Consider the following 129,859-nt stretch of genomic DNA (forward strand, 5'->3'; position numbering starts at 1 on the left):
TCCATTGTAAACAACCACTTTTGCACCAGGCCTGCCAGATCCCTGTAATTAAGAAAGCCCAAATTAAAAAGTGATAAAGATTAAACAGTTTTTGTCCCCAACACCATAATCCATCTACATTAATGACAAACCAGCTCAGCGGAGTGGCCTAGTAATCAATTCTGTATCTACAACGGGGGTTACAAGCTGTGTATTTTTAGACTTCATCCTACTCTTAGGGCGACGTTGAACCTCCTTCGCTGTTGTCTGATCTCCTCGGGCATCTTCTCCAGATGTGAAACTCAATAAACCTGACACACATTTGTTCTTGATAATTAGCTCCACTCTGTGGATGCCGGAACTAATTTTCTTCCGGCTTTGTTTCTCATCAAAGGGCACCATTCCAGGATGGCTAGGGTTTGATTTGTAGCCTTGTGTGTTACGTGCCATATGGGAAGAGACACTTGACGTCCAGGCAAATCGGAAAACGGCTGTGTAAATCGGATTGCCTTTGTAGACATGTAGAAAGAGGTTTGTAGGTGACATTTGTCCTCTGTGATGTTCACCTGATCATTTTCATCAGGTGAAAATTGTATGTATGTATGTATGTATGTATGTATGTATGTATGTATGTATGTATCTTCTAGCTCAACCGCCTCCTCAAGGAGGAAACCTTGAACCTTATACTATATCAGACAAATGGTTGTCCAGTCTCTTCTTTAAAATATTCCTCTATGGTAGAATTTTCATCTGATGAGCCATGCAGGTCTAGGTTGGTTGAGGAATTCTGGGAGTTGAAATCCACAAGTCCTAAAGTTGTCAAGTTTGAAATCTACCTGCTTAATCATCATCCCCTTTCAACAACTTTTAATGACTTCATAATCCCTTGCAGGCTGGAGTCTGGACAACTGGAGCAAGCTGCGTGTTTACTGGCCGGATACCCTTCCTGTTTCCAATGAGGAGTTTTTTTTCTTTTCAGCAGATATATTCTCATTGTGCCCAGGGAGAGAAATATGTGCCTCTACCTAGGATTGAACTCACAGCCTCCTGATAGTGTGGCGAGAGTTCCACTTCTAGGCCACCACCCCACTTGGTCTACCTGCCTAATAAACTCATCAAATTAACTCACAGAAGAGGTGACACTTGAACTCAACTCCCTGGCAAAGGCAAGCTCAACTCCAAATCTGGAAAGAAAGAAAAAAAAGGCGCAGACTATGTCAATAATGGAGAATTGGAAATGGTGGAGAGAAAAATTAGAACTCTTAAATAGAAGCCGCAGGGGAAGAAAACAGCCAATTTGTTGGAAATCAAAGCAAGCCAAAGCTTTCTACTTTGTTTGTAGAAGGGCCCCAAATCCAGATGCAGCCAGACATTAGTGGAAGAAGAATCTTTATTTAAGGCTAGAAAACTACAGGCCTGGTGTTTTTCTGGTTTTCAATTAGGACTCCGCTTCCACTAAAAGCAATTCATTAAGAGAGTTAAGGGAGACAGAAGCCCTCATGAAAAAAGATCTACTTCCTTTGTGGACAGTTTTCAACTTTTTTGTGTCCTTAGCTAAAATAAAAACTCAAATGCAGTCTTGGAGAAAGGTATCAAGACAGGCTCGCAGCCCCTATTTCCAATAAGTTCCTTGACATAACAACTTTCCTTCCCTTTTCTCTGTACTTCTGCAAGGGCAGCCACAGCTACAGAGAGAGAACCTGAGATATGAATCAAAATATAATGGCAACGTCTTTTGCAGTGTCAAAAAAGTCAGAATAGTGTCGGTGGTTCTGATTCTGTCCAACGTTGAACAGGAATTTTTCAATTACCTTTAAACAGATTCGCCTCTGAACTACAACCAGGTGGGTTCATTCAGGTTTAGGGAACAAAACACCATTATCTGAATTCACACAGCCTGCTAAACCGTGATTTAAAACCCACGAAGCATGGTGAGCAACGCTGCCTTCTAAACACGGGTGAGTTGGATCTGGTTTTGTGTTTTGCACGATTCCAGCCTAAGAGCGTAACTATAGATTTGTGGGTGAGCTGTTTTGAAGAATGTGTTGGCTGTAAGAGTATAAGATACTGTGGGAGTCCTTGGTGTGTTCTCTGAGCTTGGTTGTTGTTGTGGTTCGCCAGCAGCAGGTGTGGACGGCTGAGGTCTCGGAGAGTGAGGACTCAGGTGAGGGGCCTGCGTGTGATGCCAGGACCATCAGGGAGTGGAAGGCTGTCTTCGGAGATTGTGGAGGCTGGCAGCAGTGATGAAGAGGTCACTGAGGAGCCTGTGCCCAGTGTGCATGTGCACAGGACTGCTCAAAGGAAAGAGCAGCTGCAGCAGCACAGGTGACTCAAGAGTAAGGCTGCAAGGTAATGGCCCCTCCCTTAAGAGATAAAAGCCAGCTGAGAAACCGGAGTTCTTTGCAGGAAGCAAAGAAGTTTTTGCACCCAAGCCTGGTGGACGTTCGGAAGATCTTGGTTAGTGTTTGGAGACTCTTTGTGTTTGAAATATTTCTTAGTAACTTTATCTAGTGTTCTTGGCAGCCTTGCACAACCTTGGCAAGGCTCATTCTTATCAGAGGCAATTAGTTTGAAATGGCCTTTTAACCAAGAAGGAACAGAATTCGTAAAGAATCATTAAAAGGTTTTGCTGCTACCTCTGTTTCGTGTTTGTTTCCTTGGAACAAGGTTTGGGTCAGAACAGTTGTTTGCTTGGAGATGTTTCATTACCAGACTCTGTAACATTATCAGTGTAAGTGAGTCTGTTGCTGTGTTTGTGAAGGTCTGACCTTCTCCTTAGTAATTCCTTACTTCAGTTCTTTGTAGTTGGAATGTTCCTTGAATCAAGGAGCAAGCCACATCCTCACCAATATACAGGCAGGGCAAGCCACTTGTATATAATCAGAGAGCAAATCCCACTCCCTCCTAGCCCTGATGCTGTTACTTAGTTGGGTCATGAAATGTCTGTAAGGAAACAACTGAGCTCAGAGAGCACCAGAGACCCTGCCGTCCTTTTTCTCCTCCCCTTTCCCCTTTCCCCTCCTCCTCGTTTCTTCTTCTCCTCTTCTCCACAAACTCCACTCTCTTCTAGCCCCAATGATGTTACCTAGTTGGGTCATGAAACTTCTGCAAGAAAACAGCAAGCTCAGAGAGCACCCAGGACCCCCACAGTTCAACCCTGAGCTACAAATATTCTGTTCATGCACAAGATCATTTGTGAACTTGATAGCATTTTGCAATTTTGCATCCTCACCTTGGAGGTATTTCTTCCAGCAGGGGGCGCTCCAACAACAATCCACTTTTAAGCTGTCATCCCTCAGGAACTCTGCATTGCATAAATATTTGAGAAAAACGACATGTTTAATTTCTAACAGAGCTCTGCAGTCCAAATGAGTTTAGAATGTTTTCCTTACGCCCTAGATTAAATCCTCCCTTCAGAAACTAATGAAAACCTAAGATTTGCTTCAACTTGAGCTTGTGAAAATCACTATGGCTTGCAAAACCCAGTTGATGGCAAAAGCAGGTTTGCTTGTTACTGTTTCATCTCAATATTCCCATGAGACCCTCAACACAACATCCAGGAGAGTACCCCTTGTTTCATTCTCACAACAACAAGCCAATGGCTGTGTTCAGAAGCCCATTTACCCCAGAGAGATAAAGACTTTACACTTCAGAAAACATAGTTTTAACTTTTTGCGGTTTAGCATATTAAGGGAAGTCAGACTTTTTGACTAATGCTTTAATGCATTGTTTGAAGCCAGAACATGGGTTAAACTAATAAGCAGGGGAAGTATGTTCTCCGCCTGTAAAAAGTTGGTTAAGCAGGGGAAAAAAAAAGATGATGGATGGAGATTTGCTTTATCATCTCAGTAATCGAAAAGGAATTTGAACCCAGGTCTCCTCAGGTTGACTATATACCCAGAGGTTCCCAAACTTGGCAACTTTAAGACTTGTGGGCTTTAACTCCCAGAATACTCCAGCCAGCTGGCTGGAGAATTCTGGGAGTTGAAATCCACAAGTCTTACAACTTTGGGGATCTCTGCTATACACTCTTCTTATTTACTCATCCTGGCTAAGAGTTGATCCCCAAAAAATGCTTTGGCCATCTGTGAAACCATTCGGTGTTTGCATCCCTGTCAGAATGCTTCTGAAGTAGCTGGAGGCTCAACCCTTGGCTGATATCAAAGAGATGGCCTCAGGGGTTAAAGAGTGGGTCGGGGGGAGGAGTGGGAGCACCCCGTTTTAAGCCTTGGAACCCTCCACCATGGAAACCTCATTGTGGGACTTTGGGTCCATCGTTCCTTGAGCACACCAAACCTCAGAGGTTGCCTGTCTTTGGGATAAAATGCAGAGAGATTCTTATACTAACCCTCTTGAGCTCTGGAAGAAAACGGATGGAATATGAACTGACACAGTAAATCAACCATTCCGTCAAGGAACAATCGGGAAGGCTGGTTCTTCTCCACTTCCTAGAGGGACATGATGTAGCTGGAAGTCTTTATGATGGATCAGTAAACAAGCCATGACACAGTTCATTTTGTGGTGACCTCCTTACTATCCACAGCTTTCTCAAGGCAGTGCCCTGAATGGCATTGCCGGTTGGTTGACGCTTCCCTACAGGGAGGGGTCACAGTGAGAGCACCCCAAGGAGGGGCAAGGCCAAATGGACATCTCCATCGTCTGGGGTGATGAGAACAGCTGAACTCTGTTCTGCAGCTGTGAGGCCAAGCTGCCTTGGCAGTTCATAACCTTGAATGGCAAAGACTTTTGAGATGGGTTTCAGTAGAGAAAAGAGCCAGAAGCTGCTCTGAAGGCCCCCAACGCTTGGACGGATGAAGACTCTGGGGATGAAGAATCACTCAACGTTTTGTTTCTGGTGCCAACTGGAAAATTCTTTTCCTAAATGAAAATCCACACACCCTTGGAAAGAGATCACCCAAGTTCTGCGACTCAACTTTCTGCTCACGGATTGGGTGAAAATCAATGGGGCCAGGATGCTAATGGGAGTATTTTTTTTTTTTCTTATTTGGTTTCTAAAGGACTTGATGGTGGCTTTAATGCAGAACAGTCCTTGGCCCCAGGTCTTCCCAAATGCAAATGCAAAAAAAGTAAAAAGGACTACGCTGTTAGTCTCTTCTGAAAAAAACAAAAAGTATGCGGGCCACACTTCTTACATTCTTCCAGTGTGCAGCTGTTAGTGCACCATACCATGTGGTCCTTGGCTCAACTGTAGGAAACACAACAGGAATGTGTTTTGTGCAGACTCTCTGTCTCCTTAGACTTCACAAAATGTGTTGCAGGACTGGATTTTAAGGTCCCTGCCAAGCCACTGTATATAACAATGCAACTGGGCGGATGAATTTACCAACCATTGCATGAAATCTCAACTCCGTGTAAAATACAACTCCAGCAAGCTTTCATTTGTGCTTCCCAGGAACTAATAATATCTTGCCTATCTATATTGTTGGAGATAATATGTAGTACAGTGATACCTCAGTTCTCAATTGCTTTGAAACTCATCGAATTTGGTACTCAACACATTTTGACATGAAAACTTTGTCCTGATACTCATTGTTTGTTTAGTACTCAATGCACAAGGTAGGACTTAGCGTTGTCGGCTGCCTTGTGACACATTACATTATTCCTTATGGGGGGAAATTGTTTGGTACTTATCATTTTTGGTACTCATTGGGCCTCCCGGAACCAATTAACGATGACTATAGAGGTACCACTGTTGTAACCACTGATACCTGTTTGCCTGTACTTGGGCTGCTTTATCTGCAGTATGTCAGGGTTCCAACAAATCCAACCCCATTCAAATCATAAGTCTCTAGCCACATTTCTCAGAGAAAAGAAAATTGATTTATTAGAAGTGGCCATGTTGGCATTAGCTGGATGCAGCCGACACTAAAATACATCATTCATTTCCCCCTTGACCCTGGTCTTCCCCCCCACCCCCAGATGTATATTCTCCAACGGGACACATCCATAGCCAAGCGTCATCAATCATGCTCCCCAATAATATTCTTGCACCCCGACAACTTTGGGCTTCCCAAGTGATTATCTAGGCACTTGAGGAATGCACTGTTTTCCCCCACTCCTTTTCTGCTGGCAGTTGAAAAGACCAAAGGAGTATCTTTTTAGTTGACACAGTACACAAATTAGGACCATCACTAGATGGCACCTAGTTGTCCACATCAGATCTCTCAGAAGGATCCAAGTCTCACACTTTTTTCACATGTGTTGCACATGTTTAAAAATGGGTCCGGATTACTTTACAATATTCACTCCAGTTTTGCAGGCTGAAGTGCCATATACTCACTGCTTACAGGGCTGATTTGCTAAAACTTGGAGGACAAAGTACTACGGACGAAAGGAAGATATAAAAACGATAAATCATCAGCGCTGTCAAATGGCTACTTCTGCAAAAGACGACCCATCTCCAGAAATTAATTAAGGAGCTTCGATAATGCCACCCGTGCAGTGTATTCCTTTGCTTATCTATTTCCTTACATTTGTTATGGCCACCGACTCCAGCATCTTATAGAATCCAAGGCAGCTAAAAAAGAAAAAAAAACAATAACAAAAAGAGACAGCTTGGACTCAAAATGGGAACAATAATAATAAAAAGAGGGCCAGGAGCCCTTAACCCTTCCAAAGACATGTGTGGGAACCAAGGCAGGTCCTAAGGACCTTCTGGAAGTCCCAGAGAATGGAGACCATCTGCATCTCCAGGGAAATGCTATTCCAGAGGAAGGAGGCTGCGACAAAGGAGGTCCACTTCCTTGGTCCCTCAAGGCAACAGCCTTTAATTGAGAGGAGGATCCTGTTCTTCCCAGACATATCAAACCAACAGAAACAAATTAGAGTTGGGTGGACCTCCAGATACTCATGCCATAGGCCATGGTTTATTCTGCAAGGTAGGAAAAGGGATGAAGTAATTTGGAAAGAAATTCCTCCTTTCCAAAGAGCCCTTTCCCCATTTCATTAGACAAGGACCCTGGGCAGCCTTTGAACAAATCCCCAACAGGCGTCGGTGACCAAAATGCTTTGTCTTTGTTTACGGGTGACTGACTTGTGTGATGTTGCAAAGTCCTGACAGCAGCGGTCTTCCTGTGGTGCTGCTGCTGCAGCTTTCTACACGAGGAGCCCAGAACAAGATTACGTTGCTGGATATCTTTGTGCGCTTTGCTGGCTGCTGGTGCACCAACTATCACAACCAACCTAAACCCAGACATCCGGGTAACATGCCAAGATGTAGCAGAAAGAGTGGAAGCACCTGGAGGTGGTTAAATGAGGGACCCACCTAGAATCCCTACGTAGCCATAAGCAGACTAAGCCAAACCTTCCTTGAATTCTGTAGGTCCATATCTAAGTCCAAGCAGATGCCAACTGTGGGTTGATAATATTTCTATGCGTAGGCATCAGTAGCAATAATCAGTTCAATAGGATCTTCATACATGGACCTCATCTTTCCCAGTGATATTTTGGAAAGATAAGATATTAGATAGATGGATAGATGGATAGATGGATGGATGGATGATAGCAATAGAAAGGAAAGGAAAAAAGAAAGGAAGAAAGGAAGGAAGGAAGGAAGGAAGGAAGGAAGGAAGGAAGGAAGGAAGGAAGGAAGGAAGGAAGGAAGGAAGGAAAAGAAGGGAAGGGAAGGAAGGGAAGGGAGGAAGGAAGGAAGGAAGGGAAGGAAAGGAAGGAAGAGAAAGGAAAGAGGAAAGAAGGAAGGAAAAAGGAAAGGAAGGAAAGGAAGAGGAAGGAAGGAAAAAGAAAAAGAAAGAAAGAAAGAAAGAAAGAAAGAAAGAAAGAAAGAAAGAAAGAAAGAAAGAAAGAAAGAAAGAAAGAAAGGAAAGGAAAAAGGAAGAGAAAGGAGAGAGGAAGGAAGGGAAGAAAAAACAAAGAAAGGAAAGAAAGAAAGAAAGAAAGAAAGAAAGAAAGAAAGAAAGAAAGAAAGAAAGAAAGAAAGAAAGAAAGAAAGAAGGAAGGAAGGAAGGAAGGAAGGAAGGAAGGAAGGAAGGAAGGAAGGAAGGAAGGAAGGAAGGCAAAGAAAGAAAAGATAATTAGGAAGAAGAAAAAGCCCTTCACAGCTGTGATGGACTTGCCTGGAAAAGTTGCTTGCTCCAATATGTCCTTCCTGTTCCTTGGAGAACCTTTTTATCACATCCTTATTATTATTTTCCCAGCTTTCTCCTTTTCTCCGCTCCCAGCGGCTGACATCCGATCCTTTCTTCCCCTCCTAATTTGAATGACCTCCCCCCCCCCACCCCCCTCTCTCTTGCTCTCCTTCTCTGGGGGTCCGTTTTAGGAGAGCCAGATGTTGAGACAAAGGTCTAAAAATAATCTTTTCATCTCTCTTTCCTTGGGACGCTGGGTGGCCAGGGAGAGGTGGGGAGATCCTGGCTTGGGAGTAATCGTAAGATCGGGAGCAACGGGTCCAACTTGGAGCAAGGAACTTACTGGCAAGGCAACCGCGTCCTTTCTGGCCCCAGATTTGAACCCTTTTAAGGACAAACCGTCTGGGAAAGAAAAGAATTTGACTTCGGAGGATTAGCTAACTTCCATCTCTGCTTTTCTCTTTTCTCCTGCAAAAAAAAATCTGAAGGAAAATTTCATCCTCCACGGGGTTTGCGATTTTCATTTTTTTTGCTTTTTTGGGATAGACAGCAGGAGGAGGACGTAGAAATGGGGAGCAACCTGCCTTTTTGCACCAGGTTCCTTACAACTACTTTATGCCTGGTGTTCCTACTCTACCCATCCTGGAACTATGCAAAGAGGCGCTGGAGAAGGCAGCTGAAGGCTTCACCACTGAAGCTGGTGGAGAATTACGATGTAAGTAACAGCTGCGGTCAAGAAAAAGGGAAGGGTAGAACTGTAGCACATTGCAGGAATCCTCCGAGGTCACTTAGTCTGACCTTCTGCTGAAGGTGTGGCAACATGTATGGGATGAAGGGTTTATAGTTAGGCTTCAGGGTGGTTTGTTGGTCTTTGAAGGAAAGAAAATTCACAGGTCCTTCAGTTTTCTCTCCAGAGAATTCAGATTTTTGTCATGGTTTCGTTGCAGTTTTCATCCCATCAAGTCTTTGCTCATCGTACATTTTCTCTGTGCTAAATCCTAAAAACCCAGCGAGTTTAACAAAACCTAAGTGCTTCCGGCTTGTGTGGAATTTTGTTGCTTGACACACGTCTGCAGAACGATTCTCTGCCAAAAGGGATATGCTTTGCTAATCGAAGACCCCCTTAAAGTTCATTTCCCCCCCTTTTTATTTTGCTTCTTCTGTTTCCACAAAGGGACAAGGTGCCAGTTTGATATGGTTATTCTATCCCCTTATATACTTATACCTAATTTTGGAATAGCCAGGTAACTTCTCCGCTGTGATGCTTTACATTTCTCTTTTTAATTAACTGTGGGGTCTTTGCGCTGTTAATTATCTTAGCCTAGTGAATTGGGGGAAAAAAAGTAATAGTTGTGTAATTTAGGGTGATAAATTGTTATTTCTTTTCCTTACTTGCCCACAGTGAGTTATAGCTGAATTTACGCTGGCTTAGAGTGTGTTTATTGTGCTTTATATTTATGGGTAGATGTTTTGATAGCTTGAATAACTGAAACCTTAGTTATATATGCTTTCTGGACGGTTTTAATGTTTGCAGAAGTTAAATATGTATCAACACAGTACATATTTCTTCAAATATAAGTCCTAAGAGAATGAGAGAAACTTATTCTAAAGTAGGCATTCATTCTGATTCTGAAACTGCAGAATAGATCTGAATTCTTCTTCGGAAACCAATTTAGTGATATTGGCAAAGAGGTAGCCAATAATCTATACGTCCAAATGTTTCGTGACACCTAAAATACTAACTCTTCTTGGGGGGGGTTCCAGGCAAAATTCTCCCATTGTGTGTTCTGATACAGATAATCGGAGTTGGAAGGAACAAAACTTGAAGGTCATCTAGTCCAACCCCCTGCCCAAGCAGGAGACCCTACACCATTTCTGACAGATGGGAGTCCAAACTCTTCTTGAAAGACTCAAGTGATGAAGCTCCCACAACTTCCGAGGGCAACTTCTGTTCCATGGGTTGATTGTTCTCACTGTCAGAAAGTTTCTCCTTATTTCCAGGTTGAATCTCTCCTTGATCAGTTTTTACCCATGATTCCTTGTCTTGTGCTTTGGGAAATAGCTTGACCCCCCTCCCTCCCTCTCTGGGAAAGCCCCTCAAATATTGGAAGATGCTCTCCTGTCTCCCCTGGTCCTTCTCTTCCCTAGACTAGCCAGGCCCAGTTCCTGCAACCGTTCTTCATATATTTTAGTTTCCAATCCCCTCATCATCCTGGTTGCTCTTCTCTGCACTCTTTCTAGAGTCTCAACATCTTTTTTATAGCGTGGTGACCAGCACACACTTGATACAACTTGGCTCCTTTTAGAAAAAAGTCTCTGTGATGTTCTTCCCACATCTTCCCAAGACCTAATCTCAAAGACCCTCCAACCTGATTCTGGGAAATCATAAAGGAAGCCGTGGCACCGACCCAGAACTGTGGAATGTTGGGTGGACTTGGCTTCCCGGCGGAGGAAACCAACTCTGGGGCAGGTGGAAGTCCCAAAGGGCCTGGAGAATTGTTTGAGGTTAAAAGGCCAAGGTGTTTTTTTTTTTATCACCGTTTCTTTGAAAGACCGTTTCCTCTCTTTGTAACAAGCAGCCCGGAGAATGATCAAGAATAAAAAACTTTTTTAAAAAGAGAAGCCGGGGGTGGGGGTGGAAGGGGGAAGAATGGAGCCCACGACCATTTGAGAGAATTTTGCTGGAGAATCTAGTTTGTTTTAATATCTGTATGTATAAATAAAAGAAATTCTATCGAATGAGTGAGACCAGGGGTGCCTTTTGACGGTGTCTGGATCAAATCTGGGTTTTTCTTCCTCTGCTTTTAGTTTCTCCAATATTAGCAAATATGCAAAGAGGGACCCCTAGTGGCAGATTTTAGGATTAACTTTCACAGACTAATCAAGTGATGCATCGTCTTCCCCTCATTGGAGCCAGAAAATTCATTGTTAAAAATGATACAATTGTGAATTGAAGCACCATAATGTCACACCCGTGATGAGCTTTTGTCCTTTGTCATTAAATAAATCGTTGCAGTCATTAAACGAGACTTGGGGCCCCGACTCAGGGCCCCGGATAGCTTTTCCATATATACTAATAGAAAGTCACTTCTCCACTGCTATGAGAATAGTACGGCAGTACCTAATTTTAACATGGCTCTGAAAGGATTAAATCTCAGAGGTCCAAGGCAGCTGGAGAGATAACGGAACAAGGTCAGAATGGACAAAGAAGGACATTTGACAATGTTCTTGCGATTCTGAAATCTTCTTCAGCGTGTTTCACTCCAGGAGACTGATAGTTATAAGAAATTTACCCCAAGGGAAGCTTGTTGAATCACGGCAAGCGTGAAAATGTTGTGCTATTTGGATGTTACCTATATGTGCTGGCTAAAAACATCTGCTCACATCGCTTGGAGAAATGGCCCAATCTAGTAGGAATACACTGTTCTTCTAAACTGGGATTGTGTCCAGGGTGTGTAGGATATAATCTTTCTCATCTGAAAAGATTAGCCATAATCCTTTCGAAAGGATTTTTATTCCCGGTGGCATGTCATCTGCGTATCCCCCCAACTGGCAAAAATACTCAGAATGCCTCCGATTAATTAGAAGAGAATGTGAGCCAAAGTAGGAGAAGCTGTGAAGTCACATTTAGTGACTTGACCTTGGAGATGTTGGTGCCATTCAAGGCAGGGACGGAGGGCAAACAAGAGACAGTGAAAGGATTTAATTTAGCATGACCTTTTGCCACAAAAGAGGCTGGAGAACAAGTAAGAACTGACTGACTATCATTAGAAGAGATTATATGGAGCTCAGAGTTGAAGAGAGGTCGGGGAGGTCCTTTGGCTGATGTTTCATGACCCAGCTAGGTAACATCATCAGTGATAGCAGGGAGTGATAGCAGTATTTGCATCTGGGAACAATTCAAATTGTTTCATTATCTAGTTATCTGAATATTATCTGAAAAGAAACTCAGAGAGCACCAAAGATCTCACAGTCTTCTTCCTCCTCCTCCTCCTCCTCCTCCTCCTCCTCCTTGTAGGTCATGCTCTATAACCTTGGTGGTTTTCTTGCAGACGTTTCATTACCCAACTAGGTGATATTATCAGTGCTGCAAGCGAATGGGGTTTGCAGGGGAGAGGAGGAAGAAGAGGAGAACTGTGGGGTCCTCGAGGTTTTTTGGGCTTGTTGACCACACATTTGTTTCAAAGAGATTTACACCAGATAAATTCATCATCGGGGTATGTTTTTTGTGATTGGTGCTCTCTGAACCTGGTGGTTTGCTTGCAGACATCTCATTACCCAACTAGGCAACATCATCAGTGCTAGTGAGTGTGGCGTCTGCTCTATTTTTAGATATAACAACTTGCTCTGCCTGTGTTGGGTGAGAATTTGCAGATCATGCTCAATGTTTATTTGTTCCCAAATGCAAATATTGTTAAAAATCGATAAACTTCCATCACCTCCTTTGGCAAACATGATTTAATCATTATTACATTCCGGTGTTTTTTCATTCCTCAAGAAGTGAGGATGGGAAAATTTCCATATGGAGCCATCCTCAAACGGAGAACTCTGCAGAATCGTCCTTGCCAACCAGCGCCACCTTGTGGAACATTTAGGTATATTATACACAATTCTCAAAATCTTTCAGAAGAAAAGCATTGTCTCCTTGCAAGCTTTCTATTCCTTGGTTCATGAAAACATTGAACAACCTGTATAGTTACAAAGGTGAACAGGTGTGTAGTACAGTTAATAGAAAAGGATGGGAGGACGTGTTTGGAAAATGCTGAAGGAGGGTCGAGTAAAAAGATCTACTTTCTTCCAGGATTATGAGGACTCTCTTCATCCCCATAGTGCACACTACCAGAAGAATGACCGGTGTCCGCCACCATCGCAGACCTTACCAGAACGAGCGTGCGAAGTACCCAGCTGTCGGTCAGACTCTGAATGCGAGAAACACAAACGTTGTTGCTATAATGGATGCATCTATGCCTGCTTAGAATCAGTACCTCCACCCCCAGGTAGACCAGCCCATAATATCTCATGCTGGAGATGCGATCAGAGTAGGCCCATCCCTGCAACTGTTGCTGTATGCCAAAACAAACGTCTCAAACGGTTGTGTAGTTTTTAAGTTGTCTTTTAAGTCCTTCAAAAGGATGATCATAAGATAAATGGAAACATCTATTTAAGCTGATAGACCTGGTTGATTCCCAAGATGCTATTATGGGATTCTAATAAAAGGATGGGAGATGTACAGGGACAGAAAGTGTTCATATGGCATGGATTATCAAACCATGGTTATGGCATGGTCATAGTCTCTTCTGCTCAACTTGATAAATGCTTCTTCTTCCTTGGTGCTCTCCGAACTTGGTTGCTTTATTGCAGACGTTTCCGTATCCAAACTAGTTAACATCATCAGTTCTAGTCTAGTTGATGTAGATGATGTTGCCTAATTTGGGTCATGAAATGTCTACAAGAAAACAATCAAGTTTAGAGAACATCTAGGACTCCTCATTTCAACCCCGAACTACAAATAGTCTCCTTCTTCTTCATAATAAGAAATATTCTGTCTCTTTTCTTTAAAAAGTTTTAGACTGGCTGATTCAGCCCAAACCTCGCTGGTTGGGGGGGAATGGCTGGCTCCTGGATGGCCCAGAAGGTTCTACAAGGTACAGTAGCAGAACTACAGCAGTGATAGCTTCCAAGGTGCCATGATGGACCTTCGTTGATCTTGAGATTTATTTATTTTTTCACAGCTGAAACATGCAGTACCACCGAGGATGGAGATGACCCACTTCATTGTCCAACGGGATTCGAATGCCACATCATTCACCCCGGGAATGCTGCCGAAGGCATCCCCAACCAGGGACAGTGCATCAAACTACGTGGGAACTCTGGTGAGTTACTGGTAGGAAGGTGAAGCGTCTGAGTTCATAAGTCATGGCCCTGAGAGATAATGTGTTAGAGTCACATTCATAAGGATGTCTTGCAGAAGACAGACTTGGGGAGGTTGTGTTCGTTACAAGTTGTCCTAGAAGACGTGGTGGGAAGAGAAGAAGAACTGGAGTCAAGATGTAGAAAAAAGTTGAGGAAGCTCCTTTTTTGCCCTGTCTCCACATTCCAACATTTAGATAGATCCAGGTGTGGAATTGCCCTTGGGAGTTGATACAAAAACTAAAATAAAACATCGCTGTTTCCTGCTGAGGTTCTCCAACCTTCTTGGGTTTGAAGAGACCAGAAATGCCTCTGTGAAACCTTCTCTCAGAATTTAAAGCAGAGCTAACCTCCCCTGGGTGGTTCACAACTCAACACTGTCATTTCCTTTTTGAAGAGATTTGAAGAAAAGAATGCTCACCATGCTTGTTATCTGTGCAACATGGTCGTTTGTGAAGAAACTTAAGCTTTGATGTTTCCTTTCCCTTCTCCAGATGGGTGGAATCTAAGACCCAAGTACTACAAGGACTATTTTGGTAAGTTTCAGCACCAAAACAACGAGAGTTGGAAGGGACCTTGGAGGTCTTCTAGTCCAACCCCCTGCTCAGGCAGGGAAACCCTATATCATTTCAGACAAATAGTTGTCCAATTCTTCTTAAAATGTCCAGTGTTGGATAATTCATAAAAAGCAGTTAATGATTCAATCATACTTCGAAGGAGCAGCAATTTCAAGAACACAGAACTAGAAAGGTTTATGTAGGTCAGGAGTCGGCAACCCATGACTCTGGAGCCGCATGTGGCTCTTTCATCCCTCTGCTGCAGCTCCCTGTCGCCAGTCAGTAAAAGGAAAAAGGATGCCACACTAGAAGGACACTCTATGGTGGGGGAATTGGACTTCCAGTTGGCAGAGGAAAAAGTATACTGTGCTAGGTGGGGAAAACTGACTTTTGGTCAGCTCCAGAAATGAAGGGGAGGGGCTTCTGTTAGGATCTTTGTGGCTCTTTGAGTGCTTAAGGTTGCCGACCCCTGATGTAGGTGATCCTAAATTTACAACTCTTTCCAAATTTGATGTCCAAAGTTACAACAATGCTGAAAAAAGTCTTCCTTACAACTGGTCCTTGCATTTATGACCATGACCCTATCCCCCATGGTCAGACAGTCACACGTCCGGCACTTGGCAACCAGCTTCCATTTTCAACCAGCCACCCTGTCACATTGATCACAATTTGGCACCTTTCCCGGCAATTTTTGGCAGAAAACGCCACATGTTTGGAAGAATGGGTTCACGCTTACAACTGTAAGTGTTCGCTTGCCAACTATGGAGTCACTTCACGACTGTCATAAACACGGTCGTAAAATTACATCTGGCTCAACTTACGACTGCAACAACTTATGACAGGAATTCGGGTCCCAATTATAGGCATAAGTCGAGGCTCATCCTTCCGCATTCCATCTTAACCGTAATAAACAGGAAAGAGATCTTTGGGTTGAAGAGGCTGGTCCGTGCAGAATATAGGAAAAGATCTGCAAACCAGAAGCCAAACAAAAATGCGATAGGAAGTGAGATTGTTTTCTGGGAGAAAAGGAGCTAGCTCATCTTACCATTTCCTAAGAAAAAGATCTCTCAAAATTAACTTAGGTATGCTATTTTTACTGCTTGCTTTTCTGCCGTTGTTTTTACAGGGCGCAGTTCCAGCAACATGGTAGGTTATGTGAAGCAAACGCAGAAACATCTGGGTTAACTCAAGGAGGATTCTTCTGACCAGCCTTGTGTGATGCCAAAGGGAAAATAACAATAACATTGGATGGGCAAAGAGTAACCATAACCGAGGAAGAATAAACCAGGAGGACAAACATTTTTAATCTGCTGGTGCCAAGCTAGTTTGAATTTCTTTCTAATGTGCCTCGTATTGCCAGGGAAAGCGGTTAGAATGGTCTTCTTATCATTATTGAATTGGATTGGATTCTTTATTGTCGTTGTACGTATATACCCAGTATATACACATACAACAAAATTCCCATCACACCCAGAGACCAGACTCAACATGCACACACACATGACAATCCCCAAACACCTCCCCACCCACCAAAATTCCCCCTAAAAAAACACAACAGACCAAGTAAAACTGTCCAACAGCTCACTGATGGTGGTCCTTAAGTTCGTCGTTAAGTGAAATAATAGCTCTGGGATAAAAAACTGTTCAGAAAACGTGTGGTCCGAGTTTTAATTGTTCTGTATCTTCTGCCAGAAGGCAAAGTTCACAAAGATTGTAAGCAGGATGGGAAGAGTCTCTGAGAATGTTGTGCAACTTTCTCAAACAGCGAAAGGCGAAAATGTCATCCAGGACTGATAGCTGGAGCCCAATGATCTTCTGGGCAGTTTTAATGGTTCTCTGTAGAGCTTTTTTGTCTGCTACAGAACTACTCCCATACCATGCAAGGATGCCGTATGTCAGGACACTCTCAGTGGTGTTGCGGTAGTAGGACAGAAGTAGATTTAAGCATTCTCAGGAAGTACAGCCTCTTCTGTGCCTTCTTCACAAGCATGTTAGCAGTCACAGTCCATGAGAGGTCCTCCAATATAAAAGTGTGCAGAAATGTAAAACCACTAAAAAAAAAAATTAAAACTACTATTAAAACCAGGATGACCTTTTCTGGATAATTCTACACTTGGCCTTTTTTGATAATTCTACACTTGAATAGTGTTGTTTTACAAGATGGCAATGTATAGTCTGAGTATTTCATTTGGTGGTTTGGAGAATTCAGCCATTCTATCTGTACTAATAATGATCATTCATCCAAAACCTCTGTATGAATGAGATCTTTGGTGTGTAGCCCACACGGGATATGGAGTGAAGGCACTATGTATGACCAGAGTGTCTTTCTTCAAGCAGGAAATGTGATGTTCCCTGCGAGCCAGGAGAACAATGGAATTATTATGTTTTCCTCCACAACCTTCAGCAGATCTGGGTGAACTTTTTTCTAAGGTTAAAATGATACAAAATTAGACTTGGGAATGAGCAACTTGAAATGTTATGCAGTAGGATCAGGTGACAAATTGGTCCCAAAATGGACAATGCACTTTGCACATGAATAAAAAATAAAAAAAAAATCTCCAGGAACCATTTGCAAATCTCAAATTTCAGATACTTGGGATGGTGAGGGAACCGTTTTTGACAAACTAGAGAATTCTTGTCTTCAAGGATAGATGAACCTCCATAAAGCAGTTATTTGATTCCACGTCTCAACAAGAATTCATCCGCCGTGCAATTTTCACACATGGATCTATGGACCGTGACACAAGGATATTCTTTTCGCCTTGGAGGAAAGCGGCGTCAGGTTTTCGTTCTTTGAATTGAGGAAGCCAATCAACCCAAGTGGGTCTGTTGTAGGAGGGCTGAAATAAAAAAAAGGCGCAGTTGGTTTGACCATTGTTTAAAGCTCTCGATGCAACCTTCCTGTGGGGTAATTATGACCTCTAGTAAATACGCATTGCTCGTGCTAACAGGGGAAATTTCTCTGCAAAGACCAAGGGAAGGCAGAGTCATTGAATTTCTTCTGAAAAGGTAGGTCGGTGTAGACTGGATTTGGGGGGAAGGTCTTTTTTTACAGCAGTACCTCTCAAACATGGCCACTTTAACTCATGTGAACGTCAACTCCCAGAATTCCCCAGCCAACACTGTTGGAAACATTATGAACATTTATTTAATATTTGCAAAAAACAAACAAACCCCATAATAATTTGCAACTGAAATGTCAGCAGTTGTCAACAGCATCAGCCCTTTCAAAGGGACAGAGGCATAGATCGCCATTCTAAAATGCATGCAATTTTACCAGAGTTGAACCCAGCTGTTTTTACTAATGGGTAGAGGCCAGTTTACTTCCACATGTGACTCCCAGAGTTTCATTATAAACTTGGGGTCCCCTTCTTTTGGGGTGAATGATAGAAAATTGAGAGGGGAAGCTCCTGCCCAAACTCACCAAACTCCAAGGTGAGGAGAAGTTTTGAGGTGGTGCTTCATTTTGGCAAGGCTTCCAAAGACATTGGGCAGTTAGATGCCTTGTCATCTCCAATGCCTTGCTTTATGGGCTTCCTTTTGGGGTTTGTTTAGTCCAAAAGCTTCTTCTGGGTGTGCTACAGATGATCACTGAGAGTTATAAACAGTCTTAGAAAGATTGATACCAACACCTTGAAGCCAAGAGTGGACACCTCAAGCAGGTTCTTGTGGAGGAATCGTGTCAGCTTAGAATAGCAAAAACATCACAAGTGTGGTGGGGTCCTTTCCACAGCTCATGAAAGCTTCTACTGTCCATGGTGTTTGTTAATTTTTTAAAAAAGTGCTACCAGACTTCTCTGTAGAGATTCTCAGTCCTCCAGAACATTTATTTGTATTGGATTGGATTTGTCAATCGCTTACAAGATAATAAGTATAAGCATGAGTAAGAATACAGGAAATGGGTACAAATAAATGGGGATAATAGGACAGGCATGGTGGGCACGTTGGTGCACTTATGCACGCCCCTTACAGACCTCTTAGGAATGGGGTGAGGTCAATAGGGGATAGTTTGAGGTTAAAGGAATGGAGGGGGGGGTTTGAGGATGTAACAACAGAGTCAGGTAGTGCATTCCAGGCACTGACCACTCTGTGGTTAAAGTCTTACTTTCTGCAATTAAGTTTGGAGCAGTTTACATTGAGTTTGTATCTGTTGTGTGCTCTTGTATTTGTTGCGGATGAAGCTGAAGTAGTCACTGACAGGCAGGACATTGTAGCAGATAATTTTGTGTACTACACTTTCAGGCGGCAACTGGACTTTCTGTTTTGTTTTGTTTTTTCTTTTGAAGATGTTTCGCTTCTCACCCAAGAAGCTTCTTCAGCTCTGGCAGGATGTAGATGAGAAGCAAAACATCTTCAAAAGGAAAAAAAGAAGAAAGTCCAGTTGCCTCCTGAAAAAGCAACTTTGGGACTACCAGATTTCTCTCTCTTTTTTTTTAATCCCATAAAGCAGTAAATGAGAAGTATAAGAGCAACTTCACAAACTCATAAAGATTGAATCACCCACTTAATATGGATGCTGATTTTTCTCATTTCTGGATTGATCCGATCCCAGGTCATAAAATAACCTACATTGGGCTTACTCAACATGAGACCTCTTTATACACACACACACACACACACACAGAGAGAGAGAGAGAGAGAGAGAGAGAGAGATACACCAACCAGAAGTTCTGTGCCTGCAACTCCTACGGTCAGCTGACCGTTGCAGAAACTGGCTTAGAATTAGGGTGATGAAAGAGTAGGAATCCAGCCCAAATTGTGACCTGGGGCAACAGATAGGACTTGAATCCTCTTGTAAATGTATAATAGCCGAGTTTCCCAGGACTTGGAGGAAGGCTGAGCCTCCGCAGACCAGACCTGTCCAGGTAGGTCAGCTCAGCTATTCTGAGCAAGAATCTGGCCCCTCCCAGGCACTTGTTGCAAGTGGCAGGCGGGGCATTTGCCGTCTGTCGGTATCAGGTAACACTCCCGTATCACCTTCCCATGCGCCTCCTGAGCTTAGGAGGGTATGTGAGCCTTTCAGCCAGGGGAGAAAAAAAATAAAATAAGGGAATTTGCAGCAGACGCTGTAGCTGCGGCAGCTTTGCCTTGAGCTGCGTGCTTCCCCCTCTGACCTGTTCCTGCCCCCATCCTGCCCACCAAGATGGGAGCCAAGCACTGCTTTGCCAAGTTCTTCCAGGATGGGTCCTCCTTCCTCCATCTGGGTCGGAAATACCAGTCCCTGGGCAGCAAGGAGCAAGGAGACCAGGTCAGGAGGTTTGCTATGGAGGGAATGTTGGGTTGGGACTGACCATCGGGGCTTGTCTTGGGGATCACTTTCCTTAACCTCCAGGAAGAGACTGCAGAAATTCTCCGTCCTCCAGGTTGTCCCAAAGGTGCTTTTTCAAGAGGCAGCTAGACTTCCTTATTTTTTCTTTTTTTCTTTTCTCATCCAAAAAGCTTCTTTCAGGTCTGACAGGATAGTGGGGGGTGGAAAAGAGGGGGAGGGAAACCCAAGAAAATCCAGTTGCCTTCTGAAGAAGTATCTTTGGGACTCCAGGGAGAGAGAAAGGGAACTGTGGGTCTTGAAAAGAGGGAGGCACTCAGACCTGCGTGTGAATTTGTCACTGGCTACAAGGTTTGAGAGCCGCACAAAAGTGTTACTGTTTGGCTGTTCCACCTACCTTAATTAGCTGGTTACTTTTAGAGTGACTTTCCTTGTTTTCGCCCCCAACGTCCCGTAAAAAGGAGTTTTTATCGTTCTAATGACATTTGCGCAGTCCTCGTTAGACCTGCGGTGGATTCTCTTGGAGCGTTCTTTCGATGTCAATGCAAGGAATGCCCCAGGAACGTTCTTCCCCCGCCATGGCTGGTGGAAGAAGGATGAACGTTCAACATGAGTCTCAACTAAAAAGGTTGACCTTCTGCCCTTCGCTACTCTTAAACTTCCTCCTCCCTTCCGTTGCTGGGTTCGCGTAGCTCCCTCAAGCCCACATTCTGGTGTAGCAAAACATGGTGGCTGAGTTGACACATTAGTACTACCCCTAAACCAATGGTGGTTCCCCATTACACTTTGAACCAGAACCTACGGATCACCCGTTGTCCCAGTTCACGATCCTGTGAGACTCCAAGAACTGTTTCACGTACCCAAATGAGAATTCTTGAGAACCCAAATGAGGGAACTAAAACTGCCTGTGTATTTTCTCACCAAATTTTCCTTTGCCAGCTTGTTCTGTTCCGATAAGATTTACGGGCACAGCCTCTGCATGAAAGTATGCTAGTAAAACTCAACGCAAACATTTCTGTTACAGAAAAAAAAAAACCTCTTAAAAGTGCTTAATCTTTCGTTGTACCTGATTGCTATCCTGATAAAATAGTTACAGCGGATACTTTTAGCATCACAGGCTATTTCAAAAGCCATTAAAAAGACAGGAAAGTTTCGGGCTGGTTATATGTTTATTTAGCTATTCAATACCTAAGGAATGAAATTTGACAGGTTTTTTTTTTTAAAGCGGTCTGAGAAATAAATGGAGCCTCTTTTCCTTCCCCTTTGGGGCCTGAAATAACCAGCAGGAAATAAGATGCAATGAAATCAGGGAATAGAGGAAATCGTTGCAGTTTAAATTTGGGCCCCTTTAAGAAAATGTTCTCCTCACCCTTCCTTGTGCTAAATATTTCCAAGAAATAAAGCAACGGAAGGACAAATTACCGTTGAAAAAATGAGTCCATAAAGTAATCACTACCCCTGGAAAATTACAAAAGGTAACAGAAAACAGATAATCAGAGTTGGAAGGGATCTTGTAGGAGGCTCTACACGATTTCTGACAGATGTCAGTCCAATCTCTTCTTAAAAGTCTCAAGTGACGAAGCTTCCACAACTTCCGAGGGCAACTTCTGTTCCATGGGTTGATGGTTCTCACTCTCAGAAAGTTTCTCCTTATTTCTAGGTTAAATCTGTCCTTGTTCAGTTTCCATCCATTATTCCTTGTCTGGCCTTCAGGTGCTTTGGAGAATAGCTTGACCCCCTTCCTCTCTGTGGCAGTGCCTCAAATATTGGAAGACCGCTATCCTGTCTCCCCTGGTCCTTCTCTTCACTAGACTAGCCAGGCCCAGTTCCTGCAACTGTTCATCGTATGTTTTAGTCTCCAGTCTCCTCATCATCTGGGTTGCTCTTCTCTGCACTCTTTCTAGAGTCTCAAAATCTTTTTTATACTGTGGTGACCAAAACTGGCTGCAGTACTCTAAGTGTGGCTTTACTAAGGCTTCATAGAGTGATATTACTACCTCCCTTGATCTCGATTGTATCCCTCTGTTAAGGCAACTTAGGATTGCGTTAGCTTTTTTGGCTGCTGCTGCACACGGCTGGCTCCTACTTAGCTGGTTCTCCACTAAGACTCCAAGATCCGTCTCACAGTTTCTGCTATTGAGCTTGCTTTCACCCAGTCTATGTGTGTCCTTTGGGTTTTTCTTGCCTAAGTGTAGGACTTTAATAAGCTTCCTTCTTTTTTTTTTAGAGCAAGGAGCTGAATGCATCTCTTTAGCTGCAATGCTGGGTTTCTCAGCAAATATCTACATTTGTTGGAATGTATGTTAATTCATAGTAACTAACCAGGAAAGGAAACTGTTCTTTTTCTTTCTTTCTAATTTTTGCCTCTGAGTGCCAGAAAACAGAAGAGAAGTTTGCTCAAAGATAATACAAGTAGTCCTTGACTTACGACCAAAAACGGAGCCCAATATTTCTCTTGCTAAGCAAGACACTTGTTAAGCCAGCTATGCCCCATTTTACAGCCTTGTTGGCCACACCTGTCAAGGCAATCCCTGCAGTTGTTCAGTTAGTAACGTGGCTGGGAAGTGAATCCGGCTTCCCCATTGACTTTGTGTCAGCGTTCCAGAAAGCCCCAAGTCCAACCAATAACTCGGAGTCAGACCTCTTCTCAAAGGTTCCTTTTATTAGAGTAATAAACTGGCACATCTGGGAAACCCTGAATCTGAAAGCTCCGCGTTTCCCCTCAATAAGTAAAATATTACAAATCCACCCCCTGCACCTTTCATGGCATCGCACGCCCCAATCACCATCTGTCCCAACTTGAGACGTCCCCTCACCCAGGTGCAGAAATAACATGACCTTGACTTAGCAGGAGAATGCTATTATGTCTAACCACAGGCTCTCCAAAAAAGTCCCCTCCTCCCATCTTCCCAGGCTCAAGAAGGTGGCCATGTGAAAGCATCTGTTGCTAATAGGTAAGGTGACCAACGTTTTTAGGATGAGCAGGAGGACACAAATAAATTGAAGGAAAAAAACCGAAGCCACTTGCACACGATGCACTCTTGCACACGGCACACTCTCTCAAAACAATTCTCCTGTGTGGAGCGCATGCATCTCATAATCGTGTCTCGCCGCACTGTACCGAACCAGACGAATTGGCATGTCAAATGCAAATACGTCACATTACACACAACAGATCGGATTGGCATCGATCAAATATGGAGATTTACAGATTAGTCTTCAAATATCCAAAAGGAGGACACGCGGGCGGACACTTTTCGAGAGAGGACAAAACTTACAAAAGGAGGACTGCCCTCCCTAAAGGAGGATGGTTGGTCACCTTATAATACGGCTTCCAAAGCTGACACTGTGCTTATCAGCAGGTCGCAAAAGGGATCACGTAATCCCAGGATGTTGCAACCGGCATAAATACGAGTCAGTTGCCAAATGTCTGAATTTTGACCATGAGAATGCTGCAACGGTTGTCAGTGTGAAAAATGGTCATAAGCCACTTTTTTTTTCCAGTGCCGTTGTAACTTTGAACGATCACTAAACTGTTGTAAGTCAAGGATTGAAGTATTCAAATTCTAGTGCTTACATGACTACATCCATGTTCTTGGCCGTGCTATAGAAACGGTTTGCTAATGTCTTGTTCTGCAGAAGGGTTGCAAAAATAGCCAGATGGCAGGTAAGAAGCTCTCTATCTTGGCTATTTTTTTTTAACCACGCCCTGTGCACCACACCCTGAGCGATTGAATTTATTCATTCATTTTAGCAAACATTTGCTCCCATCCAAGAAACTAACTTCTAGGCCTCAAAGAGGTTCACCTGTGGAAATAGGACAAAAACGAAGATTGAAACCTGGCCTGGACCATCCCGTGGTTGTAGCTCTCATTCAGAACTTGTGAAACTTTGAGTTGGGTTTCATCTCGTATCCCAAACATTGTCCAGTTCGGGACCAATTGTCTCCCCATCTGAATGAGTTCAACTTGTCCAAGACATTTGGGCTTTTAGTCTTATGAAGTTGCTAACCCATGGTAGACTCTGTCTGGCTTGAAAGTGTATAGGTATTTGCAATAGTAAACATTGGATGTGTGCCTAATTATGATGTGATATTTTCCATACTGCTTTTTCGGTTTCCTTCTTGGAATATTTAAACGGCTTTCCCAGAAAGATTTCCATTTCCTGATTTAATTTTGTGACATATACCAACAAATATTGTATGATTAGCACTCAAGATAAGAGCAGGGAGAAATACACCCATGACATAAGATATAAAATTTTCCCGAACAGGAAGTTTTATCTGGGTCCCCGCTGGCTTCTAAGTTTATATTGCTCAAATGTTTATAAGATTCCCATCCTACCCAGGAAGTCTATAAACCAGGTTTATTTGAACTGAGAAAAGCTGTAAAATTCAAGGGTGTCCAACCTTGGTCCCTTTAAAACTTGTGGACTTCAACACCCAGAATTCCATATTGGCTGGGGAATTCTGAAAGTGTATGCGCCCAAGTCTTAAAAGTGGCCAGAACTGTACCAAAAGCCTTTGATTCTGATGTCTGTGCATACGTGTTAAACCTAATCCTTGCAAATCTGACTCATAGAAAAGCATGTTTAACCTTCCCCAACCCTCTTCGGTGTCTTCATTAAATTAATAATTCTATTTCCTCCCCCCCGTCCCCTCCCCCCCCCCACCACACCAACTGGTGAGAGACAACTTGCCTGTTTTATTTATTTAGCTCGCCAAGGGCAAAGTTTGTCAAAAGGAAACCTTGGCACCACGAAACAAATGCAAACACAAAAGTCTTTCCTTTAGATTTCCTGGTGCATTGCAGCTCTGTGTCCATTTTGGATTGCTTCTGTTAACAAAAAAAAAGCATTTATCTGCTTCCCAGAGATTTAAGGGCCATGTTTACTTTAGTTCCTAAACTTGAAGTCACGATGAACTTAATCAAAAGAGCAAAAGAAGGAAGGGAGAGAAAAAAAACCTTAGCAACCAAAGCAAACAATCAGACTGCTCATTTTCAGAAGCCAGGGCTTATGAAACTGTTGGCCAGGGGTATTAATTACCATGAACAAAGAAATTCCACATATTCAGAAACTACCTAGCTAGAGCCCAGTGGATCCTATTTCTCCACCTTGGCGGCTTTGTGATGGTGGACTTCCAACTCCCAGAATTCCCCACTAGCAGGCTCGAAGATGTGTGGACTTCAACTCCTCTGGGAGTTGAAGTCCACAAGTCCCAAAGCAGCAAAGTTTGGAGAGTTCTGCTCTGGATGATATAAATCTGTTTGAAGATCTAGGTGGAACTTCAACTCCCAGAATTCCCCCACCAACATAGCCAGCAGGGGAATTCTGGGAGTTAAAGTCCACAAGTCTTTTTTTTTTAATTTTTTTTTTCTGAACTCCAGAAATTCTTTCCCAAGGAAACAGGGACACACAATTTCCCAAAACGGAAGTGTGTTTTCTTGCTGTCTTAAACACTGAGTTGGCAAAGGGCACTTTATAGGGGCTGTTACAAACCTAGCAGCTCCATTCTCAAAGCATTTGGTTAGGGTTGAAGGGATGGGCGCCTTGGTTGAACGCAGAGCCTTTTGTTAACATTTCAGTGTAGGCGTTCAAAGTGGGAAAGTGTATTCATGCGCTAACCTGGTTAAACGCAGTGTGCTGTTCCTAAACTGGACCCTAGGAAAAGCAATGAACCCCAAATAAATTCAGAGAAAGCCAACAGAATTGAAAATGAATCATGGGTCACCCCTTCCTAAAATGTGGAGATGTGGAGACCTCATCCATCATACTAAGGCTAAGCCTTTCCTTCATCATCATTTCCCCTCTGTGCTCATCAGGAGTAGCATCTGCCTGATGGCCTCCAGGACAGATTCTTGTAAAAGGTAAAGGTTCCCCTCACACATATGTACTAGTTGTTTCCGGCTCTAGGGGGCGGTGCTCATCTCTGGCTCCCAAGAGCCAGCGCTGTCCAAAGACGTCTCCGTGGTTATGCGGCCGGCATGGCTAAACGCCAAAGGCGCACAGAACGCTGTTCCCTTCCCACCAAAGGGGGTCCCTATTTTTCTACTTGCATTTTTTTTGTACGTGCTTTCGAACCGCTAGGTTGGCAGAAGCTGGGACAAGTAACGGGAGCTCACTCCATGACACTGAGCTAGGGAGTCGAACCGTCGAACTGCCGACCTTTCTGATCGACAAGCTCAGCCTCTTAGTCACTGAGCCACCTAGCTTCTTGTAAAGCTGAGTGTAAATTTGTGATGGGTGAATTAACCAAAACAGATCAGAAGGAAAGACCCATAATTCTGCTGAGTGGGTTTGAAAGGCCGCCCCCCACCCACCCCCGAACAAGAGAGGGAAACAATAACGCCTTCATCTTCGTCAAAGTTCATTTGATGTTTGCTAGTAGAGACAAAGAATTGGCGTTGGTGGGTGAAACTGGGAACTTGGCACTCTCTCTATCCCAAGCAGTGATTTATGACAAGGATCAAGGAGAGTTTTAACTGTTACCCACCAGCTAATAATGTTCCCCAATGTATTGTTTGCATGGTGCAGTCAGAGGATGAATCTGAACTGAAGTCATTTCATCAAGAGAAAGAAATTGAGGCCATTCCACCCAAAACAGCTTGCCAATGTCAAGTAGAAGACCTGGCCAAAACGTTGCAGGTAAGTGTCACCAAACTTTTAAAGAAACACTTTAGTTATTATGCCTTTGGAAGGATAACCATCCATTGCTTAAAAATCTCTTGAGAATAAGGTAAACATTGTCTATCTGAAAAGCTTTTTATAAAGTGAAGGAATGTTTGCTAACCAGCTTTAAACCATTCAGATGAAGAATGTCAGACAAAGAGAGCTGAGAGATAATTATTTTCTTTTCCCCAGCCACAATGTTTTCTCTGCATAAAAAAAAAAAAAACAATCTCTTTGCAAAGATTTAAGCAGGTGTGAGTTCTCTATGAATAAGGAAGTTTAGGAATGAACACAAATTGTGATCTTTTTCCCCTTAATCAGTTAACACAACATTAAAAGGGTGTCCAAGAATTTGAGAAGCCAACATTTTGATTCACTGCCTCTTTCCCTTTTATCACGGTGGAAAATGAAAAACAGTTTTAATTAACTGCACTCCTTTTTCTTTTGAATTTATGAGGCAAATAGCAAAGGTGATATTTCAAATCTCATTTTACACACACACAGACACACAAAACCTCTGTCTCAGCTTGCAAGCTGGTCAAGTGGTTTATCTAGGCCATCTCGGTTCAAGTGTTTGAATAAAGAGACACACATTGGCCCCAACCAGAATTATCTTAGGAGACTAACAGATCAGATCTCCATTTACTTCTCTCTCCTGCCTTCAATGAGGTGGAAGAAGAAGGCCTCTTGCCTAGGATGTTATGTGCTTTGCAACCCTCATCACCTTGAAAAGTTCTTCTAGAAGATCAGTGTTTCTCAACTTTGTCGCCATTAAGATAGACTTCATCTTCAACTCCCAGAATTGAACTTCAACTCCCAGAATTCCTCATCCAGCCAAGGTTGAGCAACACTCTTCTAGAAGTTAATGATGGTGGAGCCAAGCCCTAGGAAACCCAAATGCCAAAAAAGGGTAACTGTCTGATCAAAGTTAGCTTGTTTGCTGACAGAGATGTTTAGCTCCATTGCGCTGTGCCAATTTTGCCCCAAAGTCTTGACCCTACTCTTTTGCTCCTTGGTGTCTCCTCCAGGTTGACTTAGACAGAGGACTTTCAGAATTCTCAGTGCTGCACCGCAGAGTCAAGCATGGTTGGAATGAACTTGTGGCAGATAATACTGAACCAGTGTGGAAGAAATACCTTGACCAGGTAGCACATTTTAGCAGCAGAAAAAGGTGTGCTTTGTGGTGGCAAAACGGTGTTAACACAATATTCCTCCTAAGGCTGAAATGGGATTATAGTGATGGACAGTAAGATAAGAGAGAAAAGTCCAGAAGCTCAAGAGAAATCTGTGGCTAAGGTGGCTGGAGAACTTCTGCAGTTGGTGCAGAGACCTGGATCTCTTGCAATGAATTCTGGGTGTGAAGTGTAGCAACATTTAATCCCACTATTGATTAGTTGATGAGGGGCCATCAAGTCTTTGTTGACTCCCAGTGACCAGATAAATAGATCTTCTCTGAGATGACCTATCCCTAAGCTGGTCCTTCAGCTCTTACAATGATGCACCCCTAACCCCTGGAACTAAGTTCTTCTATCTTTCTGGTGGTTGTCCTCTTATCCTCTTTCCTTCTACCTTTCCCAGCATTATAGCATTCTCCAGAGAGATGGGTCTTCACATAACACATCTAAAGTAGAATAAACCGTTAAGCAAAGAACACAAGAACGGCTGTCATCAACACCTCTTTCTTTCATTGTAGTTTAAGAACCCTCTGATCCTTTTGCTCCTGGCTTCTGCTGTGGTTAGTCTGATTACTAAAGAGTACGAAGATGCCGTGAGTATTACAATGGTACGTGGCTTCTCTCCAATGGAAGTGTGACCTTTGGAGTCCTTGGCTTCAGCACAGTCAGAAGGGAACATTGCCAAAGTATAAGAAGGAAAATCTAAGGATTTCTAATAAAATCCCTCCACCTTTTGCTTCTGTTCGATGGGTTGGGTGAACGACTTCCACACATACGTGAGGGGAAAACAATTGAGAATGTTTGCGTCTTTTAAAAAGAACTGCAGTTAATTATTATATCCAGATAGTTGAGATGGGATTTGCCTGAATTGTTTACTGGCATTAAACATGTGTCTGGTTTATCTACCAACTTCATCTTTTCTTCCCCATTAGGCTGTCGTTATTGTTGTCACAGTAGCTTTTGTCCAGGTATGATGATTTTCCACATTGGATTATTATTAGTAGTAGTAGTAGTAGCAGCAGCCATCAGTGAAGTCACATTAATTGCACTTCTTTTCCTGCAGGAGTATCGCTCTGAAAAATCACTGGAAGAACTTAACAAGTTAGTTCCACCAGAGTGCAACTGGTAAGCAGGATCCTTGGAAAATGTCTCAATCCTTGCAGTGGGGGCATGTCCGGCTTCTTCCTCTCTTCCTTTCTGCTTTGAAGGTCTTCTGGCTACCATCTTTGCAGCCAAAATCCAGGCAACTTCTGAATTCTGCTCAAGGAACTATCAGCATCAGAGCTTCTTGTACTCAGATGATCAGCTGCTCCGACTTCTTAACCATGGATCATACTTTTTGCTGGATGAATGTGAATGATGATGAAAAAAACTCCTACTTTCTTATCAATATTGGTGATTTATTTATCTGATCTGTATGCTGCTTACAGCCTTAATTATCAGTTCTGGGATGGATGCCCATTTCTGTGTTGAGTTCAAGGAAGAACAACTTCCAACTTTGCTAGTACGTTTGAAAGTTTAACACTTTGGTCCAATCCGAGCTTGGCCTATTACTCTTTCAAAGTCCATACATGCTTGGATGGCTTCCTTTTTTTGTCCCATCCACATCTAAGCAGACCCTGGAGGTAGGATAACAATTTGTTTGGCCGCAACCCTATAAAGTTGAATTCCACCCAATAGATTCCCAGCCAAATTGTCCGTGTCTAAAGAGTTTCTTCTTTTTTTTCCTTCCTATCTTCATTCACAACCCGTTCACGGATGTGCTCTGCTAACACCTGGTATTTCTTCTTTGCCTCTCTGAAAATCCAGCCTGAGAGAAGGAAAAAGGCAACACCTTCTCGCTCGGGAGCTTGTGCCAGGAGACGTTGTCTACCTTTCCATCGGAGATCGTATTCCTGCAGACATAAGACTCACAGAGGTAATACTTGAGGGACACGCAAGGCTCTGAATATCCCTTATGCATGTGGTCACATGAGACAATCTGAAGTGAAATTCCATAGATACTCCCATGTTATTGGTTGTTATGATTCCAAACCACTAAGAGTAGGTGAATCGAGAAAGTCCATGCAAACCTCTCAGGTCTGTGTGTTTGAAAAATGTTTTCACAGTCCAGACTTCAATATTTTTCTGGGGCTGGAGATGTAGAACATCATGACCAAGGAAATGAGCTTCAGGGAGAAGAGGCTCAATTGTAGTGGGTGCAACTCATTCCATAACTACCTTGCTTGGACATGGAAAATCTCATCTCAAATGTGGTTGTAGTTTGAAGATCCCCTGCATGCAAGTTCATTTGTTGATTCAGCTAATTTCTGTAGTCACCCATCTCATGAGCAAGTGAAAAGGAAATAGCAGTGTGGACTCAAATGATGCTGTGATCAAACGCGCTCATCCTGATTTTCTTTGAAGGTGATAGATCTCCTGGTGGATGAGTCCAGTTTGACTGGTGAAGTGGAACCTTGTAGTAAAAATGATGGCATCTTAGCAACTTCAGGAGACATAATGACTCTCACCAACGTGGTCTTCATGGGAACTCTTGTGAGATATGGCAAGGCTAAAGTGAGTGGTTTTCCAGATGTCACCTAACAAAGAGAGTTGGAGTGTGTTTTAATTTTGTGCTAGCAGTTGTTTGAAATCTTCACTGTGGACCAGTGGTGGGATTCAATTTTTTTTTACTACCGGTTCTGTGGGTGTGGCTTGGTGGGCATGGCAGGGGAAGGATACTGTAAAATCTCCAGTCAGAGGTGGGATTTTTCAGTTCTCCAAACTACTCAAAATTTCTGCTACCGGTTCTCCAGAACTGGTCAGAACCTGCTGAATACCCACCACTGCTGTGGACCTCAATCCTAGCCTCACCACCTAGCTTTTGAGAGGTGGGAGTGATGACCTCTCTTTGAAGGCTCTGCGATCCAAATCAATTCTTCCTATCTTGAACCAAGAGGGCTGTAATACAAGTTGAGTGTTTGTTCATTGCAATCATTCTTCTCCAACATGGCTGGGCTCCCTCTTGCTGTTGGGAACGTTGATCTTTCACTTGTCTCTGGTTTCTGAGCTCTTTGCTGCTCTGAAGGGGAACATAATCATTTCTGGCTTTAAGACCATGGACCTGTTTCTGGACGCTTTGGACAAAGGATAGCTCCAGCTTTGCCAGGTCCTGAGAGAACCCTCCAAAATGGCTGTCTGTTGGGGATGCTGTGTGGATTTCATACTCTGGGCTTGATCCCTTCCTTTCTGATTCATCCTTCTATCAGCTGAAGGACCTACACATGACGAAGAGATGGGTTTTCTTCATTCTCATAACAAAGCCTGACTAAATCAGCCAGAACTAAATCTATAGAACTAGAAGAGATTGAATTCACTAGAAATGGACCCCTCTGTGACATTTTCCAGTAGATGTTGAGCTGGTGGATAGCTCTCCCAGGTGGTGAACCATTGGAGTTGCATGGTGGTAGTTTCTGAAATAGAAAAACAACTTCTGTCTCTCCACAAGAGCCAATTGTGCAGGAAGAGGTGTAAGCAGAATATCTGTCCAGCTTGGAGAGAGAAGAATATTTAATTTGGAAATAAAAAAGTGACAGGTACCTTTCCCAGTTCAGAAGTCCTGATCTAAAGGTTTTAGCACAGTAAAAAGACCTTAAAGTTGCATTTATAGTTGTTGCAGAACTTACATAGTTGTCCCCCAAATATTTTAGAAGTATACAAGGGACTGGAGGGATTAGGGTTTAAGAATTTCCCTACATTATTTCAGAAAAGTCTGAAACTTTGGATTGTGAATTTCAAAACATAAGCAAAAAGTCAGCTTTGGGTATATTTTCTAACTTCTTTTTATTCTGCAGGGCATTGTTATTGGAACCGGTGAAAACTCACAGTTTGGGGAAGTCTTCAAAATGATGCAGGAGGAAGAGGTAAGAAAATGCAGAGAAATGGACTTTGAACACGTCATTCTCAAAACTCAAAACCAAAACCAGATGTTCCTTTGAGAACTTGCCTTAATTGGTCCTGTGTATTAGACATCAGATGCCACTCCATGACCAAGTTGGGAGAAAGGTGTTGACACAGTTAGTAACAACACATGACAAAACATAAAAGGAAGCTGCAGCAACTTGGTGTAAATCTGCTACAGTTTAGCCACAACCCCAAGTAGAGCTTGCAAAGATTCAGGGTAGATAGAGTGAGCCATTTATTGATCAGTGTTTGGCCATGACAACATATCATTCGATTTCTGTGGGATCTAGAATTTCAGGTACAACTTAAGCTGTTTGTCCTTGATGGCCATACAGGTCAGGTCTACCTATAGCTATAATAACAGAATCTTACAACTCTGAATGTGCTTCCTGAGCACTGATGGTGTTACCTAGTTGAGTAAAGAAATATCTACAAGGAAACAACCAAACTCAGAGAGCACCAAGGACACCACAATTCAACCAAAAGCTATAAATATTATTTTCTATTGGTACCCTTCACCTCCTTTATCTTTATGTAAACTAAGGAGGGGCATTCTCAAGTTGCCCCAATTTAAACCCTTCTTATCAGACCATTTGACGTGGGAGCAGCTCTTCCTCCTGGTTCTTCAAGATATTCCTTCTACACTGAGCCAGGGAAGACTTTAGAGATGACAAATATCACTTTGAGTCATGCTTGGAAGCAGAGCGGTAGCCAGTGCAAATGCTGTGATAATTGTTATTGTGTGGCCAATCAGTTTGATAGATTTCTTTCATGTCTTTTGCCCTTCTCCCTCCATTTCTTCTTTCCTTCTGGTCTGATGCATCAAGACTCCAAAGACACCTCTGCAGAGAAACATGGATAAATTGGGAAAACAACTTACTATTGCTTCCTTTGGGATCATTGGTGAGTTTTACTTTTTTTCCCCAAAAAACTTTGGAGACCAAAGACTATATGGTTCAGTTTTCCACTGTCCTCATTAGTGTTTCTTAACCTCATCAACTAGAAGATGTGTAGACTTCAACATGGTTGGCTGGGGAATTCTGAGAGTTGAAGTCTACACATCTTTTAAGTTACTGAGGTAGAGAAATAGTGGTCAACAAGAAACGCTGGAAACAGAGCTGGAAACAACTAGCATGGATGTGCGAGGGGAACCTTTACCTTTATCTTATGTTTTTCAAGGTTTACTTATGCTGATTGGCTGGCTGCAAGGGAAACATCTCCTTGACATGTTCACCATTGGAGTGAGGTAAGTTTGAGGGAGATTTCTTCCGCATGTAGGCATAGCATGTTGAACTATCAAAGGAGTTGAGTTGACTTGCTTAGACTTGGTTTGTTGAACTATAATTGGTTAAAAAAATCATAATGACTTGATTCTGACTTTAGATAACCCATAATGGTTGGGATCACTCCTCATGCGAGGCCAAAGCCAGACATACCACCTTATGAATCAGTATGATATGCAAATTTTCTCATAGAGTCAAAAAGGAACATATCTAGTGGACTTCCTGCCCAGTGAAAGAATTCCAGTGCTGTCCAGCCAGCCTCAATTTTAAAACCAATGCAGAGAACAGATGTTCTTAGAAGTCTTCTCATCTTTGATAAATTACAATAGATTTCTTCTATCTGGCTTCCTCTGAATATGTTGCATGACAATTCCCAATACCCTAGATGTCAAGACCCAGCTGAAGCCATCTTTGTGGCTTCAAGATTGCCACAAGGCTAAAGAGGGGACAGGGAGGGGGGAATAATTAGCTGAGGTTTTGCAGTCAAAACAAAAAGTTTTCCTGTGGGAACCAAGGTCATTCCAACAGGTGGCTGGGAGAGGAGAAGCGAAGTAACCAAGCAACCAGCCAGCACCTCTATTGGACAATGTGAATGATGACTTGGGGAAAGGGGAAAACTTTCACTTTTAATCAGGTGAAAACCACAGAGTTGGTTTTCACCAGTTGTGCCAATATGATGTATCCAAATAAATTGTTCTTTGAGTAATCTATCTGCCTTGGAGTTCTGACTTCAATGGGTGCATTACTTGGAACCCTGACACTAGAGACATCAGGTCAAGACAGTAGAACTAGAAGTCTTAATGGAAAGGCCAACTTTGACCTAAATGTCTTCCCTCGAATAGACATTCCACAAAAACCTGCATTCCTGGGTCATTTACCCATATATCCATTGGCCCAGTCTTCTGTGTCTACTCTAGAATGAGGGTTTTGGAGCAAGTTGATGCTTGGGTATACTTCCTTGCAGGAAGAGGTAGTGGTGTGTAACATCAGTGGTAAATGATTGTGTGTGCGCAGCTTGGCGGTGGCTGCCATCCCTGAAGGCCTTCCCATCGTAGTCACGGTGACGCTAGTATTGGGTGTCTTGAGAATGGCCAAGAAACAAGTCATTGTGAAGAAGTTGCCTATAGTGGAAACTCTAGGTGAGTCGCACACTTATTTCTCCTTCCTTAATTTTTCTACTTTCCTTTGATCCTTCCTCCCTCCCTCCCTTTTCCTCCTTCCTTCCTCCCTGCCTTCTCCTTCTCCTTCCTTCCTTCCTTCCTTCCTTCCTTCCTTCCTTCCTTCCTTCCTAATACAGTAAAATAAGTTGAAAGCAGCATTTTCTGTAGTCCCCAATTGGATAGCACAATTTGAGGAATGCTCCCTGGGTTTCAGGAATGTTGGAGGAAACGTAATTTTAAAAAATCTGTCGGAGGATACAAATCTAATATCTAAAGCCTGGAACAGCCATCTATTAGACAATTTCAGGAGCGGGGGAAACTTTCATAACAAGCAAATGAAAATAGACAATGAGTGCTTCTGACCAGAGGACATTAACTCCAGGTAGGGAGAAGAATTAACGTTTCCTCCTCATGATTTATTCCTGAGAAGATATCTTTTATTAGTTCAAGCCGTCTGAAAAATGCAAACGATGTAAGTCTTCCTGGAGATAATAGCCCTTCAGAATCATGTTGGGGAAGGTTAGATGAAAGAGATAAAATTAATAACATTTTCTAGCACAAGATAGAATTGATGGCTGCTGGCTTAGTGCTTTTTAAACGGTGGCAGACATATAGGATAAATCTTTCAGATGGCCTTTGATGTGAGAAGTGGCCATCTTTTCTGGTGGACCTTCTGAAGTTACCTAGATTGCCAGCGTAAGGCAGGAAAGACTGGGTCAAACTGATAGCAGAATAACAGATTTGAAGGGACTTTGGAGATCTTCTAGTCCGATCCCCTGTTCAAGCAGGGACCCTGTTTCAGGCAAACATTGTCCATGCTCTGCTTAAAAACCTCCAGGATTGGAGCATCCACAACTTCTGGAGACAACCGTTCCGCTGATTAATTGTTCTCAAGGTCAGGAAATTCCTCCTTAGTTCTAGGTTGCTTCTCTCCTTGATTAGCTTCCGTTCATTGCTACTTGTCTTGCCTTCATGTACTGTGGAGCATAAGTTGACCTCCCCTCTTCTTTGTGGCAGCTCCTCAAATATTGGAACACTGCTATCACGTCACCCTCTAGTCCCCCTGTTCATTAAACTAGGCAACTAAACATCTGGTATTTGGAGGGCCCGTACTACCAACTTACTAACCTAAGACCCAGTTTGGACAAATCCTTTCTTCTCAGGCTGTTGCAATGTGATTTGCTCTGATAAGACTGGAACTCTGACTACCAATGAGATGACCGTGATTCAGCTTGTGACCTCCGATGGATTTAAGGCAGAGGTACTCCAGATGTTTCCTTAGCACTAATGGGTTAAATCTTAGCCATACTTATCTAACGTCTTAGACTGGGCTTTTTTTTTTAATGTGGTTCATACCTGTACTACTTCATGGACTCTTAATTATTCATTTCCATCCAAAATGTCCTTGATTTATGACTGTTCCCATTGTCCAATTCTTTAAAAAGAGAGAATTGCCTTCTAATCAAGATTTTGTCTTTGTAATGTGGATAGAAATGGTTGGATGTTCCTTGGGATGTTTCTTTACATTCCTTCTTACCGATTTATATTCTTCCAGGTGAGTGGAGTTGGATATAACAGAGAAGGAAATGTGTGCCTTTTACCTTCTAAAGAAGTCATCAAAGGATTTTCAAACATCTCAGTGGGAAAACTTGTGGAGGTAAATTATTTGATTACTTCAAATAACAGGTTATTCCAATAACCTGTTATTATTAATAATAGTGCCCTGAAGGATGAAAACAAGTGCAGCATTTGTAAAGTTTCATTTCCAGTCCTGAGGCACACATAAATATGTTTATTTACATATAAAACCTGAGGCCCCTGGGGCAGCTTCCAAAAAATCTTGAAGGACCTTTAACAATGAGAATAGGATAGAAACTCTATGAGGGAACAAAAGTCATGAACTCAGCATGTTTGAAAAGTCCGCGCTGAACAGAAAAGCTGTACCATCTAAATCTCAATAAAGGGGAAATTAGTATTTTTTAAAAACAAAAACAGAAAATTCAGTCCACAAAAATGATTTGACCCATAAATGATGACATGTTTGCAGTGGACAACATATTGCTGGAGAGATGCTATTGCTTTTTTCTTAGGAAGTTCATTTAAAGTAAAGCAAAATTTCATGATATGCAAAATGTTTATTTATTGGAGGAAGGCTAACTTTCAAGGCTGTAGACCTGGCTCATGGTTTGGGAGCTCATCCTTGATTCGAGTTGAACCCAGAGCTGATTCGCTCACCTCTTTCTGCACCTCCTAAACGTTGGAATGAAATTTTTGCAGGCCGGTTGTGTCGCCAACAACGCCGTGATCAGGAAGGCAGCAGTGATGGGACAACCCACGGAAGGAGCCCTCCTTGCCTTGGCTATGAAGGTAAGGTCCTTAACTACGATTCATAGACTTGCTAATTTTATATTTTGTTTGGTTTTGTTTAATATGAAAATGCATAGAGGTAGCCCCTTGCTGTACTGTGATTGTCAAAATAGGAGAGATTTAACATTTAACATTCTGATTTAACATTCTGATGATTGTGCAATTAAAAAATGAATCAATCAGAATATTATAAGTTGTCTGCATATTATGGAGTCCTACCATTTCTTCTTAATTTCCCTTCAAAAGTCTGGAACTCAATCAGTTAAAAATAAATGTGTAACACACACACACACACAAATATCCAATGGATTGGAATAATGCCACATAATCCTTGACCCCACCTACCACTTCCATTAGATCGACTGGAAAATAGGATCCTGGGAAAGACAGAGGTTTTCTAATAGAGGAATATTATTTCCAGAACCAGTATAGATGCGTACAAAAGAAGCAGTTTAGCTCTGAAAAGATGGAGAAAGACAATGCTGGAACAAAAGAGGCCTGATCATCTCAGCATCTCCTTGGGGGGAAAGCTGGAGAGATTTAGAAAATTCCCAACCACCACCCCACCCCCCAGTTCTCCAAGGGTGGAAATTGTGAGTTGCAGACTGGAGTAGAGTAGAGGGAATAGAAATTAGAATTAGAATAGTTGGAGGGACCTTGGAGATCTTCTAACTCCTTGATCAAGAAGGAAACCCTGTACCATTTCAGACAAATGGTTGTCCAATCTCTTCTTTAAAATTTTCAGTGTTGGAGCACCCACAACTTCTGGATACAAGTTGTTCCACTGGTTAACTGTTCTAACTGTCAAGACATTCCTCCTTGGTTCCAGGTTGCTTCTCTCCTTGATTAGTTTCCACACATTGCTTCTTGTCCTGCCCTTGGGTGCTTTGGAGAATAGCTTGACTCCATCTTCTTTGTGGAAGCCCCTGAGATATCAGGAAGGTGACCTAACTGGGAACACAGTCTGCTTGTATGTTTGTAATAAAGCAAGATGGATAAAGGAAGTTTAGCGTTCAAAAGAAAACTCAGTCTAACTAGCCCTGGTTTGATAAGGATCAAGAAGACATCTACTTTTCCAAAGCCTGACATTGCCGTTCAAAAGCAACCTAGACATTCAGCACTAAAATATTCAGCTTTTGACCAGAGGGGTGTTGATGCAATTTTGTGTCGATCTAGTCTAGTTCAACCAACGAATTCATGCTGACATTCTGTCCTTCTCTTATCTGTTTTAGATGGACCTGGATGATATAAACAATACTTATGTGCGAACAAAAGAGATTCCCTTTAGCTCGGAGCAAAAATGGATGGCTGTGAAGTGTGCTTTGAAAAATCAGGTAGATAAGGAAGCAACTGCATGGGTTTTAGTTGTAGACCAAGCTTAGAAACTAAAGAAATCATTCTTGTGGGAATTTATTCCAGTTAAAGGCATGTAGTCACTTTTATATCCCATGGTTTTTCCTCTTTTTGATCCTCACAACTCCTTTTAAGGAAGGCTCAGCAGAGTTGACCCAAGTTGGCTTGATGGCCTTCAAGACTGGGTGATATGGCAAATCCAGAGGACTTTCCAAAAATGGTGCTCTAACTTCCTATATCCTTGTGGGATTCAAACCACATCCTAAACCAGTCAAATAAACTATGACATAGCTTAGCATGAAGGTTCATTTCTCTTCTGTCTCCAACACAAGCTGAGTTGGAGAAGCAAAATATTTCCTTTCCTAATATGATGCAGCATGCCGTGTTTTAAAAATATTGTGTATATAATAAACAACTTAATTCAGGATGTAAAAAGGTCAATGGTTCTAGATGTTCTCCTGGTGGTATCTTCCACCTTCTCCTTTCTCAGGATCAAGAAGACATCTACTTCATGAAAGGGGCCTTTAAAGAAGTGATGCAGCATTGTACCATGTTCAACAACAGAGGGACTGCTCTGCCCTTGACTCCCCAACAGAAAGCTTCCTACGCCCAAGAAGAAAAGTGCATGGGTTCCCTTGGCTTGCGAGGTCGGTCTGTGCCTGTGCCTCATTTTATCCCAATCTTACGTCCTCGACAAATGAAGGTTCTTGAGCAAAACCAGAGTCTTTAAGCCATCTAAAGAAAATAGCTTCATACTAAGGATGGATTTTGATTATGCTTTGGATGTGAGGTGGTGGCTTCCTAGGAAGGAGCACATTCCAAGCAGAGGGGTGAGACAAGATGCAGCCCAGCCCAAAGCTGGGTCAGAGGAAGAGGTTTAGAACAGCTGCTCCCTATAATACCCCCCAGGGGATGGTCAGGAGCGTAAGAGCAAGGAAACACATTAGTTCCAATTAAATTGATTCATTGCTCATGCCGGTGGATAGGAATCTTGTTCTGGCCCAGCTCCCCAAACACGACAAACCCGCTGGTGTGAACTCAAAAGATTCCTTTATTAGGAGCTCCAGGAATAAGTTTCTCTCTCAACGCAGGCTAAACAGTCCATCGGGTAGAGAGATGAATAGAGAGATGAATAGTTGTCGGCCTTTGATCCCCAGAGTTGGGTGGAGCTTCGCTAGCAGCGGTGGCTCTTCTGTCCCAAGGACCGGCTCATAGATTTCCACCGCTCTCCTCTCCTCTGCCTCCTGCACAGCCGCGCGTCAGGCACTGGACCCAGCTGTCCCTTCTCTTCCTCCTCAGCCACCTCCAAACTTGGGGGCTGTTGACTCTCTGTCGGAAGACTGAAGGACAGCCCAGGCTCTGCCTCTGCCTCTCTCTCTCTCTCTCTCTGACAGCTTCATTCCCTCTTTCCCCTGGAGCTGAGGCTGATCCTGACTCCCGCGCTTCCTCCTGCTCCCGATTCAGTTGCTGGAAGGGCCAGTAGCCGATAGGCTACAACAAACCTAGTCAGTTAACGATTAGAACTATTTTGACCTACATATGGGTTAATGGATTTTAAGAGGCGTTAGATTTAAACCACTTGTGGGCATGTTGAGACTCTAGCCTGATTCGTCTCTTGACTCGGGTCCCAGGCTCTGCCATTCATTCTCATATAGGCATGTAATAATGGTTTAATCTGGCAAGATTCTGCCTACTGTGCCTAAACAAATAAAGGACTGAGCTTTAGCTGGGTTGTTTTATGGTGTTCTTGGGCTAAGCCTGATAATTCACTTGCAATCACTGGATTATGAATTATTACAGTTGGAAGTTTTATATGTTATTGTTTTAATATTATGGTGATTGTAATATAGCTTTGACACTTTGTTTATATTACAGCAAGCGTGTTTAGTGTCATGACTGAAGCAACCTAGAAGTATTTGAACTAAGTAAACAAATCAGCCCTAGCTTCTTTCAATAGTGGGACATAAAACAGAACCTCTTACAAACATTGTAAATTAGCAGAAGATTCTCACAGAAATTTAAATTTAAATATCCTGGTTCTGAAGAGTTTATTTTATAGGCAAGGGGCAAAATCTAGATACTTTTTTTAAAAAAATTGGATGAATAAACAAATTGGAAGCCAGTGCAACTGTAATAAGATGAGTCAAACATGACCTGATAGCAGAGAATCAAGTTGCAATGTTCTGTACCAACTGCATTTTTCCAAATTTTCCAGAGGCCACTCCATGCCAGTAATTTAAATAAAAAGTAATGTGGTTCATCATGATTCCCAGTCTCTTATTCTCATCTTAGTGCTCGCCTTGGCTTCTGGACCGGAACTTGGCAGATTGACCTTTTTGGGTCTAGTTGGAATCATTGATCCGCCACGAGAAGGCGTAAAAGAAGCTGTTAAAGTTCTCAATGGCTCAGGTGTAGCTGTGAAAATGATAACTGGAGATGCCTTTGAAACAGCTTTGGCTATTGGTAAGCAAGACATGGAATACAGCATTTATTTATTTTCTTTTTAGAATGGAATGCCCTATTTGATCCTTACCTTGATTCCATCTTAGATAATACCTTGATTCCATCTTAGATATAGATGAAGCTGCGCTGAAAGGTTCGGGTTGGACACAGCAAGGCTGCCTTCTTCTAATCTAACCCAACAGTGCAAAAAATTCCCATGCAACACCACTATTTTCTTAATTACAAATTGCTTTACCCTGCTCATTTAACAAGTCAGAGATCTTCAACCATTTGTCATCTGCATGATGTGATTTCATGAAGGGAGAGGCTAATCATTTCAGAGAATGCAGATCTCTTTCTCCTCCCTTGCCAACTCCAGAGAAGTCACATGTCATGGTCCTGCAACCTTTTGAGAATCCAATGTCAACAGCAAAAAATAAAACTTTGCTGGATCGTAGCTTTGTTTTTATTCCGGATTTCCTTCTCTGAAGTTCTGAAGAAGGTTGCATGGATACTTCTTTCCAAGAGCTCCAACAGAGTTAAATCCAGCTCCAAGCTAACATCCTTGGCTGCTTCCTTGAGATCATCTATTGGTTCTTTCACTCAAGAGATGCAGCCAGAGAATCACACAGCAAGGAAAAGCCTAGAGGTATCCAGAATGCCTCGATCATGAAAGGACTCAGAAGAGGTCCAATTTTGAAATGAAACACTAAAAATGTGGCCCTTTTTGAATCATAATGAGCCATTTCTTAATGTGCACGTGGTTTGTACAAGTTAAACCTACCATTATGTGCTTAATGAATTTCTTTCCTTGCAGGGAAGAACATTGGTCTTTGTAATGGGAAAATGAACGCTATGTCTGGGGAAGAACTGGAGAACATTGATGACTCGACGCTGTCTTCAAGAATCAAAAATGTAACGGTGGCTTGAAGGAGTCATGAGAATATATGGGATTGGGCAACTCTTCTCAAACAAAATCACGGTCTCATGTACATCTCTTCTTCCCCGCCTCCTCCAGGTTTCCATCTTCTTCAGAACAAGCCCCAAACACAAAGTTAAAATTATAAAGGTATCCTTCAGACTGTAAACTCTAGAGTGCCAAGATTTTTCTCTTGTAATGCAATTCTTTTCCTTGAAATGATTCTGCTTCTTGGTGATCTCCCCTTAATGTATGAAATAACTGCTGACTGCAAAAATTAAGATTCATTCTCTTCCTTCGTTTTTCTTGCAACTCATTCTGAAACCAAGGATCTATTCATTCTTCGCTAACAATCAGGAGGGAGAGACCATCACTGCCTAGCTGTTCAGATAGCGACAAATGAAATAATTCCAAATTAGGATGCATTTATTTTGTCACTGATTCACTTACAAAACTCAAGACTGCATCTTTTAGCAGTAATAAAACCAAACCGTTGCCTTTTATTTGAGCAAAGGAAATTTCCAACTCTGTTCTACTTTCTTAAGTAGTGAATTAACAACGAACTGCAGGAAAAAAAAAATAGACTGAACTTGTTAGTAAAAACATATTGTCGCCCTGGTTGAATTATTGCGGTTTTCTTTGCCCGCTGGCTGCACCAAGGGGCAAGTAACTTTTATTTGTTGTTGATTTGAGACGTGTAGGTTAAAAGTAAGCACAGTTGATTAGCTCAGAAAAACTCCCAACAACTAATCCACAATCACCTTGTTCCAGTTTATGACAATCATAAAGGGACAATCAGATAATTATTTAAATAGACCTGCATATAAACAGCCTCTTGGCTAATGTGGAATTAAGGCATCGATATGAACGTGGTTTAGCTTGATTCTAGCAATTATCTTTGCATGAACATTTATCCTTGGGTTTATGGGCAAAGTAATCTCTGATAAAGAGATTTAAATAGATCACAAATCTTACTTTTTTAATTGGAAGAATTAATGCTTACAGTTTCTAACAGCTGACGTAATATCTGTGTACATTTTAGCACCAATAACCTAAGATCCCTACTCTGAACATTTAGGCTCTTTTCTTGATGTTGAATGTCCTTGACTTATGACCATTATTTAACAACCGTTCAAAAGTTATGACCAGGCAGCAACACTAATTTGGATTAGAGAATGGATATTTTTAAATAATAAGAGAACATTAACTCTAGGACATGATCTACAAATTGGATGGCATGCCATTTTGTGGGAGAAGAAAAATAAGACATATCTACATGTTAAAAACATTTAATTAGAGATGCATAAATAGAGATTTGGCAGAAAATTAGGAAAAAAACACTATATTAAGATACCAGGCTGACTTTCAACTATAGAAGCAATGATTTACCCAAATACTTTGGATAGTACTAAAATGATCAGGTACAATCAACTATTAGATAATCAAGAAAACTTAAAGACAAACCAAAAATTGAAGGAAGAAGGAATAATGATAGATTGGTGGCCTTATTTGCAGGTGCAAACAAAATACAAAAAAGATATAGAAGAATTTAGCATAGATAAAATTCTGCAGGAAATTGACAAAGTTTTATTAGAACCAGAGGAAAAACGTATATCCAAAATATATAATTCCCTCCTAAAATCTGATAAAGAAGAGGAGGCAGTGAAACAAACAATGATTGCCTGGGTGAAAAATTTTGGATACAACATACAACTAGAGGATTGGGAAAAACTTTGGATGAAAAATTGTAAATTAATAATGGCAGCCATGTACAAAGAAAATCTCTACAAAAGTTATGATGGCACTGAAAAAAGTGACGTATGACCGGAACTAATACCGTGGCAGTGCCCTGGGGTGACAAGATCCAGGGGCTCTTGCCAAGCGAAGTCAATGAGGAGGGTAGCCAGATTCCCTTAATAACTTAATGTGATTCATTTAATGAGCGCAGCAAACAAAGGTCATAAAATCAGGTGTGACTTACTGAACAACTGCACTGCTTAGCAGATGTTCCGGTTCCAACTGTGGTCGTACGTCAAGGATTGTCTGCAATTTAAATGGGCTTCCTCCCCCCCCCCCAAGTCAAAGCTTCTGTCCACCAGGTGAAGGCCAAGGTTTAAACTCATCTGTGACTTCCGTAGGCTTTGCAAAAGGCTGGGGCCATCGTGGGAATGACAGGGGACGGAGTGAACGACGCTGTGGCTTTGAAGTCTGCCGACATTGGGATCGCGATGGGACGGGCAGGCACGGATGTAAGCAAGGAGGCTGCAAACATGATTCTTGTGGATGACAACTTCTCAGCCATCATGTAAGTGGTTTGTGCCAGAACTGTTTCTCTGACATACACCCTTCCTAAAACTCCTTTGATAGCAATGGCACTTAGGCTTATATACCACTTCACAGTGCTTTACAGTCCTCTCTAAGCGGTTTAGTGTGTCGTGCCTCTGGAGGAGTCTGAATCGGAGGAGGAAGACAAACAGCTGACGGGGAGTGGGAGTGTGGCTCCATTGGCTGTGGAGGAAACTGGGGAAGGGCTAAGTCTGACTGGACAGAGCAGGGGGGGAGGTAGAACAAAGGAGAGGGAGTTCAGAGGAAGACCCAGGCCCACCCCTTCTTCATCCTAGGGCACGCAGGGAGTTATGGGGGAGAGAGCAACGTGGGTTGCATGGTTTATGGGGGAGGAAAGGGCCCCGATTCCCTTCATTAGCCACACCTGGGAATGAGAGTTTAAAAGAGATGCAAGCTGAGTGTGGTGTCTGCTGGGAGCAAGCATGAGTTTATCTTGTGTTGACTTTGCTTATCTCTGTTCCTGGCATCCTCCCAACTGTGTTGAGTTATTGCCATGCCTTCACGTCTGGAATTCTTGCTCCTGCCCTGCCGGAGTAATTACCTCATTTTGCCTTGATTGGACTTTAAGTTACAGTTTTTGTTGACACATTTTGGACTTGATTCTCTGCAGCCAAAGGCTGTTCCTGGGAGAGTTTTTTCTCCAGCCAGAAGGTAACCAGACATTGGGGGCAAAGCCGGAGCTAATAAAGGGACTCCTACTGATTATCTGTGTTGCCTTTGTGCCATCCCCCTTTGAGTCATCACACAGTCGTCACTTCCTGTCTGGACTGAATACCTTGCACACAGATTATGAACAAAGTATCTCAGTTTCGGCAGGATTTTCGTAATAGCATTAGTACTTAATCTTATATGCCGCTTGCTCCCGACAATTTGAATCCTCATTTTATTGACCTCGGAAGGACGGAAGGCTGAGTCAACCTTGAGCCGGTTGGGATCGAGCTGCCAAACTGATGGCAGATGCCAATCAACAGAAGTAGCCTGCAGTGCCGCCCTCTAACCATTGCGCCACCATGGGTCACTGATGTTAATGTGCAACATCGAACAGCCCACTGAGCACTCCTGAGTGTACACTCATGCCCCTTTTTTCCACTGAAAAAGAAGAGGGTAGAATTGGCGGAAACCTAAAATGGAGGCTAATTGCTGTGATTAAATTTCCCTCTGGTTCCTGGGCAATGGTAATAAAACCGAGGCAGTAATGAACTTCGGTATGTATCTATGGAGATTCTCAATCCTCTAGATCAGGGGTCCCAAACCAACGGTCCCCGGACCAGTACCGGTCCGTGGATCATTTTTTACTAGGCCGCAAAGCTTGGGTGCCGCCATCTTGTTTCGACGGCGCTTCCGGGTTTTCAGTTGGAAAGCGGCATTTGGGTGCTCGTGCCTTAGTTTCATCGAAGGGGGGGCAGCTTCGAACAAAGAGCCGTCCCGATGGTGGTGGAGTCTCGCATTACTCAGGTACCGATCCGTGAAAGAATAAATAATCGTGAAACTGGTCCCTGGTTCAAAAAAGGTTGGGGGCCACTGCTCTAGATGATGGTTGTCTCAAAGGTGCTTTTTCAAGAGAAAACTGGACTGTTCTTTTTTTTTTATTTGAACACGTTTTGCTTCTCATCCAAGAAGCTTCTTCAGCTCTGCCCAGATGGTGGTCAGAGCTGAAGAATCTTCTTGGATGAGAAGTGAAATGTCTTCAAAGAAAAAAAAAAACCCAGATAGTCCAGTTGGGTCTTGGAAAAGCACCTTTGGGACGAACCTCAGAAGAGTGTATGAAATGACTTCAGGATTATTTCTGTTGAAATAAATATATAAAAAAAAATGGTTTTATTAAAAAAAAAAACAATGGATGATGTTCTGTCCAAGCTTAACTATTTAGATCCGAGTATGGACGTTGTGTTTTCTTCCCAACAGACACGCCATAGAAGAAGGGAAGGGCATATTTTACAACATTAAGAACTTTGTTCGATTTCAACTTAGCACGTAAGTCATGACAAAGAAGAAATAGAACGGAAGCTGTTTTTCAAAAAGGGCGGAGAATGTTGATTAAATTTTTTCTCCTGCTTTTCTTCCTATAGGAGCATCTCCGCTCTAAGTTTAATAACTCTGTCCACCATATTCAATCTGCCAAATCCACTCAATGCTATGCAGATCTTATGGATCAATATCATCATGGATGGCCCTCCAGCTCAAAGGTGAGGACCCCAGGATGAAAATTAGAACCTTCCCATCGCGAAATCCAGATCTGATTTCTTTCCGCTTCTTCCATGAAGACTTAAATATACAATTAAAATAGAACTCGAAAATTCCTGTCTGAAATTGGATATGAAAAGTGATTTTGAGGGAAAACTGGTTGATACCCGTCCTTTCACCAACTACAAATCTACCAAAGACAAATATACGCGCTCAGTATTTGTACAATGATCAGTTCTTTTGAAGTTAGAGTTTATAGAACTATTATCAAATCCCTTTCTCTTTTTCCCCCCAAAGATTCAGACAATTACGAGTGAAGAGATTATTTGTAGCTGACGATTGAATTGTGGGTCTTTGGTGCTCTCTGAGCTTGGTGGTTTTCTTGCAGACATTTCATGACCCAACTAGATCACATCATCAGTGCTAGGACCGTGTGCTAGCAGTGCTGATACCTAGTTGGGTCATGAAACGCCTGCAAGAAAGCAACCAAGTGCAGAGAGCACCAAGGACCGCATGAGTAAGACGATATTACAACTTATTTTCTTTATAAGTGGCATTTCAGTATCCCTACTTAATATCCAAGTTTGGCACTGTCCATATTTGGTCCGCTGTAGTCTAACATGCCTTAGAGATTCAAAATCTATCCATGGCCATTTCCATAGTAAATATAAATAACCAGTTAGTCTGTTGTTTATAAAATAATGTCATTATTATTGTTGTTGTTGTTATTATAATTATCATCTTTATTATATAGTTTGGGGGTTGAACCAGTAGACAAAGATGCCATCAAAAAACCTCCAAGAAACACCACGGATACAATTCTCAGCAAGTCCCTGATCCTAAAAATTATCCTTTCGGCAACCGTTATCATCATAGGGACCATTTACGTCTTTTGGAAGGAGGTGAGATTGTAGGTAGATCATCCTAAGACCCTTCCTGGTTCCATCACCCTTTTGTGACTTTTTTCCGCCTTTGATGCAACCAACTCAGAGAAGGAGTCTTGGCTGCTTGGCTCAGGATTTGCATTCTGGATGAGGAATGCATTCTTCAATTGGTTGAATTGGAAACTCCAGATCAGCTTTTTTTTTTTCTTTTGAAGACATGCAAAAGGTTTTCTCAGTAAAGATGTAAGATGCAGGTGTCTTATGAAGATTCTCAGTCATCTAGATCAGGGTTGTCCCAAAGGTGCTTTCTCCAAAGGCAACTGGACTTCCTTGGGTTTTGTTTTTTTTCCTTGAAGACGTTTCGCTTCTCATCCAAGAAGCTTCTTCAGAACTGAAGAAGCCTCATGGATGAGAAGCGAAACGTTTTTCAAGCAAAAATGAAGGAAGTCCAGTTGCCTTTGGAAAAAGCACCTCTAGGTTTTCCTAGATGATGTTTCAGCAGTTCTAAATAGGCCCTACATCTGTTGGCACTCTTCAGGTGACCCCGAGGGCGCACATAAATCTCAGTGACTCTCAGAGTGCCAACGACCAGATGAGTGCAAGGAAGAGAAATCCTTCCCTTCTCCCACCATTCGGTCAGAACTGAAGATGCTTCTCGGACAAGAAAGGGAAACATCTTCAAGAGGAAAAAAAAAAGCAAATTAAGTCTAGTTGCCTTTTTAAAAAAAGCAACATTGGCACTTTTTGCAGGTGGAAATTGCACAGAATGGCAAAATTGGGCACATTTTGGGGCATTTTAGGCTTTCATCAACCTGCTGGTGGCTTGTCTGTCAACAGGTGCAGATTTAAGCCCGTGATATTTATATGGTTTGGCACGACTGCCTTCCTTCCAAATCTTTCTTTCAAAAGAAGGGCAACCCGTTTTCAAGGTGATTGTGACTTTGTCGACAAAAGGCTCATTGTGAGGTGGGAGGGGCTTTGATATGTTATGCTGACACTCGATTTCTCCTCTTCCTCCCCCTCCTCTTTTTCAAAGACACTTTTTTTCCACCTTGCCTTTCCAGCTTCCGGAAAGTGGCATAACGCCCCGGACGACAACAATGACTTTCACTTGCTTTGTTTTCTTTGACCTCTTCAATGCCCTGACCTGTCGTTCTCAGGTGAGAGTGGAAGCTTAATTCAGCAGAGCCCATTGAGAAAGGAAAGGCTTGGCAAACTAGGAAGGTGCGCAACGTTTTAACAAGAGCCGGCTTAATTTTTGTTTTCCTTGGGGAGAGAAGCCGCGAGGAACTGCACCGCACTCCTTCCCTTAGCTTAGCCCTGGTGGCTCAGTGGTTAGAATGCAGTATTGCAGGCTCACTTTGCTCACTGCTGACTGCCAGCAGTTCTGCAGTTCGATCCTGACCGGCCCAAGGTTGACTCAGCCTTCCATCCTTCCGAGATGGTTAAAATGAGGACCTAGATTGTCGGAGGCAATAGGCTGACTTAAAGAGGGCTGTAAAGCACCCTGAAGCAGTATGTCAGACTAAGTGCTAATGCTGTTACGAAAATCCGGCCGAAGCTGAAATACTCTGTTCATAATCTGCGTGAAAGGTATTCAATCCAGACAGGAAGCTACTACATACTCCCACTGAACAATTTCCCTCTGACTGTTGTGCCGTGACCTCCCACCATCCAGACCCAGGAAAACAAAGTCGATTGCTTCCTTTCCTTTCTTTCTTGTGGCTAAGTCTTACTGAACCTAAAATACTGTGTGCGTGAATGTATATATGTGCAAAATCGTGCATGTGCGTCGATACACATACACATATAAGCTTAAATTGAACGTTATGAAGTTATAGCATCAAAAATACATATTTGTGCAACCAGCTTTAAAGTAAAAATTCCATTTTTAAAAAATTCACCTGTCAGACTCCAACATCATCTACAATTGTTTTTGTTAGGAATGCTACTGTATTATGGCACAATGGTTATAACCCTCTTTTCGGTAAACTCAAGGTTGCTGATTGGAAAAGTAGGAAAGGAGCATTATTTGCAGAGATAGAGGGAGAGAGGGAAGGAGAAGGAGGGGGAGAGAGAGGGAGGGAGAGAAAGAAAGATCTTTCTTGGAGCTACTTATTTTTCCCTGGTTCTGTTTCTTTTAATAAGCCCAACAGCCTCCTGTTTTAGTGGTTCTCCAGTCATTTGAGGTAGATTTCTGGGCATGAAATAAACCTCTTGGGGTGAATCTGTAGCAAAGCATTAGTCAAACTGGACTGGAGCATTGAAGATAAGCTATGGAGGGTGGGTGAATCCTTTAAAATCAAAGCAGAAACAATTTAGCAGGAGTTACTAAATTGATGGTTTCATACCTTGCTACCCTCAACAAAGCGTCACTGCACCTTCGAAAGAATTTGAAGAAGGAACTGCTAATTTTTTGTCTCAGTCAAAAAACAACAACGTTAAAAGGCTAATTTCATGCACCCCAGTAAATCGTGGTTTGCTTTAACTCAGTTGCTAAGAAAACCATAATTTACTGCAGCCCTATATTGTACTAAGCCCTATATTGTACTAAGCCGTAGTTAAACAAGCATGCTTAGCTTCATATAACGAAGTAAACCAAGCAGATTCTGGTTTGTTAAGATACATATACCAGGCTATGCACATTAAATATGTCTGTGCATTTAAGATATCTGAAGGGTTCTTTTTTTCCCCCCTTTCTAAATACAAAACAGCAAATTGGCACTTGCAGGAGAAATGCTAAATTCATTCAAAATTCTCTCCTTGAACTTTCTTATTGATGCCAACAATAGTAAGAAAAGCACCTGGTTCAAAAATACCTGCATTGACGTTGCATTGATTTGCTGTTGATTACCTGATTTCATTAATCATCTGATTTGCTAAAAAAAAAAGAATCTACTTTGAACAAAAAAAAATCAGACTGGGCTCCCAGAAGGAAAAAAAAAAAAAAAAAGACCAAGTTACTTATTGAATGATCTGATCTTCCTTTCTCTCCTCCAGATGAAACTGATACTGGAAATCGGTCTTTTCCGAAACCGCATGTTCTTATATTCGGTGCTGGGTTCCATTTTGGGTCAAATGGCTGTAATTTACATCCCCCCCCTGCAAAAGATCTTCCAGACAGAGAATTTACGAGCGCTGGGTAAGTCATGGAACTCCGCTTTCGAAGGAGGATTTCAATCTTTCCAAATAAAAGGTTTTAAGATTATATAGAAATTCCAGCTTCTCAGCATCGGGAATGGAAGAGAGCCAGCTCGCTTCCAAAATTGTACGTCTTTTCTTTCCGACAAGTCTAAATGGCAACCTTCAAAAAACGTGAACCGTGAAAATCACGAGGATCCGGGGGATACATTATCCTCCTCTGGGGGCAAAAAAAAAATTCATTGCCAACCCTTTATGTCATAAAATACTTCTAGGGTCTTTTTAGAGTTGCCAACAGAAAGGGATCGGGGAGCAGTGGGCAGCTTCCATTCCATAAATGTTTTCAAAGATCGCTTCTAGGTGACCGAAGTTTCTGCCGCACAAAATTTTAACTGGAGAATATGATTGATGACTCTTGGCTATGGATGTGTCCCATTGGAGAATATGAATGATGATACACCCAGGAGGTGGGGGGGAAAACCAGGGTCAAAGGTGACAATGAATGATGTATCTCAGAGTCAGCTGCACCCAGGTAGCGCTGGCATATTTACTCCAAATAAATCTTCTTTAAGCTTTGGAAGTTGGTTCAAGAGTCATGATTTAAATGGGGGCAACTGCCGGAACCCTGACAGCTATTTTCATGTCAATGTCCTTATGGCTCCCATTAACTGTAAGAAAATAGTCCTCCAAAATGCAGTTTCAATAGAAGCGGAATACGGAGAGGATCCTCAGTTGCCAACTAATGACCCCTTGGGTGTTTTGCTTCCGTCTTAGTAACCCTGTCGTTTCCTTCTCTTGATAGACCTGTTGTTCCTCACCGCCCTAGCGTCTTCGGTCTTCATCCTCTCGGAACTGGTCAAAGTGTGCGAGAAATATTGTTGCAGGTCCAAGGCAGATCACAAACCACTGGAAATGGCCTGACGAACAGAGCACGCCTTGTGTCAACGATGTGAGGGCAAAGACCGTGGGGCATGGGGCAAAGGAATGGTCAAAATAAAAGACCAAGTAGCCCTCAGCTGCATAATGGATTGGGGAAAAAGACGTTCAGGAGAGACCCTCCCTAGTTTCTCAGGCTGTAAAGGAGATGGAAGAAGACGTGTCTTTCCAGACTTGAAAGGTTCTGCCAATGTAGCCTCACAACACAGTGGAATTAGCTCATCGGGTTGTGAATGATTCCTATCTGGTTAACCTGGCATGGTTTGGAACCGTGCCCTCCAATTGGGTTCAAAGGGAATATCACATCCCGGAAATCCCCTGGGAGTAACTTGAGTCTCTTCTTGAGTCTTGGAAGGTCCCTGACTCTTATCCCAGGCTGATCTGGTTTTCTGATCACCAGCCATCCGGTCCCGCAAAGTTAAAAGGAAGCCTGGATTCCATCTAGTCATCTGACAATTGGGTCCCCCTTCAAAACAGATATCAAAGTTGAGGGATTACCTGCCTTTATTTATTTAAAGATGTAATAAAGACACTTGTTCATAAAGTCTGCCTCGGTGTCTTCTGGGGTTGGGTGAATGGGGTATTGCAATCTTGGTGTTCAATTAGGATTCAAAAAAAAACCCAACAGTGGCTGGATTCACACATTTAACAGTCTGCTTTGTTGACGCCTCACGAAGTTGAAAATTCACAGCCAAGATTTGTCTCTAAAAAAGACTCAGGCCGAACATGATCCAATTGTTTATATCGGTGCGATTAATTCAGATATGAAATCCTGATTTCCGGATATTGCACCTCAACAGACCCCCAAATATGCTTTTACGGAGCACTTAAATTTTCCCAACAAAATACGGATCGTTTTACATGGAAAGACATTGAGTTTCGAGAACTCTTGCTAGCGAAGTGGGGTCCCTCCAAGGAATATTTTTCCACCAGAAATCTGGAAGTCCCCTTGGGTGGGCTTGCACCCCAAATAAATGTGAATAATGTGGAAAGAAGAAAAAGGAGGTCCTGACTTTAGAACAATACACGCCCAATCCCTGGGGGAGGGAGAAAAAACTGCAGATCATACGTCCAAAGTTTGTAAAGACACCAATTGTTATTTAACCGAAGCTCAACACGCTTAAGAGATGGAGAACGGATACTGATGTGTGGAAAATAGAAAGCTCAGAAGATGGTCCAACAAAATCCTGGTCAGACTTGGGATCTCAGTTGTTGTCTTCTTCATCATCATCATCCTCAGGTGGTTTCCGAAACCCATCACTCTGGCGGCTTTTCCCCATCATCTCTAGCAAAGCTTGGGCCTCTGGATCAGCGTCTAAGATGCTCTTTGGGCCTCTTCCCTAAAGCCAAACCCAGAAGAGAGGTTGGAATAATACAAACAAGAACAACAACCACAGCTGAAGGTGGGCAGATCTGGGCTGTAATCAGCTCTGACCGACTTTGACCCTGAAACCAGAGCCAAGAAAGTTGGGCTGGATTCCTTGCCTGTCCTAGTGCTTGGCAAACGTGGAAAGGTTCTGCTTTGACCAGATCGGTGAAACCGGTTTGGTCAGTGACACAGCTGCCAGAGAAAGCAAATTTACGTCCGTTTTTAAGCGGTAAGTCTCTTGGAGCTGGGGCGCCACGGGGGAGGAAGGAATCCAAGAGCACTGGGTCGTTGGGTTTTTTTATTATTCAAGTTGTTCAAAAGAAAGAGAAAATGCAGATCGAGATAAACAAAGGCTCCCGCTTGCGTTAAGATCTTAGAAACCGAATACCTGAGAATTTAAGAGTCGATATCCGGTATGAACCTATCTGCCTTGCTAGGAGTCGAGCTCCACGGATGGGAAGAAACTGAATATGCACAGCATTGCTAAGCCCAGGTTAACAAAACACCTCAAAGGGCCAAGCAGGTCAACCATGCGATAACTGAAGCTGATAGTCTGGTTCGCTCCAGGAGCCAAGGTTTAGATATACCCAAAGTGTTAAACCACAATCTAACACTTTAATCTAGTATCGGTGCCTAATTAGGAGGCAGTTAAACAGGGATAGACCTGGTTAGAAGGAAAATAGAAAACAACCAGGATGTTCCAGGCCTTTAAATCTATTCTGATGGAGGAGCAGAACGTAAATAAATCCTCGTTGTTGTTGGCCAAAATTATGTCCCCTAACCTAGGATGTGCAAGAGTTGCGTTCATCCTGGAAAAAAACCAATTGGCGCTTACATCCTCCTTGCAACCACAATCCCATCAAAAGCAGCTGAAGTCAGACATGCTTGAGGAGGCCTCTCTGATGTCTACTTCCTCCATTCCCTGTCAATCATTCTGCCCTCTGTTCATCCTGTTTCTCTCCCGCGGGCCACCAGAGGCACCAAGGACACCACAGAGCTCCAAAGACCCCATTTCCCCTCCCCCGTCTTCTCCTTCTAGCTTGGTCATGTGCTTGGTTGACTTCCATGCAACCCAACCTTGGGGATCTTTTCCATCTTCTGCTGCAGGACCCCTTTGGCTTCCCCCCACCCCACCCCCCAGGCGCAAACGAGAAGCTTAAACCAACTTTTGACTGATGGGATTTCATGCCCTACTAGGGAGCAGCCAACTCCTGACCCAAACAGGAAGTTTATATCACCACCTAAGGTGGTTGTGCTGGGTGTGGTGAGACTTACATTTTTGGCTTCCGGGGGCTCTCCCACAGCCCACACCTCCATGGAATCCAGCAGGAAGTTCTCCTTGGCCGACAGCTGAGGGCTGTTGTAGGTGGTACAACGAGGTTTGGCTTTGCTGTGGCCTTGGCCAAAGTTACTGTCCACCCAGAGGCCAAAGTATTCGTGTTGGCCTCCCATACCCTGGAAGGAAGAAAAAAAAAATATGCAGGCATGTGATCATGTTTGTATTGGAAAAAATTAAGAGGATGCAAGAATGAACCTCCAACCAACGGACACACCTGCAAGGATTACAGGTAGTCCTTGACTTACGACCACAGTTGAGCCCAAAATTTCTGTTGCTAAGTAAGACCGTTAAGTGAGTTTGGCTCATAAGTCACCTCTTTCAATGCCATTGTAACTCTGGCCACTAAATGAAAGATTGTAACTTGGGAACTACCTGTAATCCATTTTTTTAAAAAGAGCTAGGAGCAAAAGCCCTCTCCTGCAGCTGGATATGCTTCAAAAAGGATTGAGAATAAACGCTTTTGACATCTGCTACTCATTAAAGCAGCCTCTCTGTGAGCTACAGCTGATTTTATGGAAGTTTGGGCACCTTGTCCTCACATCGGCAAGGACGCTGGAAGTCAGCTGCCTCAACGAACAGCAGAGAGGGCTTGGCATTTGCAGGAAGTCCAGAATGTGTCTTTTGACTCAGGAGTCTCCAACCATGGTAACTTTACGACTTGGGGACTTCAATTCCCAGAATTCCTCAGCCAGCCATGCTGGCTGAGGAATTCTGGGAGTTGAAGTCCACTTGCTGGCTGAGGAATTCTGGGAGTCCACCAGTCAAAAAGTTACCAAGTTTGGACACCCCTGTTTGGACAGTATTCACACAAAGCATACGTGGCTGTACAAGCCATCGTGGACAAAGCCTTGGGGCCAAAGCAAACTCAGACGCCCCACTGTTTGTTACTCACCAGTCCATTCGGCATGGTCTGCTGCCCGTGATTGAGGTACATGTAGTGGTTGTTGTAGCCGCTGCAGGTGAACACCGCCAGCGAGGGAGAAATGGAGAACAAAAAACAGGTGTCGTTTCCTGTAAGCAGCAAACGAAGGAAGAGTTACGGACCAGAGAGAGGAAAACAGACAAGATTCACCCCGGCAGAGCCTAATTGGGGAAAAGTGAAGTGGCTAGTCCTCATTCATTTCCCATTTTAACAGGAGAGCTAGCTGTTTGGAAGCTTCTTCTAAGAGAAGACTGCCACCTCGTGGATAGCAACAGCCGTCACACTTTTATGTATGCATGGGTGTTATCCACTTATCTCACTAAAACTCTCATTTTGTGCTCTCAAGAGAGCCCAAACGGTACATTGCACGGCAACGATTTTTGAACCAACGTACTTAAAATCTGCTAATTTAATGCATGAAACATCCGGGACAATTGTTTAGAACTTTATATGGTCTAATCCGGGTGTCAGCCACCCGTGGCTCTGGAGCTGCATGTGGCTCTTTGGACCCTCTGCTGTGGCTCCCTGTTGGGTGGTCCTACCACTGGCTGGCCCCTCCCCTCCCAGTCACTCCTTGCCTGGCCTGAAAAGGTAAAACACAAAAAACACAAATGAGAGGGAGGGAGAGACCCCTTTCCCACAGAAAACACCGGGAGCCACAAAACCTGGGTAGGCGTGGCCATGTGACTGGGTGGGAGTGACATCAAGTTGGCCACGCCCACCCATGGTTTGTGGCTCCCGGTGTTTTCTTTTCCGTGGGAAACTGGTCTAAATGGCTCTTGGAGAGTTTAAGGTTGCAGACCCCTGGTCTAATCTGTGCACAATTCTGCAGACTGGGGGGTGGGGGGGGGCGCACCTTTCTTCACCTCACCTTGAAACTTCAAGGACCTCACCTTGAAACTGAGGCTTCACCTCCCAGGAGCAAGAGGAAAACCCGCCAAAGATGTAGCCATCGGTGTCCTTCAGGACCAAGAGGCAGGGCCCCTTGCTGACAATATGTCCGCACAGCTGAGTAAAGCTCTCGCCGTGAATCCGGGAGGCGAAAAGCAGCTGCCACTTGTCCCGAAGCTCAGAAGGCAGGTGGGAATTGAGGTAGGTGATGGAGGCGAGGTCGAGCAGGCTGACAAGGGCCGTCCCTTGCAGGCCTCTGCATTCCGGCAGGAGGCAGAGGGTCTCGTTGGCTTCGTCGGAGAGAGGCCGCAGGAGAAGCAGGCCCTGTTGAAGCACCACCTTGAGGAAGGTGGAGATCTGTGGGACTCGGAAAAGCCAATCCTCCATGCTGTTTTGGTCACAGGTGGTATCCAGGGCAGAGGCTCCCTCCATCTTCTTCCCCTCTGAAGCAAGAGAGAGGGTGTTACACCACGCATAACAAATATCAAGCTTTCTCTACATCAGAGGAGTGGACTTCAACTCCCAGAATTCCCCTAACCCTAAGGTAACATCTCCCTGCCTCAGAGTGGATTCTTACAGGTAATCCTCAACATATGACCATAATGGATCTGAGGGGCTGCCACAAAGAAGAGGCAGTCAAGCTATTCTCCAGAACCCCTGAAGGCAGGACGAGAAGCCATGGGTGCAAACTACACAAGGAAAGAAGCAACCTAGAACTAAGGAGAAACTTTCTGACAGTGAGTACAGTGGAACAACTCGCCTCCAGAAGTTGTGAACACTGCATGTTTTTAAGAAGATGTTGGATAACCCTTTGTCTGAAGTAGTATGGGGTTTCCTGCCTAAGCAGGGGGTTGGACTAGAAGACCTCCAAAGTCCCTTCCCACTCTGTTGTTCTATTCTCTCTGTGGAATGGAGCCTGGAATTTTCATCGTTAAGTCATGACCGTTGTAAACTGAGGCCTCCCCGTGACTGACACGATTTTACACTTTTTCTTTGTAAAGTCGTAAAATGAACGCAGCAGTCCTAAAGTAAACCCATCCCAGTTATTCGTTCCTATGGGTGTTTTGTTTTGTTTTGGGGGGTGCTTTTTTTGCAAGAAACCGATCAAAAGGACTTAAAACATCGACAAAATATTTCCTGAATACCGCAGGAAATAGAAAGGGGGTGTGCTGCCACCAAAATTCCAGAACTGGGTTAAAAGTACATGTGGATGGGAGTCCGCCTTAACCAAATATATATATAATACGTAATACCACAAGCGCTCGCAAGCTCACCTTCAGACTTCAATTCAGAGACCAGCTGGGTAGCCAAGGCTTTGATCCTAGCGACTGAATTATTCAGCTTCTTTAATTTCCACCCTTTCAGCAGCTTCCTGTAGCTCAGCACGTGAATCACGGAGCTGATCAGATCCCCTGCAAACTTCAAAGAGTTAACAAGGGGTTTTTAAATGGTCCTGGGTGATCTTGCTTCTAGAAACAACATAAAGGACCGAGCAGTGCTTATCTGAAAAGACCTTGGTGACTTTATTGTGTTTTTAACTTTAATATTTTAACCTTATTTTAGTATTTGAAGTGTGGCTTTACAGGCAGCTGTTAGGTATAAGCTGGCTTGACAAAATCAAAAATGAGGAGGTTAGATAAGCTGCCTGGGAAAGCCGCCAAGGGAAATCATCAAAACCATTAAAAAAGTTATGAAAGTCAGAATATATCGAACATGGGATGGGACATCTTCTGACCCAAACCTTGTTCTAAGAAAACAAACACCAAATGGAGGTAACAGCAAAACCTTTCAAGGATTCTTTACGAATTCCGTTCCTTCTTGGTTAAAAGGCTGTTGGCCAAGGTTGTGAAAGGCTGCTAAGAACACTAGATAAAGTTCCCAAGAACTATTTCAAACACAAAGAGTCTCCAAACACAAACTAAGAGAGTCCGAAAGTCCACCAGGCTTGAGTGCAAAAACTTATTTGCTTCCTGCAAAGAACTCCGGTTTCTCAGCTGGCTTTTCTCTCTTAAGGGAGGGGCCATTACCTTGCAGCCTTACTCCCGAGTCACGTGTGCTGCTGCAGCTGCTCTTTCCTACGAGCAGTCCTGTGCGCATGCGCACTTGGCACAGGCTCCTCGGGGGCCTCTTCATTGCTGCTGCCAGCCCGCACAATCTCCGAAGGCAGCACCCCATTCCCTGATAGTCCTGCATCACACGCAGGCCCCTCATCTGAGTCCTCGCTCTCCGAGACCTCAGACGTCCACACCTACTGCCGGCGAACCACAACACAACACCCGGAAAAACACACCCTATTTCACTTAATCCTCCAGGGAAAGATTGAAGGCAAAGAAGAACATCGTGGCTTCAAAATCTAAGGGACACGTTTGGACAAAACTCAACAGCATTTTTTCGTGTGGCTGTTGGTAAAAATAGGATCGCCAACAGGATCGCCAATGTCCAATGACGGATAGGGCACAAGAAGAGGAAGAATTATATTTTCGCCTGCTTTATATAAACTCTAGGTTTGCTGATGCTTTATTGAAAGGCGTATTTGTGTCTCTGTGGCGTTTTACTAGGGTTGCGTAGCAGTGACCGCGTGAGAGAAGCTGTGTGCTAAATAAATAGACCTCACCTTTCCCCCTGAAGGCAAACGAGAGGTTGGTCTGCTTACCTCTAGGACTTGGCTTCCTTTCACCGTCTTCTGAGCACCTGAGACCATCTTCAAGACAACCCCACTTTTTTCCTGGGCGTTGCCCTTGAAGAGGGTGGACGCAAACACCACAAATTGCTCCTTTGATACCCAGGGGATGGCCTCCTGGGAATTATGGGTCTCCTGGATGCTTCTCATCCCATTGTACAGTCTCGTCACCATTGATGGAGGCAGGGCATCCTTGACGTAGGCCTAGGAAAGGAGACCAAAGAACTCAAGAAAAGTACACCTGGTCCTTATGTCAACTAAAAAAATGCTCCTTTGGTCTTTTTAGTTGCCAGCAGAAAGGGAGTAGGAGAAAGCAGCGCATTCCTTAAATGCTTCAGATAAATGCGAGGCAGCCGAAGCTGTTGGCACGCAAAATTATTACTGGAGAGCATGATTGATGACACTTGGCTATGGAGGTGTCCCACTGGAGAAGATACATCCAAGGGGTGAGGAGAAGATCAGGGTCAAGGGGGAAATGCATGATGTGTCTCAGAGTCGGCTGCACTCAGGTAACGCTGACATGGTCACTCCTCATAAATCGGGTTTTTTTTTAACTCATGATTTGAGTGGGGGGTGGATTTGTTGGCGCCTTGACAGCCAGCCGATTCCAAGACACATCATTCATTTCACCCTTCAACTTACAATGGTTTGTTTACTGACCATTCGAAGTTACAAAGGCACCGAAAAAAGCGACTTATGACCTTATTCACAGCCTCTCCGTGGTTACGGGATCAGCATTCAAGCATTAGGCCACATTTATGACGATCGCAGGGTCCCCCTCGAGGGGGGGGTTGTCATGTGATCCCCTTTTGCATTCTCCTGATGAGGAAATCCAGATTCACTTAACGACTGGGTTACAAACTTAAGACGGCTGCAGCGAATCACTTAAAACGGTGGCATCAAGAGACGTGGTAAAAGGGGGGAAAAAATCACTTAATGGATACCTCGCTCAGCAGCAGAAATTTGCAGTCGTAAGTCAGGGACCAACCATAAGGAGTGGCTTACCCTGTCCTCAGAAAGAGCAAAACTTTAGAACAGCACCTCTGAGGAAGAGTAAGGAGTATTATGTGAATTTCGCTGCCTTGAGTCACTTATAAGATAATGAAGGCAAGGAAAATAATAATAATAAATAATAAATTTAATCATAATAAATAAATAATACAATAATAATAACAACAATAATAAATTTACTGGATTTATTTATTTATTTATTTATTTATTTATTTATTGGGTTCATTAATTAATTTATTTATTTGTTGGGCTTATATTGCCGCCTATTTGCTCATGACGCCTCGAGGCGGCTTACAGAATGTAAAACCATATTTAGAACAAACACACACACACACACACACACAAAATAAAAACTAACAAAAAGACTCAAATTATTCAAGTACAATAGAACAAAATCTGGAAAAAAAATAAAAATAAAAAAAAATCACCCCTCAACTCCCACTTACCCCCACCCCCACCCCGCCCTGCCCCGGCGACAGCAGATCACGCGGTCCATTTGATGGGCTCCGTCCCGCTCTGGGTTCCCCAGGCCCGCTGGCTTACAACCCCAAGGGAAGCCGCCTGCCCGTTGCTTACTCACCTTGAGGGCTTCCAGGGTCACCCCAGCCTGCGCCTTCTTCCCCATCTTCGCGGCGACGTCCTCGTCCGCTCCACGTAAGGCGCTGAAAACGCCCTCGATGTCCGCCAGCTCATCGGGAAGAAACCTGGAAAGGTGTTTCTGGTAAGAGCCGTTGCTTTCCACGTTGCCCATTTTGTTTTCCTTCGGCCGGGGGATGAAATCCTGGGAGGGATCAGAAAATTAAAATTAAATTAAAATAAGGAGAGAGGCAAGGAAGCTTATGTCAGCAAATTCGGAGGGACTCAGCCTTGCGAGGACACGGGGTGGGTGGGTGGGGGAATAAGCAGAGGAAGAAAGGAGAAGGCTGCAGAGGGACACGGAGACAGGCGGCCTTGAGGAAAGGTATTCAGTAGCCATTAGGTCAACTCCAGCTGAGTCCGCCCAGGGAGGAGGAAGTCAAAGAAGAAAACTCTTGAGATGGCCCTGCCCCGAGGAGGGGAAGGGAAGGGGGAGAGAAGCAAGGCCAGGCTTTCCAATGAAAAGAAGGACTCAGGATGACACGATATAGAGCAGCGGTTCAATATCTGAAGGGCTGCCACAAGAAAAGAGGTCAACTTTTTCTCCAAAGCACCTTGAAGGCAGGACAAGAAGCAACGGGTGGAAACTCATCAAGGAGAGAAGCAACCTAGAACTAAGGAGAAATTTCCTCACACTGAGGACAATTAATCAGTGGAACAACTTGTCTCCAGAGGTTGTAAATGCTCCAACACTGGAAATTTTTAAGAAGAGATTGGATAACCATTTGTCTGAAGTGATGTCGGGTTTTCTGTTTGAGCTGGAGGTTGGACTAGAAGATCTCCAAGGTCCCTTCCAACTCTGTTATTCTTCCTTTCCTTTCCTTCTTTTCCTCCCTCTCTTTTTATTTATTTTCTTTTCTTCTTTCCTATCTTCATTCTTCCTCCTTTCCTTTCTTCCTTTCCCTTCCTTCTTTCCTTTCATTCCTCCCACCCTCTTTTTATTTATTTCCTTTTCTTCTTTCCTGTCTTCGTTCTTCCTCCTTTCCTTTCCTCTTCCTTTCCTTTCCCTTCCTTTTTTCCTCCCTCCCGCCCTCTTTTTACTTATTTCCTTTTCTTCTTTCCTGTCTTCGTTCTTCCTCCTTTCCTTTCTTCCTTTCCTTCCTTCTTTCCTTTCGTCCTCCCACCTCTTTTTACTTATTTCCTTTCTTTCCTACCTTTGTTCTTCCTCTTTTCCTTTCCTTTCCTCTTCCTTTCCCTTCCTTCTTTCCTTTCCTCCCTCCTCCATCCTGTATTTTTATTTATTTCCTTTTCTTCTTTCCTACTTTCATTCTTCCTCCTTTCCTTTCCCCTTCTCCCCTTCCCTATCACTGGGTTTTTTAAAGAAGGGACTGGACAGCCATTTGTCTGAAATGCTACATAGGGTCTCCTGCTGGAGAAGGGGGCTGGACTAGAAGACCTCCAAAGTCCCTCCCAAGCCTGTTATTCTGTTACGTTATATGACCCTGTTGTTATTAAAGCCTGCAGCCACAACCACAACCGCACGGAGCCCTTGTGCAACCCATTTCCCTGACCTGAAGCACCTCAAAGGGCCGAAGGAGAAATCGGAGGAAAAGGATGTTACAAAAGGCTTCCCGAAAGCTTGTTCTCTGCGAACGCGGACAAGCGTCAGAAAGCCACACAAACAGAAAAGGTTAAAGATCTGGTTCTGTGACGGGTGGTCCTCGACTTGCAACCAAAATTGGGACCAGAACATCTGTGGCAAAGCAAGGAGGTTGTTCAGTGAGCTGCATGCAATTTTTACAGCCTGTTAAGTGAATTATTGAAGCTGTTAAGTGAATGACACGGCTGTTGAATGAATGCAGAGCCTTGCTTGCTGGAAGCGGAGAAGGTCATAAACCAGCAGTCCACCAGTCTTAAAATGGCCAAGTTTGGAGACCTCTTGTCATAAATGGTGATTATTTGACCTCAGGACTCTGCACCTATCTGCTGTTTGTCAAAAGGGAATTAGAGATAGTCCTCAACATCCAACAGTTCCTTTAGTGACCATTTATAGAGTTACAACGGCACTGGGAAAAGTCACCTAGGACCGTTACCAAATTAACCGTATAAAGCCAAACGGAATACAAAGTCCACACAAGATTTAATCCAAACAGAGTGAACGACTTTGCTTCCTGCAAAGATTTCTCTACCTTTGCACTTCCTTTATCCCTTAGGGGAGGGGCAATCACCTCCCAGCCTTACTCCCAAGTCACCCCTTTCGTTTCAGTTGCTCTCGCCTTCCAGCAGCTCTGTGCATACGCACACGGGAAACAGGCTCTCCTTGTTCCTCTGCCTTCCTGCTGCCAGACTCCAAAGGCTCCCGAGTCAGCACCCCACTTCCAGGAGGTCCTGGCCCCATCCCTGCATCGGATGCAAGACCCTCGTTCACGTCCTGTACAGACTCCCTGACTTCCTCACTGTCCGCCATTTGCAACGGCTGCTGGTCAACCACAACACTGTATTCTGCATCAGGGATGAGCCACTATGGCCCCTTTATGACCTGTGGACTTCAACTCCCAGAATTCCTTGAGCCAGCATGGCTGGCGTTAAAGCCCCCAGGTCATAAAGAGATGGCAATTGCCCACTCCTCTTCTGAATAAAACCCTCCTTTTGAAATGGCTGCCCTTAACTTTCATGGAGACCAGAAAACTTTTGCTACACACTCGGGCATCACTATACCACTCTCTTGTGAGTCTCCTTTTTCCCATTTAGGGAGAAAAGAAAGGATTTATTCTTTTTTTTTCTGTCTCATACATAACTCAGAGTAAAAGACCGGGGGAAGAAAAGAAGGGGGGGGAAAAAACAAGCATGAAACATGAGTTAGTTTGTTTTGTTATCAAATTCAACAAGTTCCAGCGACAGATATACAGATTCTAAACCATCAAAGCCTCCCAAAAATGAATTATTTAGCAGCCCCAAAACATTTTTTTTTTTAAAAACCACACAGGAAATATCAGGAGTCATAATAATATATCATGCACAATGAATGCTGCCTACTTCGGCTTAGCACAATGAAACCAATTTTCTGACAGCTTTCCAGAAACAAGAAGGCATTTACCTGTTTTTATAAATAAGGGTTTCCACCAAAGTAATGGCTTTTTCTTCTTCTTCTTCTTCTTGATGGGATGTGACTCCCGTCAACGTTTGCCCAGAATGTGCAGGAATCTTAACGGATGAAATACGGGATCCTTTATTTTCTCATCTCGTCAAACAAGCGTGTCTTGGACGGTGGTGGTAGACCGATGTTCATGGAGCAGGAACCTGGTTAAAGAAAAGGGGGGAAAAAAACAGCCTTTCTAAACTCATCGTAAGATACCAGGTTTAGCGTTCTGATTTTAGGCAATATATATAAATAACGTTTGCTGGTGTTCAAGCTATTTACGCTTCTCCTGGGTGGCTGCACCAATTTCCTAACAGATGTGGAACTGAAATCTGGAACCTAGCACCTGGGAGGCAGAGAAAACAGAAGTTTTTAAACTTGGCAACTTTTAAGGGGGGTGGATCCCAATGATGGTTGCAGCATCCCAGAGGACCATGCAGTGATGGGATTCGGCCAGTTCGCACCAGTTTGGGAGAACCAGTTAACTTTCTGAGCCGTTTGATGAATTGGTTGTTGGAAGAAATCATTAGGGCAGAGAACCGGTTGTTAAAATTATTGGAATCCCACCACTGGGGGGGTCACGTGATTTGCAGCTTCTGCACGCATCTTCCAACAAGCAAGGACAATGGGGAAAACTGGATTCACTTAATGGTGGCCCAAGTCATTTAAAAACTGGAGTGATTCACTTAAACCGTGGCCAAAAAAAAATCATAAAACCAGATGCAATTCGTTTAACAATTACCTGGCTATCTATCATTCTGTTTGTATCTTATCTATACCTATATGCACATAAATACACATTAAAAGACCCTGGTTTTTGAGAGCTGCAGAGTCCAGCTTCTCTTTGCCTTTGATGAACTGAGCCGCCATATATATATATAAAATAAATATAAATTATTTGGCTTGAGATCTTTGCTAAGCTTCAATACTAAAAATACTAAATACTAAAATACTAAATACTAAATATATTTAGTATTTGGGCAAAGCTGGCATTTGAACTCGGGACTATTAAGGCCACATCCTTATATCATAAATATAATAAAAATGATACGTTAACAACTACACACAAAAACATTTTTAAGAGGAACAGGGCTGCCCAACGCCTCCAACCCTTTGGCTCCCACAAACCAAACCCAGCTTTCCTGCAAAAAAGAAAAACGTATTTATAAACAAACAAACAAATAGAAAAATGTTATGTTTACACGTTTTAAATCATTTTTCACTGCTTTATCGCAGACCAGAGTAGCCCCGTAGGGAGACAAATTTAGCAAATAAATAAAATCTGCCAAAAAAAGAAAGCAAAGGGAGAGAAAGTCAGGGGAGGCAAGGAGTGCCTTAAGCAAACAGCCCAAAGTGCAAGGAGAGGCAGGGAAAAAAAACAAAAACCAGTGAGCTGCCCAGGACTTGGGCAACGAATGCAAGCCGGCCTACTTTGCAAAGTTGTTGTGCAAAGAAAAAGAAAAAAAAAGAGATGGAATCTTCTTTTTTATTTATTCTTTTAAAAATGCAGAGAAAACATACCTATTTGGTCTAACCCAGCTGGAGAACTTGGACAAGGAAGGAAGCTAGAAAGAAAGAAAGAAAGAAAGAAAAAAAAAAAAACCCCAAAGCTCCTCCCTTTATATTCATGATGTATTAATATTCATGAGGCTCATGAATATCAATGAGGGCCACCCACCATGCCTCGCGCTTCGCATGAATAAAGGCGGTCCCGGGCGGACTCCTCCCCTTCCGTCAAGGCCGAATGTTCGCGGCAGCCCGCCGCCTCGCTTTGTAGGCACGGTGCCGGAGGCCCGGAGGAGTCCCCGCCGCTCGATTTCCCTCAGCGGCCTCGCCGTTCCAAGGCTCCGCCCCCTCGCCCCGCCGCCCTCAGCTCCGAGAAGCCGCCGGCTTGCGGCGCCTCCCCTGGGCCCGCTTGAGTAACAGAGCACTCAGCCAATGGGAGCGGAGGGGGGAGAGAATAAACGTTACGTCACTGCCTCCGTCATTTATAAGTCTTTAAAGGGCCTCAAAAAGCGGAATTTCTATGCTGCATCAGTGCCATTCTAGGCATCGGCAGCTCAGTGGTAAGAAACCCTCCTGGGAGTTTGTGCAGTCATGCCGGAAGTGCGAAGGGGCTGACTTTCTAGATTTTTGTGCTCCATGGTGTGGAGCTTTGAGGAGATGCGTTCCGAAGCGAGCGCCCTCTTGCGGGAAAGAGCGTCTTTTCAGCTTTCGTAACCACCCCTCCTAGGGGCGAGACGGGCAAAAGCCTCAAAAAAGGCGTCTTGAAGTCGCTAGTTCGAATCCTGTTTCTGCCCAGAGGAAGCATTTTAATTTTTTTTTTTTAGTATTACAATTTAGCAGGTGTAGGGATTAAGGCAGATAATTTTATTTATTTTATTTTTCCTGGAGATTTTATTTCTGTGCCTGTCCGCCGGAATCATGCCCAATTTTATGTTTCTACAATAATGCATGCCATTAAGAGAACTGGTTTGCAAAAAAACAAACTGTGCATCTTAAAGACACTCTTCCAGCTAGTTGAACTACTGATGCAAAACTATACGAGGCCTTCAAAATGGAAAGATTAGACTTTGCTGTTATTCCCAATTTGGGTCTTAGCCTGGTGCCAAAGTCAATGATGGACGCCAGACATGAAGTGCAGGTTTTCTGATTGCTTTTTATTGGAGTACTCCAAGGAAAAGGAACTCCTGGTCAAAATGCCAATAGCCCAGAATAAAGGATTGAATAAGTTTTATACAGTTTCACTAGAGAAGGTGGGACAAAGCGAGATGATAAGAAATGTCATCTAATAAACATTTTAGTAATAATTCTACAATTTGTTCTATTGGTCTCTAGCTGTCCCTATAGCTAAGTCTTGGCTAATGAATGCCCTAGGAGTTATCTAACACACATTTGATTTGCTGCAGACCATCTCTATTCTTAACTTTTAGCTGCAAGTTGTCTAACTCATATTACTTTTATCAGCTTTCTAATTAGCCAGGATTGTTACAAGATTTACACATGCATATTTCCTGTGGGTAAGAATTCTTTGTTCTTGCCAGACAGATTCCACAATTACAAGCTTCCTGATTTACTTTCAAGTGTGTGCATGACCTGGCTTTCTTTTAGCAGGCAGCCCATCATTGCCATTGGCTGTTTCCTTTTCCAGATCATCCTCCCCTGCCTTCAGCAAACCTCCCATGCGGCAGAGTGGCAGCTTGGCTGGGCGTGAATAAAAGTACCCAGGATGGTGCCAGCCGCCTTGTGCCTTTTGGGCCGATGCCCACACGATGGCAGTGGGATGTTTATTAACGCACAACGCGTTCCAGAAGAAAAAACGAGCCTTTTCATTGTGGGCCCAGCTGTTCAGAAGGGATGAAAGGAGAATTGAGCAACAGACAAGGGCCATTGCACTGTTTCCCCTCTGAGTTCCACATTGATCGCCTTGAATAAGCCGTTCCGGCGGTTCAAATCATAGCCTTCCCCATTTTTTCACTGTTGTGCAATGATACAGAGATCCGGGCGGTGTTTCTGCACGATGCAATTGATGCCAAGTAGAACAAAATCGCACTGGGTTTACATCACAATCCCATTTGAGTCGACTTCAAAGTACAGCTTGAGTTGGGTGGGGAGAATCAGACTCGGGGGGGGGGGGGGTAAGTGAGATCAGAACTGGCTGAGGTTGTTTTTTTTTTGTCCTGAACCTAATTTTTCCACCTCTTTCGGGGGAGTGGAAGAGATGTGATGAACTAAGTTAGCTGAGCACGGCCTACATCTGCAGCTGAAATACAAACCAGGTTATCAGATATCCAGATTTATCGGATTCCCTGCGACTACGTAGGACAAACCGGGAGGGAACTAACCACCAATGACAACAGCATGAGCGAGCGGTCAGACGAGGAGATGCAAACAGGTGGGATTGTACCGGTTTGGACCGGTTCTATAGAACCGGTGGTTACGATTCTGCACAGTTCGGAGAACTGGCAAATTGTGCCCCTAGCTGGCCCTGCCCCTCTCCGCCCCACCCCGCCCCTCCCCTCCCTGCCCAGTCAGTCCTTATCGCGCATGCCCAACATTGCTGACTGCATTTCCCCCCCGCCCACTCACTCCTTAAGAAGTTTCGTTTTTTCCCCTCTCGATGATCAGCGGTGCCGAGATCCCCCTAGCTGTCTGACTGTTTCCCCCAGGAGGCTTCCCTGAGGCCCAGGAAGGCAGGAAACAGACTGCGGAGGGGGTGGGTGCTGCAAAAAAAGCCACGCCCACCCAGTCACATGACCACGCCCACCTAGCCACACCCACAGAACTGGTGGTTAAAACATTGGAATCCCACCCCTGGATGCAAACTCCCTATAACTTCATATTGCAATGAACAAGGTCACGCATTCCATTGATTGGCTGCAGTCGTGACTTATGAGGCACAGTGGCACAGTGGTGAGAGTGCAGTACTGCAAGCTCCTTCTGCTGACTGCCGGCTGACTGCAATTTGGCAGTTCGAATTTCACCAGGCTCAAGGTTGACTCAGCCTTCCGTCCTTCCGAGGTGGGTAAAAATGAGGACCCAGATTGTTGGCGGAAAGAGGCTGACTCTGTAAACAGCTTAGAGGGGGCTGGAAAGTATCTTTTGTTTTTATGTACGCTGAGAGCATTTGCATCAAGACAAATTCTTTGTGTGTATAATCACACTTGGCCAATAAAGAATTCATTATTCATTCATAAAGCACTATGAAGCGGTATATAAGTCTAAGTGCTATTGCCCTTCCTTCCTTTCTTCCTTCCTTCCTTCCTCCCTCCCTCCCTTCCTTCCATGGTGCACTGGTGAGAATGCATCATTACAGATTAATTCTGCCAATTCCCACAAATTCAATTCCGATTGAGTCAGCCTTCCCTCCTTCCAAGGTGGGTAAAATGAGGACCCAGATTGTTGGGGGAAAGAGGCTGACTCTGTAAAGCACTTAAGAGAGGGCTGTAAAGCACTGTGAAGTGGTATATAAGTCAAAGGGCTATTGCTATGACCCTAACTGGCATGCTGCATACTGGTTATAAATCAAGGACTATCTATGTACATTATTTAAGAGGGCGAAAAACACTTCCTTATAAGGGAAAAAAAGAATTGCATTGCACACCTGAGACAAATGAATGCAGCAATCCAAACCCTACGCATCGGACACTTCTACCTCTGGCTTATTAAGTCATCTGGCCACCGCTGCCTAAATTTGACTTAAGGGTAGATTTGGATGGCAGCGACGGCTTTTTAAAAAAAAAAATATTACTAATTTTTTTCCCCTTTTTTAACCATAAAAGGCAACCTTTGCCACTGCTTCACTCTCACTGGCCCAGTTCTTCGACTGCACAGTCATCTTCCCGTGGTTTTTTTTTTTTCTGCTCAGCGAGGTTCCCTTTGACTGACACCTCACCTGATTCGCTGACATTCCTCACATGAAACATGTTGACCATATATGGCCAGGAAGCCCGAAGAAGCTTTGGTTGAGCTGAATCAGACTAGTCCTGGGAGAAGAAATCTCGGGGCGGGGTGTATGTGTGTGTGTGTGTGTTCCCACAGGGTTGCATTTGATTTTGCAGATCAGCACAACGGCTGAGGCCACAGAAGGGAATGAGCAGCCCCCACACCGTAGGCCTTCAAACTCTCTTTAATTTGCTAAAAAAAGGGGCCATTATTTCAGGCTTTTGAAAGGGGGAAACCTGGAAGAGCAGGAGCGCTGATCCCAAAATAAGCACTTTAGTCCCACCTGTTCAATCCCCGATTGAACAGGTAAATCCTTGACTCAGCGATCGCAAAGTGGATCAGGATTGATCAACGTGGTTGATCTTGCATCTACCTCGGTTCGTCTTGTTTGGGTTAACGCCCGCCCTTCTCCTAGGAAAATGGAATATTTTAGGCTCTTCTAAAAAGGCAGAATATTTCCCCTAAAAAGAAGGAACTCAAAAGGGGCAGAAACTCTCACACACACCCCGTTGCTAATGGGCCGTTATTCTGGCCTGGACCAGCCTATTTTACATAACAAAGATCTACTCCAGGTAGAGTTATATAATAGGAATTGCCCAAAGCCCTTTCATTACATCGTCATCCAACAAGGCTCAACAAAGCCTGGGACTCAGGACAGCCTACAGAGTTGCCCCTGTGTGGCATTTAGACTGTAATGATGCATTCTAACCACTGCACCATGGCAGGAAGGGAGGAAGGGAAGGGAAGGGAAGGGGAGGAGAGGGGAGGGTGGAAGGAAGGAAGGAAGGAAGGAAGGAAGGAAGGAAGGAAGGAAGGAAGGAAGGAAGGAAGGAAGGAAGGAAGAGCAATAGTACTTAGACTTATATATAGCTTCATAGTGCTTTACCAATGAATAATTAATTCTTTATTGGCCAAGTGTGATTATACACACAAGGAATTTGTCTTGGTGCAAATGCTCTTAGTGTACATAAAAAGAAAATATAGATACTTTTCCAGCCAGAACTGAAGAAGCTTCTTGGATGAGTAGCGAAACGTCTCCAAAGAAACATCAAGGAAGTCCAGTGGCCTCCTGAAAAAGCCACTTTTGGGACAACCATGACTTGGAGGACTGAGAATCATCAAGGAACTCTCTGTGACATCCCACGGTGATGTCCACAGCAGTGTGTTGTCCACCACAACCCAGATGCTTCATGGGTGAAACAGCCCTTGAAACTCCTGAAGGAAGATAGAAGATTTCAGATCCAAAACTTCAATTCCCCCAACGGACTTATTAATGGCCAGCTCTAAATTCATCTTCTAACAGCAACGAAAGAGCCTATTAATTTCTAGCACATTGCAGCAAAGACTGAATCAATAGCAGATTGAAGAGCGAGGTGTGGAATAAGAACCGACCAGACCAGCTGCTTTAAATAACTCGGAGTGTTGAGGGACTTCCGCTGTTTAATCGGGGCCTGACATCTTTTCCTTGGTGAGGGAGCAAATGCATTATTGCACTTTCCTTCTGACTGTTTGGACAGAAAAAGCAGAACTCAAATAGGGCTAGATCTTGGCCATAGCCCTCCAACAAGTTATAGGTAAACTTGGGAGGGGCTGATACCCACTTGCCAACTTAGCTATAATGCCAGAGCATCACAGCATAATCCCAAAGGTGCTTTTAAAAAGCAACTGGACTTCCTTGGTTTTTTTTTTAAACAGATAATCAGAGTTGGAAGGGACCTTGTAGGTCATCTAGCCCAACCCCCCACCCAAGCAGGAGACCCTACACCATTTCTGACAAATGGCAATCCAGTCTCTTCTTGAAAGTCTCAAGGGGTGGCGCTCCCATGATGTCTGAAGGCAACATCTATTCCATGGGTTGATTGTTCTCACTGTCAGAAAGTTTCTCCTTATTTCCAGGTTGAATCTCTCCTTGTTCAGTTTCCATCCATTACTCCTTGTCTGGCCTACAGGCACTTTAGAAAATAGCTTGACCCCCTCCTCTCTATGGCAGCCCCTCAAATATTGGAAGACTGATCTCCTGCCTCCCCTGGTCCTTCTCTTCCCTAGACTAGCCAGGCCCAGTTCTTGCAACCATTCTTCATATGTTTTAGTCTCCAGTCCCCTAATCATCCTGGTTGCTCTTCTCTCATGGCTATATATATATATATATATATATTGTGTTCGAACACAGTACAGAAGCCTGATGATGGCAAATGAGATTCTGCCAAAATGTTGCTACAACTTTAAAAGCACAACTATAATGACGTGGGAAAATACCCGAAGAAAGCTGAATACCATACATGTAAGTACCTGTGAAAACTTAAGAATATATTTATTTATATTTATATTTAGCTCCTTAAAGTGGTAAAACCCTGTGGACCCATCCTCAGTCTTAAAGTGGCAATATCCCTGCTGACTCATCCTCATTGCATCAGCATTATTACAACAGCTGGTCGGCTGTTAAATCTTCAATACCTTAACAATATCCAACCTTGGCATCTTGAAGTCTTGTGGACTTCAGCTCCCAGAATCCCCATAGCTGGCTGGGGAATTCTGCGAGTTGAAGTCCACAGGTCTTCAAGTTGCCAAGGTTGGACATCCCTGCTCTTGACGTGGCTTGTTGGGTCACGTGGGATGACATGAAAAATCGATGGTTGGCCCCTGTTATGTCCACACGCCCGTGGAGAAAGCAGCCTTGCACACACGGCTACCCTTGATTTAACTGACCAGCGGTGTGAACAAATGTTGATCCATTGGCCGGCAGCTCCTTGGGGAACTGGGTCAATAGGGCTTCCTTAATCTATTTTCCCGCAAGGTCAGTTCGGAGGGCAGGAAGTGAGAGATTGTCCAACCTGGGAGCAGCCGCTTGCTCTTCAGCCTTTCCACCCAGGTGCAGCCATTTCTGCCCCCTTCCCCCACCCTCCGGTGGTTGAAGATGACAGCAAGAGAGGGAGAGAAAGAGTAAAAAATGAAAAAAAAAAAAGCTTTGTGGAGGGAGAAAAAAAAACCATGTTGAAAAGACTGGGACTGGGAAGCCGGATTCTTTCATCTGCCTAAAGAATAAATCCTAGGATTAAGAAGAAATGAAACATTGATTGTGCCAGATCTGTTTCTCAGTAACTTTGAAGCCTTACAGCATGAAATATCTTGGCATTTTATTAATAGAAGACAAATGGTGACCTTTCCTTCTTTCCTCCCCCCCTCCCTTCCTTTTCCTTCCTTCCTAGTCCTTTCCTTCTTTCTTTTCATCTTTTTTTCATCCTTCCTATTTTCTCCTTTTCCCTTTTTTTCCTTTCCTTTCTCCTTTTTTCCTTTCCTTTCCTTTCTCCTCTTTTCCTTTCCTTTCCTTTCCCTTCCCTTCCTTTCCTTCTTTCCTTTCCTCCCTCTTCCCTCTCTTTTTACTTATCTCCTTTTCTTCTTTCCTACCTTTGTGCTTCCTTCTTTCCTTTCCTTTCCTTTCCTTTCCTTTCCTTTCCTTTCCTTTCCTTTCCTTTCTCTTTCCTTTCTTTCCTTTCCTTTCTCTTCCTTTCCTTTCCTTTTCTTTCCTTTCTCTTTTCCTTTCCTTTCCCTTCCCTTCCTTTCCTTCTTTCCTTTCCTTCCTTCCTTTCCTTCTTTCCTTTCCTCCCTCCCTCTTCCCTCTTTTACTTATCTCCTTTCTTCTTTCCTACTTTTGTGCTTCCTCCTTTCCTTTCCTTTCCTTTCCTTTCCTTTCCTTTCCTTTCCTTTCCTTTCCTTTCCTTTCCTTTCCTTTCCTTTCCTTTCTCTTTCCACTGTGCCCCCAACATTATTTGAAGGTTTCTGCATCTAGGAAAAGGAGCCATGGAGACAGGTATGGAAAGCAAAGCACAGGTTGTGTTCTTCTCATGATTCTACTGTATTGCGGTGAAATTTGCCTTCCACTACCCCAAAGATTTTCTTCACCGGTTGTTCTGCCTCTTTTAGGATGCTTTAGATTTAGAATTTCCTTTAAACTTCTCTGGGTTTTATTTCTTTTTCAAGTCTACTTGAGCTCCTGAAGGCTGCTTCGGCTATTCTTGTTTTCTCCTGTATGCCATTCCCCCAGACTGAAGGCTTTCTAGATATTTGCACCTTCTAGTCTGAAAATGCCTTGTAGAGTAAGGTTTGTGTCAACTTGGGGTGGCGTTTTGACTTTTTTCCTCAAGAAGAGGGCCCCTATGAAGGATCTACAACCTCATGCTCCTCTTTTTTGGTGGGGAAGAGGCCCCTTTATATTATATTTTTTTAGGAAAGAAGCTCAGGAATCCGTAGCATTGCTTTTGGCAGTCCCACGAAGCCTTGGGCCAAGCAATTAGATCACCTATGGATGTTGGGCATCAAAAAGGAAGGATCCTTTTGTTATTTCCTCAACCTACGGGAATCCAGCACATTGGATGACCCCGAATTGTCAGGCTACAACAGAGGAAGAGAAAATAATTCATAGGGGGATCCATATCTGCCTTGCCTGTCTGTTTCCTGCCCAGCCTCCATAAAGCCTCTGCTCCGTATCATCTCCCTGGCCTGCTCCCTGGTCCAAGATCTCCTTCAGCTTCGTGAACAATGGCCTTGGCTTCACTTCCTTTTGGAGAATTGCCCCAGTTCCCTGCCCGAACTTGTTGCTGTCCATCAGCCCAATATCCGTGGAGCAACGGGGGGATTTCCTAAGCTTTTGGAAATTCTTCGTAATTCTCCATTTTGCTGAGTCGGCTGAGGCGGGACCCAAATACTCCACCCCAGGCAGCTGGATAGTCAGAAGGATGACTCTACAGGAAATTCTGATGGTTCCAGCATTTCAAGAAGTCCCGCGGCGGGAGGTCGCATTTTAAAGATTTCCCCAAAGCGACGTTTTAGCTTTCCCCGCTTACGAATTCAGAAGACCCCTGGGATTTTGAGGGAGACAATCTCTTCAAGCCCATGAACTGAACCAACTTTAAATCTCCTTCGAGAAACAGACCTCATTTATATCATCGCTACCCCATTCATAAATCTCCCCCGGCCTATTTGTCTCTCTTGGTGAGAAAATGGCTGCAGCGGAGACGGCCTTGAAGAAAATAGATGGAAGCTGTTGGGAAAATATGCACTTAGCTTAGGAGAACAGGAAGGGGTATGAAAGAAACTATCCACTTTGAGTCTCTTCGGTGTCAGAGGCAAGAAAGGAGAAGCGTCGTCAAGCTGCTATCGAGATTCTGTTCCTGTAGCCTAACTCAATGAAGTAAAATTCAACTATGAATTATGACAGCTGTTTCCTAGCGTTTATGATGAAGGGAGATTGCTAAGAGGCAGTGATTAGCTGGAACTTGGTATATCCTGATAAAAAAACTTAGCAAGTTCCTACTAAGGAGGAATTTTCTGACAGTGAGAACCATGAATCGGTGGAACAATTTGCCTCCAGAAGGAAGGTGTGGGTGCTCCGACACTGGAGGTTTTCAACAAGAGACTGGATAGCCATTTGTCCAGAATGATTCCTGCTTGACAACTGCTTGAGGAAGGGGGTTGGACTAGAAGACCTCCAAGGCCCCTCCCAGCTCTGTTATTCTGTTACTTGGCCTGTTCTTGGATGGGAAGTTGCGAAGAAAACACAGAGCTGAAAATTGAAAATAGCTAACAGGTTTTGCCATGGGATCAGGGGCTGTTGACTCTGACTTGGAGAAGACTTTAATTTTGCTTTTTTTTCAACCACCAGCACCCCACCTCCCCTAATGACTTCATTTGGGTTCATTCCATGACTGTGGGTGCAGATACGCCTTGGAGATGGAGAAGAAAAAGAAAAAAGGCAGGATTGCTATGACAACTGTTGTCAAGGAGTCTGATAACAATGTGCCTGGGAGGGGGAGGACAGGAAAGGGGGGGGGGAAAATATCTGATTTTAATCCTGGTGCTTTGCAATCTCCTCGAATGGCCTTTCCAATGAACGTTGGGTCTCTCTTTGTGGTCTTCTAGTAAACATCTGGATTCTTACAGCCCAAATATCACCTCCTAGATGCAATAGATTTTCAAGACTTGTCCGCGCGCCCCAAAAGTTACACACGAAACCTTCCCACAAACAGAAAGAGGGAACTATTCGATTTATACAGGGTAGTCCTCGCCTTACGACCATAACTGAGCCTGACATTTCTGTTATTGAGACAGTTGTTAAGTGAGATTTGCCCCGTCTTGTGACTTTTCTTGTCCTATTTCTTAAGCGAATCCCTGCACTTGTGAAGTTGTTAAGTGAATCCGGCTTCCCCGTGGATGAGGCTGGTCGTCAGAAGGTCGCAAAAGGGGATCACGTGACCTCCCGGGGACCTTCCAACCGTCGTAAATATGAACCAGGTGCCAAGCAACTGAATTTGGATCATGTGATCCCGCGGGGACGCGGCAATCGTCATAAGCCAGTTGCCAAGAATCTGGATGTATGGGGATGCTACAACGGTCGCAAGTATGAAAAATGGCCATAAGTCACTTTTGTCAGTGCTGTTGTAACTTTGAACGGTCACTAAGTGAACTATTGTAAGTTGAGGACTACCTGTCCTAAGGATTTACCCATATTGGGAATTACTTTCATCATTTTTCTCCTGGAAGGATCTGCCATGTCCGGACTGCTCTCCGTTGACTTGGATGAAGTGGGCAAGCCATGAGATGCCATCCAGATATACGCCTAAGCCTCAGCTAATAGGCTGAGAACAACCAAGAAATCCTCCCCGAATGGCGAGATTAAGGACACCTCCGTAGGGTTCCAGGAACTGCAGCTGGTTTTGTCACTATAACAACACACTAATGTGCTTTTTAGCTCGCGAGCATGTGGGAAATAGATGTAGGTCAATGAGCACAATTTCATATGCTCATATGGTTAGAAAGCACCCTGAGCTGAAAGCCGAAGAATTACAAGATGGCTGTGGGGCTGCAGAGATGGGAAAGGACGCTGCCCCCAACCTTTCTCACGTTGCAGCCCTGGTCAAAAGGGCCCAGCAGAGATTACATTACCTGAGACTTCTCAGGAAACAATAACTGAATGAAAAAGTGCTGGTAAACTTCTACCGCTGCTGCACCACAGAGAGTATCTGAACTGACTGCACCTCTGTATGGTTTGCCAATTGCACAGGGGCAGATAGGACAGCGCTCCAGAGGGTTAATGTCATTGCCCAGAGGATCACTGGTTGCCCTCTCTCCTCTTTGGAAGAGCTTTAGAGCTCCCACTGCCTCAAGAAAGTTCAAAACATCCTCAAGGATCCATCTCATCCTGGGCACCCTTTTTTTTGAACTATGACCACCTGGCAGATGGTACAGGATAATAATAAAAACAAGGACAAATAGGCTGAAAAACAGCTTCTCTCCCAGGGCGGTAGCTCTGTTGAATTCTACTGTATAGTTATAGTGCAATATTAATGCAATATCAGTGGCCATGATGTGCACTGAAGATGGTGTTTGATTTTGTTGCACGTGGTGCAATGACAATAAACAACTAAACTGAGCTAAACTAAACTCATCCCCCTTATAATAATCAGAGGTAAACGAGTCCCCAAAAGGTGCTTTTGCGAGAGGCAACTGAACCTTCCTGGTTTTTCTTTGAAGACGTTTCGCGTCTCATCCAAGCAGCTTCTTCAGAGAAATGTCTTCAAAGAAAAACCAGGAAAGTCCAGTTGCCTTTTGAAAATGCATCTTTAAGGACAACCATGATCTGGAGGAATGAGAATCTCCATAGATGAGTCGCTGTGCGTTTTTACTCCACTAGTCATTGCCAACTTTAAGGGGCAGTGCTCATGTCCGTTTCACGGCCATTGAGCCAACACAATTCACACGCATATGGCCAGCAGGATTCACAGAGTGCTGTCATCTTCCCACCAAAGGGGTACCTATTTATCTACTCACATTTGCAAGCTTTCAAACTGCTAGGTGGGCAGGAGCTGGAGTGAGGATGGGGGCTCAACCCCATCGTGTGGTGCTCAGGTCTCAAACGCAGGCTGCCCGCTTTCTAGCCAACAAGCCCAGCCTCTTAACCACTGAGCCACCCCACCGCCCTATCATCAGACACATGGGTCAAAATACCTTCTCTTTCTTAGCAGACCCTCCAGGAATCTGATGGTCATATAATTCCTTGTCCCCGGACACCTAATGAGTTATTCATCTGAACGCTTGCTGTCCTGAGAGGAAAAGGATTAGGAAGAACATAGGAGCCGGGTTCTGGACAGACATGCACGCAAGGTTTCTACCTGTTTTCCCAATATGCACCCTCCCACCCCCAGCACACAATGTACTATGCAGCAGGGAAGAGATTCTACTGTTGAATCTCTTGGCATCCTCTTGGCTCATTCTGAAAGGTCATCACATCTAGGGGGGGAACAAGGATGCAATGTAAGATCATGTAACTGTGGAGATGGAAGGGACCACAAGGAACATCTAGTACTATTCTCTCCAATATGCAGGAGGATTAACTAATCAAGGCGAGAAGCAACCTAGAACTAAGGAGGAATTTCTTGACAGTGAGAACAATCGATCTTGCCTTCAGAAGTTGTGGATTCTCCATCACTGGAGGCTTTCAAGAAGAGTCTGGACCAGGTCCCCAAACTTGGCAACTTTAAGACTTGTGGACTTCAACTCTGGGAGTTGAAGTCCACAAGTCTTAGAATTGCCAAGTTTGGGGACTCCTGGTCTGGACAGTCACTTGTCTGACATGATATATAAGGTCTCCTCCTTGAGCAGGGAGGTTGGACTAGAAGACCTCCAAGTTCCCTTCCAACTCTGTTATTCTGTTAACCAGACAATCATCAAGAAGTCGCTGCCTAGCTTCTTAAAAGTTTTCAGAACTCACAACTTGTGCAGTAGACTACGATGGGAGTTTTTCTAACATTTAAATGACATCTAGGTAGCTAAATACATATTGGTCATTTTTAGTCCTACTTTCTGATGTAAAATATTTATTGGTCATTTCCCCTGTAGCTTCCCTCTAAATTCCTGAAGATGGCTGAGAGTTCCCATAAGTTGTCTCTTTTTTTTAGACTTGACATTCTTCAGGCCATCTCTTGGTTCCCCCCAACCAAAAGACAGGTTGAAATATGCAAGGTGGACACAGTCTGTGATTTGACAATCCAATACTCTTAACTGCCGACAAAAGAATAGAGGAGATCACACAATTCCCATTTGTTTCCAGTCAAAGCAAACAGCATTAACACGTCACAAGAATGCAACCCAGGTCTGCTATATAATTGTTTTACAAGTCTCACCAGCAATCATCTTACACATTCAGGGTACAAAGGCAGAAATAAAAAATATATGAACATTGACGGTACAAAACAGTACAATCAGAAAAGGAGACATTCGGTTTTCTCCCTTATTTACTGGTCTTTACAGCAATGTTTTCAGAAAGAAAGAAAGAAAAGAAAGAAAGGGAAAGAAAAAGAAAGAAAGAAAGAAAGAAAGAAAGAAAGAAAGAAAGAAAGAAAGAAAGAAAGAAAGAAAGAAAAAGAAAGAAAGAAAGAAAGAGAGAGAGAGAGAGAGAAAGAAAGAGAAGGGAAGGAAGGAAAGAAAGAGAGAAAGAAAGAAAGATCATATGACGCAAAACCAAGCTGTTCCTTTAAGGCAAATTATGTTCTTTCATATTCCATAAAAAACTGAAATAAAAGATGACGTTTTTCCCTCGATGGCTGTTTAATGCCAAATATTTCAGCTTCTCTTTGACCTTTAGTGATGTCAGCATGAGTGGATTTCACTACTCATCCCAAATCCCCTCCGATCTTCCACCCACCCACCCACCCACACACGTTTAGAAATCCCATTGTGTGCAACGCTTCTTATCCCTAGGAAAAACATACACACGATTGTAACTGGAAATTGCAACACTCCGCACAGCTCTTTGTGGCAAAGTTCCATTGGGCATAAGGAAATTATTTTTAAGCACAACGGTAGGGGGGAAAAACCCCTCACAATCTGGCACACACCTCACTGAAGAACCAAACCTTCTGGAAACAGAGCTCTGCGTAAATAAGTTTGCTTTATGTGGGAGAAAGGAAATTTATGTCCCACAAATGCATGACTTGTTTCAATCAAGGCCCACATCTGGTTTTGAATAGTAGATCAGTGCTCACCCTCTGCTACTAGCTGGTGCCCAGCCAAAGAGGCTGGCCTGATTTAAATAGGATTTCATTTCAGTGAATCCAATACCACCCGTCTCATCATTCACCCTGTATTTAACATTCTTTCTTCTACCCCGATAACAATCGCAACCCTGTAGTAACTTTACAGAGATGCATTTGGCCTGGTGGGGGGAGGGGTGTCTCAGGTCACAGCCCTTTTGCTATAATTATTGGGGGGTGGGGGGGACACAGCGATTTTGTGCTTTTTTTAAAAAAAAGAAAACACCTAGAAGTAAACCCTCCTGTGGTGTGGAGAAGATTGCAAATCTCATCCAACCCAGGAGAGACAAATTTTGGAAAAAAGCCTGTGATTCACGGGCCACGGAACTCATTCTGCAGGTTGTAAGCCCTTTTGTTGGTCAGTTTGGGAAGACAGCCATCAAGAATGAATCCGTGGTTCATCCTTGGGAGACCGTTTTAGATCAACCAAGGTTCACAGAAAGAACTAAAGCTCTCAAGAAGCCTTCAGGAGGCCCCCTAAAGCCAACGCCGTGACTTATGGCCAATTTCCTATGAGGCCAGGTACCCATGTAATATTGGCTGAAACGAGAAAGACAGCGGTTAAAAGAAGAACTCGGAGAGAGAGAGAGAGAGAGAGAAAAATGCACGAGAAGGAGCTGGTGTGGATGGAATGAAAAAAACAAAACAAAGCAAAATCAAGGTCCATTTCTGGAGATGAGCTTCAGGGAAGCCTTCAATGAAGCAGCTTCCTTCTCACACTTGCCTCAAATTATCTTCCAGTTTTATTTTCACAGGTAAATTGTGCTTTCCCGCCTCCTTCGGTGGCACATCTATTCAGGGTGGCTGCAGGAGGCATGGCCCGTTCCTCTTCTGGGTTTATTCCGTTTGAGCATCGTAATTCGCCCCACCAGCTTTCTTCAATTCACCCTTGATGTAATCCTCATCCAGTTCCTTGTGATCGCTGATCACAAACTCTTTGGCGAAATTCTGCAAGGGGACAGAAAGGTAAGGTGTGTTTAGCAAAGGTTGGGATCAGATAGATAAGAGCTCCTCATCTGCAGGAAGTGAGGCTGAAGGACGACGGTGGCCTGTGCACTTTCGAGACAGGAATTGAAAGCTTTCCAAAACGATGGGTGTGATGACCCAGGGTGTAACACAAACATAACAAAATCCAAAACGTAAATAAATGTCCTTTAATGCCTCCAACTTGGCCTCACTGTTCAATAATAATACTCAGTTGGAGTTAAAACATACTCAGAAATAGTCTTCAAAAGAAAGCAAAACAGCTCAAACTTAATGAGCAGATAGAGGTGAAATAAAAACCCAAACAAACTACAATGATGAAATTTCCACAACGGACCAGGAGAAATAGTTACCAAATTCAAGGAGGTAACAAGGCGCAGTCTGTTGGAAGGACGTCAGCCAAGATAACTTCAGACCAAAATAAAACACGCTTTGTTTCCAGTGTTTGCCAGTACGCAGGTCCAAACTCTTATGCAGTTGTCACGCCTGCATCCCTTGAAGAGGATCAAGAGATCGTGCCTCTCCCTTATCCTCTCCTCCCTGCATGCTGTAGGATGGATAAGAGATTGGCCTGGGTCCTCCTCTTAACTGCTCAGCTGGCCTCTGCCCTTCCCCAGCCTCCTCCACAACCTCCGGAGCCACACTTCCACTCCCTGTCGGCTGTTCCTCCTCTCCCTCAGAGTCAGTCTCCACCAGGGGCATGACAGATGGTTCCAGAGAAACTCTTTCGTGAGTTTTGGATAGCTTTTTGCTGCCAATAATGACTCTCCCCATTCTAATATTCACCTGAAACTGCTACTTTCAAAACATCCTTAAAGATCCATCTCATCCTGGGCACCCCCTTTTTCTGAACTATTATCATCTGGTAGACGGTACAGGATAATAAAAACAAGGACAAATAGGCTGAAAAACAACTCCTATCCCAGGGCAGTAGCTCTTTTGAATTCTGCTGTATAGTGCAGTGTTGGTGCAGCGTCGGGGTTTTCAATTCAATGGGTGGAGTGTGAAGGATGCGTGTTTGTGTTTATTTTCATGGTCATGATGTGCACTGAAGATGGTGCTTGATTTCTTTGTACGAGGTGCAATGATAATAAACTAAACTAAACTAAACTAAACTAAACTAAACTAAACTAAACTACTACACGGACCTAACCAAGCCAGTAATCACATCGTAATCAAGAGGGCTGCACGAGAACACATAGAAAAAAGTTATTTCCCCAAATGTTAGCATGTAAGAGGTCCTTCTGAGGTGTTGAATTTGAACTTCCACAGCGTCAGCCATGTCCATTATAAGAGCTGGGCTGATAAGGCCCCAAGTTATGACTGTAATGGAGCCCACCCTTCATGGTCGTAACTCATGACGGTGGTAAATGGTCACATAACCGACCTGATTTTACAGTTTTCTTTGTGGCATAACTGCACGTCAGAGCTGTTTGCAGCATCCCACAACAGCGAATGTGGATCATAAGTACCTCTAGGTACATCCATCAGAGCTTTGAACAGTCACTAAATGACCATTCCGAAGTTGGAAAACTCCTTGTAATTCAACACAGGTAGAAGGTCCCACGTTTGGGGAAATTTTCCTTTCTTTTTCCAGCCAGGAAAAACAGCAGGTGTGGTCAGTACCATAGTTCACAGACTTTGAGCACTTCTTAAACTGAGGAGCCTCTTGAAATACACAAGAGAGCGTCCTTTCTGTCTTTTCCTGCTGAAACCGTTTTTTGGATCTTCTTAAAACTCTATCCCCGAGACAAAACAAGGCCTTTTCAGTCTGCCCTACTCAACTCTGCCATCCCATGTTGACCTTGGCGATGGCCTGGGGAAGAATGACCACCTCTGTGTTCCTTCTAGAGCATATGAGCCCCACAAACAAATACGTCCGTTTGTTTGGGGCCAGGAAGCTGGGAGGGTTTGATAACCTCAATGGCAAAAAAACACCACAACACAAAAGGCTGGAATATGCATAACAGTCCAAGGAGGGGAACCACAACGAACATCTCTTGAAATGTTTGATTCCGTCTCTTGGGAGGAGCAAAGAAACTGAAGATTATTTGCAGTTTACTAGCCATGCATCCTTCGGAGCTTCATTCAACCTTACGGTCACACACTTGCCTTGGAGGGTATTTTCCTTTAGATGTTGACTTCCTCATTTCAGTGGAAGGACAAGAATGCAAAGCACTTCAGAATCACCGGTGTAGATCAAATGTATTCAGTCAATTTCTTTTTATTGCAACTGCTACAACCCCTTGCAACAGGTTTCAACGGCTGGGCTAATTGAAGTTGAAGTCCAACATTTCTAGAAGACGTTGACCTCAGTTACTTCTGATTTAAGTCCAAGGTTAGGAAGCTTGCCATCTACCCAGTTTTTGGACTCTGGCTCCCAATTAGTGGACTCATAATAAGTAATTGAGGATGCTAGGACCAAGTGCCTTGATTTGCATTAAAACAAGGAGCTTAGAAATCAAATGTCAAGGTGTAACCAAGAATGTCTCCTATTAACACTTTCTCCTGTCTCAATAAAAGAGAATATTTGTAGCTCAGGGTTGAAATGAGGAGTCCTTGATGTTCTCTGAGCTGGGTTGTTTTCTTGCAGACGTTTCATGACCCAGCTAGATAACATTATGAGTGCCAGTAAGGAGTGGGTTTTGCTATAAGCTGAGAGCAAACCTCACTCCATTTTAGCACTGATGATGTTATCTAGTTGGGTAATGAAATGTCTGCAATGAAACAACCAACTTCAGAGAGCACCAAGAACTCCACAGTTCTCCTCCTCCCTTTCCTCTTCCTCCTTTCCCTCTTTCTCCTCCTCCTCCTCTTCATTCTTGCAAATTTCACTCTCTTCTAGCACTGATGACATTACCTAGTTGGGTAATGGAATGTCTGCAATAACCAAGCTCAGAGAGCAACAACTTATTTCTATCTTCCTGTACAACTTCACAAAAAAAAAAAATATTTACCTTCTTGATGGGACAAGAAATATCGAACAGAACACTTCAACTTACCTGTACAACTTCTTTCACGAGGGTCTTGTCAGTCCCTGTTTTAGCTCTCTGAAGGCCACTGACGTTCTCCCCTATCCAGGTGATCAGAGCAAACTTGACTCGTTTGCTCATGGTGTCTCCAGTGGTGAACCGGATGAAGCCAAACAACCGAATGTCATCTTGAGAAATAAATATAAATAAAGGAGTGAACTGGAATGGCTGGAGAAGCAAAAGTCAGCTTACCAAATTGGTCACCCGCTTGGCAAAGAAATAACCCAATTCCCATCGTTGTTCACCTGTTTTCATCTAGTGGCATCCAAAACGCATTTTCATCGGTAGGATTCAGGATCTCCTATGAATTATTTGGCGGCTGAGGATTATATCGTATCTGTCATTTTGCTACTTATAGAAGAGGATATTTGTAGCTGGAGTTGAATTGTGGGGTTCTAAGTGCTCTCTGAGCTCGGTGGTTTTGGCTGCTGCTACTTATGTTTTCAAGACTTGTGAACAATCTGGTGCTTTGCACACCACTAAGTCACAATGCAGGTAAAAAAGGAACGGGGTTTTGATTATATAGTTATGGCCAGCATTTTTACTTCTTTTAACCCCTTCCTCGGGACACCTCTGGCCCAAAGTCTAGAGCAGGCTTTCTAAACCTTGATAATCTTAAGATGTGTGGACTCCAACTCCCAGAATTCCCCGGCCAGCATTCTGGGAGTTGAAGTCCACTCATCTTAACATGGTTGAGAAACTCTGCTCTAAAACGTCCTCAAACCCAGAAGGACTTGATCTGAAAGCTGAAAAAGGAAGTACCTAGAAGGACAATGCGTCAGGCATGATTTGTGTGCGTGTACATGGTGTGTGTTCAGAGAAAGAACTAGGATGGCCAGAGAGGAGCCCCCCCCCGCCCCCCCAAAAAAACCCCTCAGGAACTTTCCTTTGTGCAAAATTAAATCAGAATTCCAAGCAAACCGGAAATTGGAAGCAGCCGGGGCAGCAGTAGAAGGAGAAGCTAAGAGAGCATCTGTCCCGCAGCCCAAAGAAATTGATTTATTTTTCTCTTTGCAAAGGCAAAAAGCAAAGGGGAAAAAAATATATGATTTGCAGACAGACAGGAATGGCTTGTCAATGAGAACCTCAACCACAATCATTACCATAAGGAGGACTCCTCTTCCTCCCTCCTTTCCTCTCTCCCTCCCTCCCTCCTGTACATAGCCTTGTTTTCCCAGGCTGGCCCTTTAAAAGTAAAACATGAAAGAGGAGACAACACAGGGTGGCAGGAACAGAAGATGAAAAGCAAGACATGAAACCATTTCATGATGTTTCCTGCTGCAAGCTTACTTCTGTGAGCTGAAAGCAAAAGAAAACAGGACAGAACAAAAGAAAGGAAGGAGTGGAGGCTTTGAAATGCTTTAAAAACCAACAACAACAACCCATTCATATGGATCTATGACATCTACCTCTCTAAAGGCCCCTTTCACAATTTCTCCTGAAAAAATGGGTGTTTTTTTCCTCCTTGTTCTTTGCTTTAATTCATGGCTGGCTGGGGAATTCTGGGAGTTGAAGTCCACACACCTAAACACGGTTGAGAAGTCCTGCTGTAGACTTTGGGCTCGGAGGTGTCCAGAGAAAGGGATTCAAAAATAAGTCGATGGCCACAACCACGTAAACACGACCTATTCACTTGGCTCAAAAGTCCTAATGCGTTGGGTTTTCCCTTTTTTTTGTTTGTTGTTTCTTTTTGGCTTGAATTCATGCCAAAATGGGCCACTCTTAGAAATCAAGAGCAATTAAGTAACTAAGTAAATAAATATGCAGGTTGCAAGGTTTTGCACTTGCTTGGAAGTGACATCACAAGCATGTCAACCCAGACCTTTGCTTGGGTGAAGGTGGGCGAGTGCTAAGTTGTGACTCGGTTTTCTGGATCTGCCTTTCTGTCCACGCCCAAGAACGTTTGAACGTTGGTAGGCAGCCCTCCATTAGTCCGTTAGCTGTTTGTCCGTGTTCAGACATGCTGGGCCTTTAAGAGACAGAGAGAGAATTTCTGCCAGCTTAAAGCGAGGATGTCCCTAGAAATGCGTCCTTTTCCAGCCACAATAAACACCACGCTGGGCTTTGCGCGTTTCTTAACGTTGCCTGCAAAAGATTGCCGATGTCGGAGACAGAGCTGCGTTTGGGCATGGATTAAAACCAGTTTCAAAGGTCGCCGTTGAGCAAGAGAAAAAGAATTCCTGGACAACTTGCTAGAATCTGGGCCTCTGGTTGAAAGGAATAAAAGCAGCTCCTGAACCATCTGTGTTTTTTCTTTGAAGGGAGCCCTGAGAATCTCCCAAACAAAAGGCCTGGGAGATGGATGACATCATTACAGTTCAGGGCTTTTCAAACCTTTTGGGGAGGAAAGGGGTGTTGGGAAGTGTTTAAAACAAAAAAACACACACATTTCGAGCTGTTTGGCCTTTCCTCCCTTCCCCTTGGCAACACGAGGAATGTGGGTTGGTGGAAGAGAGAAAGAGAGAGCTCACCTGTACACTGTCCTATAAATTCTTCGTAATCCACCCCGTTGTGTCCTGGGATGATGGTGGAGCCGTCGTACTTAAATGTCACCCTTTGGGAAAGGGGGAAGGAAGAGAAGGAAGAGAAGAAAGGAGGAGAAGGGGAGGAAGGAGATGGAGAAGAAAGGAGGAGGAAAGGGAAGAAGAAGATGGAGGAAGAGGAGGAGGAGGAGAAGAGGAAGGAGGAGGAGGGGGTGAGAAAGAAGAGGAAGGAGGAGGAGGAGGAGAGAGAAAGGAGAAGGAAAAGGAGAAGAAGGAAGAGGAGGAAGAGGAGAAGGAGGGGGAGGGAGAAAGGAGAAGAATTATTCAGATGGTTTGTCTCTAAGATTGCAGAAGTCTTGCACCGCCCCAGCCAGACCCACCCACGTTTTTGCAGAGTGAGACGGCCCACTTCCCGCCTGCCCCAGAAGCTTGGAAGAAGGAGCCTTGGGGCTCCCAAAAGGAGATGATGTCATAACCAAATGTCCTTTGCCAAATCTCTCACCATAAGGTGAGGTTCCTTCCTTGCAAGTGGGACAGTTTGGGTTTCCAACCGAAAAGAGGAGAGCTGGCTGCCAACTTAGCCAACCTGGAAGAAATCTTACCCTCCACCCCGCATGAAGACCTCACAAGGGCCCAAGGCCCATCATCCCCTTTGGGGCTAGCATGAGAAGAGAGGCGTGGCTTCTAATGGCTTCCAAGGCCCATCATCCTCCCCCATTGCGCTAGCTTAGAAAGACTCTTAAAGAAAGCAGTGCAAGATTGGAAGAGGTGGAAAGACCTGGCCCTTAGAATGACCAAGAGTCCACAGGGCCGAATGGATTTTTCTTCCTCTTCTTCCTTTTCCTCTTCCTCTTCCTCTTCTTCCTCTTCTCTTCTTCTCCTCCTCCTCCTCCTCCTCCCTCCTCCAATGCCTATCATCCCCCCTTTGTGCTAGCTTGGGAAGACCAACATTATGAGTTCCAAGGCTCATCATCCTCTCCCTTGTGCTAGCTTGGGGAGACAACCATCATGGATTCCAAGGCTCATCATCCCCCCCCCGCCTTTGTGCTAACTTGGGAAGACAAGCCTCATGGATTCCAAGGCCCATCATCCTCTCCCTTCTGCTAACCTGAGAAGGCAGGCATCGTTGACTCCCACCCCATCCATCCGCTCCCCCAAAGCAAAGCGAATCCCGTTGAAAGGTCCCCCGATGGACAGATCCTCTTCCCCGGCTCTCCTCCGTCCCTTTCTCTTCAACCCCCTCACCACCACCACCACCACCCTGGACCCGGGCGAGCTGCGACGCTTGGTGGGCTCCTTACCAGTTGACCCCCGTGCTGTCATCCCGCACCAGGTTGTAGGCCCTTCGGCAGGCTTCTTTGTCGATCTTGGTGGCCATCCTCGCCGCCGCCGCTGCTCCTCAAGAGGCGCTCCGGGAATTATTCCAGGCAAGGCGGCTCTGCCAGAGAGGCGGCCCAAGAGGAGAGCGCAAGGGACCGCCGGCTCGTGCCCTTCAACCAGAGAGCAGGCGTGCAAAGCATCCGAAGGACCAAGCAGAGGCTGAGAAGCTGGCGCTGTGCGGTGGAGGCGCGGCCCCCCGACTCCTTCTGCCTGCCTGCCTGCCTGCCTGCTAGCTTGCTTGCTTGCTGCAGTCCGTCCCGCAGCCTCGCCGGGAAGGGATCGGTCCGAGCGGATCCGGCTTAACCCTTCCTCTGCCGGCTGCCCCGGCTCTGCTGCGGCTTTATGGGTCCCCGATCCGAGGAGGAGGAGGAGGAGGAGGAGGAGGAGGGCTTGTTGCAGGGCCGTCTCCTCCCCTCCCAGCGCCTGGGTTCTCCTGACGCCCCTTCTTCCTCCCAGCCCAGGGAAGGTCTTCCTACCCGGCCCCCTCGCGCTTCTTCCTTCGCCTTCCCTTCTTCTTCTTCTTCTGCAAAAAGGAGAGAGGGCGTGGGGGGGGGGCGAGAATGCAATTCATTCACTTCTGTTCTTCCTCTGGAATTTGTATGGGTCTCTTCCTCTCTCTCTTTCTCTTTCTTTCTCTCTTTCTCTTCTCTCTCTTTCTTTCTCTCTCTCTTTCTTTCTCTCTTTCTTTCTCTCTCTCTCTCTTTCTTTCTTTCTTTCTCTCTCTTTCTTTCTCTCTCTCTCTTTCTCTCTCTCTCTTCTCTTTCTTCTCTCTCTCTTTTTCTCTCTCTCTTTCTCTCTGTTTCTTCTTTGTCTTTCTTTTCTTTCTCTTTCTCTCTTTCTTTCTTTCTTTCTTTTCTCTCTTTCTCTCTCTCTTTCTCTTTCTGTCTCTTCTTTCTTTCTTTTTTCTCTTCTTTCTCTTTTCTCTTTTCTCTCTCTCTTTCTGTCTCTTTCTCTTTCTCTTGCTTTCTCTTTCTCCCTTTCTCTCTTTTCCTCTTTTCTCTCTCTCTTTCTCTCTCTTTCTTTCTCTTTCTTTCTGTTTCTCTCTTTTTCTCTCTGTCTCTTTCTCTCTCGCTTTCTCTCTCTTTTCTCCTTTTCTCTCTCTCTTTCTCTTTCTCTCTCTCTTTCTTTCTTTCTTTCTCTTTCTCTCTTTTTCTCTCTCTCTCTCCTTTCTCTCTCTCTTTCTCTTTCTCTCTCTTTTCTCTCTTTCTTTCTCTTTCTCTCTTTTTCTCTCTGTCTCTCTTTCTCTCGCTTTCTCTCTCTCTTTCCCTTTTCTCTCTCTCTTTCTCTTTCTCTCTCTCTTTCTTTCTCTTTCTTTCTCTTTCTCTCTTTTCTCTGTCTCTCTCTCACTTTCTCTCTCTCTTTCTCCCTTTCTCTCTCTTTTTCTCTCTTTCTTTCTCTTTCTCTCTCTTTTCTCTCTGTCTCTTTCTCTCTCGCTTTCTCTCTCTCTTTCTCCTTTTCTCTCTCTCTTTCTCTTTCTCTCTTTCTCTCTCTCTTTCTTTTTCTCTCTTTCTTTCTTTCTCTCTCTTTCTCTTTCTTTCTCCCTCTTTTCTCTCTCCCTTTATCTCTTTCTTTCTCTTTCTCTCTTTCTCTTTCTTTCTTTCTTTCTTTCTTTCTTTCTTTCTTTCTTTCTTTCTTTCTTTCTCTCTTTCCCTCTCTCTTTCTTTCTCTTTCTCTTTCTCTCTTTCTCTCTTTCTCTCTCCCTCTCTCTCTCTCTCTCTCTCTGTGTGTGTGTGGGGGGGGTGGAGTGTCTGCGAGCCCGGGGGAGTGGGTAACCATGGGTGGGTGAAAACCAGCTAGAGAGCTACCTACACAAGATGATGTGGAGGAATGGTTTTGTTGAGGGAAGGGGCGGAAGAAAGGAGGGAATGGACTGCCTGCCTGCCTGCCTTCCCTTTGGATGCAGCGGCGAGGCGCAAGGGCTGCCATAGCAACCGCCCCCCATCCCGTTTGCAACCCGAGCCGAGAGGAGAGGGCTTTAGGTGGGAAGGGAAGGAGCTTAGCAACCGGATTAGGGCAGCAGGATCTGCGCTTGAAACTCTGGGCGGCCACTAGGTGGCAGCAGAGAGACCCAGAAATCTTCAGAGAAAGTTTTTTTTTTTTCTGTGTAGCTTGAAGTCCGCTTTGTTACAAACCGGATTGACTTTGAATTAAAGCCTGAAATCTTTTTTTTTTTTTTTAATTATTAAGCAGTAAGACTCGACTCCTTAACAATTACTGTTAAATCATTTGCCTGGCCCCGGATTTTTTCCCTTCCACTGAGGAGAGGAGGCCCTAAGTCCCCTGGATATATTGCTTCTAGATCGTTCTATAAAAGCAGTAAAAAGCAATTTAAAACGGTTTTTAAAAACGCATTAAAATGTCTGATTTGAGCACCTACAAATTAAAATTAGTACCTCTGCTGTTTATGTGACATGGGTCTAACTTTCGTGGCTGCCACCGTACTTATCATCTTTATTATAGAAACTATTACTGATTTTTTAAAATAAATTTTATTAAACAAAAATGAAAAACATTTAAAAACAACGAATGTGGTGCATACATCCCAACACACCTGCTTATCTTATATCACCAAATGACAAATATAAAGAATAATACAAATGTACATATATATATAAACTTCTCATCACTCCTTATCATCCATCCCCTCCCACCTGGGACTGTATGACTGTAACTTCGTCGCTTTTATCCTTACGATTTATATTGACTGTTTCCTAGTATGATTTGATTGCTTCTTGTACCCTATGACTATCATTAAATGTTGGACCTGATGATTCTTGACTCTTGATGAATGTATCTTTTCTTTTATGGACACTGAGAGTATTTACACCAAGATAAATTCCTTGTGTGTCCAATCACACTTGGCCAATAAAGAATTCTATCTATTCTAAAGTGTCCATTCCTGCAAACAAATGTTTTGTTTGACAAATGTTTATGGAAATTCTCTGTCATCCAGGCCATGGTTGTCCCAAAGGTGCTTTTTTCAACGGTCTGGAGTTTCTTTGTTTTTCTTTTGTAGGAAGTTAGCAACCACCCCTCTCCTAGAAAAATGAAATATCCTAGGAAGTATTAAAAAGGCAGAATATTTCCCCTGAAAAGAGAAGTGGAAACTCAGAAGCAGAAGCTCACCCCCACCTTTGTTAATGGGTGGGCCATTAATAAGGCCTGGGCCAGAGTATTCTACATAACCAAGGCCTCTACCCATCTCACCTGGAAAGATTGCATCAGCCAGCACTCAGGTGAAGCCATGTGGTCCAGACAAAGCCTACAAAGTTAGCTAAGACCCCCGCCCTCGGGAGTCTGATAGCCAATGGGTACATTTCTTGCACAGGAACAGGAAACACTAAGGTGGGGCCCAACAGAGGGTATAAAACTTCCAGCATCTTGCTGCTTCTTCTCCTTCACCCAACTTCTTGAAGTACGTGATCGTCCTTTTCACTCTGTAGCTCCAAGGCATGGGATCCTGTCCACCATTAAACCATCTTTCCAAACAGCCTCCATGTTTCCAGTGTCTTTTTCCCCCACTTGGAACTGAACGCAGAAGGATATTTCTTCCAACACTTTGAAGACATTTCGCTTCTCATCCAAGAAGCTTCTTCAGCTCCAGTTGAAGCAGCTTCTTGGATGAGAAGCAAAATGCCTTCAACTAAAAACCAGAAAGTCCAGTTGCCTCTTGAAAAAAAAAGCACCTGGGGTTTTTGACAAAACAGTTGGGTTTGATGAAAGATAAAATCAAGGAGCGTGATTACACCTTAGTATGCTCTGGGAACCCAGAGTCTTTCAAAAGCTTTCCTGTGTGCTTCCAAGTGATCGCTTAGACAACACTGCAAATGAGAACTGAAAATAAATAAATAAGATTCGAAAATCACCAAATTTTGGAAGTCCTGCTAGATTGGGTGTCTGACAATGAGAAGTCAGCCTTTCAGTGAAAGAAGAAACACTTGGGCATACAATTCATACAGATTCTTTCTTTCTTTCTTTCTTTCTTTCTTTCTTTCTTTCTTTCTTTCTTTCTCTCTCTCTCTCTCTCTCTCTCTCTCTTTCTTTCTTTCTTTTCTTCTTCCCAGACACTCATCCTTGCAGACTTCCATCTAAAAACTAGGGCAGGCTTCAGTTACCGCTTGAATTAGATACTCCCCGTGGGGCAGTTATTCTTTGAATGTGGAAACTGAATTTTATTTCTGTCAGATCTATTTCAGGTGCAGTTATCTCCCTCTGCTGGCCTGGAAAAAAATATGTTTTGGGGTGTGTTAAAAGTAACAAAAGCAAATGGAGGCTGGAGGACAGAAACCCTCAAACAACCTGAGGCTAAGAATCAAGGTTGATTAGTTGGGTTATTCGTAAGCAAAGATCGGGAAACAGAGCCTGTCTCTGTCTGGAATTTGGAAAGTACGGTATTTCTGTCTTTAAATTTTGCACAAGTTTTAGGGCTGGAGGATTCAGAAAGTGGTAGGCCAAAAAGTCTAGGAAAATCTTGTAAAAAGGAAAAAACAACTGATGCAACAATACAGTTTTCCAGCAAGAAAATAGAAGTCACCCAGCAATAAAACAGAAGCCTTTCCCTTTAAGGAAAAGACAGCTTTTTCCCTTTGTGAATTCAAATTTCCCGGCTGGGAGATTTACTGCAAAATGATTGGAGGCCGGCTTCATTGGAAGCCAGAATCAGTTTATTAATAGGAAGGCAGGTAAAAAGAGATCACATGAGACTAGACTGCTTCTTGGTGACTTACTTTTTATACCCTTCAGGTCCCTTTTTGATTCGTATGTGAATCCTTTAATGTCTTTTGATTAGTATGTGTGTGATGGGGTTTTTTTTAAATGGCATTTAAATCCTACCTCTTTGAGATTGGGATTTTCTGTCCTGGGATCTGGGTAGAAGGCAAATAAGTAACTGTTTTATAGTCCAGTCTGTTTTTTTTCCTGGCCTTTTGTAGATAATTAATCAGTTTGCATTTTGTTGCAATATCCCGAGCTTTCTGTTATGCCTTCGGTTTGCGATCATGGGTTAAATCTTTTTATTACTGGGTTTTGGCGAGTATCTCCTTTTCTCACGTGTCTGAGGTTCTTGATTTCTTTTCCTCTGGGTGTTTGCTTTTGCTGTTTTTCACAAGTTCTATAGTTTGCCATCTTTTTTATTTCTATGGGAAAGGATCTTAGCTAATTTGTAGGCTTTTTCTCTGTATCCCATGCGTGTAATTTTTATCCTTCCTTTGCTGTGGAGAATAGGCTGGCTTCAGCTATTTTAATGGCCCTATTGACAAGGGGGGGTGCTGAATCCCTGCTTGGGTTTCCACTTCTCCTGTCTTTGGGGAGAATTTTCCTGCCCCTTTAATATTTTAAAATTTCTTTTCTTCTCCTAGGAGAGGAGTGAATCACAACTTCCAATAGGAGTCCGTCCCCTCCTCCTTCTTTTTCAACCTGCTCTTGTAGTCCACAACCTCCGAGGACGGTGGGAAACTTCTCGAGACCCCACAAGCGAGTTTTCCCTCCATTTTCCCCCCGCCCTCCTCTTGGTCAGGGAGAAGCAGAGGCGGTCCTTGGAGCAGGACTTCTTCCCCTTTCCAGCCGCCTGAGAGGAATGCTGGCAGCGAGGAGGGGGCGCACGGGAAGCCCCTGCCACTCAAACCTTTGCAAAAAAAACCCCAAGCCCTCGCTTTTCCTTTGCACTGCAGCGGAGCCCGGGCAAGTCCCACCCACCCTCTTGCTAGCCAGCCAGACCCCTTTTTAGCTCTCGTCGGTCATTCCGGCCTTCCAGTTCCTGGTTGAGAGCCCTGGCTGCCGGAGGAGCGGAGGGGAACCAGGCTAGCCCGCGGGGAAAGCAGCAGCCACAGTAGCATCTCCAGCCGGGGGCGGAGTCCAAGGATGCTGGCGCTGAAGCATGATGGGAAACTCCCGCGGTCCTCATTGCCGGCGGCTCTTCTTCGCTGCAGGTTCCTCCTGGCTGGCCCCAGCTCGGGGAGAGGGGGGATTTTACCAGGGAGGGGTCAGCACCCAGGAAGCAGAGGCTGAGGTCCAGACCCACCCCCCAGCCTTGTATCCCATAAGCCCTGCCCAGACCAAACGATGGTTTGTTTGCCGCAAACCATGGTTTGTGGCGAGAGAGGTCTGTTTTGTGCAGTGCTAGAATCAAAGACACCAGGGCTCGAAAGTGGGAGTTTGGGAGTTCTAGTTCTGCCTTTGGCACATAAGCCTGCTGGGTGATCTAGGGCCAGTCACTCTCTCTTGGCCCTAGGAAGAAGGCAATGGCATACCAGGCAGAAATCTTGCCAAGAAAACCATTTTTAAGGGTTGGTTTCTGTGATGGATGATCCTTGGCACATTTTTTGGCTTTTCTCTCCCATTCTCAGCTCACCTCGATGAGGCAGCAGCGCACAGACTTTTATCTCGGGGCCATCAGAGACATGCTGGTAGCTGTGGGTGGCAGGAATGAAAACAGAACACTGTCATCGGTGGAGGCATACAGCCCTGAGAAGAACACCTGGTCCTATGTTGCCAGCTTGCCCAGGTGAAATGGGCACCTGGGCAAAATGATGATAGAATACGGCATCCAATTTTGGTTACCGTATCATTAAAAAAGTGGTAGACCTTCTGGAAAGAGTCAGCCACTTATCCGGCATGGCATAGTGCCTCTACTTGAGTAAGGAGTTGGACTAGAAGACCTCCAAAGTCCCTTCCAACTCTGTTACTCTGTTAATTCAGGCAATTATAGTTGTGACTCATCTGGAAACACCAGATTAAGAAGGGCTCTGGAGAGATGATCAGGGAAAGTGGTAGCATTAGAATCCTCAGCTGTTTCCTACTACACACACATTCCTCCCCCCCACCCTTTCGGCTCTAAAGTTTTTAATTCTCTATCTCAACCCTCCCCCCCTTCTCTCCCTGAGGCACTAAGCTGAAGCAACCCACAGGTATTTTCTTGCAAAACAGTCTTGAAATTAGGCCAGAGGTTGCCTTCAGTTTTTAAGATTACCAGTTGCTTAAATTTATATCACAACCGATATATCACCAAAGGCACTTGAGCAACCGAAGTTTGCACCCAAGGGGTCCAAAATAATTCCATGTGGGTCACATAATTCGGATTGCATGGATTTGCACATTGAATAAGGGAAGGATCTTTCTTTGTTCTCAGATCAGAGATCTATTGTAAGGCAAAATTCAAAAATTCCAAGTCCCATCATAGCCATAAAAGCTGGCCGGCGGACCCTCTCTCTCTCTCTCTCTCAGCCCAACCCACCACACAGGTGGGTTGTTGTTGAAAATAGGAGGGAAAAGGGTGTTAGATATATTTGGTGCTTTGAGTTATTTGTAAAAATATTTGTGAAAATATTGAAGGCCTTGAGTTATTTGTAAAAATATTAAAGGTGGGATATAAAGAAATAAAAATAAGTCTTGCAGTTGGAGAGGAAAACCATTGCACTTGGCAATATGTTAAGTAAAATCAGATTCTTAGCTGAACTAGAGTCCTTCTTTGTGTTTATTTATTGAATTTCTAACAAGGGACTCTGGGTGCTTTACAATTCTAAAATTATACAAAATGAACACAGGTTAGCACAAAGAGCAAAAACATCCCAAAAATAAATAAACCCTATGCTCGGTTTTTAAATGACAGCCAACCTTTATTCTTGTCCATTTGCATGGGTGAGTTTCGACTCTTAGCTCTGCTTGTTATCTCTACGCTCTTTTGGATTTCAGTCATGGATCTGAGGAACTCAACGCAGCCAGGCATGCTCTGTTAACACCCCAGAGTAAATAATTAAATCTCAAACGGGTTTTTGAAAACATCCTCTCCCCTCCTGCTAGGAAGGGCCACTTAAAAGTCTCCTCCTGTTTTTCCTTCCGCCGCAGGTTCATGTATGGCCACGCGGGCGCCATCCGCGAGGAACGCGTCTACATTTCGGGAGGCCATGATTACCAGACAGGTCTCTTTCTCAAAAACCTGCTGTGCTATGATTATCGGACGGATACCTGGGAGGAGAGAAGGCCCATGATCACGGCCTGGGGCTTTCACAGCATGTCTACTTTACAGAATGACACTTATGTCATCTGGGGCAGCGACAACTACCTGGATATGACACGCTTTGACATCCTGGAAGTGGAATCCTACAGCCCCAAGTGCGATCAGTGGAATAGGGTGGTGCCTTTGCTCCAGGCCAACAGCAAATCTGCTGTGGCCACCTGGGATAGCAAGATCTACATCCTGGGCGGCTACAGTTGCAAAAACACCAACAGCTTCTCCAAGGCCGTCCAGGTTTACGACAAAACATCAAAGCAATGGCAGAAAGCTAGAAACCTTCCCAAAGCCATCGCCTATGTTTCGGCTTGCGTCTGTGTCTTGAGGCCTGAACCGCAATGCCACGAGGATCAAGGAAGATGAGTGATGGCTCTTGGACTGAAGCCTATCCTTATCCCGATGCAGGCAGACCTCAAACTTACAGCCAGAATCGGAACTGGAACTTCCATTGCTAAACGAGGCGGTTCTTAAGCGGAGTTGCACCTGATCTTATGTCCTTTCTTTCCGTGGTGGTTGAGCAAAACACCACTGTCGTTAAGTGAATTGCATGGTGGTTGAGCGAATCCAGCTTCCCCTATTGACTTTTATCAGAAGCTGGCTGTGAAGTTTGCAAAATAGTCTTTTCTTTGTTAATTTTCAACCCTACTAATTTACTGAATTTATCTATTTCCCTTAATAATATCGGTCCGCAATTTATTGGATCTTCTATAATAAATACCATATCATCCACGAATGCTTGTAATTTATATTCTTCTCTTTTAATCTTTGTTCCTTAATTTCTTTATTCAGTCTAATTCTATCCAAGTGTTTCTAATATTGTTATAAAAAGTTTTTTATGATTGGCATCTACACCCTCTTTAGGAATTAATATAATATAGGCCTCCTTCCATGATTCCGAGATTTTTGCCTCTAGTAATACTTCATTGCAAATCTCTAGTAACAAGTTTTCTAATGGCTCTCCTATATCTTCATGTAATTCACTTGGGAGACCATCTGGGCCTGGGGTTTTGTTGCTTTTTTGTCTTTTAATGGCATCCTTCAACTCACTTAAGAGATATTTCCTTATTTAATATCTCCTTCTTATCTACCAGTAACAGATGTAACATTCTTTCCTTCAGATATTCTTCTACTTTGTTTAAATCTACTATGTCTTGATTATATAAGTTCTCAAAGTAATTTCTTACGATTATTTTCTTTTTTTCCAGATCCGTCTCTACTGTTCCATTATCATTCAATTGGTATATGGTTCTTCTTTGGTTTTCTTTAACTTATAAACTAACCATCTACCGGGTTTATTTGCATACTCAAAATGGTTTTGTTTTATGTATTGTTAATTTCTTGGTTAAATCTTCCTGGTCTGGAGTACTTCATTGAAATATCCTGCTTTCAGTTAAGAGGTCCCCAAAACATCTGGTTTATTTACCCTACCTGTAATGACAGGCATGTTGTGCTTTGACCTGAAGATCCTATCAACACTTGGATGTCGTTTAAATGATTGGATGTAAGATTAGCCCTCTGTTCCAGGCAAAATGCATTTCTCGTTAATTTGAGGAAGCTTTTATTAATAGAAGACCCTGTTTTGCTAATATTTAGCTGGGCACTTGGAAGTGGTTTTACTTGAAGGCGCTGAAGAAGGGACAGAGAAACGTGAATCTCTGTTTTGCCTTTGACACAAAGCCAGTTGGGTGACTTTGGCCAATCCTTCTCTTTCAGCGGAAGGAAGATAAAGGCCACTTTTGAAAATATTGCCTAAAAAAACTGAAGGAACTTGTCAATGTAGTCTGTAGAAGTAAAAACATTGGCGAAACAACAACCTCTGAGAACTCATTTGTATAGAAGTATTATTCTTTCCCGTAAACGGAGCTGATCATTTTTACAAGAATTGCTCGATAAATATTAGCTTGGAATGATCTAATCTCCTTTCCTCCAGATCTTTTTGTGTGTTTAATCCCGAATTTGAATTTCAAACAAACTATTTTCAAAGAAGAGTTGGCTTTGTTCCACCTCAATTGGCCAGGGATGCTGCTTTCCATCACCAGGGTTCTGAAAAGAAGGGAGTGAAGTGTAATTTTGTAAAAGTGAGTAATATTGTCCAGGCATCATATGAAGCGTCCAGCTGGATCACATCCAGTGTACCTGTTTTCTTCAGCTGTTCAAAATGGGATTGCAATATCATTTTTCCCTGCCAGAGAGAGAAAAGCTGGCTAAAGATAAAACATTGCAGGACAGTAATGCCATGTTGTATGATAATTTAAATAATTCCAAAGCAAAGCTCACTCCTTAGTTGCACTGATGATGTAACCTAGTTGGGTAATGTCTGCAGAAAAACAACCATACTTGGCACCAGCGACCACTCATTTTAATCCTTAGCTACAAAATTGGTTTTAGAAAAAAAAAAAAAAGTAGCCAACCTCTCCATTCAGGTGGCCAATTCCGACAACACCCCTTTCCCTGGTGGTGAAGATCGCTCCAGCCAACACGTGCTCCGGGTAAAGCCCGGCGCCTGCGCACTGCCAATGTCCCAGTCGCGCATGTGCAAGGAGCCACACCTCTCTCCACTCCGGGGCAAGCACAAAAATGTATTCAAATAAGCGTTCATGCGCAGACGGCTCTCCTCCCTCGCGATGGCCGAAATGCGCGTGCGCAAATGTCTCCGTCGTTTCCCCCACCCCTTTCTTGTTATAGGGACACCCGTTCCCCACCACTCTGAGGAGACGCGTGCCAATCCTTTCCTTCGCATTCATTCATACGTTCATTTCCGTAACGAATCAAGTCAACCCTCTGCCAGGGCATCGTCAGATAAGAACTCCCACCACGATGCCCAAACCGGGGCCCCTCACCGATCAATGACTGACGCTATAGGAAACGCCTCCTGAGGCGAACCAGGCTTGCGCAAGACGCCTCACTCTCCGTCCTCCCTCAAATCGGACCGCCCCGACGCTTCACCGCGCGCCTGCGCAGCCAGCCGTTGGCCTCCCTTCCCGGCCTCATCTGTTGGAAGGCTCATGCGCAGAGCGGCGGCGGGGAGGGGGGGAGTGGCCCACCCAGAGCCGGCGAGCCCGCCTGTCTGAGCGCAAAGCGCGTGTCGTAGAGCGCGCGGGCGGCTAGTGCGCAGGCGCCGCGGCCGCCCCTCCCCTGCCCGCCCGTCCGCCCGCCCGCCCGCCCGCCGTGTGTGGTGGCGGCCGTGCGCCTTTGCCAGCAGCGAGCGAGAAGATGGCGGCGGCGCCCGCCGCGTGAGGCGCTGAGGGAGACGGCTGAGCCTCGCCGCCGCAGCCGCCTTCTCCCTCAGCGAGGGGCCGGGGCGCCATGGCGGTCCACGGCGCTCAGGTAAAACCGCCGAGAGGCCCTCCCGACGGGGCGGGAACACGCTGCTGGGCCGGGCCTGACTCGCGCCTGCAGCCTCGCGGAGCCTTTCAAAGGCCCGGTGACGCTCTTGGGCGGGGGAAAGGGTCGGGGCTGATGGGCTCTGCGGTGCTGGGCCGAGGAGCGGTCAGAAGCGGGCCTCCCCTTCCCCCACGGAGCCCTCCCGTGGGGCGGCCGTTGGCTGCAGGGCCAGGGCGAGGCGGGCCCGCTGGCCGCATGGCGGTCAATGGAGGAGAGGGACGGCGGGCGAAGGCCCCACGGGAGGCTCAGCCGCCCGGCCTCGTGGAGGGGCTTTCCCTGCAAGGCTCCAGCCGGGCGGCCTGGCTCGGCTCTCCACCGCTTCCCATCTCTTTCGCCCGGGGCGTTTGGGGCAGGGCCAGGGGCGTCTTCCTTCCAGGACTGGGCGCGGGTTGAGGCTTCGGGACGCGGCACCCGAGGTGGGTGGGGGGAGATTTCCCTCGCCGGGGAATGGGTGGGCTGCCCTTTGTCTTGAGTGGGGAGTGGGAGGAAAAGGAGGCCCCGTTCTCCTTGGTTGGGCGGCGTTGAGTTGAAAGTCCAGGTAAGGGGGAGGATTGGGTTGGAGTTGGGGGAGGTAGGTGTTTTGTGTGTGTGGGTACGTACATATATACACAGGCCCATACACACAATTCAGTATTCACCTATACACATGCATATGTATGTCTGGGTGTGTAATACACGCACTAATCCAATACCTAAGCATACACATGCATACATACAGACATGTATTATATGTATGCATATACACAACCACACTCAACTGTAATCCAGTATTTGCTTATATACACGCATACATGCATACATACATGCGTTATTTTATGTATGCACAACCACACTCAACTCTAATCCAATACTTGCCTAAATGCACACGTACATGCATAATGTATGTCTATACACACAATCACACACTAATCCAGTACTTGCCTATATGCACATATATATGCGTATATATGAGGAAAGGATGAGGAATAGCTTTGGTTTTCGGAGAAGAGCTGGTAATAAAGTTATGGATTTTTGTAGCAGCGGATTAAGGGCAAAGAGGAGAACAATAACTTTTGGGTATGAATAGAGATAAGACAGATTTTTGGCATCTTCCCTTTTTATTGAGCAGAACTTTTTAGTTCTGCTTGGGAAAACTAAACATTGGGAGAAGGAGGCTTCCTTCATTCTCTGGCTTTTAGATACTTGTTTTCTCTGCTCACAGTTGTAGGTTTTCAAACATGCTGTTAGGAATGCAGCCAGAAAAGTTTCTGGAATGCTGTATTTTAAAGTGATCATATGCTGTTTAGGTAGTGAAGAGGGGATTTACATCTTTGACTTGGGTGTCATGAAACCTCCTCATTTCCTTTTGGTTTTTACATGGCATTTTTACTTGAAGGATGAAATGTAAAGCATACTCCAAAAAGCAACTTGGTTACATTCCTATTTATAATAGTCAGGAAATACATAGTTGTAATGAATTCTGTCTTCTCAGTTTAGCAAACAGAGTTTTTATATTTATTTGTATGTGCATATTTAAGCAATACATTATAGAATATTAGCTGGCCATTTCACTTTGGACTAAAACTTTCAGTAACTTTGTTACTTTGTTGATGTCATCAAAGTTTTTTTTTTTTAAATAAAGCGCTACATCAATGTACTGTATTTAAAAACCAGAAAGGAGTGCAGATACTTTGAAGTTATATTCTCATGGTTTCTGCTTGATTTATTATTTATTATTTCAACATAGGTTGCATACTTTGTCTTTAGGTTTTGTTCCTTCAGTAGCTAACCAGTTTTTGCATAAGAAGCCAAAGTTGAATGACTTCTTGAAAGGCAATCTGTCTGACTCTTGGACACATGCAATTACACATAGCTCTTGCCGATCTATATAGATACTGCATTTTCTTGGTGTCACTTGCTGAATTGATCTAATTAGTTGATGTCTATATTTGTATACACAAATCCCATATATCCTGTACTTAAATTTCCTTTTTGGTGTTGTAATTGAAATAGCAATAAAGCCCGAACTTCATATATTGCTTCTATGTGGCCAGGAATCTGTGCTTATATCTACCATGTGTTGTTCTGGATTGTAAATGAGGCAATAATAAATTTTGACATACCATTTGCAGGAGCTTCGAATGGTTTGCTTCTCTAATCTTTAAGCCAAAAGGAAGACAATACTACACCATTGATTAGATCCTCATTCAGTTAAATATGTTTCAGTAGCGATTGTAAGTTTCATCATGAAACTCAGGCGATCTTCTACTTGTGCTATTGTTGTGAGTAAGAGAAAGTATTGTTAACTTTCCTATTTTCAGTGTAAATGAATCTTTAAAAAGAATAGAAAAAAGGTATATTGAAAGGTGTTTTTTTTTTAATGGACTTCTTTAAAATTAAGGTGCATTTAACTTGTCCAGTGGAAGATTTCCAGGTTGTGAGCTTTTAAATCAAAATAATCGTAAAAGTGGTTTTTCAATACCAACCCAATTTTGTGCATTGGTTAAAGTGTTAGATTTTAATAGGAGAAGGCAAAGTTCATAGTACTTTTCAGTAATAAAGTTCACTATATAGCCTTGGAAAACACAGTCTGGTCCATTTCATAGGGTTACAGTTTTAGGTGTCATTACGATTTTTAACTTCTGGTTCTAATATATGGAAGTAGTTTGGGGAAAAAATGGTCATATTTTAGCATTTAAGGAATAACCAATGAAACTGTGTGATTTTTTTTTTGCTTTTTGAAAGTTTAAAGGCATTACTATTATACTAGAAAGTGAAAAAAATGCTTAGTTTGCATGAATATATGGATAGTTGCAACATTTTCTTTAAGAAGCAAGGATACCACTTACTCTAGTATAAGAAAATATTAAGAGCAAGACATTCTCCAGAACTTTTCTTTTTTAACTTTTAGTTGTTCTTGTCAGTAATAGTGAGGGTGGAGTTTTAAATCTGAAAATGAGCAGTTTGTAAATTACTGTTTACTATATTTTATTATGAAAATTAGCTTTTAATAGGTGCTGCATTATTTGTAGTAACGCTTGTGATGCCTTTCCTGTCCTAGTTATTTGATTATGTGTACTGGACTACAAGCATATTTTCAAATGCTGTTGGAATATGATCAGATACCTGCCTTAAAATCACTTAAACCCATGGCATGAATATTTGTGCATATGCATATATATATTATATGTATACATTTTATTCAAGTGAGAAAAATTAAGTATGCTAAAATTAACTTCAATTCCTATACTATTTTAACTAAATTATATCTGTAGGGTTCTCTCATTTTGCTATTATAAATCTCTAACAGTCTGGATTTTAAAATTTCTGCACATTAAGATATGCCTGAACTTGAAGCTTCTGGCAGTTCTCTTGTATTACATGTTAACCTTCTTATTCCACCTTGATAATAATTAAATAGCACATCAAGTTTTTTTAAAAAAATAGAATTATTAAACAAGATTGAGAATCAGTTTGATGTAGTGATTAAGGCATTAGAAAAGAATCTTGGAGGCTGTGAGTTCCAGTCCTGTCTTAGATATGAATCCAACTGGGATAGCCACTGTCTCTCAAACCTAGGAAATAGGCAATGACAAATGACTTGCGAAACCCTACCAAGAAAACTGCATGAACTTGTCCTAGTAGTCTCTAAAAGTCAAGACTTAGTTGAAGGCACGCAAAAAATAGTAATAACATAATTATTTTAATAAAAACAAAGTACTAAACTGTTTTAATGAAAATATTCTTATTACAATCTGTGCTATCTGCAGTCCAGTCATGGTTTTTTTTGCAGGCTGTTTATATAGAATGTCTAGAATATAATTTGCTTGGAATTTACTTTCTTGAAATTGGAATTGTGGTGAGTTAAATGTTTTTGCAATATGTTTTTTTATGTAGATCTCAATCTACAGAGAAACATTTTGATTTAGAATGCAACCATAAAAAAAGGTTGTTTCTCATGTAATGTTCGGCCAAAATTCTTTCCGCCCCGGGCTTCGTTCTGTGACAGTCTCGCTGTACATTTTAAAAAATGGCTGAGCTCTCACAAAATGCTGCAGCTTTGCAAGATTTCAAATGTGATTTCTGCAATTTGGGATAGAGTCAGTATATCTTTTTTGGAAATAAGCAGTTACTCCGGTATGTCTAGGCAATGTTGTCAACCTCAGTGCTAAGCTGTACTGTACTATAGGCTTACGATGACAGAAACCCATGTACAGATAGGCCTTGACTAACAGCAGTACATTTAGTGACCATTCAAAGTTGCAATAGCACTGGAAAAAGTGACTTAGGGCCATCTTTCACACTTATGACCCTTGTAGCATCCCCATGGTTCATGTGATTTACATTTGGATGCCTGACAACTGACTCTCATTTATGATGGTCTCAGTGTCCCGGGGTCACATGGTCCCTTTTTGCGACCTTCTGACAAGCAAAACCAATGGGAAAACCAGATTCACTTAACAGCTGTACTGATTTAAGAACTGCAGTGATTCACTTAAATGTGGCGAGAAAGGACATAAAATGGGGTAAAACTCATTTAACAAATTTCTCACTTAGAAACGATAAATTTTGGTCTCAATTGTCGTAAATCGAGGACTACCTGTAGTATGTCAAGGTATGGTGCATGTCTCAAATCACCATGGCTGGTTTAACAAGCCATGACTAAACATTCTGACTTAAGCATCATGTAAAAATAAAAACTATGTGGAATCATGTTGGCTTTCTATGATTCCTCTAGATAAGTTTGACGATTTTCCCTGGTTCCAGCCTTACTTTAGAATTAGCATTATCAAATACGCATTAATGGAACATGCTTCCTGCAAAATTATCTGTTGTGAGCTTCTATAGCTAATCCATACATCTAAGTTTCAGCTTACTATAATACTACTTTTTGCTTATTGTTGTCAGGGTTTTCTTTTTCTTTTTACAGATCGTTGCATTTAGAACTTTCTGGCTCTGAGCCACTGGATTATAATCATTTGTCATTTTAATGCTGTTTCAGCAAAGTAGAGGGTCAGTTTGAAAGACCTGGATTGCTGGACATGCAGTTTTTTCCTGTCCAGTTGAAATAGTTGATATATGGCTGTATATAATGTTTTATATATGACCGTTTAGTGTAGCGCTCAGCATTTAAAAAGCAGCGATGTTTCACGGCACGAGAAATTTTCTCAGTTTTCAAACACTTCTGTAATTAGAACCAGAATGTTTTCATTTCCTTTTGCATAATTTGTATTCCTCAAAAGAAAAACTTTCTGTAATTTTGTGTCAGTTGTGGAACTGGTTAGCTGCGCAAGAGACTAAAACAAAAATTCTTTCAACATTGTTTAAATCATAAATGCAACAGTTAAGGCACCCTTTGACAAGTACCATTGTTCTCAGTTTCAACAGCATGTGGCGATGGGAATTTGTTCTAAATATTTAATGTACAACTAGCAGTAAAAGTGCTTTCCTCTGACAGTGTCATCTCCCCATTCCCCATTATGGATGGGTGGACTAATGTAATTAAAGTCATTGTATTCCTTTCTCTGAAGCAGTTTATTTAGGCCTTGGAAAGAGATTTTCTCATTCCACCTTGTACTTAATAAATTGTGATGTGTGTTTGTGCAAGGTGAAGGCAGAGAGGTTGTTAAATGTACATCAGGTACTCCTGTTTCATTGGTGAGTTGATAAGAGGCTTTAATTGCTTGTTATCTGATTAAGTTGAAGATGGCCTGGACTGATCAAGGGGGGGAATGATTGGAGAAACTGAATAACATGTGACAGTATCAATTGTCAGAATCCAAATCCATTGTCTACATCATAAAGGGTGACCATTGGGTTAAACCAAAAGTTTCAATGAATGCCAGTTTCAAAATAATTGGGTCTCGGCTTTTGCCTTAGTGTAGTTTGATACATGACACCCAATTTTAAATGGGTTATTTTGGCTGGAGATTATTTTAGCTCAGAAGTATTTTGTAGGATGTCTTTTATTATTCCCCAGAAAACACTAAACATGCAGTACTGTCCTTAGGCAACTGTCAGATAAAATAGGCCACAAATATTTAGACTTCTTGTTTAACAGCCGACACCAACCCTCCCATCATTCGTTGCCACTTCTCCAGCAGGATTTGCAGGTTTTGGAAGACATTAGTGCAATCTTGTAGATACTATCTGCCTGGAGTACAGTTTCATTCAAGAACTAAATTCCTCCCACTCCTTGTCTTTGTCTTTCCATCCTCCGACCATCCTGTTTGGATTGTCATTGCTGGAACAAAAGGCTTTAAAAAAAAAAAGTTCTTATAGGATGGATGCACTCAGGTAGTGATTCAAGTAGCTTCCTAGATGACTTATTTGAAGAGCCGGATAGGAGAATGTCAGTGGATTTTCCCCTTTTCCACAGGCAAAACCTTTTGTTGTAATTGGAAGGTATGAATTACACGTAGTTGCAAAATGTGAGTCATACTACAGCATTACAGTTTTCCAAAGCCAGAACAAAAGTTTAGTATATTTTCATGATTGCTGCCTGTCCAGCAGAGATGTGTATAAAAACTTACTGGGAGACATAGCAAAGGACATAAATTAGTTTATTACAATAAGTTAACACTGATGTAAGTAGCTGACATAGGCTGGAATGAAGGAATGGTAAATAGGATCGTTCAGAAAAGTCGTCTATTGTAGTAGTGTATTGAAAGTAAAACTCATGCTGTAAACTCTCCAGATAACGTCTAAGCACCACAGAAAAGGGATTCTTTTTCAGTCCTGGAATTACTATACAGTAATAGAGGTGGCATGTAGAGTGGTGCAGTCAATTTGTCATGTCAGGATTTTACTACATTCTGCTGCGCACGTAAAATAGACAGAGAAGAAGGCACGGGATGTTAACATAATAGTGTGTAGCTTTATAAGGTAACACTTTCAGTATATCTGACATTACAACAGGTATTCCTTGCTTAACAACCACTTAGTGATTATTCAGTTATGTTAGCACAAAAAATGACTTATGATTGGTTCTTGCGTGACTGTTGCAGCATCCCTGTAATCAAATAATCATAATTCGAGTGTTTGGCAACCATTTGCACATTTTATGACAGTTGCAGCATCCTGCAGTTACGTGATCCCGGTCTGTGACTTTCCCTGTCAGCTTCTGACAAGCAAAGTCAGTGGGGAAGCTAGCAGGAGATTGTAAATCATGTTTACCTGATGGTCATTTGCTTAATGACTGGCAGGAAAGGTAGCAAAATCAGTGCAGTCACATGATACCTCACTTAATGATCACACTGCCCGATCCCTATTGTGGTGGAGGGCTACCTGCACAGGCTATTTAAATGAAGTTTGCCGAGCTATTTCTCCATGTTTTCATGACCTTGTTGTGGGTTTTGTGTGATGTCTTTGTGATTGAATAACAAGGAGCCCATTCTCAAGCAGCTCAGCAAAAGATAAATGATTTGAACTGTTGGAAAGATGGGTTTCCTGCTTTGTCTCGTTGTGAAGGAATAATTGTGCAAGGATGAATGTTACACCATAAATATAAAATAAGATGATTGTGTGGGGGAGAGAGATAATCAGTTTGTTTTTTGAGGCATCACTCAAGCAAAGTGGTAAATTAAACATTTAAGCCTTTAAGAGGAATGTGTATATATAGGAATAAGTTGTTAAAACAGCATTTTAAATGTTGGTTGTGTTGCATAACTTCATCTAACGCATACATTTCAGGTTACAGTTCAGCAAGTTGTTCTAGTTGCTGTAATTTGAAATGTTGCCAGAGTATAGTATCACTTGAAATTAGTTTGATTAGCGCCGTTGAAAATTCATTGAAATATGAGAGTGACTTTCGGCATGCTTAAGTTGTCAGATTGCTTTGAGTTGTTGCGTAGCTGATGCCTACCAGCTGCTTAGATAGTCCTTAATGGATTAACAAATGCTTTAAGTAGATTTCCAGACCAGTTTTACTTTAGCAGAGGTAATCCTCGACTTGCGTCCCCAGTTAGGACCAGAATTTTAGTCATTAAGTGATGCAGTTGTAAATTGGCACACCACGTGGCTGCATTACATAGGGACAACAGTCCCTATTACTGTCATTAAGCAAATTTTACCAGCCATTAGCTGAGGACCCATCTCAAGCTGAACTATTCCAGATTTGGTCCCTCTCAGCCCTGAGCCTCAATTACATAAGGGGCTGTCTCCAATTCCCCCTATCCTCACTGCCTATCTCCCCCCCACACACACCCCATCTCTGCCATTTTGGCTCCCTTGTACACTGCCTTGCAGGACAGCAAGCAGTCCCAGAACCTTGTGGATCTGGGGCTGCTTGGTATGTATGCCCTGGGAAATAGCCCCAGCTAAGCTACCCACTGCCCCAGCTGACTTCAGTACTGGTTTTAAGACTGTAGGTACAGCCCGGTTTTCCAGAATCTAAAATATTACGATTGTAAGTTGAGTTACCTGTTACGATTTTGGACACAGAACTGGGTGGTTTTCAGCTTAAGATCCTCTTAATTTTCTGGTGAAAGAACTTGCTGACGGTAAGGTCATTTTTAACAAAAGACAAGGTTTTAATGGTACCCTGTGCTGAAGAGCCACAGCATGTCAAGAGTCTGTTGAAATTCATAAATTATTTACTTTGTGTTTTATTTTTCAGTATATCTTTGGGGAATTCAGCCCTGATGAATTTAATCAGTTTTTTGTGACTTCCCGTTGCTCCGTTGAGGTAAGAACAAATTTAAAAATTTTAAAAGTGAAAAAAGTTCTAGTTCTTACAAAGAGCAATAACTCCTAAGCACTGCCACTGTAGCTTGCTTCAGTTTAAGTCTTACAAGTTTGTTTTGTCTACTAAACATAATTTTCTTCTGATAAATCAGATTGTAAATTTCTTTTAACAGTCTCAGTAACAAAGCACTGTATGTACTTCAAATAATTCAGGAAAAAAACCCCTATGTTTCCTATTGTATAGAAGAAGGAGCACATAACATTCAAGGGGAAAGAGATGAGGATAGAATGTAACATGGTTGTCTGCTATCTTAACCATGTTTTAGATTTGAAATGCTTTGTATCATTTAATAAACCAATAACTTGCTGGTGTTAAAATAATTTCCCTCTAATTCTTCATTTATTTCTATGCAGCTGCCTCCCTACAATGACACCATTTCATGTGGTCTTAAGTCCACAGGAGAGCTCCATGATGGTAAGAAGCCATTCCTTCTTCACCACTGTTTTCCCAACCCTTTTGAAGTCCAGTGTATTGCAGGTTCGTTACTTGAGTTCAGCTTTGGGGATTTGGATTACTTTCAATCTTAAGCTTACTAACCCAATTACCAGAAATATTCCTATTTTATAGTATGTTTAACTAATAGTTTATCCTGCCTTCTCACTGATCCTTTGAATATTTTTATTTCAAATCGACTAGGTATCTTGAGCCCTTTTTGGTGTCTATGATGATTGTTCCTTATATGGAACTCCCAACTCTTAAAATGACTAGCTGGATTCTTCTTGTTATGAAACCCATCTTTGAAATTGGGAAAAATGGAAGTGGCTTTTTATGTAATTATTGATTGCTGTTGAGAGGGAGAAGGGATATTATTTGAAAGAAAAATATTTAAACTTTTTACCATAGGAAGTAAACAAAAATAATGTTAGATTGTGTTCTTAGTTATATTAGGAGTAATATATTTTGCTTATAGTGAATTTTTCACTGGGCGGAATTCACACAGGAGCAGTCCTGTGCAGTTACTCCAAAGTGCACTCTCCTGCCTCCCCTTTCCCTGTCTCATGCACACACACTGTGTGTGTGTGTGTGTGTGTGTGTGTGTGTGTGTGTGTATCATCCCAGTTAAGATATTTATATTAAATCATTAAGGAAGTAACTGATAATTAACACTAAATTATGCTTACTTTTACTGCGATTTTCTAAAGATCTGATTTGAGCTAATGATTTGCATTCACTCAGCTTTTTTGAAGACATGAAATCTAAGCTTTTCTTTCCTGCCGTATTCATTTTTCCACATCTTCCTTTATTGCTGTGTATTGTAACATGTTTTCCTCTCTCCTAGGAGAGGAATATCAGAGAATTGAATTTGGTGTTAACGAAGTGATAGAGGCAGGTTCATCTGTGCTAAACAACAGCGACTACAGTATTTCAAGTACCCTGAATCCTCAGGCACCGGAATTCATTCTTGGTTGTGCACCGACCCCCAAGACCCCCAGCGATGTCCTTGGTGAAACCAACCACAACTCCATTGACTGCCAGTTCAGTGACGCTTCCCTTGCTTTGGATAATGGTTCTAATGCTGAAAGCGACAGTTTCTCTGGGAGCCTTGGACAGCGGGAACGCAAAAAGAAAAAGAAAAGGCCCCCCGGATATTACAGTTATTTGGAAGATGTGAGCGACGGTGTTCCTGCTGAGGCTTTGATCAATGGGCACGCCAGTTCGCCCAGACTTAATAGCATCAGCATAGACGATGTAGACTTTGCAGGTGATGTGCCAAGGACTTGTAACAGCCCTGACAATTCCGTGGACTTCAGTAGTGAAGCTGTATCGGAGGATTTGGTTTCTAGCGCTCTAGATACTACCAGAACTGCAGGGCAGCCAGAAGTATGCAGTGTTACTAATTTGGAACAGTCTTGCGTCTCCTCTGACCAGGAGAGAGACAGCCCGTTAAGGACAGCTGTCGTGCAGCCTTGTGCTGAAACTACTGAAAATCTTGGCGTTACTAATGGGCAAACACTTGAATGCTCTAGCGAGGGCACAACTACCAATGGGGTGGACTTGCAGACTGCGGAAAACACTGACTCAGACCAAGCTAAGCTGGAGGAGGCCTCCCCTTCGACCGAGGCGGTCACCCCAGTTCCAGGCTCAATGGTGGTTAATCAGCCCGCAAAATCATGGGCAAGTCTGTTTCACAACTCAAAGCCCTCTGTTTCCACGCCTATGGCTTATGTGGAGACTAAGTATGTCCCTCCTGCCGTATCTCCCGTGGTCCCTGAGAAACAGGTTGACGTCAAAGAGGGGCCCGTTCCAGTTTCTGAAGATCCCGTAGCCATAAAGATTGCAGGTATCACTCGCTCAGGGTTGAGCCAAAGATAAGCGAGAGGTTAAAATAGGAGGAAAACTGTGTGGCGAGAGGACACGGTATTGGGTTGAACAAGCAAGTATTTTTTAAAAAACCCCAAAGGTGCTTTTTTTTTCTTCTTCAAAAAGGCAACTGGACTTTTTAAGTTTTTTTCCTGGAAGATATTTTTCCACGAAGCTTCTTCAGTTCTCATGGTAGAATGGTGGGGAATGGAAGAACTGGAATGAAGAAGCTTCATGAATCATCATCTTTTAATGGCCCCATTATCGCTTGCGGGGTGAAGTCTGGGCAACTGAATGTAGCTCGCAGAGTGGTTTAATGGCCTGATGCCCTTCCTGTCGCCAATGTGGAGTTTTGTTCAGTAGATATATTCTCATTGTACCCAGAGGGAGAAATATGTGCCTCTACCTAGGATCAAACTCACAGCCTCCTTTTCGTGAGGGGAGAGCTCCGCCTCCAGGCCACTGCACCATTCCTAAGAAGCTTTGTGAATTGAGAAGCAAAGTATCTTCAGGGGAAAAAACTTAGTCCATTTGCCTTTTGAAAAAAAAGCACTTTTGGGACAGTAGTGACCTAGATGACTGAGAATCTCCATTGGCATACTAAAACACCATTACAGGGTAGTGCTCACTTACTGGTTGTCTCATTTAGCAACCATTCGAAGTTACAGTAGTATAAAAAAATAATAATCCAGATTTGCATCCAGGCCTCACATTTATTTTTGCATTGTCCCACAGTCCCATGATCACCATTCACGTGCTCTACAATCTTTTTACAAGTAGGGATTAGTGGAGAATGCGGAAGTAAAATTGCAAATTGCAGTCGTGTAATGTCTCAACTAATGCAGTGATTTGCTGCCATATGTCCCTTGTGTTCAAATGATTTTCTGTCAAGCAACAGTTTTCTACCCTCAATCGTAGTTCTTAAATGAGGATGGCGTGCAGTTGTTTCTGTGATGCTACATTTGTTAGGTTTTTAGTATTGTCTAAATAAGTACACTATAGGTATAATAACTTCCTTCGAATCCTGATGTCAGACCTTTAAAATTCCCATCCTCTCCACCCACTCTCCTGATTGAAATCTAGCCCCTTTTCTGTTCTGAAGGACTGACCTCTGTTGGACAAATTGGTTGAACAGAACTTGCTCAAATCTCTCTGGCCCCCTTAAGAAAACTGATTGAACCATTTGGTAATGGACAACCATAAAACACTTGAGTTGGAAAATCAAACTAGGTTCCATTTGTGTAAAACCATGCTAAAAGCTTGCCTGACCCAATTAACATATTATGAATGAGTGGTAGTAGATCCTACTGGTCTTTAATTTCCTCTTCCCTTCAGTCAAGGGAGTAAAGGCAATCCGAAGGCATTGGCTTAGCTTTTCCAAATCTGACATTTATTTATTAAAATTATATACCGCTTATTCCACCTAGAGGTGGCATCTTCCAGATCGGACAGAATTGCGGTTCAGAATTCCCAGCCAACCAGTCCACGGACTCGATCCAGTCTTGTTGGGGCAGGGAGAAGACCCAGGCCTCTTGGGAGTAGGAGGGGGGAAAGGGAGGAGGCCCATCTAGTTGGGCAAGGTTTCATGACTTGTGACAGATTTCCACATCCTGGTGGGCGTCAGACTTCGCAAGGACTCACCCACACCCTGAAGCCACCCAGTGCATTTGCTTAATGACATGCATGGTCGCTCAAGGACTCCAACGGGCTGTAGTTGTTGAGCAAGGCAGTCCTGTAGGAATCTTGCTTTAACAGCCATGACTTAGCCAAAATTCCAGGTAGAATTGTGATGGTCAGTCAAGGCTACCTGTAGTTTCCAAGTCTTCATAAAGTAAGATTGGTAACCAAAGTACAATAAAACAATTCTATCACCCTGGACAATCTACTTGAACAAGTTAACCGTGCCCGGTGCAGAAAACGATAGAATCTGAACCATAAAGTATGGATTTGCCAGTGTTAACTGAATTGCCTAACATGTATTTGTCCTAAGCTTGATTTCCATTTCATACTGGGAAAAATAAAATCATCTCTGCTTCAGATCCATAAAAATAATAGTACTTAATCATATTTTGTTCTTAGGCTGATTTTCTTTATTTTGAGTAGAACATCCAAAAGTAAATTCATACAACGTCGGTGATGGCACAGTTGTCTGCAACATATTCTCCTGTTTTAAATTTAACTGTTTGCCCATTTGGCCAATTTTAATTGCATATTCTTTATATAGTAAGAACCTAGCAGTGATATACTAATTGGATAATCCAAAAAAATATAGAATATAGCATTTTAAAAATAATACCGTTAGGTTTGTTTCCTGCTAGTCTCCAGGGATTATGTGTATAATGAAAATTACTTGCATATAGTAAGTCTTGATTTTGTTAAATATGTATTATTGGGACTCTTAACTGCTAGCGCTGGTTAGAGAGGCTTTGAGGTCAGTAAGGATCTGATTCTTCGAATTTTAAGGAAGCTTGCTTAGACTTCCTTAATTTCTAGTGTAGCTTCACTCAAGCATTTCAGAACAAGACTGAATATTGGATCAGATCAATACAGTTGTGATACAGTCTGGTCTTCAACTCTCCTTGAATTTGCTTAATGGTTATTATTGTATTAGCTGGGAAATAATGTTTTTCATATTTCTGAACAAGTATGTAATTAGAAAGAAATACATATCTAATCCTTTTCTTCCAAGCACCCTTAAATCAGTTCTAATGGGAATATTTAGAATAAACATGATAAATGATAAAACAGTTATGCTTGCATGTTCTGATGAGCAGCTTCAGGTGAAGTTTCATGTTATATGGGTGATACCGTTTCCCTTATTTGTAATTCCATACCAGTGAATTTTGTGATGAAGCAGTGCCTTAGTAGGCAAAAAAACCCCACTGTGATAAATTGCTTTTTTTGACCACAAGGGGATGCTGAAATTCTGTTTTTCATTTTCCCCACTTGATTTGTGATAGCTTCGAGCTGTGTTTAGTAGGCAGGCTTCTATTGATGCCTTTGAATTTGTTTTTCGTCTGACAGAATTACTGGAAAATGTAAAGCTAATACATAAACCAGTATCCTTGCAACCACGAGGGCTGATCAATAAAGGAAACTGGTGTTATATCAATGCTGTATCCTTACCTTGAAAATATGTCAATCACATTTGTTAATACTTTGTGTTTCTGAAGTACTAAGGATGAATGGATTTTATTACAAGTAGGCATTAGCCAGTAGCTGTTATAATATCTGTTCAGTGGGTCTCTTGCACTATAAAAATAATGTGTATTTTATTCCAAAGGCTGTCCAATGTTTGCGTAAAATGCATCTAGCTATTTGTTTTTATGGCTCCTTAATGCAATTCTCTAGACACTGCAGGCTTTGGTAGCTTGCCCTCCTATGTATCATCTGATGAAGTCCATTCCGATGTTTTCTAAAACACAGAGGCCATGTACTTCCACGCCAATGATAGACAGCTTGTACGTATATCCCATCGGTTGTTGTTGGAGGGTTATAAATTGATATCTTTTTAAAAAACTGGAACGTTTTAAAGTTGGAAGCAGGTACTTAATGGTTACCACAATCATTGTGATCTTCACATGCAGCTGTAAAAAGTCTCATCTTATTCGTCTTTTTCCTTTTTGTGATTTTGCAATATTCTAATTTTGATGGGAGAAGAAAGAAACAGTATGTTCCCATAATAATGTTGCCCAACTATCATGGGGAAATATAAAATACTGGCCATATTCTGGGAAAGAAAATATAAGGCTTTTAATTTCCTTGCCTGAGGAAAAGGTATAAAATACATACAGAATGGCATTCGGAATTGAGATTTTAATGAAGCAGGCAGACACCGAATGTTATAAGAATATTTGATCCTTACCTTTTTCACACATCGTTGGATTGTTATACAGGTGTCTCTATAGAAAGAGTCGGACTTACTGTTTCTGACATCAGGTTTCTTTTCTGTTTAGTGTCCGCCTAATGAACGAGTTTACAAACATGCCAGTCCCTCCTAAGGCAAAACAAGGTAGGTAATAAAATACCAGCTTCTATCTAACTTATTATAAAAAGGGAAGGAGGGAATCTTTGGAGAATGTAACCATTGATCTGAACTAGCTTGCACCAAGAAAGGTGCCTTGGATAACACAAGAGCAGCACAAATCCAGTCTTATTTGCAAAGAAAGTATGAAAAACTGTTTCTTCCGTATTTTTAATATTCTTTGTATACATTGCAAAACTGAGTGGAAGTTAGCCTGTTGAACGTGCTGTGTGTTACATTCTTATATCGGTTGTTCTGCTGAATTGATAGTCTTCTGCCTTTCTGCTAAAAAAGGCAGCTGTCAATGAAAATATGGATTAAGAAACTGTGATTCCAGCAAAACTAACAAAATCAATATTTTAAATATTGATATTTGTAGTTCCATAATGATCTGTTTCATATTTTCTACCCAGCTCTTTGGTATAGGCATTACCAACATGAAAGTTTTGTAGAATGCCGCTATAATATGGTAGCAATAATATTCAAAGAAGTTAGCCTTCCTTGTTTTTCACAGATTCATAATTGTTCTCCTCTTGATGTTTATGACTTTAGGTAACCATCAAGACTTTAGGTAACACACCACAGTACTCGTTTAGTAAAGCGTTTAATAACAATGGATTGACAGGAGATGTATCGGTATGTTTGTGTCATCTTATACTCAAGCAGCTGAAAGTTAAAAACTTTCCCTAATCTTTGATTGCAGCTTTAAGTGATAAAATTGCACGAGACATCAGACCTGGAGCTGCCTTTGAACCCACGTACATTTATAGATTGTTGACCGTTATCAAGTCCAGCCTGTCAGAAAAGGTGAGGATTCCCCACGTAAGTAATGCTACAGGACCAGAATTTGAATTGTGTTTTAATGTGTCTTGTTTTATTATCCACCTGTGTCTAGAATATCCAGGTAGTATCAGACTGAAAGAAACGGTTACAGGAATAATGTTTTAGTTGCTGATAAGATTCAGAACACATCAGCCCTAATCAGTATTGTGTCAAAAACAAGGTACTACTTTGTCTGCCAATTTTAGGAAACAGTGATTTAATTTCAACCTTTGTGAATTTAGAATGAAGAGGGTTGATTAACATAAGTTGAAAGATTGACTGCTTTATTAATGTTTACTCAAATCAATGACTGACAATGCGCATGTTTCACCTCATCTCTTAATGACCCCATAATCCCTTGCGTGGTGGAGTCTGGGCAACTGAATGGAGCTCGCAGAGTGTTGTAATGGCCCGATGCTCTTTCTAGAGTTTTTGTACAGCAGATACATTCTCAGTGTGTTTTCTCGAGAGAGAAATATCTGCCTCTACCAAGGATTGAACTCACAGCCTCCTGATTGCGAGGCGAGAGCTCCACCTCTAGGCCATCGCACCGCTCTACGATGTGCATGTTTCTTGCCCACAATTTCTAGATATTTCAGAAAAATAAGTTCTCTTTATTGGTTTTTTTTCCGCTTCTTTTATTTTAAACTTGTTTGTGTTTATTGTTACATTTTCTCATTTATTTCTGTGACTATAAATAAAATTTGAAACTATGTTACTGTCAGAAAAAAAAAAACTATTTTAGAATTAAACTGTAGGAGGGAGAGTCCATAAACTGATAAATAAAGATTCTATACTGGAGTTCCTTTGAAATGCAGTCATGGAAGGGAAGAAGTGGGTTATGTATTGCAATGTTTATTACTGTCAAGATTTGAAGAGGTCTATATATAGTTACACATCCAAAGCTTCAACAATTGGTACACAGAAACAATAGCCCCAAATGCTATACAGGTGGTCCTTGACTTACGACCACAATTGAGCCCAACAGTTCTGTTGCTAAGTGAGGTATTTGTTAAATGAATTTTTACCCCATTTTATGAACTTGGTTGCACACTTGTTAAGTGAATCACTGCAGTTAAATTAGCAACACAGTTGCTTCCCCATAGACTTTGCTTGTCAGCAGGTCGCAAAAGGGGATCACGTGACCCTTTTTGACTGCAACCGTCATAAGTATGAACCACTTGCCAAGCATCTGAATTTTGGTCACATGATTATGGGGATGCAAAACAGTCATAAATGTGAGGTCACTTTTTTCAGTGCCATTGTAACATTTGAACCATCTGTAAAAAGAAATCTTGTGAGTCAAGGACTACCTGTAATTTCCCTGTAATGGAAGCCTTATCATATTAAAATTTAGGATCCAGTGATGGAATGGATCCTAAATTTGTTCAGTTTATTACCGTTAATATAAATATCTGAAAGAGTTTTAATTCTTTGAGGGTCCAAGGAGGAAGCAGCATATGGCTTCCAGGTGCTCCCTCTCCTTGGTTTAAACACATATGCATTGAGAGGAGGAAAAGGTTAGGGTTGTCTTAGCAATGTATTCTGGAAGTAGAATGCCAAAAAACCCTGCCAGTTTCAAAAGAGAATTTGGGAGACTGAGCAAGGTGATGTATGGCCTTGCCTTCATTGATGAATTCCTGAGCGAATCTAGGCAGCTGTTGGTGTTGAACAATGAGTGACTGTAAGTAACCTAACACAGAAATCATTTGTGCAGGGTAGACAAGAAGATGCCGAAGAGTACCTAGGATTTATTCTCAATGGCCTACATGAGGAAATGCTGATTCTGAAGAAATTGCTATCTCCGCATAGTGAAAGTACGTTTTCAAATAGCCAATTAGCATGTATGAGTCTTCTTTACATATAACTCTTTTATATCTGCTGCGTAAACCGTGTGTATCGTGAGTCACCACTGTTTTTCTTCCACCATGTAAATCATGGTTAATGTTTTCCGCTTTAGTATGAAGTAATTGCTAAAAACAGGAATTCAGATTGAGTATTGCATCTGCACTGCCCAATCGTAGACAAGGTGGGTTCCTTTCTTTTCGAGCCTCTTTGCAAAATCGTTTTCTGTAATTCCTCATTGCTCCACCTACTTGGCATAAAGTTTTAATGGTAGTTGGTGTAAGAAACTTACCTTTTAAAATAGATTTAAATGATGTCCTTGTCCAGCAGTGTAACCCTATTCAAGATGCGCAGTCTCCAATCACGCTTAGCTCTTTTTCAGCATTCACCTGCTTCCCAAAATACAGCTCAGTCTCTGCTAAAAGAATAATCTTCTCTCTTTTCTGTGGCTTTGGGATGAGGTTGGAGTTATGTGACTGTGTTTTGGTCTCTGTCCCCAGCCATTGATTCAATCTCACCTGTATGACACCCCATCATTTGTCCCTGACGAAATGCAGCCCTTGGATAAAACCATGATTTGTTTAGAGAAAGCCTCGCTTTGTTTTGCACAGAAAGTTTCTGTCATTCCTGCAGCCCGTTTCAAAACAAAAACGATTCGTCCCCTTCATTATGTGCTAAACCTGGGCAGGAATGACCATGTCCCTCTTTGTCCTCTGTAAAAACAGTTTCCAATGGCCCAGAGACACAGCTTGTAAACGAAGAGGACGAGCAGGAAGACCAAGGTGAAGGCAGCGAGGACGAATGGGAACAAGTCGGCCCACGAAACAAATCTTCTGTCACTCGACAGGCAGATTTTGTCCAGACACCAATCACAGACATATTTGGTGGGCACATAAGGTACATAGTATTCTAACCATGTCATTATTATCCCCACTGAACAGAGTTCTGTATTGCTTCCAATATATCAGGGCATGATGTATGTTGACATTTCTGAATTCAGTAGTAAGAACAGCAGTGTGAGACGATTAAAAATGATTGTAAAGGTATGGGGGAAATCTCAGGCAATCAATATGAATTAATTAGGGCATCCATTGGAACCCTGACACAACATGCAAAAAAGGAAAGGCCTCCAGCAAGAAACTCAGAACTGTCTAGGAGGGGAGCATTTTAGGCAGGGGAGCATTCCAGAGTGGTGGGGTACCACTGCAAAGGAGGCCCATCAATTAGAAGTATATAAAAATGAAAAATCAAGTTGAAAGATGAAACGAAATAGAATGAAACGGCATCGTTGCTTCCCCACTGCCATTTACGATAAATGACATTTGAAAAACTAGATTTATGTACTTTCAAAGTGCCTTTTGTACGTTCAAACTGACTAGTTCTTATGGGTAAGCATGGTGTCCTATTTTTACTTCCAAAGCAATTAAGATGAAACGGGGATTCCTGTTTTCTTTTTTTTAAAGAATGTCTTGTCAAATGAGGGAGCCGCAAAGTTCTAATTCCACATATGTGTTGTCTGCTTCTGCCACACCCATCCTACTCACTCTACAAAGTAGGTCACCACAGAAATAGGATCTCTTATAAGGATATTGGAAAGCGTGGTTTTTTTGTGAGGCTAGTGGTGGAGATAGGAATTATTTACTTTTTTAAGAAAAAAACTTAGAAATTGCTGCATTTTTCATGTCTTTCTCAGAAATGATGAATTAGCATCTTTCTCTTCCTAGCATAATTTTTGGCCTCTTTAGATTTCACTCCACCTTCCTAAAACTTGTGGGAAATACTATTTTTCCAATTGGAAGTTATACTCTGGAGGTTCAGATATGTTTGATCTTGTAATACTGAAAAGAGTTTTTCATAGCTAGAATACATTTCAAATAAAAATCCATAGCAGAATTAAAGTTATATTGAACTTCTGTAAGAAAACTCACAACATAGAGTAAAAGTCACAAAACATAAGACTATCTTTACTAAATGCTTAAAAGCAAAATTAAGTTTCCAGATTGACTTCTCCAAGGAGGAAACTCCAGAATCTGTCACGGTCTTTTGCCATCAGCCATAGTTTAGATCACAGTATGAATCAGAGCTAGCTTGGTATGATCTCAGAGGACATGTAGAAACTTGTAGGACTCAAAGTTGATTCCATAGACCTTTGAGGCCCAAACACTCTTCATGCAGAGAGTAGAAAGGAGAAGCAATATTAAGAGTCTTACAGTCTGAATAAGGAACTCCTGCAAGCACCGTAATTACAGCCTCGGTCTACACCAGTTGCAGCTTTTGTACACTTTTCAGGGCAAGTCCACAAATTTTCCATATTTTAAAAGAGAGACATGGAACTAGGTTGGTAGGGGTGACTTTATTTCTTTCTTTTTTTAAGGTTTAGTTCCAGATTGATCACTCACTAAAGCAAAAACAGTGATTCCAGTTTTGTGAAATGGGGGCTAGGCTTTGTTTGTAATATATCAAATTAAAACAAAACATTGAAGTGATTTCCACCTGCTTTACCCACCACAGGCTGTGTAGGTTTTTATTACCCCTTCTGTGTGCTTTGTGAAAACATCTCTTGAAATGCTAATTTAAAACATGAGCCCTCATAAGGGCGAACGCAGTCTAATTTGAAACAGCGACCGTTTCCCTGCTATTCAAGGCGAATGAGCCCTATTCTGCCTGAATAAATAACACGACAGTTCATACGGTGTCACAAAGAGGACACTAATGTAACTGAACAGAGGGAGCAAGTTGCTCCTTAAAAACAGTAGCTGTGCTATTATGAGGGCTTAACATGGACCAAGAAAGAGTTTCTTTTCACCGGGAAATAAAGATGCCACTGTGGGGAAATTTCGGTGGCCGTGTAGAATATCCAAGGGACAAGAGTTTTATTGAATTGGATTACCTTGGTTTCATTCAGAAGTGTCACGTTCGGTATGTAATGCATGAACTTAAGCATGTTCAGCAGGAGGAGACTGAACTCTTTGATAGATTAGGAATCAGAAATAGGTTGAAGATTAGAGATCTCTGAATGTAGATAATTTCTTTTGCTCCTCTTAAAGAAAGGGAGAGGCGGGATAGCAACAGTCTTCAAAGGGTAATCAGCAAATGACAAACTTCCCTTTTTTTTTTCATCCCATTTCCTGTAACAGGCTCATTAAGTCTGACTTCATCTTTCCATAAAACCAGTTGTGATGCTTGTATTACTCAAAGGCTTTGGGGTATCTTCCTTTTAATGTGCATCACACCGTGGTTTTTTAGAAAAATATGAATACGTTTAGTGTAGAAGATGAGCAGGCTGAGCCTGAGGGAGGGGTGAAACACATCATTAGTCACGAATCCCTGCGCGGCCACAAGAGCTCTATGTTCAGCACACCTTGAATTCCTTTCTCTTCTTAACTTCCACTAATCTCCCTTGGCCATTAGTAGTTCAGGTTCTTGTGGAGAGCTTAAGGTTACCACATTTGAACTGCCTGGATCTCCTGATTTGGGTGGTTACCAGTCTTTCCAGGGTTCAGTAATTAAATAGCTTTTCAGAACCCCCCTCAACTCTTCTTCCTCATTTCTTTAGGTCTGTGGTTTACCAGCAGAGTTCGAAAGAATCTGCAACTCTGCAGCCCTTTTTCACTCTGCAGTTGGATATCCAATCCGATAGGATACGTACTGTTCAGGATGCCCTGGAGAGTTTGGTAGCAAGAGAATCTGTCCAGGGCTACACCACGAAAACCAAGCAAGAGGTAGGTTGTTTTCTGGATAGCAAAATATGTGCTCAAGCTGCTTGGAAGTGTACACCGAGAGTCCTCAACGTACGACCCCCAATTGAAGCCAAATTTTCTGTTGCACTAAGCGAGACATTGGCTAAGTGAGTTTCGCTCCTTTTCATTACCTTTCTTGCCACGGTTGTTAAGAAACACGGTTGTTAAGTGAACCTGGTTTCCCCGTGGACTTGGCTTGTCAGACGTGACCACGAGGCTGCTGCAGCAATCGTAAGTGTGAAAAACGGTCATAAGTCCCGCTTTTGTGCACGTGATGCTGAAACCCTTTGCGGCCACCAGCAAATTGAGCGTGCTGCTGTTCTCTTGTATCGGTTAGCCAAATTAACGCACAGTTAATAGAAGTGCTTTTTACGCCTCGTGGTACTTTTCCACTGCAGCAGGTTGGCCTATTAACATAATCATTAAAAAAAAAACCCCAAAGAACGGCCTTAATGCAGGAAGCCCAAGAAACCTTTGCAAACAGTGATGTGCCCCACGCTAGAAAAGAGTTGGCATTTCCACACTGTTTAAGCCTTCAGGAGTTGAGGGAAGAGGCCTCTTGCCCGGAAAAACCAAGAGTGACAATGTGTTGCCTTGCAAAATGATGGTGTGGGCATCTACAGCTGTCTGGATTTGATGCCTGACACTCGTGGGAGGGGGTGGGTGGGAGAACATCTCCCTGGCTGCCTGAGAGGCTTCCTTGTACGGGGAGAAATCCTCCCTCTCCTTTGAATTTACCACCTATGTTTGGCTTGGCCTGGCGCTCGCTTTTGGGGTTTGCAACGTACGTGGTTTTAGTCTTCTCATTTATTTGTAAACTCCCAATGTTTCAATTATGGTTTCTGGAAAAGAGGATATTCGCTTTAAGGTGCTAGTCTAGTCTGATTTATGTGTTAGTGTCCTGTCTGAGATGAGCAGGCAAGTCCCACCATCACTGAAAAAAAAAAAAACCCTCTGAAAATGACCGTGAATGTTATGCCCTTTAAGTTGTGCACTTTGTAGCATTTCTTAACATTTCTGTAGCTGCTCATCTCAGTAAATTACTCTGGGCAGCTTACAGTTCAAAATATATAGTACTATTAAAATTAACATTTTAAAACAATACAAGTATACATGGACTGAGTAAGCTTGTAGTTTCCTGGCTATAAGACAGAAGCCATCTCTTTAAGCTTGACTCAGTGATTAATTGTTAGCCAGAGCCAGGAAGGAAGAGGGACTATATGAAAATTAGGCTAATTGCAAGCTTTAAGTACCATTTCTGGGTAATATTTCTAGAAAACAATTTGCTTTGTCCCGATTTGAAAATTTCTCACCTGAGTTCCAGCATATCTATAAACTTTTTTTGTTTCCTTTTTTGGCAAGTCTTGGATGAAATTTCAAGGGAGCTATTTACTTGTACTTTTTGGAAGAAAGTTATATTTTGCTACTCTGCCTTTCTCCTTTCGGAAAGTTCCTTCTTTTTCTAATTCTATGAAAATGACAAACTGACCTCCCTTGTTTCTTTTGCCATATTTGTACTCCATCCCAATCTTTGAGGACAATATACAGCAACATGAAGATCAAAAAGGCTACAAGCAAAGAGACTATAATCCATCTGTGTAGCAACTGTAGCACTTCAAAGTATCGCTTGCCAGTTGGGTTGATTTTGACAATTGTATTAGTGAAAATGGAAGATTCATTTAAAATTCTGCTTTTTCTCTGCCAGGTAGAGATTAGTCGAAGAGTAACTTTGGAAGAGCTGCCTCCTGTCCTCGTGCTTCACCTCAAACGATTTGTCTACGAAAAAACAGGCGGGTGCCAGAAGCTCATTAAAAATATTGAATATCCTGTTGACCTGGAAATAAGTAAAGGTGAATTTCGTGAACAGAGCAGCTGTTTCGTTTACTACTTTGGTGTAGCTTTTTAACAGTCATCCTTCTCTATCTCCAAATGCTTCTCGTAAAATATTTTCCTTGCAGAAGTTCCACAGTTGTCACGCTTCAGACAATCTTTCTTGGCAGGATAAAAGTCTTGCAACATTTTAATTGTGCCATTTTGACAAGCGTAAATCTTAAGTATTTACCCTCCTTATAAATCGGCTTTAAACTTTACTCACCTTCTAAATTATTAACGTTTGTGTGGATGTGAGAGGGGGATCCTAGCTGAAAGTGAGAGAACACTCTCTCCATGGGCTTCCCAAGTCACTTTTATATTACTAAAGTGTAACTCCTACACAAGCATCACAAATTAGGTGTGCCCAAAACAAAAACATACAATTTGAGACCTGAGACAACCATCCCGTGTGCCAAATTGTTCTGCATTGAAATAAATCCTTCATGTTTTGCCTGTCCAAATTTTGGCTGGAATCAAGCCCTTTTGGAGTTTAATTTTATGTGGTAGAGGCCTCCAACCGTGGCATCTTTATGACTGGTGGATTTCAACTCTCATGCTGGCTGGGGAATTCTGGGAGTTGAAGTCCACAAGTCATAAAGTTGCCAAGGTTGGTGAACCATTACGAGGCGAATGTGTCAAGGTGGGTTTGCTCATTAAATCCCTCCTGTCAAGTTCAAAATAATTAAAATAAAACTTCCTGGAGGAATCCCTGCATTTCTTGGGCCATTACAGCTGAATAGAGGCGCTAACGCCAGCAGGCTGTCAGCTGTCTCCTTGAGACTTTATTGGGTTCCCTCCTGTTCCTTGCTTGATTGCATGTGAAAAAGAAGAGCTAGAAGGGGGGCTTTTTTTGAGTCTCCCAGGGGTGCTAATTCACCACATGGTCTTATCTATTGTTTCAGAGCTTCTGTCGCCAGGAGTGAAAAGTAAAATTTTTAAAGGCCAAAGAACCTACCGGCTCTTTGCAGGTATGTTGTCTTACCTCTTAAGGTCAAGAATTTTGGGGAAAAAATCATTTTGGCTTCTTTCTCTCCTGAATTTAAAGTCGTTAATTGCACAAGCAAAAGTTTAGAATGGTGAGATCCTAATTAGAGCCTGTTCTGTAAATCAAAGAAACTAATTAAATTGTTCTAGGTAACTTTAGCAGTTGGAATTTTGAACATCCGTTGAGAGAGGCTTAACGAAGGATTGCGAGATATAGTTGCTTGGATTATGGTTTGGGAGGGAGGATATTTCTTAAATTCGTAATCATTTCTTAGTTGCACAAATTGGGTGATTGCACAGCTGCTACGGAAAATAGCTATCATATCTCTCAAACACTCCAAGGGGTAGAGAGATAATAAGATCCTCCCCCCAACTCTGTAAAATCACTAAATGTTCAAGAAATCACCCTGATTTTCAGTAATCCTGTAGCAAACCGGCTCTTTTTGCAACTTGTCGGTCCAGTTTTGCCTGCCCATTAACCCATTAACAATTGGTTTGTTTTTTTTTTTGTTTTTAATTTGATTTCTTGGCAGTTGTCTATCATCATGGAAACAGCGCAACTGGTGGACACTATACTACAGATGTCTTTCAGATTGGTCTTAATGGCTGGCTGCGCATAGATGACCAAGCTGTCAAAGTAATTACTCAACACCAGGTGGTAAAACCGTCAGCCGAGCGCACAGCCTACCTCCTGTACTATCGCCGAGTTGACCTGCTTTGAAACCTCCAATCTTCTGCTGTGTTTGCCAGATTATCTGCTTTCTAGAACACCAACTCCCTTCTCCTTCCTCCTTCTCCTTTCTTTTTCAGTGCTCTTCAGAGGCCCCCTCTCTCCTCTTCTTCCCTCTCTTCTCCTCTTCTCTCTCCCCTTTTGCAACTGTTGAATAGAAGGAAGGGGGGAAAAGTTCCCTTCCGGAGGTGTGCAAACACAACCTAGTTGGTGTCGCTTATTGACTTAGCAGAATGAAGTCTTTGGGCTTAAATGATTCGCGTTTTGTGAATCACACGGAGGTTGTGGGGTTTTCTTTGTTTTTTTTTCTTTTCTTTTCCTTTTTTTTTTCTTTTGGCGCTAACGCTAAGTCCTAAGAGATTAAAATGGGATTTGCAATTGATTCCCACTTTCTAAATGCGTAATAGGAACAGCCTTGCACCAGCAACAAAACTTGTAGATTTCTGTGAAAATGTTTTATCTTTACTTAAAAAAAAAAACTTAAAAAAAAAAAAGAAACCTGCCCTTCTACATCCTCTCCCATTAGGGTTGTTTTTTTTTTTTTGATAAATAATAAAAATGAGCCAATGTCTATCAAGGAAAAAAAAGTTTCTCCTTTAAAAAAAAAAAGAAATACTCTAAAAAAATTTACAATATACAGAGTTGCTGGTTTCTGATATGGGAAAAAAATACTCATTTTAATAATTGTGTGATGGAAAACTGCTTAAGTACACATTGCAGATCAAAATACTTGGAGTTAAAGATGTTAGTCTATATAGATGGGTGATTGTAACTTTATTGCTATTAAGAGATTTCAAAACTGCATTTATGCTTCTGTGTCCTGGGATTTTAAAACACACAAAAATGGGCAAAATAATGAAGGTTGATATTTTCTTTTAGTCTGCTTTGTTTAATTTTGCTGTCTGCTCTCCTATAATGTTGAGTTCCTCAGTGTACACAGTGTAGTGATATCTAGGAGTATAAAGTTGTCGCCCATCAATAAAAAAAAAAGTCACAAAGTTGGTTTAAAGCTTTTAAGAGTGTTCTTTGGGGAAGGGAATTCAGCTAACAACAGTAGAATGTTAGAGGGGAGGAAGCTGAAATGAAGGCTGACGGTTTGTAAGCTACACAAAGAAATGCAGTTTAGTTCTTCATTTGAGGTAAATATATTGAGAAAAGCAATTTGGACATGCCAGTTGCTTCAAAGGGTATGATAAAAAATAAGAGAATGGAAATAAAGAACCAAAAATAAAGTGTTTGTTGAGGTTGCCCTGATCATTGAAATGGATGTTCACCAGCAAGCTAGGTATGACCTGCCTTGTTAGATGTCACAAATGTCTCTAGGTGGAAATAATCCAGACCTTGGACCTCATCCATTCGCGTGAAGATGTCAGGATCCTGGGTTCTTAAGGATAAGTGTAATGGGTCATATTCTACTTTGAAATTTTGTGATCAGTCCAAGTGGTTATAGTAGATAAGCTGGGAAAAATATTATACACAAGTAAGGATATAAACTGGTATTACCTTTTATAAAGTTGACCTGTTCTAAAGGTTTCCTCTCCTTCCCATCTTCACTCCCCACAAATGGTTTAAATCTGTCAACTTAAATTCATCTAGACTGTCCCAATCAAGAATTGGGACAGTGAACCCCAAAGAATAAAATGAGAAGGAGCAACAGTGCTGAATTGATTATAAATGCAATACAACTGGAGCCAGAGCCATGGAGGAATAATAATAGGAGGAAATGCAAGCAAGGGAAAGGCCAAATATATTTCCAAAGAAAGCCTCTTGTAAAACAGGGGTGCCTAAACTTGGCCATTTTAAGGCTTCCAACTCCTGGAATTCTCCAAGCAGCTATTCTGGCTGGGGAATTCGGGGAATTGAAGACTGCGGGTCTTTAAAGTGGCCAAGGTTGGGCACCCCTGCTGAGGCTTTTTCCGAGGAGACTTGCTATCTAGTCCGCACAGGTACATTTTTAACAATACCAAGTAGAACTTCTAGCCCACTTGTTGGGTTTATTGTTTGAGGGGAAGAATGTGAGAACAATTGAATCCACAAATCCAGGAGACACTTTGTCAAAAGGCAAGTGTCCTTCACATTCCATGTCCTGCTTTTACTGAGGCTTACTTGAGGGAGTGACCAGAAGACTTCGCATCTTTGGATCTTGGATCCTTGGAAGAGGCACGAGGCTTTCACATTTTCTTGCGCAATTGAATTGCGTTGGCTCTTCATTTTTGAAAATGGGAAATCCATCTGCCAGAACATCTGTGAGTATGCAGCATGTCCTCTGGAGTCGTTAGGAACTCCCTGCTGGGTGGGATAAACTGCAAAATGGGAGGGGGGAGAATTCAGTCCTGATGCCTTATGATTTAGTATTTCTCCCTTCAAAGATGAGAAGGCACTAAATGCTAGGCAGAAGCACCTCTGGCCAGGTCTCTGTCTCTGCTCCCTCGTTTGTGGGTAAACGTTAAGACGGGCTCCTTCGTGGGGAGGAAGATGAGAGGGAGGCAGATCGGGGAGGGAGCGGCATGGTGATGAATATAGGGAGATGGATCTCGGAAAGCAACAAGGCAGCTGAAGCCCAGTATCGTGTTCTAGTCTGCTGTGCTCACTCCAGAACTTCATCTCCAGAGTTTGCCTATCTCTGGATTCTAGCTACTGCCGCCGCCGAACGGAAGGTCTGTAGGTAATAAAGCTTCCCCCATCCACAATTCAATCATGGAGGAGTATGCTGCCTGGCCCATACTGCTGAATCTTGGTTGGACGTGAACGAGAGGGTCCCCCCGTCTGAAATGCATCTTGGCTTTCGAGTTCAAGTTCACCCGTTGTAAGACCCCGCTTGGTGGGCCATAAAGATCAGTAGATGTGCCTATTCTGGAGACAGAGTTGGTGCATATTATTTGTCCTGACTTCAGCTAATTGGACCCTCTAATTTGGGGTTTCAAAAGGCATCAAGTCAGAGAAGCTTCCCTTTCTCCGTGGCCTGTGTTGAAGGATATTGTACAGTCGCTGGACAGATAACTGCATCTGGAGAGTTGGCTGCAGGATGCCTTGGCAATGGGATCTGTTGCTTTAAGACTTTAACGGCTTTTGAGCAGTTTAGAATAAAATAAGTGCCCTTTTAAAAGATTTGGTCATAACAGTTGCAATAAACAAGAATCACAGAGCCATAAAATGTAATATAAACCAGACTTTCCCCCACCCCCAAAAAATGCTTGGACAAATAGAATTTTTTGCCTGGTGCTGAAAAAGCAAACAAAAAGCATATGTGGGAAAGGAGAAGCGTTTCCTCGTTTCAAAGGCCCCTTGGAGTTGGAGGGTATCCAAGGAGATCTTCCATAACTGGCCTTAACTAGTGGTCAGGTTCATCAGGAGAAGAGGAAGTCCTTCCATCTTGAACCTGTGCCAGAAAAAGGCTTTGGGGCAGTGACATGACTATTGTATGTTGTGTTACGGAAGAATGTGAGCACCAGTCATCTTCCGTGGCATGGCTCATCAAGGTGGCATTTCATCACCTCAAGTGGCCCTTCCCATGGGTGGTACTGGGAACACCAGAAGATACTTCCACACACCCATAAATCTTGTGGAAAAAGCCTCTTTTTGCTATTAAAAGTGTTTGAGTGGACTGTAGACCTAGAGCAGGAGTGGGCAAACTACGGCCCGGGGGCCACATCCAGCCCGTTGGTCTTTTTAATCCGGCCCGCCGAAGATTGGTACAGAATTAAGGTTTGATGCGAATGATTGAATGATTGCATTCATTTGATTTTGACTTGTAATGACAGGCATTTCAACATAAGGTGGCGGCCCATCTGGCAACTTTTAAAAGTCAATGAGGCCCCCTAGCCAAAAAGTTTGCCCACCCCTGACCTAGAGTAACTAAAGAGACCTGTTTTGGTTGGGGGATGTCTTACAAAGGCACCACATTGTTCTGGCAATTAGCTTTGTACAATCCTTTGGCAAGACATAGCATCCAGAGGTGGTACTCAGCAGGTTCTGACCCGTTCTGGAGAACCGGTAGCGGAAATTTTGAATAGTTCAGAGAACTGGCAAATCCCACCTCTGACTGGAGATTTTACGGTATCCTTCCCTTGCCACGCTCACCAAGCTACGCCCACGGAACCGGTAGTAAAAAGAATTGAATCCTACCACTGATAGCATCCCTTCTGAATTTTCCATATCCTGAGTATGCTGAATTTCGTTTTAAGAACATCCAAGGAGAAATTCCCAGTTTTAACCTAGGATCTGGTGAGATCTGATGCCCCTGTTGCAGGAATCCATGGTTAAAAGCATCAGGATGGAGGATTTGCAAAAGAACAGGTGCCAGCGTGTGTGTTTTTTATAAAAAGTTTTAAATTTTTTACAACAAAACATAAACAACAACAAATAAAATCTTTCAGTTATACAGCATGTCAGTTGGTACATGTATCTTGTGCACAAGATTGTCTTTTCCTCTTAAATTTACATTCATATTGCATTGATTAATTTTCCATATATTATTAGACCATCATTAGACTTCAATTACATATGATCTTTTATAGCAAATTTCAATTCTCACTAATTTTTATTCGTGTTATAATATATTCAAAGATAATCCAATTGTAACATATCATTGCTATTATATTATACTTAGATTTCCTACTTTTTTTATCTAACCATAGTTAGGTGCCAGAATGTTGGAAGATGATTTGATGATCTTGCCAGATGATGGGGGATTTGTGTGAAAACAGAACATCTTGCTTGGACTCCTGCCACTGGTCATTCAGTGTCTACAAACTGGATTCCCAAACTGATGTGGCAATGCTAGAGCCCTTTCTCGTGCCAAAAGAAACTCAAGTGCCATGCCACATTCACCAACTCTTAACAAAGTTTGTAATCCTGTGTGATAACCATAAATCCAATGTCAAGCATGGCTTAGTGTGTTCTAAATCCAGCCAATTATGCCATATTCCATAAACAATTTCATGGTTGATGTGATAAATGTCCTCTCTTCCCATGAACTTTTGGGCATTAGCTATAAAGTCTTGGACAGGGAAAATAAGAGAGAAGTCATATTTCCAACCACTTTGGAAAGACTTCCAGAAAAAAAAAAAAACCTCCTTAACCATATCTGGAATGATATGTTCCAAAGAAGGAGAAGGAAGAAAAAATGAAACCAAACTTAAGCCAGAAGATCACTGGCTGTACAGTATGTCTCCAGTTGCAAGTCACTCTAACCACAGTGGCAGACAATCCCACAACATGGTTTTAAACTGGTTTTATTGTTTTAAAACAAACCTCAGGATATTCATTCATCTTCGTGTGAACATCATGGTAAGATGAGATGAGAACTATATAAAACTGCAACCATAATTTCAATTTGTAGAAAGGAATCACACGTTTGTTTTTAGACTCTTCAAATGAATCTTGGCCATTTTTCCCCACCTGAGGCAAGTCTTTTTTATGCTGTGTCTGTCCACCATAGCTCCTTCACCTTAACTCAGGTCCCTCCAAAGGAAACTTTTAGCATTTTTTGTTTCCTGTTTGTTGTGCTCTTGCTAAAATTATTCCTTAAATGATTGAGATACCGGCAAAACCCAGGTTAATCATTGTACTGAAGTTTTTATGTTTCCAATTTCTTTTGTTTTCCAGAGAAACGTGCGCATTAGGAAACAATAAGTCCAACTTGTTTCATTTTGCAATATCTGCTAACAGAAAAGTATGTTCTCAATTACCTCTTTGCAAGTTTATTTGCTATCTTTGTTTTTAATAAGCATCCCTGAAGCAGCCTGCAAAAAAGGAACTTTATTCGAAGGAGATTCTTTTATGATGTGTTAGACTGGAAGGAAATTGCGAAAGAGGACAGGCGTACGCATTTACAAATGAAACATCCTGCCTGAAGTGAAAGATGGACAATATTCTTTTTTCCTGCACTGATGCTTGCTAATTAAAGGAAAGTTAGACCTTTTCAAATGTACCACAGCCACATGGCCTGTAACAGGAGACTGTGCTAGTATAGGAGAAAGATCTTTTTTGGAAAGGGCTGCTCTCATTTAATCCTGATTTGTTAAAACTCTATCAGAACTGGAGGGTTGTTTTATTTTTTTTTGCGGGGGGGGGGACTTGTTTTAAAATTTTTGCCCCAATAATCATGCGATGATGCCAACAATAATGCCAACTTAAAAAAAAAAATCAAAATTGGCTAATACTGTTGAGCAATTCACTACACTGTTATCACCTAACCACAATGTTAATTTTTGCGCACGGGGCTTCGTGGTTCTGCATTCCTTGTCATGGAACAAACAGTGTTGTCCAAAAAGTACATCTCGGTAACTATTTGCCTGTGGATAACTTGATATTACAAATATTCTTGAACTGAGTTTTACTTGAAAATCTCTAGCTTAATTGATCGTTATATACAAGCATTTGAATATAGGAACAGAGAGTCAAACTCCTCATTCAACTTCAATTTACTCTCATCTTCATTTTAAAATATCAGGTAAAATATGACTTTCGGGGACAACCCTCTTCAGACTTAGCATCTTTAGATAAAGCAATCTGTTAGCTTAAGAGTTTTGAAGTTGTTGAAGCGCCATTGTAATTAAACTCTTGGGGTTCTTCCAAAATGGTTCTATCTCTGGCTACTTAGAAACATGAGAGATTTATGGAACCTTCAAAGGAAATGTGTCCGTCCAAATGTCATTAAAAAAAAAAACATTTGGCATAGGAAATTGTCATTTGGCATAGAAAATAGACTTGAAGACTCTGCTTGTGTATGCATCTCCTAAAGCCTGATTCCTTAGTGAGAAGCTGGACAAAATGGAATATTGGTCAGTCCCTCAGCCTTCTGCTCCTCAACCTTCAGATGTCTTTTCTTCTACTTGTGACATATCCATCATCAGACGTTGGTGATCATGTGGGCAACATATCAACAGCCGCACAAAAAAAATGCTGCTGAGTTTTGTACAAATTGGTCCCTTAGATTTGGAAGCCAGGAAGTTCTTCAACTTTTTCCTGGAGGATTAAGTGAAGTAGGCTGTATTTTTTTTTTCCAGGTGTCACACTAGCAACTAATCCTACTCTGAACCACACAAGCAGCTATAAGGTCAGGAAGCTTTCCAAGCTAATTTTGAGATTCTCAGAACTGAACGTAAAACCTTCAGATGCCAAGAAACAAAGAGGTCCAACTGTTGACCTATTCAATTTTGTATAACCAGCACTGACCATCAGCGATTGATGTAAATCTCAAGCAGTATGTTTTCTGGTCTTATCCGCAGAAGCCAAAAGTAAAACTGACCTTAGCCAAGAAAGAGGCTCACTCTATAAGTGAAGCAACTCCTATGAAGCAGCTGGATCCTTTCCTCCACAGACTCAAATCAAGGTTGCCATCCAATTGAAGGAATCTTAGTCACTTGCACATCCTTAGGGCTACTAAATTAGCACTCCTCCTAAAATCTTCCTCCGTTTTTATGGCCTGTAATTCAAACCTATCACTTATAAGAAGCCCTTTCACCC

The 129,859-nt window shown here is 42.8% G+C and overlaps 6 protein-coding genes across 11 annotated transcripts; 4 read left to right on the forward strand and 2 right to left on the reverse strand.

Moving 5' to 3' along the window:
• Positions 1-8,508: 8,508 nt before the first annotated feature.
• WFDC1 (WAP four-disulfide core domain 1) lies at positions 8,509-17,422 on the forward strand. The gene is made up of 6 exons (XM_087940719.1): positions 8,509-8,799; positions 12,886-13,081; positions 13,648-13,719; positions 13,817-13,957; positions 14,489-14,530; positions 15,678-17,422. The coding sequence occupies exons 1-6, from the start codon at positions 8,653-8,655 to the stop codon at positions 15,734-15,736; spliced, it is 657 nt and encodes a 218-aa protein (XP_087796845.1). The 5' UTR covers positions 8,509-8,652; the 3' UTR covers positions 15,737-17,422.
• A 1,792-nt stretch (positions 17,423-19,214) lies between these two features.
• On the forward strand, positions 19,215-51,162 carry ATP2C2 (ATPase secretory pathway Ca2+ transporting 2). 2 transcript variants are annotated; one of them, XM_026713920.2, is made up of 27 exons: positions 19,215-19,799; positions 26,352-26,462; positions 27,515-27,631; positions 28,180-28,269; positions 28,594-28,629; positions 28,725-28,786; positions 29,471-29,579; positions 30,068-30,217; positions 31,495-31,563; positions 32,431-32,506; positions 32,783-32,849; positions 33,901-34,025; positions 35,210-35,307; positions 35,602-35,703; positions 36,324-36,413; positions 37,646-37,747; positions 38,257-38,413; positions 40,059-40,229; positions 41,026-41,123; positions 41,227-41,277; positions 43,266-43,432; positions 45,379-45,447; positions 45,543-45,659; positions 46,412-46,559; positions 47,606-47,701; positions 49,542-49,683; positions 50,485-51,162. In XM_026713920.2, exons 1-27 carry the CDS (start codon positions 19,695-19,697, stop codon positions 50,601-50,603), a joined length of 2,844 nt encoding a protein of 947 aa, XP_026569705.1. In that variant the 5' UTR covers positions 19,215-19,694; the 3' UTR covers positions 50,604-51,162. The 2 variants fall into 2 exon arrangements, with proteins under 2 accessions (XP_026569705.1, XP_087796843.1); XM_087940717.1 differs by having other exon boundaries at positions 19,500-19,799; positions 28,180-28,254.
• A 533-nt stretch (positions 51,163-51,695) lies between these two features.
• On the reverse strand, positions 51,696-64,694 carry MEAK7 (MTOR associated protein MEAK7). Of its 2 annotated transcripts, none has more exons than XM_026713921.2 (9): positions 64,224-64,694; positions 62,504-62,706; positions 59,411-59,611; positions 57,793-58,023; positions 56,414-56,558; positions 55,142-55,582; positions 54,219-54,337; positions 53,263-53,442; positions 51,696-51,958 (listed from the first exon to the last, which is right to left on the reverse strand). In XM_026713921.2, exons 3-9 carry the CDS (start codon positions 59,579-59,581, stop codon positions 51,824-51,826), a joined length of 1,422 nt encoding a protein of 473 aa, XP_026569706.1. In that variant the 5' UTR covers positions 59,582-59,611; positions 62,504-62,706; positions 64,224-64,694; the 3' UTR covers positions 51,696-51,823. The 2 variants fall into 2 exon arrangements, with proteins under 2 accessions (XP_026569706.1, XP_026569707.1); XM_026713922.2 differs by having other exon boundaries at positions 64,067-64,397.
• A 12,426-nt stretch (positions 64,695-77,120) lies between these two features.
• On the reverse strand, positions 77,121-86,544 carry COTL1 (coactosin like F-actin binding protein 1). Its single transcript, XM_087940716.1, has 4 exons — positions 85,876-86,544; positions 84,563-84,645; positions 82,062-82,219; positions 77,121-79,023 (listed from the first exon to the last, which is right to left on the reverse strand). The coding sequence occupies exons 1-4, from the start codon at positions 85,950-85,952 to the stop codon at positions 78,913-78,915; spliced, it is 429 nt and encodes a 142-aa protein (XP_087796842.1). The 5' UTR covers positions 85,953-86,544; the 3' UTR covers positions 77,121-78,912.
• Positions 86,545-92,235: 5,691 nt separating this feature from the next.
• KLHL36 (kelch like family member 36) lies at positions 92,236-94,325 on the forward strand. The gene is made up of 2 exons (XM_026713986.2): positions 92,236-92,456; positions 93,797-94,325. Exons 1-2 carry the CDS (start codon positions 92,308-92,310, stop codon positions 94,323-94,325), a joined length of 678 nt encoding a protein of 225 aa, XP_026569771.2. The 5' UTR covers positions 92,236-92,307.
• A 2,831-nt stretch (positions 94,326-97,156) lies between these two features.
• USP10 (ubiquitin specific peptidase 10) lies at positions 97,157-123,391 on the forward strand. 4 transcript variants are annotated; one of them, XM_026713941.2, is made up of 14 exons: positions 97,157-97,289; positions 105,943-106,011; positions 106,425-106,548; positions 107,351-108,352; positions 111,397-111,488; positions 111,724-111,833; positions 112,329-112,384; positions 113,100-113,218; positions 114,936-115,035; positions 115,789-115,960; positions 118,620-118,785; positions 120,509-120,653; positions 121,578-121,643; positions 122,193-123,391. In XM_026713941.2, exons 1-14 carry the CDS (start codon positions 97,269-97,271, stop codon positions 122,378-122,380), a joined length of 2,430 nt encoding a protein of 809 aa, XP_026569726.1. In that variant the 5' UTR covers positions 97,157-97,268; the 3' UTR covers positions 122,381-123,391. The 4 variants fall into 4 exon arrangements, with proteins under 4 accessions (XP_026569726.1, XP_087796846.1, XP_026569729.1 ...); XM_087940720.1 differs by having other exon boundaries at positions 113,100-113,203; XM_026713944.2 differs by having other exon boundaries at positions 106,425-106,485.
• Positions 123,392-129,859: the final 6,468 nt, after the last annotated feature.

This window comes from Pseudonaja textilis, chromosome 11 (genome assembly GCF_049901715.1).
Source record: "Pseudonaja textilis isolate UNSWEBS1 chromosome 11, rPseTex1.2, whole genome shotgun sequence".
NCBI classification, from domain to species: domain Eukaryota; kingdom Metazoa; phylum Chordata; class Lepidosauria; order Squamata; family Elapidae; genus Pseudonaja; species Pseudonaja textilis.

What these genes read in the sequence shown, in the direction of transcription:
- MEAK7 (XM_026713921.2), bottom strand. Translation starts at nt 59,581, where the DNA reads ATGGGCAACGTGGAAAGCAACGGCTCTTACCAGAAACACCTTTCCAGG. An exon ending in CTCTGAATTGAAGTCTGAAG is followed by an intron (nt 55,583 to 56,413) that starts GTGAGCTTGCGA and finishes CTCTTGCTTCAG; the next exon opens with AGGGGAAGAAGATGGAGGGA. An exon ending in AGACCATGCCGAATGGACTG is followed by an intron (nt 53,443 to 54,218) that starts GTGAGTAACAAA and finishes TCTTCCTTCCAG; the next exon opens with GGTATGGGAGGCCAACACGA.
- WFDC1 (XM_087940719.1), top strand. Translation starts at nt 8,653, where the DNA reads ATGGGGAGCAACCTGCCTTTTTGCACCAGGTTCCTTACAACTACTTTA. An exon ending in AGCTGGTGGAGAATTACGAT is followed by an intron (nt 8,800 to 12,885) that starts GTAAGTAACAGC and finishes ACTTTCTTCCAG; the next exon opens with GATTATGAGGACTCTCTTCA. An exon ending in GCTCCTGGATGGCCCAGAAG is followed by an intron (nt 13,720 to 13,816) that starts GTTCTACAAGGT and finishes ATTTTTTCACAG; the next exon opens with CTGAAACATGCAGTACCACC.
- KLHL36 (XM_026713986.2), top strand. Translation starts at nt 92,308, where the DNA reads ATGAGGCAGCAGCGCACAGACTTTTATCTCGGGGCCATCAGAGACATG. An exon ending in TATGTTGCCAGCTTGCCCAG is followed by an intron (nt 92,457 to 93,796) that starts GTGAAATGGGCA and finishes CTTCCGCCGCAG; the next exon opens with GTTCATGTATGGCCACGCGG.
- ATP2C2 (XM_026713920.2), top strand. Translation starts at nt 19,695, where the DNA reads ATGGGAGCCAAGCACTGCTTTGCCAAGTTCTTCCAGGATGGGTCCTCC. An exon ending in TGCTTCCTTTGGGATCATTG is followed by an intron (nt 32,507 to 32,782) that starts GTGAGTTTTACT and finishes ATGTTTTTCAAG; the next exon opens with GTTTACTTATGCTGATTGGC. An exon ending in TTTACGTCTTTTGGAAGGAG is followed by an intron (nt 46,560 to 47,605) that starts GTGAGATTGTAG and finishes TTGCCTTTCCAG; the next exon opens with CTTCCGGAAAGTGGCATAAC.
- COTL1 (XM_087940716.1), bottom strand. Translation starts at nt 85,952, where the DNA reads ATGGCCACCAAGATCGACAAAGAAGCCTGCCGAAGGGCCTACAACCTG. An exon ending in GACAGCACGGGGGTCAACTG is followed by an intron (nt 84,646 to 85,875) that starts GTAAGGAGCCCA and finishes CCTTTCCCAAAG; the next exon opens with GGTGACATTTAAGTACGACG. An exon ending in ATTTATAGGACAGTGTACAG is followed by an intron (nt 82,220 to 84,562) that starts GTGAGCTCTCTC and finishes TTATTTCTCAAG; the next exon opens with ATGACATTCGGTTGTTTGGC.
- USP10 (XM_026713941.2), top strand. Translation starts at nt 97,269, where the DNA reads ATGGCGGTCCACGGCGCTCAG. An exon ending in TGGCGGTCCACGGCGCTCAG is followed by an intron (nt 97,290 to 105,942) that starts GTAAAACCGCCG and finishes TTTATTTTTCAG; the next exon opens with TATATCTTTGGGGAATTCAG. An exon ending in CGTAGCCATAAAGATTGCAG is followed by an intron (nt 108,353 to 111,396) that starts GTATCACTCGCT and finishes TTCGTCTGACAG; the next exon opens with AATTACTGGAAAATGTAAAG.